Consider the following 144,179-nt stretch of genomic DNA (forward strand, 5'->3'; position numbering starts at 1 on the left):
AGGGCTACCCAAAGCTTATCTTATCACCAATATGCCATGCATTTGGATATGGATCTATCATAAACCATACCACTTCACCTAGATGCAAACTTCATAGCATATCATCATGGACCATCCACACCTTTCCACCTCGAAAGCAACTTCACCGCTGCTGCCGACTTGGGTGATGCGAGGATATGGCCATCATTAGGAAGGGGGATATGTTAACCACTCTATAGGTTAACATGGTTTTACTTGCCTGACATACCATAATCCGCTTTGCCATCTTACCCACTCTCCAACGGGCATGCATCTTTTTAAAGATGGTGTTGGAACATATAAAGCGGCCTTACAAGCTTCATGTCAAATAGGGAAAGTCTAAAGCACTTCATGTATGTACTTGCATAAGAGTAGTAATAGAGGTTGGACCATTTTTAAGTTTTACTGGCCTAGTGTAAAACCTAGTCACTTGTATGTAAGTTATTTTTGACATCAAGCAATAAACATACATTCCATGTTGTTGAATACTTCTAAGGTAAGCTCTTGACTTGAGCAACCTTCCTCTGTCCAAATGTACACATCCGCACATGCACCCTCCCTTTGTCCTAACATGCACACCCCCACATGAACCCCCCCCTCTATCGGGCCCTCTTTCCTTGTATGGACCAAACAACTCATAATCCTAGAGATGAGGGCTCGCGTCAATCAATTTCACTCCTAAATTACACCACGTACAACCTTGACATGCTTCCTATGTCACCAACCAAACTCTATCTCCACTAGGGATTAGTCTCGTCATCGACTGTATCTTTGACCATCCACACTTCTCAGAAGCTGGCATCATCATCACATCAGTTGGTGACACGAGGACATAATCACTATTAGAAACCACTTCACAGGTTAACATGGTTTCACCTGCCCGACCTACCATAAGGCGGTTTGTGATCTTACTTGCATGTAACCGAGGCCTAATTGTAAGATATCACTAGAGTTTATAAAGTAGCCTTCATACCCTAAGCTTAATGTCAAATATGAAAGTTATGAAAAGATGCAGGGGGGAAGAGAGCTTGAGCTCTTGCAAGCACACACACACACTCAAAAAACCCTAATAGAGAACACACAAGGCGAGAGGCTGAAATCTTCTTCTTCTCTACTCAACACTCAACACTCAACAAGGCGAGAGGCTGAAATCTTCTTCTTCTCTACTCAACACTCAACACTCCATATACAAGATAAGAGTACACACAATATGAAAGGTACTCAACCAAATACATACACGGGTTCTCTATAGTGTGAACCCGACTAAATGAGTTGGCGCATGCCAGTCTCTAGAATGGCTGTCACACAGCCTGTCATCCCACTGGCCGCATATCACCCAAGATCTCACCAACCATGCCAGTGGTGTAAGTGTGGGGCCTATCCCCCAGGCGGGTCATCAGTGTCCACCGCCTCACTAGACGAGCTTGATATCTCAACACTCCCCCTCGAGCTCAACTCCATCTCATGTACACCAAGCGAAGCCCTGAATCTGCGGAGCTTCTCTGTACCCAATGCTTTGGTGAAGATGTCAGCTACCTGATCCTCTGTGCTGACATAAACAAGGTCAAGGTCTCTTGCCAAGACCTTCTCTCTGACGAAGTGGTAGTGGACCTCTATATGCTTCGTACGAGCATGAAATACTGGGTTCCTAACCAACTGTATACTGCTAATGTTGTCACAGAAAATGACAACTTGTCTATCCACTGATAGACCCAAATCTGCAAGTAGCTTCCTCAACCAAGCTACCTCACATGCTGCCATAGCAGCTCCTCTGTACTCGATAGAGCAACCGTAGGCTGCTTCTTGCTGCTCCAAGTCACAACAGCACTCCCCAAAGAAAACATGAAGCCACTGGTAGATCTTCTGTCTGAGATACTACTAGCCCAATCAGCATCTGTGTACCCATGTACACATATCTCTGTCCCAGTCTCATAGAATAGTCCACAATGCAAAGTAGACCTCACATACCTCAGTATGCGTCTCACTGCATCCAAATGCGGTTTCCGTGGAACCTGCATAAACTGACTCACCAACCCAACAGAATAGCTCAAATCTGGTCTGGTGATCGTCATGTAAATCAAACTTCCTACTATGCGCCTATACATAGTAGGATCCTCCAAGATCTCTCCTGAATCTGCACTCAACTTGCCATTCTGATCCAATGGCACAGAAATAGGCTTACAGCCTGTCATACCATACTTGGATAACATGTCCAAGCCATACTGTCTCTACAGTAATCCAATACCATGTGGTGACCTAATCACTTCAATGCCCAAGAAATATCTGAGCTCCCCCAGATCCTTCATCTCAAACTTCTGTCTAAGCAAGATCTTTACATCAAAGATCTCTGCATCATGGTCCCCCGTAATGATCAAGTCATCTACATAGATGACAACAAGCACAACCCCTCTATCACCATGTCTCACATACAGCGAGAAATCTGCATTGGCTACATGAAAGCCAATAGTGACAAGATATTCAAAAATCTTGTCAGACGATGCTCTTGGTGCTTGCTTTAAGCCATACAAGGCTTTCTTCAACCTGCAAACATGCTCGGGGTGACCCATATCCTCATAACCAGCAGGTGGCTGCAATATATACACCTCTTCTTGCAAATCCCCATGCAAGAATGCATTCTTTACATCCATCTGATGTAAAGACCATTGCTTTGACGCAGCCACTGCTATCACAACTCTCACTGTTGCCATCTTGGCAACTGGGCTGAAAGTTTCCTCATAATCAATGCCATATGTCTGCGCATATCCTTTGGCTACCAATCTAGCCTTGTACCTGTTTATGCTTCCATCACTGTTATGTTTTACTTTGTACACCCACTTGCATCCAATGGCTTTCTTGCCTTCAGGCAATTGCGCTAAATCCCAAGTCTCATTTCCATATAGTGCATCCATCTCCTCATCCATAGCTTTCTCCCAACACACATTTCCAACAGCCTCATCAATGCATGTGGGCTCTACAACCTACACAACCTTTGCCATATATGCATAGTGATGTGCCACATAACCATCATATGTAAATCTCTGCATAGGGTTCTTCACTCTCCCTGATCTTCGCAGCTTTTCATTCATGGCTTCCATAGCCTTCTTTACACCAGGTGTTCTCATAGCTGGGATCCCAAGCTCCTCATCAAGGCTCATATCTGAGCCACTAGACTCTCCATCAACATGAGAATGCCCTACAGAAATGTCAAGCATACCAAGGGGCTCAACCACTTTCTCTTTTCCTTTACGTGATGTACTAATCACATTTGCAGGACTGGTATTATGACGCAGCCTGCCACTCCATGGTCTATCAATAGACCCACTAGATGAGGACTCTCCTAGTCCACTCAAAGACTGTGATTACTGACCTGCATTCTGTGCAACCACACTTCCACTCACATCAGCCCCAACAGCTTCTTTTTCAGCAGCATACCAGTTGCTCATCTCATCAAAGACAACATCCCTGCTTACTCTCAACTCACGTGTAGCAAGGTTATAACACCTGTATCCCTTTTGCTCAAGGGAGTATCCAATAAACACACATTTTTCAGCTTTCGGATCCATCTTAGTTCTTAGCTCATCTGGCACATGCACATATGCAATGCATCCAAAGACTTTCAGATGAGACAAATCTGGTTTTCTGCCAGTAAACCTCTCCTCTGGAGTTACATCATGTATGGCTGCAGTTGGAGTCTTGTTCATGATGTATACTGCTGTAGAAACAGCCTCAGCCCAATAGCAATGCGGCATATTCTTCGCTTCCATCAATGCTCGCGCAATCTCAGCAATGTGCCTGTTTTTTTGCTCAGCAACTCCATTTTGCTGCGGAGTGTATCTGCATGTAAACTGTCTCCGAATACCATTCTTCTTCAAAAATTTAGAAAACTCATTAGAGAAGTACTCTCCCCCTCCATCTGACCTTAGGCACTTTACATATTTTTCTGTTTGCTTTTCAACCAAAACTCTGAAATTTTGAAAGTGAGTAAACACCTCACTCTTCTCCTTCATGAAATACACCCACACTTTCCTTGTGTGGTCATCAATGAAAGTCACATAATACCTGCAGCCTCCCATAGATATGGTCTTCGTAGGACCCCATACATCTGAATGCACAACATCTAGTGCATTTCTGCTCACATATCTATTACGTGGAAACACATGCTTTGTTTGCTTCCCAAATTGGCATGCTTCACATATTTTCTGCATACCTTTCACTTTAAATTTTGGCAGCCCTGTCGCAATTCCTTTTGTCTGCATAGACTTCAATCTCTGCACATTTACATGTCTAATCCTTTTATGCCAAATGTCTGTGTCTGCAACAATTCTTGAACCATTTGCAAACATCGCAGCACTCACATTTCAGGCCTGTCTACATTCAATGTAAACGTTCTGCTCACTCTGTTGCCTTTTGCAACCAACCTGCACTTGTCTTTAAAGTCTTCAACATAACAACCATCAGAACCTGCAAACCCTGCTCAATCATCTGGCCAACTGAAACCAGATTCTTTGTTATGTTCGGTACATGAAGTACATCTGCAAGGTACTTCACTTTGCCATCCTGCATAGACAATGGCACATCTCCAACATGGGCAATTGGATGAGCAGTGTCATCCCCTGTTTTCACAAAACCTGGTCTTTCCGGGTTTTTCATCTCCTTGAACCACTCCCCATGACTTGTCATGTGGTTCGAAGCACCTGAATCCACATACCATACATTATCTTTTTGTGCTGCATCAACATTTTCAGACATGGCATTCACGACATGCTACATAACAAACAACCTTTCATTATCCTCATTATTTCTGCTTGAGGATGCATAGTTGTTTTGCTGCACTTTCCCATTTTGCATGTCAGCCTGCTTCTTATAACATTCTGCCTGCACGTGTCCAGGCTTACCACAATAATAGCATTCACGTGCATCATTATACTGCCTTTGCCAATTTCCACGGCCTCTTTGACTCCCCCTGCCTCTGAATTTGCCTCTTCCACCTGCGTGTTGTTGTTGTTGTTGTTGATTCTGGGACTGTTGTTCTTGCTGCTGCTTCTGCTGGCCATAATTCTGATTACCTGTTCGGCCACCTCCTTGACCGCGTCCACGGCCTCCTCTACCTCGTCCTCTTCCTGTGAACTCGTGTAGAAGGCCTGTTGCTCTGAACTGTTTTTGCTTTGTGAAGACTGTTGGTCTTCACCCAAGCTCTTCTCTTCGATAATCAGCATAGACACCAAATCTGTAAAGTTGGGAATGTTTTCCCGAGTCTGACTTGAACGCCTTGTATTGTGGCTCGAGACCACGTAGACAGACTTCCACCTTGTCATCATCATCTACTGACACACCAATAGATGCAAGGGATTCCACAATACCCTTTATCTTCAGTGCATAGTCATTCACAGACATGCTCTTTTTCTCTACAGTATGAAGTTCATTCTTCAACTGTATCTTACGTGCCTTGGTATTTGTTTCATAGTGCTTTACCAAGGTGTCCCACGCCTCCTTGGGGGACTTGGCATCCTGAATGTGCCCAATCATGGTGTCCTGTATACTAATGGAAAGCCAATACATAACTTTCCTGGCTCCTTGGTTCCAGTCTTTAAACTCTTTCACATCTGCAGCAGTCGGATTTATGTCCGGTATCTCTGGTGCCTCTTCATGCTCACCTTCTATGTAGTCCCAATAGCCCTTTCCCATCAGGAAATTCGTCAACCTGAACCTCCAAGCATGGAAGTTATTCTTATCAAGCTTCTCAGCCACAATCTGAGTTATCCCATCATTTGACATCTTGCCAAACACACAATTTTACCAGAAACTGCACTTTGGTTTTTCTGCACAAACTACTGTATTTTCTGCACAGCGGTACTGTAGTACTCTCAAATGTCACAACAGTGACTTCAATGTGCATACATACACCCAATGGTAACTGTAGACCTCTTTGCAGTACCCACAGTGTCTGCACAGTCAATGTGTCTTCCTGCAGTTCTTAAAACAGAGTTCTGCAGAGAATCAATGACTTACCCGCAGTGCTCGAAATTGCCTGCTTTCTGAAAAACGGAGGTCTAGATGCGCCGGAAACGCGTTTTTGGCCCAGAAAATGTTGTCCGATAAGACAATAGAGTTGCCCTATAGCTTTACTCCCGTGAAGAAAGCTTCTCAATCAGAGATCAATGCCGGTGCCTTCCGTAGAGCTCCCGACAAGGGTGTAGTCACCAACACAAATAGGGAAGAGTAGTTGCAGCTCTTACCCTCGTACCGCTTCCTGTGGTTCTCTTGCTTGCAGCTCAGCCCTTAGCACGTAGAGCTCCCGACAAGGGTGTAGTCACCAACACAAATAGGGAAGAGTAGTTGCAGCTCTTACCCTCGTACCGCTTCCTGTGGTTCTCTTGCTTGCAGCTCAGCCCTTAGCACGAACCAGGCTCTGATACCATGAAAAGATGCAGGGGGGAAGAGAGCTTGAGCTCTTGCAAGCACACACACACACTCACAAAACCCTAATAGAGAACACACAAGGTGAGAGGCTGAAATCTTCTTCTTCTCTACTCAACACTCAACACTCCATATATAAGATAAGAGTACACACAATATGAAAGGTACTCAACCAAATACATACACAGGTTCTCTATAGTGTGAACCCGACTAAATGAGCTGGCACTATAACTATATAAGTCTCTAGAATGGCTGTCACATAGCCTGTCATCCCACTGGCCGCATATCACCCAAGATCTCACCAACCATGCCAGTGGTGTAAGTGTAGGGCCTATCCCCCAGGCGGGTCATCAGTGTCCACCGCCTCACTAGACGAGCTCAATATCTCAACAAGTGTAGGGCCTATCCCCCAGGCGGGTCATCAGTGTCCACCGCCTCACTAGACGAGCTCAATATCTCAACAAGTTACTAACTTTGTATACATAGTCAAGACGAACAAGCGGCCCAAGACTATTATAAGTCAAATTTGACATGTAGCAAAGTAGCAATATATATTCATTCCATTGTAATAGAACACTTGTGGGCTCTCCCTTGTCTACTCTTGTTTTCTATGGATCTTTGCAAAATAGAATTTTTATGAGATCTGTTTCTCTCTATTAGATATTTATAATAATAGAATATTTATGAGATCTGTTTCTCTCTATTAGATATTTTTATGAGATCTCTTTCTCTCTATTAGATATTTATAATAATAGAATATTCATGAGCTCTCCAAGTCTCTACTCTCTTGCTCTATTGGATCTTTACATAGCTTGATGGTTTGCTTGCTTTGATAGGATTACATTTAGGTTTCTCCTTGCTTGAGATTCTTCTTTACCACTTCTTGTAAGAGAGAACCACCACAAAGGACATCTCCTCTTTGCCTCCGTCTACGTAAAGAAAGCTCTTCCTTCAACTTCAAAGCAAGTGAAGCATTCTAATGTGAGGATGGAGTGAAGCTCTTCCTTTACCTTCATAGTTATTGAAAGACATGAGTACCTCAAGCAAAATGGCTATGGTGTGTGAGAGAACGCAAAAGTGGGTGAAGCCTAAGACTACTCATGATCATATGAGTATTGTGCTAAATGAGGCTTCAAAATCAAGTTCAGCTAGATTACAAGATTAAGATTTGTACTCATAGAAAGACTTGAGATAGATTGCTTGATTCATTCCTTGTTGGAAATGACCCCTTTATATAAGGGAGGTACATATTGGCTCATGTGGATTATTCTTGCTTGCTCATGTGGCAACATGCTAGGTTGACACTCACTCCCTACCAAATCTTGTGCTCCATGGCACCATATTTATCAACACCCCTCTTTGTTCCCATATTCTTAGGCTATTGCAATGTGGTTGGATGTGAGGTGTTACAAAATGCTATCATTACCTCTTAGTGCCAACATGGCTACTTAAGGTGGTAAGGTGTGATTTCCTACACCCCCCTAGTGCCAACATGGCTACTTAAGGTGGTGAGATGTGGTAGAAATAATAAAATTTAGTTCTACTCATTTAGTGACCTTTACAACATTTGAGATAAAAAATATAGACTTGGATAGTGAGTTTTTGTATATGTATCTCTTAGAAGAGTTTGTCATTGGGAATCTGCTCTGTGGATGAAGACTCCATGTAGTTGGCTTCTTGACTTTGTGTTAGGTAGCTTGTAATGGTTGCAATTTGGCTTGTGCTTGAGTTTTTCTCATTTGTGTGGCCCAAGTGTGAAACCCATCCTGAGTGAACTACTCAACTTGACTCGTTGTGTGTAATGCCATTTGCGGGCGAAGGTCTTAACCAAGTTTGCACACGGAAGCAGGATCTAGTCACGTACAATGTAGCAGCGTAGAACAGAGTGAAGATGCTTCTCGGCAACACCCAAAAGCCTAAACCTAAATGCTAGATTTGATGCTGTAATGAAAGAAAGATGAGAAGTTATTTCTGAATGCATCATGTGTGGAGACTTTAGGTCAAACGGTTACAAGGATTTTTAAAAATAGCGCCACCTTACGTTGTTGGCGGCGTGCGGAACTCGACAATAGATGGCAATAGCGTGCAGTTCGCTGCTCTCGAGGAGTGGTTGAAGGTGCGCATGGCCGTGGAGAGCAGTGGCTATGGCCTAAGCTATGGAGGCCGTGCAGGCTGCAGAGCTTCTGTGAAGGTGTGCATAGCCGTCGAAGACAAAAGTTGCAGCTACTGAAATGAGGCGGCAGAATGCAAGCTGTAGTAGTAGTAGTAGTAGTAGTAGTAGTAGAGCTGCGCAGCTTCTACAGAGGCTCTCTGTGGAGCAGATGGCGTAGCCAGTAACCCTAGCGATGGTGGGAGAAATCGTACTCCTAATGACCAATCTTCAAGCTAAACCCTAGGCTCTCATACCATATGTTGAAAGGCATGAGTATCTCAAGAAAAAATGGCTATGGTGTCTGAGATAATGCCAAGGTAGCTGAAGCCTAAGATTACTGATGATGATGATGATGATGATGAGTGTGCTATGCTAATGAAGCTTTAGACAATCTCAGTCTCCTTGCTTAAGGAAAAGTTTGTTACCTTAATCTTCTCCCAACTTATCATAATCTTCTCCCATCTTATTATGGCCCTAGATATTTCAAATACCTTGCTCTAGAATTTAACATGTTCTATATGTTGAGGTGATATAACATGACTATTATATAATAGAGGCTATTCCCATCTATAATAGCTACACATCATTGACTGCTTATATGACAATCACTATTATATAATAGAGGCTATTTCCATCTATGATAGCTACACATCATTGATTGCTTATATGACAATCACTATTATATAATAGAGGCTATTCCCACCTATGATAGCTACACATCATTTGATTGCTTATATGACAATCACTATTGTGACTCCTAAATGGCGGTCACTCATGTACATCTTGTTAGTCATGTCTTCTTGTACTTTGCACATCTATGACTACATTGTTATAAAGTAGTGATGGTAATGTAGCATTCCTTATTTTTTATATCAATGCTATATAGTAACGATTGTTGTTCATATATGATTGGTATATAGCATTCACTACTAATGCTATGTAGTAGTAACTATTGTACACTCTACAAAGTAGTCCATACTTGGGGAATGTGTTTTAAGTCTCTTCATCCCAAGAAGTTATTAAGTTGTAGCTGCTACACACAGTAAGGTAATATAACACATAATAATCTCATAGACACACAATAAGTCAAAATGTCATAGTAAACCACATGAAAAATAAAAGAAATTAAACATGCTAAAATTGATAGTAATCAAAATCATTAAAATAGATAGTACATAGAATAAAATAGGTACCTAAAGAGGTCTACAATGCTAATAGCTTAAATTTTTTTGTTACTCCTCCTTGTACTCAATCATGTGATAAAAAGCAAGCAGTGCGATTGAGTCTATAAAAATATCTTCTTCTTTTTGGGTTGGGGAGCGGGGCTCCTAGGGTCAAAGCTCTCTAGATATACAAAATTTTCCCAATCAATCTACACGCTCTTGTAGAAAAACTAATACCACTAACAAGGTGTTGGTATTATTAAACTATAGGTATTTATTTCAAATTAGTGTTAGATTATTTAAATAAATTAATTTGTTCCTATAATACCTAGGAACCTGCTTAATGTCAAGAACTCAAATGGAGGCATGTCACACTTTGTCTATAAGAACCCAAAGAAGACCATATTAGGGAGTTTAGGAAAATCCCATTACTTTGGGAATTTTCTTTACAATTTACTTTTTAGTGTATCTTGAGCATACCAATTTCAAAAATTATCGGAGAATGTGGATTTAGAACCTACTCTTTAAGAGCTTTCCAATGATATGTCACATGTGGGGGTTTTGACAAAATCTTTAAAGGGTTTAACATGCTCTCCATTTTTTGATCTTGCAAAATGGGAATTAGGATTTTCCCAAAGTTCCTAATATGGAGACTAAAAGAGAAAAATACAATTCATATGTCACTTATTTGAAATTAAGGAGTTGCATCTAACAACAATGTTTGGTCGCATATTAACCTACAGAAGTTCTTGGTTTTTCCCTATGTCTCGAAAGCATACAACTTTGACTTTGTCAATTAATTTTACATTGCAGCTACTTTAGGGTGTATGTTTTGAATCCTTTAAGGATAAGATCTAATGGCAATTTACTTCCACAATCTAAAAAGAGTATCCTAAAAGAGCTTCAATGGGGAATATGTGGAAATTGCTATCTATGTATCTTCGTGTCAAGAATCAAAAGCTTTGTGGAATCACTACAAACAAAGGAGGCACAAAGAGTGGTCTTTCATCCATTGAACTTTGGGCTTGTGATCATGTTCTACTTCTTAAAGCACTTCACACTCCATTTTGACTTCTTCTCATGCTTCTAGTGTAATTGGTGCTTCTAAAATCACTTCACACTCTACCTCAACTTCTTCTCATGTTTTTGTTTCTTCTCTCTACTACTAGTTTTCACTTGGTGCTCCTAAAAGCACTTTACATTCATGATCAACTTCTTCTTGACATGCTTCTATTTTTTTTCTCTCTATTAGTTTGCAAAATTAGTGCTTTTGAAGGCAGTTCACACTCCAACTTAACTTCTTCTTGTCCCCCTAATTGGGAGCTTTTGAAACTCTTTGGAGCCATTTACTTCCTAAATAGCAATGGCATAAGTTAATAAGATAAAGGCTTTTCACAAGGTGGCCATAAGATAAAGGTAAAATCAGCCCAATCTTCTAGAATGCTAGGTCTAAGTCTTCTATGGCTTATTTGCGTGTTTTTGATTGTCTTGCTTATTCTCTTTTGCTTGAGCAACAATGAACAATAAGGTAGATGATAAGACAATAAAATGCATTTTTGTGGTAATGGACTCCGTCCTCCTTTTAGTTCTCTGCCTCTCCTTTTCTTCCCTCTAGTGCAGGTTGGTGCTTTCAGGCTCTTTGGGGGTTTTTGCTCTATTGGCAAACTTCGGCCTATTCTGGTCTTCGCCCTCAAGACTCCATGGTAGCCGCTCCCTCATCCCTGATCGAGGCCGTCGTTGCTTGTAAATAGAGGAGCCTAGAGGACAGGTTTCTAACTGGGGAACTAGATTTGTGAATTGAGAATTTATTAATGAGAAGCATCATTTGAATAGAGAATTGGTCATAGGAATGGACATTCTTTTGGGGAGAGAGAGATAAACATAAAAAGCATCCTAATTAAAGCTTGATTTGCATTATAACCACTTAATTAAAAACTTCTCAAGCTTGGGAGGGGTTGAGAAGTGAAAAACATTGAGAATAGTAGAGAAAAACCATAAAATTACACTTTACCTCTTGTTTTTGCTTGCTTCTCTATCTTAGAAGAAGCCCCCAACCAATCAATTGGTTAGTGTGTTGTTGAGAGGAAATCTCCAAGGATGGTTGAAGAGAGAGATAGGCACCACTCTCTCCAAAAGTAGAGGATTTTTAAGGGATAATAAAAAATATCATTATTTTAATGTAATACCGGCATGGTATAGTTCACAAAGCTCAGTTTGGCTGAATTTGGACAAGATTTGGACCTAGTTTGGCTCTCTTTTGATTTGGTTTGATCCAGGAGAGAGGAGAAATAAAAATATCACAATTTTATTGAATTAAAAAATCTACCACCACGTGTGAAATAGGCGCCTCCTTGAAATCACCCCCCTCCTTACCAAGGTATCAAAAATGTATCATTATACCAAAATATCTCATTGTTTTAGTAATATCTCATAGTTTTTAACTAATAAACCTTGTACTCAATCAACTCTTCATCTTATGTGGGCATTTACTCATTTTTGGGTATTTTCTTTTATTCATTGGATTTTTCTCCCCACTTGGATTAATCCTGTTGGCCTCTTCACACCGGGTTTGATATCTCACCACTGGGTGCCCAAGCAACTTCTTTGCAGTAGGACAAGGCTACTATGAGGGAACATCTCCATGTGAATCCCCAAAAGGTCTCACCATCCCCCTCAAAGATGGGCATCCAGAGTTTCTCATCCCCAGAGTACGCCCCCATTTCGCCAACCTCAATCAACATGTAAATGTTGTGAGCCTTTTTGCATGACTACCATGAAATCAAACTCTAAAAGAATCAAGAGCCATCGGTTTATCATTCTTGTTGTGAGGCTTATTGATCAAGTAGAGAAGTACATGATGATCTACAATGAATATGAATTTGTTTCGCCAACAGATAATGGCGCATTGCGTGCAAGTGTGTACTCTGAAAACTCGCTCTCATAGAGGAAGTCCATGAAGCGTTCGTAGGCAGCCATGTGCTCTGATGCTCGAGAGTGGATGTGGCTTGTGTTGTTGAGAATGAGTGAAAAATGACACATAAGGCCTTCAAAGTACTATTTATACAAGGTAGTGGCCAAACAAATGAACATTACAACTATGTTGTTATTTAAGATAACCTTCTTTAATTAAAAGATAAGATATAGTTTGAGGCTACTATATACTTATAAATATTGTTAAGATATCGACTCCTCCACGTGTAACATCACACCGCAAGTTATTTGCCATCTATCCAAAGAAGAAACATAAATGACTTTACAAATGTGCGGCCTTTGGCCTTCCAAAAGATAAATAAGACCTTGACTCTTGACTTGCCCTAAAAAGGGATTAAATGCCTACAATGACTCTATGCTTAGCATCTTATATGCCCTTGGAAGCCAATCCTACTGGCCAACTACTGGTCAGCCCGCTCCATGGACAAACAAGTACCTACATGCTGTTGACATGAAGAGAAACCCCTCATGTCACATGCACCCATGCACTGAGGTGCAATGTGACACACTGGCTCATTCATCAATGCTATACTTGTATAGAAGTAGTACCTTCTTAAGAACATTTGTCGTACCTCATGACCACATTGTGAGCCTTAGTCCAGGGACATGTCAAACACGAGCTACATAGGTCATTCCAAGCCTTCGGTGTCAGAGTAGTCTGTCACTTAACCCGCTTGGAGAACAGTCAAGCGTATAGGTAACCCTAGCATAAATGGCATTTGGGAGGCTCTAGGTCAGCCCTTGGGGGCCAACCTATGAACCTTGCCCTGTGGACCACCATGGGCCACACAAAAGGACATACAAAGGGGCTAATAACTAGTCGACAGCCCTACACTAGCAGCAACAGTCGGCTAGCACTAAGGAGCATGTGCCTCACACATGTGAGCAAAAGAAAAGCAATGACCTATTTTTCAGCATTTGATGCTTAATATTCAGCAGTAGCCGTGAGTATTATTACCTCGCCATGATAGTAGCCGTCAGCACAGCAGAAGTGCATATATAAGCAGCCCATCAGTTCACTTGCTAAAATTATCTCATTCATCATATTCAGTCATAGTCTAGTGTAGCAACTTGTCTTGTGCATACATTATTCTTAGCCAAAGCACTCTACTACTTCAACCCCAAGGCAGCCCAAAGCTTTCTTTAGGATTCAACCTTCAGCAAATGCATCTCCCTTATCAAATTTGGGTATGCATAAGGCTTTTCGACGTGGCTTCAAAGTTGTCTTCGACTTGTTTGATGGTTCAGCTATTGATCAAGGGACACATCTCTACGTCCAAAAGACATGACTTTTAATTCAAGAGTCACACCCTTACACACTAAGGGATGTGCATCTTCATTTGTAACTATTCAGGCCCTATTTAACAAGGCCTTGTGTCTCAATACAACACAACACAGCATTCTGCTCTTAGCATCTTTACTTTCTCAGTGTTATATCTATAATCATGTCTTATAAATTACTAAACAGGCTGAGAAGTTCTCACAGTTCTCACATGTTCCTGGATTCATCTAGGTATATACTAAACAGGCTGAGAAGTTCTCACAATGGTATCAACAAGACTTATAGATTGTTGACAGCTTCCTTTTATTGGCCTCAAATGAAGCAAGATGTTATAAAGTTTGTTACAACATGTTTCGATTGTCAGCAAATGAAAGCCAGTAGACAAGTTCCAACTGGTCTTCTTTAGCCACTTCCTGTACCGAATGAACGTTAGGAAAGTATCAGTATGGATTTCATTACATTTATTATATCTTTACCTCATTCTTTGAAAGGTAATATGCACATAATGGTGGTGATCGATAGATTTTCCAAAATGGCACATCTTGTACATAATGGTGGTGATCGATACATTTTCCAAAATGGCACATCTTGTACCATGCAAGAAGGCAACACAAGCCCTAAACATTGCTTCATTATTTCTTCAGTATATTTTCAAGATGGATGGATTACCAAAGTCCATTATTTCATATCGAGATCCTAAGTTTACATAGTGGGATCCCAAGAATTGTCCCAAGAAAGCCACTTCTTCCACTTCGTTCTTCACCACACCAATAGTTTGTTAGCAGTTATCTCGTGTCTGCACACTATGTCAGGGCCTCTATTGTGGGTGTGCCTGGTCGTATTTGGTGTCTTCCCATTTTTCCTCACTCTCTGTATTTTTTCCCTATTTTTTGGAGCTGTGTATGGGTTGTTGCCTGCCACAGATAACTGGCCGATTGTGTCTGTGCTGTCCGACTGATCTAGTGCTATCCGACTATACTTCAGTGTTGGCTGACTGCCCTTCTACTGGTGGCCGACTGGGTATTTTACTGATCACGGGCTACTAGGGCAACTGTTACCTGGCTCTGGGCTGTGGTGGTGGCTGACTAGTAGCCAAGGGGGCCATATAAAATGGCCCCTTTCCCCCACACTCCTTGTATATTTTTTGGGATTTATTGGTGTATATAACAGAGTTACACAGCTTCTCTCTCTCTTTCATCTGTGTATTGCTCTCTACAACAATTGTCTTTATTTCCACTGTGCATTCTGACATGATATCAGAGCCCCAGGTGGCTTGAAGCTTGGAGATAGTGGGACGTCGAGGATTTGCTAATTGAGGTGCTCATTATTAGAGACTGTTTGGGATGTACGGGACTTGGAGATCGGGTAGAAGGCGGCCATAAGCGTTGGACAGCCACCTTGCATTCTATTTGCAGCCTCTTCTTCTTATTTTTTCCCACCCACCCTCCCTTCACAAGACCTTGTGAACCCTTGAAATGGCAGACGTGCTTGAGATGGCTGAGAAGCACGTGAGGATCCCAACACTCCCCACGTTCCCGGTGGACCGACAGCAACAACTGGACGGGAACAACTACGGCATATGGAAGGTAATGATGGAATTTGTTTTGGAGTTCTATGACTTGGCTGATTTCATTGTTGTTGGGGTTACACGGTCGGAGTTGGAAGATGGGAAGTTATCGTCTATACGGAGAAGGAACGGGAGGCACAGGCATAGTTATGGGATTGTGTTAATGCCCGAGTTTGTTCATTGATCTTCCTCAATTGCACACCACACGTGATCAATCACATAAAGCATATCATGCTGGCCAGAGGGATTTGGCAACATTTGGCTTCTCTCTACAACATGGTAACACCTATGAAGAGGATCTCCTTAGAATATTCAACGTGTATTTCTTATTGTCAAAATTGACTACAAGTGACTAGTGTTCACGCTAGGCCAGCCAAAACCTAAACATGGTTTGGTCACTATTGTTAAATTTGCAGCAATGTGATGAGCTATGGTGAATCAAATGTTAGAATCAACATCATTAACAAAGAGATTAGATTATAATTAAGAAGTGATTAGTGAGGAATTAACTGATGGTATGAATGATATCCAGCCAGATGCTTCGGATAGACTCCGTTGGCTGGGTGAGGGTGCCTTCGATGGCTTCGTTGCATCAAGCTCTCCATATATGCCATGCAACTATACTCTGTGGCTAGAATCTAGAGTCCAGCGCGACCCGGAGGAGGAGCTAGAACTAGGACTGCAGAAATACGAAATCATAAAATGTTAATAACTTCTTTATTTTTACTCCGATTTTATCTCCACTTTGCACACAAGGAAGTCATGTAATGGAGATCTTAACTTGATTTATTGAGCAATTTTTGCATGTAATTTCTATTTTAAATTATTTATTATATATTTTGAAAGTATACAAAAAGAGTAGTAAACTATTTTTTTGTATAGCACATCTTTATATGAAAAATTATGTATTTTTACTTGATTTAATGATCCAAGGATAAATAATTAAGAGGACAATGTGACCAAATGGTCGAATTTCATTCTCAACCGGGTTAGATTTTTTGAGATCTGCATTGAAAATTTACTTCAAAGTCTGAAGGCAGTTGAACATAATTAGTAAATTAATTATAAAAAATTATTTTTATATGATTATGTAATAATTTTATGTGAGAAAGTAGTGCTAATCATGGTGAATCTTTAAAAAATAGCTTAATTTGACATACGAAAAGGTCTATTTTCATCCATTTTATGTGAAAATAGCTCTACTTGAGTAGTTTCTTCCCTTCGAAGCCAAAACCCAAGTCTAACTAGGCTTGGTAAAGTAGGTTATTAGTGATTGTTGTGGTGCTATTAGTGATTGTTATGGTGGTGGTAGGACCGATGCATGTACTCCACCTTGTCATTGAGAGAGAGCTGGGCAGTGCCTTGATTGTGGCCACTCTCGCCCCCACTCCGGGTCCCACCTTGGGCCCCACTCTGGGCATCCATACTCCTATCACTCCTTAGTCTCCATAGTAGTAGAAGCAACAACTTGAAGACATAGGAAAACATTTGGTGATAAGTGGATTGTCCCCTGGCAAAGAAAAAACAACAGAAGTGATGACATAGGGGAGAAATCAAAAAATCACCACCATCGTCAACATTGAGTGATAGGCTGAACATGATGATACAAAAACCTAACCCTCTAACAACTCCATACCACAAGTCACAATCAATGCGATAGGAGATGTGCTGGGGAACACAACTCACACCCCAGAGATGCGCCAACTATTGAAGGCTTGGGGTCAAATGCAAGGAAAGCAAGCTCTTTTCTTGATAGACCCTACAACCGATGAGAACTTCATCTCTTGGCGCTCAGAGATGTTTGCTTCAAGATATCCCCCAATTTTGATACACACCACCTTCGTTAAGTTTTGACCCCACCTAGGAGATTATTGCTAGTATGACGTCATGGGATGCTCAGAGGCTTTTGAGGGTATTCAGATTTATGGCACCCAGTGTATTTGTCGTGTATGGAGTGACATTGTTCACTCTTTTCACGACCTAGGTTTGCATACAGGGATCTTCTAGAGCTGCACAGACAAAATGAACAGATTTATGAGAGAGTGGAACATGGTATTTTCTTCTTCACTCCTACGGGGCTTTTATGGCAGTAATGCAAACAATGGCCACAAACATAATGCATACTATGCACAACACATGTTATGGCATGTATGGTTTTATATTCAGTTATGACCAAAGACTATTCATAGAGCATGCAAAAATAAATACATTGTAAAGCTGAAGTGAAATAGTAGAAAAAAGGTATTATTGTAGAAGGCATATATACCATTTGACTATGCAAGTACAATAGTAGAAAAAAGGTATTATTGTAGCTAGCATATATACCATTTGACTATACAAGTGCCAATTTCTATCTCCTCTCTCTTGTCTACCTTTAGAGAACATCTTCAATGCCTACACATATGCACAACAATTTAATCCTTACCATTACAGACAAATTATTTCTTCTTCTTTTTTGTTTTCTTGAGCATGCATTTGATCCTCGATTTGATCCTATGAGAAAATATTGACTTAAACCCTTGTACAAGCATGTTGTACCACTTTTCATGCATACGTGAAGGACTATCGGCTTGCAACCCTTGTGCAAGCATGTAGTACCACTTTTTGTGCATACATGAACAACATGTTTTCATGAAGGTAGAGATAAGATCCTATACATAAAAAACATGTCAGATACACACACTACTTCTTCATATTAGTGTACACAGCTATACATTACTTCATAACAGTAGACCATGCTGCATTTACACAAGGGAAGCAACCTCAACAATGAAGGCACAAAACCCCACATCGTAAAGTCCGTCCAAAATGGGTGCATACATGTCTACTCATTGCTCAAGGGTATTATGACGGTAATTCCACCATCTAGGTGCCCAAAGACATCAAAGAAAGAATACCTTTGCCACCAAATTTTGTATCAAGAAGAAGCACACCCATGTCTAGAATGGTGTGGTGGCCAAAGCAATAAATAGAATACTATCTAGGAGTAGACATATTGCTACATATCATTAAACCATGCTTAATAGTAATAAACACTACTATAAGAATTGCTATACGCTAGAAAACTAGCATTGCTAAGTTAAGAGGCATATCCTTGTCCTTGCATCCTCCTCTTTTTCTTGGTAAGTTCTACAGTATTACTTGTGGTTGGGGTAATTTCAACAGTTTTATGAGATTGCTACTTTCATTTTACCTTAATCTTTGCCATGTATATGTTGTGGATTCATGCCAACACTACTCAACTCATGCTCTTCAGAGGAATCAATTAGCAGCAACACTTCAATTACACAAGCAAAGGTAGCACATTCTTGTAGGAGGGAAGACATCTTTGGCATGTAACATAAGGTGGTGATATATCCATTGAAGTCAATGGCGCAAAAGAAGGAAAACTATATATGGATACAAGGAGCTAACATGACTAGGAAGGCTACTAAATATGCATGCAATAAGGAGCTAATAGAAGACAGGGATTGAATAAACATCCATAACTGATAGAGGAAATGCATTGGTCGTATCAAAATGAGTAGAGTAGTCGTTTTCTTCATATTTTGAATATGCAATTGTACAACATAATAACTGCCCATGTTTTTTAACCTTTAAACACTTTGCTTTTGTGTCTATCTTAAACAATTACACTTGTGCTACCTATTATGCTTTATTTATTGTGTTTCAAGCTAGCCACTTTACCATGCTTCCACTCCATATAGCAAATTCCACTACAACATAATAATTACCCACATTTTTAAATCTACACACTCTGCTTTTGTGTCTATTTTAAACAATCATTTTGTGACACCTATTATGGTTTTTTAATTATGTTTGAAAGGAAAAAGAGCTAGCCACTTTACCATGCTTCCACCCTATAGCAAAATGCCACTACAATCAAAGTAAAAGCCTAGCCTTTTTGTGTTAAGACCAGCTTTTAAATTGATTAAGCATAGCATCAGGCCTTTTTTTCAAAAGGATGAGTTATTTTTAGGTCATCTAATCCAAAAAGAAATAGCTATACTAGGACAATTGCCTTTGTAGCCATTCATTTTGATAGCTCTAAAAAGAAAAGAAAGAGCCACATAACTCATAGTTGTTGGAGGCCCCTTGCCTCATTATAACAATATAATAAGTTGAGTTTTATAATAATTTCTTAACTTATTCTCCTTTTGTAGAAGCATGTGTTAATGGTTTGAGTCTTGTTTTGTTTAATCAAACACTTTTTTTGGGCCTCATGTTGACATGAAATGATGACATATTAGTTTTTGCTCGATAACTAGTGATGGTGGTGACAAGCCACCTAATGAAATGAAGTTTTCCAACGTTTGCATGTTGATTCAACATTGGACATGTGCTTTCAACTGACCCATGACTTTGACATGTTGCAATTTGCAACCTTCGATAACTCATCCCCTTGAGCCTTCTTCAAAAGAATAGAAGATGACCTCTTTACACTAGTCCTTGGTTGATTCTACAAGACTACGTACATTCATCTTAAGCTCCCCATGTGTGTGCACCACATCACAATTCAAAGAGATTAAGCTTGAACTTTATTGAATCTTTTGGACTCTTCAAATCAATTTCACCTTATAGTAGTGAGATGATGGGCTTTTTTCAATAATCAAAGGATCTCTAAGATGGGGTATGGTCACAGAGATCACATATAAGGTGAGAGGTTACACATGGGAGAAAGAGCCTTCTTATCTAAGAGGTAATTGCAGAATAGGAGCCTTCTCATCTCGAAGAATGGAGAGGATCCCATTGCACAAGTTCTCGAAATAAGATCAAAAGTCGTCCTTGGGTTGTAGCTTACTCACCAACATTGAAAAACTAACTAGATCATGTATTTCACCTTATGTTGGCTAATGTACTTTCCTCATGCAAAACTCACTAGAGAAACACCCTTTTGAAAGGTGTCTTTGTGATTTGATTAATGAATCCATTACATTAAGTTAGAGGATAAATGAAATGGTATGATCATAAAATTCTATAAAGTGCATGACATGATTGATCCGCAAGAAAGACATCCATAATAGATCCATAGGCATACCTAAATATTTTCGGAAAGCTTCAAACTTCTCTCTAGGTAAAGCCTTTGTAAATAGATCTACAACATTATTCTATGTAGGCCAATAAGATAGGCTAATCTCCCATACATGTAATCTCTCCTTGACATAGTGATAATGGATTTCAATGTGCTTGGTGTGTGCATAAAATGCGAGATTTCATGCCACAACCATAGCACACTGACTATTAGTGAGAATAGTAGTGGATATTTTACAGCTTGCCAATGCTTTGTACCTGGGTTGTGCATGATTTTTCTCAACAGAGGCACCTTAAAGCTATGTCAAGCCTCGTGTTAAACAGTAAATGAGGCATCTAGCTACTCGACTGTAAATGCTGGCATTAAAAGGTTTACCAATGTCGTGCATGCTAAGCCATAAACCTGGTTCTAGTTGAGTAGAAAGTGGCTTTCATTCTTCCATGCGAAAGTGGCTTTCATTCTTTCTAGTAGAGTAGAAAGTGGCTTTCATTCTTCCATGCGAAACCTTTTCAACAAACTCTTTATGTACTTAGTTTGCTGCATAACAATGCCATCATTTCTATGCATAAACTATGCCAAGGTAGTAATGTAAAGGCCCCAAATTTGGCATACCAAATTTAGATTTCAAATACGCCTTGAAATTTTAAATTTCCTCTTCATAGGTTTCCATGAGCATGTCATCTACATACAAGATGACTGAGAATTTTGGCACCAGATTTCTTCACATACAAAGTGCTTTCACTTGGACTATTCACATAACCTTGGCTTGTCAATTGAGCATGTATCTTATCATACCAAGCTCTTGAAGCTTTCTTTAAGCCATACAATGCTTTGTGTAACCTACTACTTTATGTTCCTCAATAGGAACTTCAGAGCTAGTAGGGTGATTTACAAACTTCCTCTCACAAATCCCCATTCAAAAATGCAATCTTGATGTCCAATTGATGCACTTTCCATCCTTTATGTGTAACCAATGCAATCACTTAGTCATCCTAGAAGTAGGAGCCAAAGTCTCCTCATAATCTATTCCCTTTTTCTGAGAATAGCCTTTAGCCACAAGTCTTGCCTTGTACCTGTCAATGGTACTAACTTTGTTCCAATGACATTCTTGCCTTCTAGCAAGTCCACTAGATTCCATGTATGATTCATGATAGAAGAAATTTCATCCTGCACGACTTGCACCCATTGCTCATTCTCATGTGCTTCTTCATAAGAAGACGTCTCTTCTAAATCATAGAGACCCCCCATGGCAAATGTAGACTGCCCATGCTATACATTCAATGCATGGTTGAAACTATAGCCCTTGTTTTTCTTATTCGTGTAGGTGAAATTTTGCTGTCTCGCAAAGTTTTCAGCAATCATCTAAGCAAAGATTTAGCATCATGTCTAGCTATTCATTCTTCCCTGACAACATCATCTTCAACCTCTTCCATAGAAGGGACCTAATTTGATGGATCTTTCAAATGTCTCACATCCTATTGAACTCGAGGCATATCTTGAATAGGGGTTGGCTGAACTGAATTCCCTCTTAAAGCTATGGGTAAAAGTCCATTAAACATGTCCTATGAGCTTGCATCACGACTTTTATGCTAGCCAAGCATGAACTAGACTGAATTTTTAGAAAATACCAAATCACTACTTACAAAAATTTGGCGTGTCACTGGAGTTGGGCATGTGTTCAACACATGAGTTGAACACATGATGACTTCCATCTAAAAAGTATGAGGCAACTTTTGTGCTTTCACAATACATCTAGCCATCTCCATGAGCATCATATGGACACTTGTTATAGTTGTCTATGTGCATTATATGGACACTTGCTTATACAAGCCATTGCATCGTGTTTTAGAAGCAACTATAGCATAACTCCTTGAAGGGTTCTTAACACTTCTTATTTGCAAATTCAACCACCAAACCTTGATCGTTTATGGTTGAGTTAGTGTCTTTGGAACCTATGATACATTTGTCATGCACCATCAATTGTTGCAACAAGAATGACCTTGTGTATCCCTTTCATTGGATAAGTAAAATAATGTGCACATGATACAATGTGCAACCATTAAAAGCAAAAACTAAGTGCTAAAATACATCTTTGCAAGCAGTGATATGGCTCGAAGCACAACTATCAGAATACCAAATTACATCCTTATTGTGGGACCAATCAAAGACATATCCTGTTTTGTAGCACTTGGTGCATCACTAGTTCATGTGACCAAAAATGTCCACTCGTCATGGATTGCATTGGCAGACTGCTGTGATCTGTCATTTCAAGTGTCAACTACTGCATTACCTTCATTTCCCTTCTCTTTTACCATCCGCTTTCTACATTCATCTATGTAATGGCAAGGCTTATGACAATAGTGACATTTGCCCTTCTTTTTGGGCTTGCTAACATCCCCTTTCTCAGACATCACCCCAGAAGAGGGTTGTCCATGACTAGCCTTATTGGACTAGTGTCTTCCATGTTTAAAGCTCTTTGCTATTCCTTTGTCCTTGCTGAAAATGCCTTGTCACCACCACAATTGCTTGATAGATTTGCTTGTCTTCTTGCAAGAGTAAAATCACCAACTCTTCAAAGGTGATTGGATCAACACCTCCACTCGTAGAAAGATTGAGAGATGTGTGAAAGCCCAAGAAAGAAGAGTGCAAAGAATTCAATGTGTTCGTGACTAGTTGCCTGTCAAGGATAACCTATCATAGAGTCACCCTCATACATGAAAAGAGTATCCAACTGCCTCTTCACAAGTACAAGTGTTTCACTTTGGTGAGGTGATCTATCATAGAGTCACCCTCATCCATGAAAAGAGTTCCAATTGTCTCATTCAAGTAGGTAACTCTTGTCTCGTTGCATACTTAATACATTGCTTCCAAATTGTCCCACGCAAGCTTTACTGTCTTGTAGGGCCGGATGTGCGGAATGGTAGACCTTTTGACAAAAAGGGCTATCAAAGACATGGCCTATGCATCCTTGGAATCTCATCTTTTTTGCTCTTGTGCAAGAACAATATGCTTTACCTTAACTCCTAGAGCTCTTTGACCAGCTCCCCTCTGTTGCTGGCTACAAGCTAAGTGGGTGTGTCATCACCACACATAATAACCTAAAGCCCTTTGGCTACCAGCACATTCCAAATCATGAAACTCCCCAGGGAGTAGTTTGTCCCATCTAGCTTATCCTCTTGGGATAGCACACCAAATACATCTGAACATTTTGAGCCATGGTATTCAAATCCACACTCTAATTCTTGCAGGCAAACCAAGAAGCACTAACATGCTGTGCCGGGCAACAGAATGCTCATGTGCAAAGTTTTTGCCTCCAAAAATGCAACCACAGCTTGCAATCTACTCACTGAAGTGTCCAAAACACATGATGTGTGAATTAATGTGTCAAATCTACACACAATGTGTTAAATCTTTGACTATTACCCCAATGCATTCTCCAAACAAAACAACCTCAAATTTTGCATACAATTTTGGCCCCAATTTGTATTGTATTGCATGAGTCCCTAATTTTGTGACTCCCAAAATGCATGTACTGCATACCAAAACCTGCAAGCTAAAAAAGCCCAAATGTGCACTCACAGAGATTCAAAAGGCCAGTTGATGCAAACCTGTGAGTTGACTTGGAGCTCCTTTCTCTATGCTAGTCCACAATTGGGCTCGGCAGTTGATGTAGTCAGGATTAAAAAATAAGATGCCGAAGAGGTCACAAGAAAAATACGGGCGACAAGGGTGCGCCGAGGTGGGGTCAGGTGCGTGAAAGGGACCGGCAAAAAGGGAAAAAACTTTCCAGCACGCTAAAAATGGGCAGGTGTCAAGTTAGCCCCAAGAGAGGACGGCTCAGCCCAATCCCCAACCCACACACCCCACCCCTCCCCCCCCCCCCCCCCCCCCCCCCCCCCCCCTCAGCATAGCTGGTCAGGCTGAGCCAAGCTCCACCCAGTAGGGGAGGAGCCACAGATCGAGATGGGCAACGGTGGAGCTGCAGCACTAGTGCCACCCGCAGATGGTGGCGCAAACAGGAGGCAGGGCACCTGGGCACACAATAAGGAGAAGCTGGCCACGAGCACACGAAATGGCAAACATGAGCATTGAAAGACGGGAGCCTGGAGTTGCATTCAGATGAAGTGAGTCAAGACAGCTCTGAAACCAAATGTTGGGGCTCAAACACAAATGGGTCAACTATTAGGGTTAGGGTTTACTGCAAAGCTGTGCCAATCAACCCTGACACACTTTTAACATCCAATATAACATACAAGTACAAAGGGTATGACAAAGCGTCCTTTCACACTAGATATCCAAGGGGAAAACCAACATGGGAAAAAGCGCCCTTGGTTATGCTCCTGTTCATACGTAACACTACCATAAGTATGCATCTGCCTTCAATTTTATGGATGCTTAAGTCTCTAGGGCACCATGTCCCTATAAAACTAACCTTGCATGGTGATCCAAGCTAGATTTACCTTCTTTTTTTGTTAATGCCATTGTTACTGATAGGCTAAGTTCCACATAATGATCATCCAAGTTCTTGCACAATAGCTGAGTGCATGTTGACACACATGCATACATATGATGACATATCTCTCCACAGTAGAAACTTGGGTGTCATGGGACCTGTTAAGCAGGCCCAATTCGCAGTCACTTGGGCTACAGCTGCAATCGTATGACATGCCGAGATTGGATGCGCTCATATCCATTCTTGATCCATGTGCTCCTTGTGCTTCTAGTTCTCGGAATACTACTCAAAAATGCTCCCGTGATCAGGAAACCTTGAAGGAGGCGGCTTTCAGTAAGTCCTGGAGTACAAGTGGTAGTACTGCTCAGGTAGCACCTGGAGAAGTTCCTTAACAAACCTTGAGATCTTCTCAGTTTTTGAGTTTTGCCATGGAGGCGGCTTCAAGCTATGGGTCAAATACCTACCAAACAACATGCCAATGCTGTGTCAATCAGAGCCTCCTCAGACAAATATTTCTAAGGAATCTACAGACACAAGATTTTTGAACTGTAAAAACGGTATACAACTCACAGCCTCTTTCGTGCACGCGTTACTCCAACGTAAAAGAGTCGACGTTCTTCGTTGAGATCACAATCCTCCAAAGGTATCAGACTGTCACTTGCTCCAACCAAGAACACACAATCGAATTCCAAACCTTTGGAAGAGTGCAAGGTTAAAAGCTTAACTTCATTCTGGCAAGGACATTCAAAAGCATCTGAGAGTCAACTGCATCATCTTGAAGACAACATGTAGTTACCCTACTTATCATCCTTCTGCATTATCAGATGGTCACAGTGTTCATGCAAGCTTCACGAAGACCCTGGGGGTGCATGCAGCCTGATACCAAAATTAAAGGTTGCCACAAACAAACCTTGCCTGTCACCGAATGTGTGTCGAGTTTTTCTTCATGATTCGCCAACAAGGCTACATCTTCAAGAAAACACAATAAAGCCTTGTCCCCGACACCATAGAGACTTGCAGCAATGTCTGCATTAGCCTATAATGAACCACAGTACCCGAGTATAAGAAACACATATCTTCTTCCATACTTTCAAAGGGACAAAGTTTAGAGAAGTCAAATCACCAGTAACTGTTGAATTCGTTCCATGCACTGCTTGAACAAAGCTTCATTGTGTGAAAGAGCCTTAATGTAGGTTTCAAATTGTAATCTGAATCATATTGGGTGCACACAAACGTTAGGATCTCTTTGAAAAACTCTCTTGAATTAGACATATGCTATGGTACGCCATGCGCTTCACTAAGGCAGATCACTTAGCCAAGGCTATCAGCCCCATAGTACAAACCAAGCCCATTGACCTGATATATGACACACAGGGAAGGGCTTCACAACAAAGTCATGTGGAAAGGAACAGGACTTGGATATAGATGAGCATATAATCATTGGATACATGAGTTGGCAATAATAGACAGCATAGGCATCTATCGCCATGGAGCCGAAGAGATAGAGACTTCAACCAGCCAGGGAAGTACGCATCTCTAGAATCTGAAGCAACCTCTACAAAACCTGAGATAACTTGGCAAGAACCAACCACCCACCAGCCAAATGGAGTTGACTATGGTGATTAGAAATGTTTACCATTACAAGCACTTAGTAGGAAGACTTTGAGAAGTAGGTGACTTTACTTTAACATTTGCTCACAAAACCCATTTGAGTGGACAAGGAGCCATGAGTTCAGTCTTTGACTCATCTTGATTGACATAGAGATGACTTTGAGATTCAAAGAGGACCTGCCACTCGAGCCTTCTTATGAAAAGTTACCAATTAAGTCATGCCACAAGAAACAGGTAAATGGGGATCAAAAATTTAGGAAGTGGCAATCCAAATGGGCCCCAGCTTTCCGCCTCTGCACATCAACTAGAAGCAAGGTTTACTAGAGCTTCAAGAGCTAGGCACAAGCCCATCTTTCACATACAACTACTCAGAGAGGAGATTGAGGTTCACTGCTAGAGGAAACATACTGAGTATTTGGGGTATAGGCTGCTCACATGGGATAGGCATCACTTCAGCCCAGCAGTTTACAAAGTAGAAACTTACTTCTCAATGAGTATTCTCAATAGCTTGATGACCGATGACTCGAGACTCATTTCTCGCAGGTGATGGATCACTTCCATAAATTTGAATATACCATTTCTGCAACACCAGTGATGAACAGATTAAATCATCAACAACAACAAGAGAGTGTCCACAGATGCATTACGAACAGCTTGCCTTGCATTTAGCCTTAATCCCAATTCCTTATGTGTCACAGACTCGGTATAGATTCTCTGCAGCAAAACATCAGACATTACAAGCAAAACAGTAAGCTTAGTGTATGCACACACAAAGCATGCAAGCATGCACGTGCATGGGCAAGCACTAAAGCTCTTGGCTTTTTCTTTAGTCAGATATTTAGAGTGGAAAGTCTGATTGCCCCCCCACATTCAAAAAGCTTGCCTGGTCAGGAAAGGAAAGAAAGCAGACTACACAGACTTCTTTTACATGCCATGACTGCAACAGCTTAAGCCATGCAAGCAGCAAGAGATTCGCAGTGCTTACCTCCAAAGCCCTAGGAAATGAGAGGTTGTTGAGATTAGCCCAATGTTTTACTAGGTCCACGCTTCTGTCCCCAATTCCTATCCATTAAAAACCAATATCATGTATTCCTGCTAACAGAGAATGGTTCTGATAATCAGGGTTAGAAAACCCTTACCACGTGGAGGTGTGTTTAGGCAATATTCAAGTGCAATCTCATTCTCAGGATTTGCAATTAATTGCAAATATGCAATTAAGGTTTTCACCTCCTGTTATGATGCGATTCTCAGCTGTTAGATCATGACAAAAGCCAGAATGATGTTTATGGTCTTTGTGATCTCAAACCCACCTTGTTAGAATAAAATGGTGTAGATCCAAGGATCTGGTAAGGAATCTGAGACTTGACAAGCGAAGCCTCCAGCTGAAATGACTGCAAGAAAAAGCCATGGCTTTACAACACGGCAGGTAAGAGTCCCTCTTTAGACAGCATCTTCTTGCTAATATACCTGGACTCGAGTGCGGTATAACAGAGCAAAGCTTCCCCAAAAAGCCTCTCCTTGTCTTACAAGCTTTTGCATCTCTGAGACAATAAAGTTGGCTTCTAGAATCGGATTTTCAAATTCCCCTACACCAATAGGCACCGCCTTGTACCCCTATAAACAATCACAGGCTGTCAGAAGGCAGGGTTGTTGCTTATGGTGTTGGCACCATACACCTTTGCAATGCACAGAACCACACTACGAAGAGGAATTGAAAAAAGCAACCTTTACTGGAACAAGGCTTAGGGCTTGCAATGACCCAATCCGACGGTCATAATGACTGTACTTGAGGATTACTGAAGCAGCTTTCACAATGCATGACGAAGACCTGTAGTTTTCCCTCAGCTGCAAAAAAGTAAGATATCGTCCTTCATGCTGAATGGTGACTTATCTCCTCTACAAGCATATATACCTTTAGTCATTGTATTGCAAACCTGGAAAGTGGATATGGAAGGGAAGTCCTTCTCCAAAGCCTTTTGCATGTGACTAAACTCTGCACCTCTCCAACCAAAGATTGCCTACAAAAAAACAATAAAAGAGAACCATAAGCTCACCGGCATAATGATTACATGCAAAGCAGAGCACTGCATATAGTAACTACTTTGACAACAACTCCAACAAGGCTCCTCTCATTATTAAGGGCAAAGGATACTGTCAACACAATGTACTAATGCTACTGAAAAGACTACATGCTGAGAGGTAAAGATGGTCTTCTCTTCCTCCTCTTTTGTCAATGGGCTGCTGCTCAACCATACTCAAGTCAACTCCAATGATCCCAATGGAGTGATGATGTGAACATGTCCAGGGATATGGTTGATCAATCCCCAAAATGCAACAAGCCCAAAGCTTTGTGAAAAGCTTTGAACTCTTCACGAGGAAGAGCCTTCATGAACAAATCCACCATGTTCTCATGTGTAGACACATAGACCAAGCTGATCTTGTTGGGATTCGAAGTCTCATGTGTCCACCTTGCATGTATGTAAACCCAGCTTGTGAGTCTATGTGTCCATGTGTGTGTACACTCCCTACGAGTGTTACTATGTATGTGTGTGTGTGAACCACCTCTTATAGGTGGATAAGTGTGCATTAAAGATAAGTCTTTGGGGTTGGCATAACCCTTAGGCTATAAAAGCATTGTACTTGGTGAAGCCTAAATCGATTAAGTATCTCATTGAGTCATGCAACATAGTCTCTCTCTAGAGCTTTGTTCTTTCTCTTCTCTGCCTCTCTCTCTCTCTCTCTCTCTCTCTCTCTCTCTCTCTCTGCACATGCACACCATGAGTGCTTTCATCCTCCTTGTGAACCTGTAACCCTAACCCTAAAAATGTCAACTTGGCATCAGAGATAGGGTTAGCCGCTTAGGGTTTCTACAGTCGCCTGGCCGCCTGCATCATCTGCCCACCATCAATTGCTGACCACCTGCAGCCATCAGTAGCTGCTCGTCTACGCTTCGCCCTACTGTCGTCACATGTTCCCTATCGACCAGCTGCACTCGCCGCCAGCAGCTGCTCATCCACGCCTATTATTCACATCATCAGAAATCTACCCTCTTTAACTCATGTGCAGCACCTCAATTCCATCCCCTGCAAACATCAAGTCCCCATCAAGCATCAACATCATCTTCACCGTAGCTGCATCTCGTAAAATTTTGAGGCTCTTTCTACATTTTCAATTTCTGCATCAAATTGAAGCTGCAACATCAGAATAAATTTGGGCTGAAAATTTCCCATCTACATCAGAAATCGAAGCTTTTGCACACTACCGAATTTGGGCTTTTCTCAAATTGGCTTTTACCAGCCAAATTGAGTGAAATTGAAACCTGCAACAGCCTTGATGTTGGGGATTTTGCCAAAATTGACCTAAATGTCAAAAATTGAAGAGTCCAGCATGTTTACTTTTTTGGGACTTTACCAAAAATCGACATGTTATGGCAAAATTGATGCCTTCCACATCAATAGGATCACCCCCATAGGTACTAGCAGTGGCAATACCACTCTGGACCACCCTGACAGCGCCAAGATTTGGCATCGACACTACTTGGCTCCACCAAAGGAGTTCTTACCTCGCCAGTCACGCGCCCGACTTCCTGTCCAGGCTACATGTACTAAAGGATTTCTCCCGCTGATCATTTTTTATTTGTGTGAGTGTCCAGGGTTCTCTCCCCCGAGATGTCCCCCAAAATATCTATATTTTGTGTTTTTCTTTTTATATGTTTCTATCACCTTAATCTATAAAAGGCTCCATCTTCTATGTAAACCCTCTTTATAGTGAAGGGAGGTTAATTTGAGGGCTGATGTATGTTGTTGCTGTGGATGGAGGGTGGATGGGAGGATCGTGATTGGCGTCCTGTGGGCTGGGGACGCCGGGTATGTCAGAGTGCGCAACCTTGTTCTGAAGTGACTCCTCAAGGACGAGGCGGAGCTGAGGTATCATGTGGGGTCCACTATGCCGGTATCCTCTCCTTGGGCCCGGAAGAAGCTGGTGATGGTTGGGTAGCGAGGAAAGAAGGGTGGAAGCTATGGTGGCTGACACTCTCTTAGGGGTGTGTCATGGCCCTGTGAAAATGGAGCAGGACAAGTGTGGGCATGGTGGTTGCAGGGTCAGAATATTTTATGATTCACATGGGGGGTGCCCGGACAGTGTTTAAAGATGTGTGGACAACCCTAGGTGTGAAGGGGGAACATTAAAACATTAACTTTTAATGTTTATAAAAGTTGCCCCTAGGCCTTAGTGGCCCTAGGGAACTTATTAAGTTGGGGCCCTAGGGATTAACTTGGGAAGGAGGTTTTCTCTTTCTTCACTCTCTCTCCTCCCTTTTTGGGGAGTCGTGTAGCAAAAGGAGAGGTTTTTTCCTTCATGCGCTTGTGTACATGCGTGGAAAAGCACAGAAGGAGGAAGGCGCCTGCAGAAGACTGTTTTTTTGTGGCTGTTTTCTGGGAGCTGTGTGCTGGAGCAGGCCGTACAGGTCCGTACGACAGCAAGTACTGCTGTGGACAGAGGCGGCGTTGAGCTGTGGACAGATACAGGCTGCAACAGGCGGCTGCAGCTGCTGAACACAGGCTGAACAGGTTGTACGACTGCAAGTACAGTCCTGTACCTTCTGCAGGTACACTGTACGGCCAGTTTTGGGGTAAGTACAAGAGCTGGACAGTACTGTAGCAGTCGGCGCAGGCAACCAGCAGCAAATCAGCAGGCGGCTACTTCTGAATTCTCTGTAGAAACAGCCCGTACCGTCAAGTACAGGCAAGTACAAGCAAGTACAGGCAGGTACAATCAAGTACAGTGCTGATTTTCAGATCTGTACTTTCAAGTACAGCATAGGAGTGAGCATCAGGAGGAAGATACAGGCAAGTGCAAGCACATGTGTGAAGCAGGATTGTGGGTTCAAGTGCCTGCAGGCACAGATTGGTGCTGTTGCTTCCTTCAAAGTTGTTTCACGAGCTGAACTTGGTAAGCCTTGACTCTGTTCATCCATCTCTCTTTCTATTGCTTGATGTCTGCTACAGGTATGTGTTATCTGGCTCCTTGTGAGAGGAGGTGTATGGCAGATTGACAAGAGATTAAGACAGGGATTGAACAGCATATGTATGTTGAGCTGAGAATATGTATCATGCTTATGAGTTATGCCAGATGTATGCCCATGGCTGGCCTGCTTTGTGAACTTGGCTGATCAGAGGGAGGCACAGTGTGTTGCTTGAGGACACAGATCTGTGTGCATAGATCCTCTGTGCTGAGAAGGATTTGTGGGCAGTCAGATTGGACTACAGGTGTAAACTCTTGGCTGGTTTTTGTGTTGTTCTCAGCCATACATAATATTTTAATGGAATAAAGAAATACCGCAAGGGGCGCCAAGCTTTGGGGCCAACAGGTGTCGTTGTGTATTCAGATTTGGGCACTCTAGCTCCAATCTGTGTTTGGTTTTTCATCTAGACTACAAGTGGACGGGTGTTAGCTCTTACCGCACTCTGGTTCTTTATCAGAGGCCGGTTTCAAGGTTCCGTTGCCGGGAACAATCATCAACTTTCTGAAGGGGGTGAGCTCGTGGTTGTTTTGGAGAAAGCCATCGCTGAAAATTCAGCAATCATGTCTGATACAGAGGAAGAGTACTTCTATCATGAAGAAGAAGAGCAAGAGTCTTCTCCTGAAAGAGATGTATCTGAGGATATTTTTGCAGGAGAACAGGCTGCAGATGATGAGCCTTATGAGGATGTAACACAGCCAGAAGATGTGCATGGTAAAGAGGATGATGATGCTCGGTTCAAAGATCGCTTGGCTGGTGTTATGGATACTTTTATGCAGCTCACTCAGAGCGAGAGATTTGCTGAATTTATGAGATCTCGCACAGAGCCCCGCACAGAGCCCCAGAAAAAAAAGAAGAAGGTTCGTTTGAAGAATCTTTCTCATGGTCATAGTGGTACCACTCCACAGGATCCATCTCCTGCACAGTTTCCGAACATGCAGCATGCTTTTGGTGCTAACCCACAGAGTTCCTTCTATGGACAGCCACCTATTCCTCAGCAGAACATGCATCCAGGGTACTTTGGTGGTGGCTCAGTGTTTCAATCCATGACTGGGGGTTATCCTCAGGGAGGCATGGGTATGTATGGGCCTTTTGGAGCCAATTTTCAGCCTGGCATGCAAGGGAATATGTATGGTGGTATGCAGTCCGGTATGCAAGGAAATGTGTTTGGAAGCATGCAACCTGGGATGCAAGGCAATATGTTTGGTGGCATGCAGCCAGGTATGCAGCATGGAATGTATGGAAACATGGCTGGGATGTATGGTATGCCTGGTGTTGGAATGGGAAATGTTGACCCAATGATGGGTATGAATGTTGGGGGCAGCAATCTCACAAAACCACTTCCATATGATAATCTAACGCCTATGGGAAAGGCGAAGGATTACAAGGAAGGGGGAGCTGCAGTGAAGTTTGACACTTTCAGTGGGGCCAAGGATAAATTGAAGGCACTTACCTTTTTACAGCAGTTTGATGCTGCTTTTTCTGGTGGGAATTACACAGAGTCCTCGAAGGTGAGGAAAGCTGCCACTTTTCTCAAGGGCAATGCTTTGCAGTGGTGGTCTACTCTTCTTTTGCAGGGCATAGCACCCACTACATGGGTCCAATTCAAACAGGTTTTCTCTTCCGTATGGCTCACATCTACATTCGAGGTGGATGTTATGACAGCATGGCACAAGCTGGATGCTTCAAAGTGTGATAGTTTGGAGGATTATAACAAGAAGTTTTGGGAAGCTCTACTCCCAGTGACTTCTTATCGTGCCGTGCCATTATCTGAGCAGGTTGAGAAATATTGTTGTGGGCTGCCCAAGGAGGTACGAGATTATTGTATAAAGACAAGAGTAACGAACATGTCACAGATGATTGAAAATGCTATGACAGCCAATGCGTTACTCACAGGTGGTTCATCTGGGTTTAAAGGCAGTAAGAAATTGGGCAAGAAAGCTGAAAAATTTGGGCATGCTTCTCGTGATGCTAAAGGGTCTACAGAGACAAAGTATAAGAAGTTGCCAATGCCCAAGAGGACTTCTGAGGAAAGACAGGCTTTGAGAGATGCTCAAAAGTGTTTTTACTGTACTGAAGAGGGGCATATGTCATTCAATTGTCCCAAGAGAACGTCCAAGAAGGACCCTGACAATAAAGGAGAGCCTAAGCCAAAGAAACCAAAGCCTTCTGCAGGCTTAGTTCCTGATCTTGTGGGTGAGCAGCTAGGTGGTGAAGCTACAGAGTTGTGCAGGGCATGGGGCAAAGTGAGAGATCAGAATGCTTTGATCTTCTTTGACACAGGTGCTAGAGCCAACTTCATTTCACCAGATTTGGCTGGCCGATTGGGGATTCGCGCAGAGGAGATGGGGCCGTTACATGAGGCAAATATGGCTTGTCCAGGGTATGCAGAACCCGTTACTCCTATCATTGGGAAGCTTCGGCTTCATTTGCAGGGTTATGTGGACAGTGAGGAATTTTTCATCATGCCTTTGGATGGCTGTGATGTTTTGTTGGGGATGCCATGGTGCCACAGGGTACATGCGGTGGTGGATACTTACAATAGGAAAATTACTCTGACTCATAGAGGGAAAGAGCATGTATTGGATGTAAAACTCAAAGGGGAATCTGTTCCTATTGTATCCGCTTCGGCGATTTCATCAGCAATGAAAAAGCATCTTTCCGCGTACTTGATTTATGTAAAGGATGCACAGGATGATGAGTCTAAGTCTAATTTGTCGATGTTAGATAAGGACAGGGCTGATTTCTTAAGTGGGTTTCAAGACTGTTTTTCCGAGTCATTGCCAGGAGAATTACCTCCTGAGAGGCCAGAAGATCATGCCATAGATCTGATTCCTGGTAGCACTCCACCGAATAGACCGCCGTATCGTGTTAGTGCAGCCCAACAAGAAGAGATTATGAGTCAGGTGCAGGAGCTATTGAATAAGGGGTTGATACAGCCTAGCTCATCACCCTTTTGCTCACCTGTGCTCTTAGTGCAGAAGAAGGATGGTTCTTGGCGCATGTGTATTGATTACAGGGCGCTGAACAAGAATACCATCAAGAATCGATTCCCCATACCGAGGATCGATGACATCTTGGACCGCTTACAGGGCTCCACAGTTTTTAGTCGTATTGACTTGAAAAGCGGGTATCATCAGATACGCATTAGACCCGAGGATGTGCAAAAGACAGCATTCCGAACCACATTTGGGTTGTATGAGTTCTTGGTTATGCCCTTTGGTTTGACGAATGCGCCTGCCACATTTAACAGAATGATGGACAGGATTTTCAGGCCTCATAGAGAGTTTGTGGGCACATTCTTTGATGATATGATTGTGCATTCACGAACTGAGGAAGAGCATAGAAGGCATTTGGCCATTGTGTTTGCAGAACTCAGAAACCATAGATTGGTGGTTAATGGCAAGAAGAGTGAGTTCTTTTTGCAGGACATACATTTCTTGGGGCATATTGTGTCTGGTCATGGAGTCCGTATGGATCCAGCAAAGGTGGAAGCAATACTTAATTGGCCAGCTTTGAGGACCGTGCATGATGTACGCAGTTTTCTAGGATTGTGTTCCTATTACAGGCGTTACATACGGCACTTTGCTGAAATTGCTTCGCCTCTTCATGCTTTGACGAAGAAAGCAACTCCGTTTCGATGGGCTGATCGGGAAATTACAGCATTCAAAAAGCTCAAAGAAAAGCTTACTTCGGACCCAGTATTGGTGTTACCGGACCTCCGAAAGGCTTTTGTTGTCCAGTGTGATGCATGTGGAAGCAGCATTGGTGCAGTTCTCATGCAAGAGGGACATGTGATAGCCTATGAGAGTAGAGTTTTGCAAGATGCCGAGAAGCATTTGCAGGTGTATGAGAAAGAGATGTTGGCTGTAATTCACGCTCTTTCTACTTGGAAACACTACTTGCTTGGGGCTGATTTCACTGTGCAGACAGATCATCAGACTTTGCGATATTTCCTCACGCAGACTAAGCTTTCAGAGAAGCATATGCGTTGGGCAAACTTTTTGTCAATGTTTCACTTCCAGATTGTGCATGTGGAAGGCAAAAAGAATGTAGTGGCAGATGCTTTGTCACGCAAGCCACAGGTTTCTGCTGTTTCACTTGCTTATCATCATGAGCTTGATGAAATGAAAGAGCAGTATGCCCATGACGAGGATTTTGAAAGGTTGTATGATCAGATGTCTGAGGGTCAGCGGCATGAGCATTACACTCTCAGAGATGGGTTTTTATTGATGCATGGCAGACTGTGTGTTACCAGGCCATTGCGACTCAAGGTTATGAATGAAAGTCATGCTCCACCGTATGCAGGTCATAGAGGTATTGACGCCACGGTCAAAGCAGTGGAGACTTTCTTTTATTGGCCAACCTTGAGAAGAGACGTTGATGTCTTTGTGAGGCAATGCATCGTATGTCAGAAGGTAAAGTTTGACCGTCAGAAGACACCAGGGTTATTACAGCCTTTACCTATTCCGGATAGACCTTGGGAGAGCATTGCCATGGATTTTGTATTTGATCTTCCACGGACACAAACGGGAAATGATGGCATCTGGACTATCATATGCAGGTTCAGTAAGCAGGCTCATTTCATTCCCGTGAGGAAGACAATTAAAGTGGATCATATGGTGAAGTTGTTCATGGCGAACATCTTCAAGTATCATGGCTTGCCTACGTCTATCATTAGTGACCGTGATCCACGGATGACGAGTTTGTTTTGGAGAGGGTTGTTCGACAACATGGGTACAACTCTCAAGTTTTCATCGTCATTTCATCCACAGACAGATGGTCAGTCAGAAGAGGCTAACTCGACAGTGTTGGATCTTCTCAAATGTTATGTGTCAGAGCATAAGCAACAATGGGAAAAGTATCTTCCTCTAGTGGAGTTTGCATATAACAACACTGTACATAGCTCGACAGGCAAGGCGCCTTTTGAGATTGTAGAAGGAGGGAAGAAGATACCACCCATTTTGCATACAAAGGATAAGATCTTTGAGGCTGATCAGTATGTGGAGAGTTTAGATGAAGCTTATCGGAGAGTTAAGTTGGCCCTCCAGAAAACTCAGCAGAAGCAAAAGAAAGCCGGAGACCGTCACAGACGTGATTTACAGTTTGCATTGGGTGATTGGGTTCTTTTGCGTTTTGAAAAGGCTAGACCCAAGAAGATGAAGGGTAAAGAGCGCTTATTCCCTAAGTTGAGTATGCGATATTATGGGCCTTTTCAGATTTTGGAAAAGATTGGTGAGGTAACCTATCGTTTGAAGTTACCAGATCACTGGAGGATTCACAATGCTTTTCACGTGAGTCTTCTTAGACCTTTCCGTGGGGATGTGCCTGAGGATGTATCAGATGAGGCTCAGCCGGAAGTTGAGGAACTTGAGGAGGTTCTGATTCCAGAGCAGATACTGGCACATAAAGAAAGGAAGGTACGAGGTAAAGTTTCCCGTCGCTATCTTGTGAAGTTCAAGAACTATTCACCGATGGATGCGAAGTGGATGGAGGAAGGTGACTTAACAGATTCACCTCAGGTTTTGCAGCTTTATCTCGATGCCTTTGAGTTAGAGCCGACTCTTATTGTGGCTCATTCAGGTTCAGCAGAGCATGGGTCTAGAGCATTACCTGATGCTCAAGAGGGGGGTAGCACCTCCACTCCCTTGATACAGACAGGCTCAGATGACATCTAGAGGTTGCTTGGTGCAGTTTTTATCTCACCCGAAGGTACTGAGGCTGACAGTATATCTGTTTATGGGACTTCTATGATATATGTGTACTAGTCACATGGAGATTTTTGTGGATATGTATAGTTCACAGTGGTATACAACTTGGACTATTATTATGCCATTGGTTTGCAGTGAATGTTGATACATGTGTATGGCTCCGAGAGATTGGGACGCTGATCTTGCCATATTGTATATTTCACTTTGGATATTTTGATGCATCACCAGAATGCAATCGAGGACGCTTGCCATCTTTCAAGAGGGGGGTATGTCATGGCCCTGTGAAAATGGAGCAGGACAAGTGTGGGCATGGTGGTTGCAGGGTCAGAATATTTTATGATTCACATGGGGGGTGCCCGGACAGTGTTTAAAGATGTGTGGACAACCCTAGGTGTGAAGGGGGAACATTAAAACATTAACTTTTAATGTTTATAAAAGTTGCCCCTAGGCCTTAGTGGCCCTAGGGAACTTATTAAGTTGGGGCCCTAGGGATTAACTTGGGAAGGAGGTTTTCTCTTTCTTCACTCTCTCTCCTCCCTTTTTGGGGAGTCGTGTAGCAAAAGGAGAGGTTTTTTCCTTCATGCGCTTGTGTACATGCGTGGAAAAGCACAGAAGGAGGAAGGCGCCTGCAGAAGACTGTTTTTTTGTGGCTGTTTTCTGGGAGCTGTGTGCTGGAGCAGGCCGTACAGGTCCGTACGACAGCAAGTACTGCTGTGGACAGAGGCGGCGTTGAGCTGTGGACAGATACAGGCTGCAACATGCGGCTGCAGCTGCTGAACACAGGCTGAACAGGTTGTACGACTGCAAGTACAGTCCTGTACCTTCTGCAGGTACACTGTACGGCCAGTTTTGGGGTAAGTACAAGAGCTGGACAGTACTGTAGCAGTCGGCGCAGGCAACCAGCAGCAAATCAGCAGGCGGCTACTTCTGAATTCTCTGTAGAAACAGCCCGTACCGTCAAGTACAGGCAAGTACAAGCAAGTACAGGCACGTACAATCAAGTACAGTGCTGATTTTCAGATCTGTACTTTCAAGTACAGCATAGGAGTGAGCATCAGGAGGAAGATACAGGCAAGTGCAAGCACATGTGTGAAGCAGGATTGTGGGTTCAAGTGCCTGCAGGCACAGATTGGTGCTATTGCTTCCTTCAGAGTTGTTTCACGAGCTGAACTTGGTAAGCCTTGACTCTGTTCATCCATCTCTCTTTCTATTGCTTGATGTCTGCTACAGGTATGTGTTATCTGGCTCCTTGTGAGAGGAGGAGTATGGCAGATTGACAAGAGATTAAGACAGGGATTGAACAGCATATGTATGTTGAGCTGAGAATATGTATCATGCTTATGAGTTATGCCAGATGTATGCCCATGGCTGGCCTGCTTTGTGAACTTGGCTGATCAGAGGGAGGCACAGTGTGTTGCTTGAGGACACAGATCTGTGTGCATAGATCCTCTGTGCTGAGAAGGATTTGTGGGCAGTCAGATTGGACTACAGGTGTAAACTCTTGGCTGGTTTTTGTGTTGTTCTCAGCCATACATAATATTTTAATGGAATAAAGAAATACCGCAAGGGGCGCCAAGCTTTGGGGCCAACAGGTGTCGTTGTGTATTCAGATTTGGGCACTCTAGCTCCAATCTGTGTTTGGTTTTTCATCTAGACTACAAGTGGACGGGTGTTAGCTCTTACCGCACTCTGGTTCTTTATTAGAGGCCGGTTTCAGGGTGTCTCTCTATGTCTACGAAGCTCCAGTATCAGGCAGCGCTGGTCCAAGAAGTCCATGATCCTGGATAATGGACCGAAACCCTCACAGAAGAGATAGTGGTACCTCCCACAGATCTCATAGTACATTGGACAGTGACAAGTATAGTGCACTTCTATCTTGATCCCTATGTGGCATAATCTGTCACCATTTGGCCACCCAATTGGTCCACTTGTGTTTTCTCATTATGTATGTACATTGGACTAATGTCCATGGCAGTTGCATATGCCGGGGATTGATGCCACTCATGTGATTCTGTGGACTTGGCTTTCCGTTGGGACTTGTGCCTGTGTGTACATGCCTGAAAATGCTTGTAGGATTGGTGTTCCATTGGGTTTCGTACCTTGTGTACTTGCCTGGAGCACGTCTATTTTGGTATAGTTTCATGAACGGGGATTGTTCATACCAATGCTGCATTATATAGCATCTTTATGTGCTTTCTTGCAATTGAAATTGCATGCTATTTTTATGCTTTCCTTACCAATGTGTATTAACGGGTAAGAGGACGCCCGTTCGTGAACCATGCGTGTAACTGTATGCTAACATGGTTATGTGGCATGTGATAGGTGGTAAGTATTGGTCATAAACCTAGTCTTAGGAATTAGCACTAATTTATAATAAGTGTGTGTACACACTTCATTAAGTTTTAGGCAACCAAAACTCACTTATAAGTTATGACCAGCCCTGTGTTTGCACACACCAATGTCCCGAGGTGGACAAAACCCAATGCCCACTGCCCATACCTTATTCCCTTTGTACAAAGGGAGTAACCAGCCATGTGTCCGTTCTAGCTTGCACCACAAGGCACTTGTCCTCTATACTTGACACCTAGAGTGGACAACTCACCGTATCTCTCTTCCCTTTCTCTCTAGAAGTAGGCGGGGCTCATGAGGCCTCTTTGGCTGTATTTTCTGCACTTTCTCCTCTTGCTAGTGTGTTTTCCAAGCTTCCAAGAGTGTTTCCAAGTGGTATTCACTCTCCCACAGACTCCCAATGACTGAAATTCAAGAAAACAGCTCTTATCTTTGCTGTAATTTCTAGTCTTTTGCCGAAAACCCTAATTTCAATCCTCCTTTCTCAAGTTGAACCATAGGGGAAGCTTTCCCAAGGTTCCCTTCATCCTCTTGAAGACTTTTGTCACAAAGGATCGCGATAAATTGAAGATTTTAACACTCCAAACACTTCCATCGCGAAGACTTCCGTTGTCATCGACTTTGCTTGCAATTGGTAAGCTTTGATGCTTAAATATGGATGCAAGTGGCAGAAGGGAGGAACTCAACTCTATGATTACATACCCTGTGTAGTGTTCTCTTGCAGATTGTTGCTACCATGTGTTGGTGAAACAATAGAGAACATATGGTAGGGAACATGGACAATTGAGAGGGTAGTGTGAGCTACAAGTCTACACCGACAACACATTGTTTGCAACACTGTATTCATATGCATTGGTATGGAAATCTGGTCAGAAATGCCCATGACACTATGTACTTGCTTCTCCCAAGATCAGTATACTTTATTTGAGGGAGGGACAAGCCGTTCCGGCTCATTGTGCGTCTCTTGTTAATTCAGCAAATTACTTCTTGTATTGAGCATGTTGTCCATTAAATCTTGGTGTATTTAAGTGTATTGATTAGCATTGTGTTTAACCAAGTTACATTGGTAACACAGCATACGGTTCTCTTTCACTTCTATCGTGAAAGACGATCACCGTGAACACTAGCTATCCCTACACTTAGAACTATGGACAGCCATACAGAGAATGTTGGAGATGCTTACACAAGAGACGGGGACAATGAAATGCATGCTTCCAATGCTATACAGGATGAGTAAACTCATGTGGTGCACATTAGGAAACAGGAACATGTGGGACAGACTATAGTTGTCTCGTGGCAAAGAGAAAATGCAGGAAGATGAGTCCATAGCCTTAAGGACTGAACTTACTCATATGCAGGCTCTTCTTTATGCACAACAAGAAGAATTGAAGCTCTACCACCGCAAGGATCCATTGGTATATGATTGTTTGAAGACCAAGAAAGTTGAATCTTATATGGATCATGCAATGGCATTGATTCCTCAAGAGTTGCACATGCAACCTAGGGATGCAGCACGTGCATACTTGGCTCATACCGAGGATGCCTATGTAGAAAAGGCAACCAGCCCACATGCCTTGGTATCCCCATAGGTGCCCGAACAAGAACTTATGTCTTAGAGGATGAATCCACATGCTATTGGAGAGGAACTATCGGCAACTTCACGCCATGCAAAAGAACCCTATGTATAGAATATAATGTTTATAGCAGTGGTCAAAATGTATGTCAAATGCTATTGCCGGCTGAAAATGTGCATGCACAACATATGCAACATGGGCTGCAATTTTTTGTTGGTGCAGGTATTCTGCGTATCTCTCATGCCACTCATGCCTTCGAGTGTGCTTGTGAGGGAGACACTATAGGTAAAAATGCACCAATGTGTGTTGAGGCGCCAGCCATGCCTCATGCTTTACAGGGCACATGTATCTATGCCTAATGCATCACTTTTTGTTCCTAAAATGATGCCAATCACAGGAGTTGTCCCAATGGACAAACGTGCGGGAAAACATGTTGAGATACAAGCTAATGCATCAAAGTCGGAGACAAATCTGTGAAGTTTGACGCATATCATGGAGAATATGATGCATCAAAGACACTTGCTTTTATTGCCCAGTTTCATATTGCTTTTAGTAATGAGGATTTCACTCAGAAATCCATGATCCGGCATGTAAGCATGTTCATGGAAGACATTGCTGCCCATTGGTGGCTCACGAAGAAGCTCTCACCGAATCTTGTTAGATCATGGGAAGAGTTCAAGGAGAGGTTCTATGCCCAAATCTTGCCTCTCAATCATAGTCACCAGAAATGTTTCGGGGTTTTTGGGATTTCGGGACAAAACGTTTCGGCCTTCGGCTCAGAAACGCCAAGGTTTCCGTTTTTTTCTATATAATTTTGCATTGCTAAAGTTCCAAACAATAGGAACTTTTAACATTTTGAGAAACATTTTTTTTTTTGGGAAACCAAAAAAATTAGGAGTTTCTGAAACGTTTCTTGCATTTCGAGGTTTCTCACTCCAGAAACGCATTTTCATGTGACTATGCTCCCAATGCATTGAATGAGATAACAATAAAGTGGGATTAGGTGAAGCAGAATGAGGGAAAAACAGTGAATGCATATGTGCAAAAGTTTTGGAAAGTGCTTTTGGAGGTGTCTCCATTTATGCATGTCACCGAGGTGGAAAGGAAGAGCAGATTTCAATCAGGATTGCAACCCGTGTACAAAGTGGAACTACAAATGTATCCTGGTCACACCTTACACCAACTAATCGCAACCGCTACTACCACCAAGCAATTGGAACTCAAGTTGAGTCGATCCAATAAGGCTAAACCCACATTTCAAGGCAAAGAGAGAACTGTCCAAAACCTCCAAAATAATGGATAGCCACCTAAAAAGGACCAAAACCAAGACAAAAATGGTCCAAAGGCTGAAAATAAGTCTACCAAGAAGTGTCCCTTCAAAGTGAGAGACTATGGTCTCACTCTGGACCAGAAAAAGCAATATATGAGCGAGAGGGGAAATGCTTTACTTGTGATAGCACCGAGTATATTGCAAATGCATGCCCAAACAAGAAGAAGTGTGATAATGCGAATGCATCAAAGCCCAATGTGCATATGGTTCCGGATGTGCAAGGCAACACTTCACATGATAGCAAAGTATATGAAGCTTGGGAACAGCTTAAGGATCAGCCCACTTTGTTCATGTTTGATGATTGTGCAGCTGAGAACTTCATACATGGGTCCTTAAATTGAAGCAGGGGCTGCCTTTGTTGGTAGAGAAGTGCAGGTTATGCCTGTTTAGCAAGTTGCGCATATACATTCAAGCCTATGTGGATCATGAGGACTTTCTTGTAGTGCCTTTGAATGGCTGTGATGTATTGCTTGGAAAGCCTTCGCATACACGCATTGATCCGTGCAAGGCTTACAAGACCAAAATGATCATCTTCATGCATAAAGGCCGAGAGCATGTGATTGATGTTGGTGAAGAGGGTGATACCATTTCCCTTGTATCTCATGTACAAATTAAGAAAGTAATGAAAAAGAGTATTTTTGCGTACTTGATTTTTGTACGAGATCATGTTAAAGAAAATAATGTTCATGTAAACACTCTTAGTAATGATAGATTGAAATTCTTGCACAAGAGTACAATGATTGTTTTGTTGATGAGTTACCAAATGAGTTGCCACCCATACGACTGGAAGATCATCGCATTGATCTTGTGCCGGGTAGCTCATCACCTAATAGGCCTGCCTATCGTGTAAGTGCATCCCAAAAACAGGAGATCATTAAGTAAGTAAATGAGCTTCTTGAGAAGAGTTTGGTTCAGCCAAGCTCTTCCCCATATTGTTCACCCGTCCTCTTGGTTCAAAAGAGGATGGATCTTTTCGTATGTGTGTGGATTATACAACTTTGAATAAGCTTACCATCAAGAATCGGTTTCTGATTCCACGCAAAGACAACATCCTTGACAAGTTGAATGGATCAACATGCTTTAGCCGAATTGATCTCAAGAGGGGTATCATCAAGTGCCTGTGGTGCCTGAGGATGTACATAAAATTGCTTTTTCAAGACAGCATTTGGGCTTTATGAGTATCTTGTTATGCCTTTTGGTCTTACGAATGCCCCGGGTACATTCAATAGAATGATGAATCGCATATTCCGTGGGTCTAGAAAATTTACAGGTGTCTTCTTTGATGACACCCTAGTCTTCTCGAAGACCAAAGAAGAGCATAGAGCTCAATTTGCTATTGTTTTTTAAGAACTCTATAAGCATAAACTCTTCATAAATGCAAAGAAGTGTGGGTTCTTCTTGTCAGAGATACATTATCTTGGGCAGATCGTGTCCAAAGATGGAGTGCGGATGGATCCTGCAAAGATTGACGCAATTTGGAATTGGCCCGAATTGAGATCAGTACATGAGATCCGTAGTTTTCTTGGATTATGCTCTTACTACCGCAAGTTCATTCAGCACTTTGCATGGATTGCTTCTCCTTTGCATGACTTGACAAAGAAGAAGGCTACATTCAAATGGACTGATGTAGAGAGGGATGCATTCCACAAATTGGAAGATGCAACTACACATGGTCCAGTGTTGATCATTCCAGATTTGCAAAAGCTATTTAGTGTAGAATGTGATGCATTTGGAAATTACATAGGAGCTTTCCTAAATCAAGAGGGACATGCCATGGCTTATGAGAGCTGTAGAGTGCATGATGCAGAGCTCTCTCTTGGCATTTATGAGAAAGAGCTCCTAGTTGTAATTCATGCACTTATCATATGAAAACATTACCTTCTTGGGGTTAATTTCACTATGAAAACAGATCACCAGAGTTTGAGGTATTTTCTTATCCAAACTAAATTGTCAGAGAAGCATATGAGGATGGCCAATTTCCTCTCTATGTTTCATTTTCAAGTCTTGCACACCCCAAGAAAGAAGAATGTAGTGGCAAATGCATTGTCACGAAAGCCGTATGTAGCAGCTATCTCGGTTGCCTCTCATGGAGACTTGTCTGCCATGCGTGATTTGTATCATACGGATACTGATTTTGCTAATATTGGGGCTGATTTGGTGGCTAGTCATGCACATGCCTCATATGATATCAAAGAGGGTTATCTCATGAAAGATAATCATCTATGTGTGGTGTCTGACATAAGGGCAAAGGTTTTGGATGAGTGCCATACTCCTCCATATATTGGTCATAGAGGCATAATGCCTACTATGCACATGATTGAGCGGTATTTCTTTTGCCCAGGTATGCGGAAGGACATAGAGGCACATGTACGTGCATGTATCACTTGTTAAAAGGTGAAATTTGATAGGCAAAAGGTACCAGGTTTGCTTCAGCCATTGCCTATTCCCACACAGCCATGGGAAAGTATTACAATGGATTTCATTATGGACTTGCCACGGATCCAACAGAGTAATGATACTATTTGAACAATTGTGGACAGGTTTAGCAAGCAAGCTCACTTCTTGCCGGTCAAGAAGACCATCAAAGCTGAGCATATGGTTAAAATATATATTGCACAAGTGTTCAAGCATCATGGAATGCCGAAGTCCATTGTGGGGGATAGAGATCCCAAGACTACAAGTCTCTTTTGGCGGGCCTTATTTGATAATATGGGCACCAAATTGGACTTCTCATCAGCTTATCACCCTCAAACGGATGGGCAAAGTGAGACTGCAAATTCAGCCGTGTTGGATCTCTTGAAATGTTATGAGACGGATCAAAAGTCTTCTTGGGAGAAGTACTTACCGCTTGTGGAATTTGCATACAACAACACAGTGCATGCATCCACACGAGAAAGGCCCCATTTGTGATTGTTTATGGTAAGGTGGTTTTGCTACCTATCCTTCGCAGATATTTGCAGCTGATGAGTATGTAAGAGAGTGGATATTGCTTTTGCTCAAGTGCGGATAGCCATTGCAAGGTCACAAGACAAGCATAAAAAGACTGCCGACAAGCATAGAAGGCGATTTGATGTTAAAGAGAATGATTGGGTATTGCTGAAATTTGAGAAAACAAGACTTGCAAAGAGGCTTGGCAAAGAGGGTGCATACCCTAAGCTTGCAATGAGGTACTATGGGCCTTTTCGAGTGATCGAGAAGATCAATGAAGTGGCTTTCAGGTTGGCATTACCTAGTCATTGGCATATACACAATGCTTTTCATGTGAGTCTCCTTCGCAAATATGTACGGCCGAAGCCCAATGAACCGGTCATTGAGGATCCACCACAAGTGGATGAGCTTAAGGAGATTTTGCAACCAGAGCAGATTGTGTATCACAAGGAATGCAAGCTTGCTGCTACAGGCAAAGTTGTCAAGCGTTACCTTGTGAAGTTTAAGAACTGTCTTCCCATTGATGCCAAATGTGTAGACGAAGAGTTCTTTAGAGATTGTTTGCATTTGCTCCACACATATTTAGATGCTTTTCAAAAGCGGACAACTGTTTAGACGTCCATGGCAATTGCATATGCCGGGGATTGATGCCACTCACGTGATTATGTGGACTTGGCTTTCCGTTGGGACTTGTGCCTGTGTGTACATGCCCGGAAATGCCTTGAGGATTGTTGTTCCATTTTTTTTTTTTCAGAATGAGACTTCTATTAAGTATGAGAAAAACATACAACAATCACAGCTATAAGCCGGAAAAGAATAGAATCACCCCAATATGTAAGGTGATTTCAACCACTGAGGAGCATCATGATGCGCAGAACGAGAGGGTCCCTAAATGCGAGCCTAAGTAGCCATAAGAGTATGGATGATATCACCCCATATAGTACTAATGCACTGAGACCCAAAAATCTGGACACCCTCAATAGCCTCCGTGCATCTAGTTCTCCATCTGCCATGCTGTAATACTGGCAATAATCTCCCAACTAGTGTCAATCCTCTGTCTAGGGGGTGTATCATCAAAGTGAGGAACATCCTGCAATAAACCATGCTGGGCAATACCTCTACGAATGAAAATAGCAAAACCTGTACCACTGTCATCATAAAAAAGCTGCGGACCGGACTGGGAGAGCCAAGCAACTGCCCCCCAAGTCACATGCATGGCTCGGCCACTCAATTTGCCCATGAGTTGGGCTACAGAACCCCAAATCTGTTGTGCAGTGCTACATCCCCATAAACAATGTTGTACGGTCTCAGAATCTGCCGCACACCTAGGACAGGAAGGTGCTACACCGAAAACTGATCTCCTGGTGGGGAGATCACCATGTAAGAGTAACCAAAAGAAATGAGAGATCTGGCTCCTCCTGTATGAGTGCCAAAGTCTATGCCAATATTTGTGCTGTATCACTGGAGAAATATCATAGCTCTCCCGATGAGGCCTGAGAGTAGGGATCAGTCATCACAGGGGATGGAAGGGACGAGTGCTTGGAACGGAGGGACGCCGAAACGGGACGGACCGGCGACGGGGACGGACGGACGTCCCCTAGGAAGCGTCACTCACAGAGGGGACGGAGACGCCTTCAGGAACGGGGATGCCGGTGGGGGACGGCTCTGTGGGGGGGACAGCAGGGAGCCGTTGCACGATTTTCTGCCCGTTTTTCTGCCGTTTCTAGCCGTTTATGGCTGTTGGCTTGGCCGTTTATGGCTTGGCCTTGGCCCTTGAGCCTTGAGGCTTGGCCCTCTCTCTCTCTCTTGCGCTTGAGGCTTGCCTCTCTCTCTTGCCTATCTATATAAGAACAAGCCTCTACAAGGCTACAAGCGCACACAACTTTCAAGCTTTCAAGCTTCTTTTAGCTTCCAACTTCCAAGTTCCAAGCCTCTCACACAAGGCCCACGGGCCGCTGCCCTACTATCTAGACTCTCTCTCTCTCTCTCTTGAAGGAGTTCTTGAAGAGACGACCCACTTTAAAGAATACAGGCATTTTTCTTGGTGATGATCTTACTCTTTCACAGCTTGCACATATGAAGGAAGTCATGCCAGAGATTAGAGCTGCAAGAGAAAAGGGTAAGATAGCATTTTATAGAGAAGGAAGGGTGGTCATCGTGGAGCGACGCTCTACATGACGGTGCGAGACCTATGGGACCAAATTAAAGCTGGCAGCCTGGAACTGCAATGGATCCCTCAGACTTGATGTAGGTGCCTTTGAGGACAGCTTTAGAGATAGAGATATAGTCTTCTACTCGGAGACTCACCAGGCCCCTGGTCAGATGATGCCACAGCTGACAGGATACAGATGGGAGACAGCTTGCAGAGTAGGGACGAGATCAGTACAGATGGGAGACAGCTTGCAGAGTAGGGACGAGATCAGTACACAGTAGTAGAGGATCAGGAGGAGTGGCAGTTCTTTTCAGGGAGGAGCTGCAACCGCTTCTACACATAGTTCGGAGAGATGATCAGGCCAGATATATGTGGGTGAGACTGGGGGCCGACACAGGCAGATTCCTGTATATTGCCATATGCTATTTTGCTCCTAGTACATCGACATATGCAGCACCTAGAGGGCAGTCTCCTTTCTCTGTGCTAGATGATGACATATGGGAGTTCTCTAGGGATGGAGACATCATCCTGTTAGGGGACTTTAATGCCCGGACGGGCAACCACCAGACAGCCTTTTATGATACCTCGGAGGAGATGCTGAGAGAGCTGGACACTCTGGATATGGGATTAGACAGACGCTCACAGGATGTGGAGTGCACAGAGTATGGGAGATATTTGGTAGATATGGGGACTGCACATGGGTTGGCCATACTTAATGGCTTGCAGAGGTTTCCGTCAACAGCTGGATTTACTTGCTTTCCACATAGACATGGTGCTAGCACAGTGGATTATGTTATGGCTATGCCCAGCTTTGTTTCATGCATTGAGGACTTCACAGTTGGATCTCGGCCCATTGGGGTAGTAGTGGATCATGCATTGTTGACATTGACTATCTCTTTTCACTTTACCACAGCTCAGAGGACACGAGGGGCAGATCACACTCGATATACTTTTACCTCAGAGACTGATGTTGTCTACACAGATGGGATTTATAGACGTCTGTACACAGAGGAGCCAGGGAGACCTTTGGAGGAGTTGACCCATATACTGACAAAGACTTTACATGATGCAGCGAGAGAGGCATATCCACATACTCAGCCTGGACAGAGACAGCGTTCTAGATGTATGCCCCAGAACAGCTGGTATGATGAGGAGTGCAGAGAGACCAGAGCCCGACTGCAGCGGGAGGTTGCTTTGGGAGTCACTACTCACCGACAGTCACGTATTGCCTTCCGATGCCTTGTGCGAAGGAAGAAGCGGGCCTTCCTTGCTCAGCTAGAGTAGGAATTATACCAGCTCTTCTTGAGCCAGGATTCGAGGGAGGCTTGGAGTCTGTTTCATGAGTCCTCCCCTGCTTTGGCCATCACTTCTACAGAGGTCTGGGGTAGTTATGCAGCATCTCTATATACAGTTCCTGGACAGACACCTTTTCCTGACCCGCCAGCACCATGCCCACAGACATGTACTTTCTTTACCGCAGAGATGGTAAGGAAGGCCATTGATAGGATGAAGACTGGGAGAGCATATGATCACGATGGATTGGTTGCTGAGCACTTTATTCATGCGAGAGACATGCTGGCAGAGCTTCTAGCAGTGATGTTCAATCGTGCTATGTGCGAAGGCTTACCCGAGACTTGGAGTAGGTCCACCATCGTGCCTATCTTCAAGTCAGGGGACCCTATGGAGCCGGGGAATTATCGCACTATTATGATTGGTCACACACTAGCACGATTGTATGCATCCATTCTTGAGCAGCAGTTGAGTAGATGGGCAGAGAGAGTTGGCATTCGAGCAGAGGGACAGGCAGGGTTCAGGAGAGGTTTCTCTACTCTTGACCACATCTTGACTCTGCGGGCCATTATTGAGGAGGGCAGGTCGCATGGGCGACGGATTTATTGTAGCTTTGTGGACTTCCGCAAAGCATTTGATACAGTGCCTAGAGCCAGATTGATGAGGCGATTACAGGAGATGGGGGTACCCACAGAGCTCATATGGGGGATTATGGCTTTATACAGATCAGTTGCAGGACAGGTACGCACCCCAGAGGGGGTCTCTACTTTGGTTCACTCCACTATGGGAGTGAAGCAAGGTTGCCCGTTATCTCCTTCACTGTTTGGTTTGTATGTGGATGAGGCTTCTGACTACATTGAGAGATTGGGGGACAGAGGAGCCCAGCTAGTAGGTACATGGATCCCACTATTGTTATATGCTGATGATATTGTGTTGATCTCTGACTCCCCTGAGGGTATGCAGCGTCATCTGGATGCTTTACATGAGTTTGCACATGATAGTGGATTGTCTGTCAACCTTGGCAAAACCAAGGTTATGGTGTTTAACATCACGCCACAGTGGGTTAGGCGATCAGCTTCCACATTTACATATGGGCAAGAGATTGTGGAGTATACAGATGCATATACATATCTTGGGGTAGTATTCAGTGGGCCAGTGTTTTCGATGAGGAGAGCAGCAGAGACTAGATTGACTAGAGCACATGCAGCCCTGGGTGGTTTGGAGAGGATGTGTTCGCAGGTTCAGTTTCAGGAACCTCGAACGAAACTTTGGCTTTTTGACACTCTAGTGACATCAGCTATGCTTTATGGAGTGCAGATATGGGGACCTTCACTGGGCCATCACAGCGCAGGCGGGTGGAGAGGTATGGAGAGGCCTTTGGTATCTATGATTGCTAGGATTATTAGAGCCAAGGCTGTGGTACCTCATGAGATTATTCGAGCAGAGCTGGCGGCTGCCCCTCTGGTGATTGAGGCTCTTACGAGATCAGTCTCCTACATACATGGCTTGTGGGATCTCCCCCGAGACAGATATGCACGCCTCGCCCTGGAGTCCTCCCGACAGTTAGCTTTACAAGGAGACACGGCCTGTTGGTATGGACAGATGACATCTTGGTTCCAAACACATGGTTTTAGCATGGACAGATTGCCTCCCTTCCAGTATTCTCTGGAGGCACCCTCTCTCACTCTCACACGGACAGAGATTACCAGACTCATCCGTCAGGATTTAGTTCAGCTGGACATTAGGAGGACGTGGATACAGCCGACTGAGGAGCTGGGCACGAAGATGGCTTTCTACAGAGAGCATTTTCTTCAGCTCACAGCAGATGGTTTTGTGATCAGACCCAGTTACATGGATGTACACTTGTCTCATGCAGTACGATGTGCTATTGGTCAGATTCGCACATCCTCACACCAGCTTGAGATTGAGATTGGCCGATATAGAGGTATACCAGCTGAGGCCAGGATATGCCGAGTATGCCATGGGGAGCCAGAGACAGAGCTGCATTATATATGCCATTGTACTGCATACTATGAGATACGTGGTCGTTTCCACTGTTTATTCAGAGAGGGTTTTGGACCACTTTCCAGAGTCATGGGGTACCAGGACCAGAGGTGTTTGGGATTGTTCTTGCTTGAGCTGCGGAGACATAGAGATAGCCTGCTTAGGCGCACAGAGAGCCAGACTCAGAGGCACATTACAGACTTCTTTAGTCCAGCCATCACTGCGCCAGATGGACCACAGCAGCAGCAGGACATGGATACCGCCCACACCAGGGGTACACTGATTGATCGTGCGATTGAGCTTGGGTGGTCCAGACGCCCACGACTACGGAGGAGGGCATCCCAGCATAGACGGAGGTTGCAGCGGCATATTCGGATTCTTCTTGCGAGGCATGCGGGACACCCAGTCAGGGTGCTCACCACAGAGGATATTGAGGAGATCCGCCAGTGTCCGATGCGGCACATATTATGAGATGGAGGCACCTCCATAGTGTACCTTCCAGTTCCAGTTTCATTTTCTAGGTGCCAGTAGTATCATCTTTATTTTTCATTTTTTATTTTTCATTAGTTTTCATTTTCTGGGTTTTTTTATCCAGACATTGTATCAGATCCACCATGATGTAACTTTTGGTCTCATAGGTCATTATGGCCTTTTGAAGACGTTAATATAACATTTCATTTCATTTCATTTCTCTCTCTCTCTCTCTCTCTCTCTCACTCAAGCCTCTTAAGTCTTCCAACTTCCAAGCCTCTAGGCTCTAGAAAAAATCAGCATGTACATGACAATATACAAGGCCATATCAAGGCTGAAACTGGCCTCATCCAATGCCCATCAAGTGTATGCAATGAGCAAACCGCTCCGGAGGCAAACTTTGTCAACAGATCAGCCGGGTTGTCATCCGTATGAATCTTAACAAGCTCAATTTGCTTGTTCTCTATCACCTCTCTGATGAAGTGATGCTTCACATCCACATGCTTCGTCTTTGCATGAAAGACAGGGTTCTTTGCTAACTGGATGGCACTCTGACTGTCACAATGCAACAATGGAATATCACCTGTATAGCCCAAATCAACCACTAACCGAGATAGCCATAATGCCTCCTTGCAAGCCTCTGTGGCTGCAATATACTCGGCCTCTGTAGTAGATAAGGCAGTGCACTTCTGCATCCTAGATATCCATGACACAGCACCTCCTGTGAATGTAAACACATAACCGGTAGTAGACTTCCGGTTATCTGGATGACCGGCATAATCCGAATCCGTGTAACCATGCACTAATGCATCCTGTTTGCCAAAGCATATGCACATATCCTGTGTGCCCTTCAGGTATCTCATGACACCTTTCACTGCTTCCCAATGCTTCTTGCCAGGGTTGGCCATGTATCTAGAAACCACTCCCACTGCAAATGCAATGTCCGGCCTAGTAGCAACCATGGCATACATGAGACTGCCACAAGCTGAAGCATACGGAATCTTGGCCATATCAGCCCTGCCACTATCTGACTGTGGGCTGTCCATAGCACTGAGTTTCACATATGGAGGCAAAGGATTACTAGTCTTCTTCCCCCCATCCATATTGAACCTCTGCAAAACTTTGCCAATATATTCCTTCTGAGACAAATACAACACATGCTGATTTCTGTCCCGAAGTATCCGCATACCCAAAATGTGATTTGCATCACCCAAATCCTTCATATCAAAGGTTTGATGCAGCCTCTTCTTCAAGGCATCCATCTCTTTACGAGATTTCCCGGCAATCAACATATCATCAAAATACAAGATGAGGATTAATAGACTGCCATCCAAAGCTTTCTTGGTGTATAAGCTGTGATCTATGTCACTTCTCCTGAAGTCCTGGGATTTCATGAATGTATCAAATTTATGATGCCATTCCCTTGGTGCCTGTTTGAGCCCATAAAGACTCTTTTTCAGCTTGCATACAAGCTTCTCCTTTCCATTCACTACATAACCCTCTGGCTGTCGCATATATATCTCCTCATGGAGATCACCGTGAAGAAAAGCAGTCTTCACATCCATCTGAATCAAATCCACATCATCATGTGCAACCAAAGCTAATACAGCTCTAAGTGTGGTCATTTTGACCACTGGAGAGAATATCTCATCGAAGTCCACACCATATTCCTGCTTGAAGCCCTTAGCCACTAACCTGGCTTTGTATCTTGGCTTTGCATCAGGTGCAACTTTGAGCCTGTAAACCCACTTGCATGGCAAAACCTTCTTGCCTGTAGGCAAATGCACCAACTTCCATGTTCCATTTTTGTGCAGAGAATACATCTCTAACTTCATGGCACGCTCCAAAGAGCCTTGTCTGCCCTCTGTAAAGCCTCCTTATAACATGAGGGCTCCCCATAGTCAGTGAGCATCAAGTAGTCAACCCCTGGAACAAACGTGTCAGGGGGTCTGGAGGGTCTTGTGGACCTCCATACCCAATGACCATCATTTGCAGGTTGCTGTCCAGCCTGCATATCACCTATTGGTGGCTCCTGTTCCATGCCATAAGGTTGAAAGATCATGCTCGGTATCTCCTCTAACTGTGGGATATCTTCTGCCATCTCTGGCTGTCCATTTGGACCATTTTCAACACCATTTAAGGGCTGGTTTTGTTGCTGTAATGGCTGATTTACAGCCCTTGGTTGTTGTCCATGATGTCCATCATCATCAAAGATGACTCTGCTAGGCTCCTGTTGCCTTGCAGGCTCCTTATACATGCATGTTTCATCAAAAATGACATCATTGCTGCGTATAATCTTTCTATTCACTGGATCCCAAAGTCTATACCCCATTTCACCTCTATCACCATATCCTAGGAATATGCATTTGTGAGACTTAGGATCAAGTTTGGTGCGTATTTCCCTCCGTATGTGCACGTACGCAACACAACCAAACACTCTCAAGTGCTTGTAGGACGGAGGCTTCCCTGTCCATACTTCCTTTGGCACTTTCCCACCAAGCCTCGTGTTAGGTGACCTGTATATAAGATGAACGACTGTCATAACAGCTTCAGCCCAAAAACCATAAGGTAACGCAGCATGTGACAACATAGAACGGACCTTCTCCTGAATGGTCCTGTTCATCCTCTCTGTTGTCCCGTTTTGTGGAGGATCATAAGGAGTAGAGAGCTCCCTCTTGATGCCTTTAGCATCACAAAAGTCCTGAAACTGTTTGGACATATACTCTCCACCATTGTCGGAACGCAAAGCCTTCAGTGTTTTGCCAGTTTGATTCTCAACATGAGCAACAAACTTCTGAAACACTGAGAATGTATCACTCTTCAAACGAAGAGGATAAACCCACACCTTACGTGTGGTATCATCAATAAAAGACACAAAATATTTTACCCCTCCCAAAGAAAGCTGAGGCATCTCACATACATCTGCATGCACAAGCTCTAACTGAGCTTCTTTCTGTCCAAGAGCTTTCTTGTGGGGGCACTGGAGTTGCCTGCCATATATACCATGCTCACAAAACTGAAAACTTGAAAACTTTAGAGAAGGCAAGTAACCCAAACGAGACAATTGCTCCATTCCTTTGACACTCATGTGTCCCAACCGGCTATGCCACATAGAGATTTCCGGCATCTCGGTTGCATTTACATTAGCATGGTGACAAACACCTGCATGCATGAAGTAAAGAGTGTCCACCTTAGAGCCTCTGGCAACAACCAGTGAGCCCTTACTAATCTTCCACTTTCCACGACCAAATGTGGTAACATAATCAGCATCATCAAGCTGTCCAGTAGAAAGCAGGTTCTTCTTGATCTCAGGCACATGCCTGACATCATGGAGCATAAGCTGTGAGCCATCTGAAAACACAAGCCTCACATCACCTCTGCCAAGAATCTTGCATGCATGGTTATCACCCAAATAAACTACTCCTTCATTTCCAGCAGTATACCTGACAAACAAGTCTCTGCAACTTGTGACATGAAAGGAGGCACCTGAATCAATGATCCATGAGTGCATACCATGACCATCTCCTGCAAGAAGTGAATGGGCATCAAGTGAAGACGTGAATAGGACTTCATCCTCACTGTCACCTGCATGTGACACATTGACTTCTTCAATCTTGACTCCACTTTTGCCCTTTGGCTTTACATCTTTGGCTTCATCTTTGTCTTTGTCTTTGCCTTTTCCCTTTTCCTTTTGATCATTTTTCCATTTGTAGCATTGCTTTTTGATGTGTCCCTTCTTGCCACAATAATGGCATTCCAAGTTCTTTTTGAAGCGGGACTTGCTCCTTCCCCGTTCTTGGCTTTTACCCCTTTGCTGGGATCTCCCACGTGCATTCATTGCATTGGACTTTCCAACAGAGTTGTTTTTCCTGTTCATCTCCTCTTGAAGAAGAGCACCCTTAACATCTGCATATGACAGCATAGCATTCGAATTGCTAGTGGCTGTCCTGAATGTGTCCCAACTCTCTGGCAAAGTGCATAAGAGAAAAAAGGCTTTGAACTCATCGTCCATTGCCAACTTTTGATTAATGACCTGGCTGACAATACCATTAAACTCATTTAGATAGGCTGTCATAGACGCCCCTTCCTTCATCTGAAGACCTATGAGTTTCTTCAACCAATACACTTTGGTTGAGGCACTTTGTTGGGCATACAAGTCCTGCAATCTTTGCCACATTCCCCAAGCTGTCTTCTCTTCACGAATGCTGAAAAGTAAAGAGTCTGACACAGACAACATGATAGTAGATCTTGCCAGCTCATCCATATCTTCCCACTCTTCAGCAGTAAGAGAAGCGGGCTTTACACCCCTTTCTTTGATAGGCTTGTGCTGCTTCTTCTGGAGCAACACATTATAGCATTGGGTTTGCCAAATATCATAGTTATGTGAGCCTTCAAGCTTCTTGATGTGAAAAAGCAATGAAGAGCTCTCACCTGTGGTTGCCATAGCAATATGCAACCTGTCAATGCCTGACTCCCTGCAAGATGTGCAAACACTGCACCAAAAGCACACAAAGTGCTCACAGTTGTTCTCCCAAAGTTTATCTCCCACTGCGGAAGCACAAATGCAACTCTACTCCCACTGTATGTGATGAAATCACCAAAATCTGGTTGCTGCAGATTTAGGACAGCACCTTAAAATGTGCTCTGTTGCCCTTCCAAAGTACTGTACAGCAGTACTAAGTGCTCACCAATGATGTACCAAACCTGTACCGGCAAGTACAGCAGCTGAAAATGAGCCTTTTCCTCACTCAAATCAATGTGCAGCCATGCCAAAACTTGCATAGAGTTGTACCAAATCTGTACCAACAAGTACAGTAGCAATAAATGCTCTCCTGGCTGTCCAAATGAGTAAAAATCAGACTTTTACAGTCCCTACCACTGCATACAACAGTCCCGAACAGAAATTGGGCAAAAGCCCCTTGACTGCAAGCTGATTTCTGAGGATTCAAGGCATAAAAGTCTTGCCTGCTGCTTTGCCAAGCTCAACAAGCATAAAATCTTGAAAAGCCCCTTGATTTAAGATCAATTTCTGATCATACATGGTACATTAGCGCACATGAAGGCATCCAGAGTCTTCACAGTGCTTCCCCCTGGCCACATATACATCTAATACAGGAAAGCCCCTTGATTTATAGGCACATTGAGTGCTTCTCAGGCATCAACACATTGCCCAAAGCATCAAATGAGAGTGCCTGCATGCAAATCAATCCAATCGGCACAAAAGCCCCTTGATTTGCACTGCAATTTGCTGCAATTTTGCCCGAATGTGCGATTTCTCACATCATACAGCATGTATGAATGCTTAATTGCACAATTACATCAAAAGCCCCAAATTTTGACATCCAATTTCCTGCAAATTGATCCTGATTGTGACCAATGTCACCCAATCTTGCCAATTTTGCTCAAAAATTGAGCAATTTGGCACCTGTACCTGCTCAATTGCAAATCCCCAAAAAAAATTGAAGCAAATACCTCGTAATTTCTGATTGCAGGAAAAAAAGGGGGGGTCGTGCTCATGATGCTGTTGCTGCTGAAAATCTGTGCAGATGAACTGCAACTGGTTGGAGCTTCTATGCACAGAAGCGTAAGTGCGTAGTTCTCCTCAGGCGTGCTGCAGAATGCGTGGAGACAACATGGGATTGTAAGTGCGTAGCTCTCCTGGAGGCTGGTTGAGGCGTTTTCGCTATAGACGCTTATTGCTGCGAGCGCTGATCGCTTAAGCTGCAAGTAGGCGTGAAAGCACCGGGGACGCCGACGGAGGGAACCGCAAGCTGCAAGCGCACACACGCGTACACCTGCTTACGTGTTCACCTGCTTACGTGTGCTGCCCAGCGCTGACACGACTGCGCACCTGTACTGCCCAGCGCTGACACGACTGCGCACCTGTACTGCCTGTTCAGAGAGGGTTTCAGACCACTTTCTAGAGTCATGAGATACCAGGATCAGAGATGCCTCGGATTATACTTGCTGGAGCTTCGTAGACATAGAGAGGGTCTCTTGAGAGGGAGGGGATCAGAGAGGGAGAGACACCTACAAAGGCACATTACAGACTTCTTTCGACCAGAGATTGAGCAGTCAGGCTAGCAGGCATTGCAGCTAGTCCCAGAGTATAGCCGCACCAGAGGTACACTGATGGATCGGGCTATAGAGCTGGGGCGGTCCAGGCGCCCCAAGATGAGAGGCCCATCTCGACACCAGTGGAGACTACAACAGCAAATGAGGACCATACTAGCACGGCATGGGAGACGTCCAGTCAGAGTACTCAATCACCATGGAGGACATTGAGGATATCCGCCACCATCGACCGATGAGAGACATCTTTGGATAGTGATGTGTATGATGCTTACCTTTGTTGCTAGAGTGTCCCTCCCAGAGGTTATCCATTAGGAGCTCCTAGTACCATACTTTTCCTCATAGTTGTTTCAGTTTCAGTTAGTTGTTTAGTTGTTTTTAGCTTTTCTTACACAGACATTGTATCAGATCCACCAATTGTTGTAAGGTCTCATAGGTCATTTTGGCCTTCTGAAGACGTTAATATATCATTTCATTTCTCTCGGTGAATGGATGCTAAAGATCTCACCAAAGTGAAGGTTTAAAGAAGGTTTTGTTGTGCGTTACCACGATCAACCTCAATGGTAACATTGGTATCAAAGCATCAGGTTGGTGACCCAACTCAGCGACCTAAAGAAGTGAGAGCATCCGGTGGATGGTAATACTGCAGTCCGGGGAAACCACCCAGGCCTCCACCATGTTGGGAGAGACATCGCATAGAGAAGAAAGCCAACAAGAAGTTGTGGAGGTACAAAGCCTCCAAAGCGTACCCTTCCGCCAAGCATAGAAGAGCTCCTAAAATAATGATGAAGCAAATCAATTCATTGAAGATGCACCTTGCAGCAGAAAAAGAGAAGCCCAAAGAAAGTTTCTCAAATCTGGCAAAAATGGTCTTCAATCTGAAGGAACAAAGAAGAAAAGACAACGAAAGACATGAAGAAGCAAGAAGAAGAAAAAAAGAAAGAAGAAAATAGACATGCAGAGGAATAAAGGGATAAAGAAGCCATGTAGCCATATTTGGTGGTTATGTGTGTGAACACACTAGGACCAACCGGGATACTTTTTTCCTCTTTAGGATGTTTTTTCCCCCGTCCTAGAATACACCCATCTTCGGGTATACTTATTATCTTTATACAGCACACATTCCTTACCTATCTATCATTTCATTGTATGCTCCCTTGAGCTTCTCCACTGTGTGTGTGCACGTATTCTTGCAACCCTGTTTCCAAAGGGATGAGTCTATCTCAGCTGCTTTCCATAGCCTACCATTTTTCCAGTTCCACACTTTTGTCAGATATGCCTTTTTCTAACAGTTGTATCAAGCCACTAGTTCCTCTTTGGCCACATGTTATAGCCAGTTGTTTTTCAGTTTATGCTTTTCATTTTCTACTCGGGACATTTAGTTTCCTTGAGTTTTGGATGTATTGGTACTTTAGTCTCATGGGCCACTTTGGCCTCTTGTAGACGTTAATATATCTTTCTTTCTTCTTTCTTTACATCTTATGAGTAAAATCTCTACTCACTTTACTCTGCATTTCTTTCATACACCTTGCAGGTCTCCGTTTTGTCAGTGATCAAAGGATCACTTAGCACTTGTTTGCAGGTTGCATGATTACTTGCTTGGGTATAATAAAAAATGGCACACAACGATGTATTTCGGATGTTATTCGCGATAAGAATAAGCTTAACGAGACCAACTACCTGGTATGGTCCTATATGATGCGGCATGTATTGGTAGCCAAAGGGCTATGGAATGTTGTGGTTGGCACTGAGAAACGTCCTAGTTCCCCTGATGAACATGATGCAAAAGACACGTCTGTAGACACGGACTTAGTTTCACATGGTACATTACAACAAGATAGGATGTCTCCTACGTAGGAACAAACAAAGTGGGATGGAAGAGATGCGCGAACACATGCGTTGCTTGCTTTGTCAGTCAAGAGGAGCATCATTACTCACATTCGATCATGCAGGACTGCTAAACATACTTGGGATGCACTTGCGTCATTGTCCCAGGTACGTAATGAAGCACGTGTTACTTATCCACGCAAGTAATTAGAGTCACAGCACATAAATGAGGGAGAATCCATGTTACAAAAATCAAGGATTTTAAGGAGCACTTGGCCAGTGTTAATGAAATATATCACGATGGTTCACTAGTGCCTACTGTCTTGAATGCGTTGTCGGACTTGTATCAAAGTTTTGCTTCTACTATCAAACTCATGATGAAAGGAAATCCAAATACCTTGAAGTTTGAGGAGTTGGTTTCTGTACTCTTGCAAGAAGAGCAATCCAAGAAAAACAAATATGTCATGCGTACAGGAGATCAAGCTTTTGTTTCCTGTCAACAAAGAGACAAAAGTAAATCCTTTCCTCAGGGTAGTTACAAGCCAAAATCAGAGTCATCGGACAAGCTTGCAGACAAGGAAGGCAACAAGTTAAAGAAAAAGGGCAAATGCAACTATTGTAGGAAACCTGGTCACTATATTAATGAGTGCAAGAAGTGACTGGAGAAGAAGAAAAAGAAAAAGATGTAGCATACATGCTTTGGTCACTTGAACTTTGGCAATTTGCTACGTTTGCATAAGCATGGCATAGTGTCTGAGCTGCCACATCTTGAAGCCCCTATCAAACATGTTTGTGAGGGTTGTGTTATTGGAAAAATATAACAAGCATTATTTCCCAAAGATGGTTCAACTAGAGCTGTCTAGAAATTGCAGCTTATACACAGTGATGTATGTGGTTCTATGAGAACACCATCTATTGGGGCTACCTCTATTTTATCACTCATTGATGATTATTCCAGACATATCTAGGTATATCCATTGAAACAAAAATCAAAGATTTTTATGTGCTTTAAGCACTTTATTACTATAGTTGAAAATGTTTCTGCATGTAAGATTGGTATCCTACATATTGATCGAGTGGAAAGTATATATATACCTGAATCCAGGAACATGCCCAAATTCACCTTTTAGGAACGTGCATGTTATATATTCACGGTAGTCAACCCACAAGACTGTATAACTATCAACTCCATTATGCATAGTATGGACTAGATACTACAACATCCCCACTAACGTCATCAGTACCCAATAGTGGGTGCAGAACTCTGTATCAAGATATGCTCTCACACATGCACTCCACACACACACACACACACATAAGAGCATATATTCACACAAAGCCCTTCGTACACTGAGCTTTTGTCAAACCTCCAGAGATGCAGAGTAGACTCAGCCATTATATGTCTAAATAGTTTCATGCATACATGGGTGATAATGGGATAAAACACCAATGTACTGTGCTCTATACACCTCAACAAAACGGTGTAACTAAACGCAAAAACAAGTCTCTCATGGAGATGGCACGTTGTATGGTCAAAATTCAAGAGTTAGCTCATGGTTTCTAGCTAAAAGTAGTCGTGTGTGCAACATATGTTTTAAATAGGTGTCCTATAAAGACTTTGCATACAATTACACCTTTTGAAGCTTGGAATGGCAGAAAGCCCTCCGTGGCTCACTTATGCATTTTTCGTTGTCTTGCTTAGCTTATGTACTTATGTCTGAGAAAATTCACCAGCAAGCTTGATGGTAAGGCTATTAAATGTATTTTATGGAGTATAGCTTGAAAAGTAAAGGTTACCGTCTCTATCATCCTACTACCACACGGATTCTTGTGAGTAAAGATGTATTTATGGAAGATGCAATTCAATCCTTGCTTTCGTATAAAAAACAGCAAAATGTATGTTTACGGGACATATTCAACATTCTCCTTCCATTGTTCAATGTAGGACACATTGATGTAGAGCATTTGGGTACTCAAATGAATGCCCGAAAATCAGCCCACACAAGTTAAAAATCAGCATGTTTTTCAGCCCATAAATCAGCCTATTGATGAGGCAAATGTAGATGTTGCGGTTGATGGGAGAGAAGGGAAATTAAGGAGTCAAAAAGTATGCCAAAATGGCTCTATGTGACAGCAAATTGGCCACTCCTTTGCCTAGCAGAACACATGCAGGTTCTCATCACGTATCTCATGTTTACACAGGTCATGCTCTTATTGCCAGTTTATGTAATGAATAGAAACCTATCTCCTTTTGATGAAGCAAAGAAATCTGAAAATTGGATAAGTGCTATGCAATCAGAGTATAATTCGACACTCAAAAATAATACATGGGATTTGGTAGACTTGCCTATTGGCAAGAAGGCCATTGGCACGAAATGGGTTTGTAAGCTCAAACGTAGAGCGTACGGCAGTGTTGAGTTATACAAAGCTAGGCTTGTTGCAAAAGGTTATGCGTAAGAGGAAGGCATTGACTATGGTGAAATCTTTGCACCCACTTGTCGTATGACTATCATGTGAAGTATCATTGCATTAGGAGCACATAAAGGTTGGAATGTACATCAGTTGGATATCAAAACTGCTTTCTTGAATGGAGATTTGCATGAGGAAGTCTATGTATCTCAGTCTCGTGGTTTTCTTCAGAAAGATCAAAAATCAAAAGTATGCAGATTGAAGAAAGCTTTATATGGTCTTAAGCATGCTCCCATAGCATGGTACGAAAAGATACATGCATACTTGGTTGCACAGGGCTTTTGCAACAACCCAGCTGACAGTACTCTCTATATTAAGAGAACTAAGGATGTTCTATTGGTCATTGTGTTATACATTGATGACATGCTGCTCACAATTCCTAATGATGATCATATTTTAGCTTTTATAGCTGATTTAGAGAAGTCTTTTGAGATGTCAGATCTTGGACCATTACACGATTATTTGGGCATTAATTTTTGGTAGCGTAATGATGGCATTGTTATGTTGCAAAGGAAATACATAGATGCATTGTTGGAGAGGTTCAATCTTGAAGACTATAAACCTTTGGCTACACCTATGGAGCCGGGTTTACAACTAAGTCTTAAAGATGCAGGTGACAATTTTGGTGCTAGCTTGTATCAAGAAGATGTTGGATGCCTTATCTTTTTGTGTAACACCAGGTTTCACATTCAATGTGGTCTCAATATTGAGCAGATTTATGCATAGCCCAAGCACAAAGCATTGGCAAGCTGTCAAACGAGTGTTCCGTTACCTTAAGGACACCAAGCACTTTGGGTTGTTTTATCCCAAGGAATTCACAGCTGCATGCATTTACAAACTCAGACTGGATTGGATGTTACGACACACGCATGTCCACAAGACCCATCTTGGGATATACTTATCATCTTTGTACACCACACATTCATTATCTATCATCTCATTGTGTGCTCCCTTGAGCTTCTCCACTGTGTATGTGTGTGTGCATTCCTGCAAGTGCTTTCACAAAAAAAAAAAATGTGTGTGCATTCTTGCAACCCTGTTACCAACAAGTCACACGCAAGTATGAGGAAGACCAACGCCATCAAGAAGAAGCCGACCGAAAGTCCCAACAAAGACTCAAGTGCGAGGCTATGCAACTCCAACATCTCCAGACGATGGCACAGATTCTGGCATCCTCCCTAGCATGGCTCCAAATCCTTCGTCCTCCACCACCCCAATCACCACCGTCATCCGAAACTCACCAAACTTTAGTAAGTATGATTGTAAGTGTGATCATGCTACTGTTTCTCAATTTACTTATCAGTTTGAAGCACATTTTCCATTAGCTAAAATCACAGATCCACAAGACAAAGTCCATGTGGCAGCACCCCAACTCATTGTGGAAGCTGTTACTTGGTGGCAGCATTAGTCACAACTTCACACAGACCCCTTAACAGGCCAATATCAGTTTGATTGGGCTGCTTTTGTGACCGACCTCAAGGCCCGTTTTCTTCCACCATAGTACATGACCAATCTTGAGAACGAGTTTTACAAACTCACGCAGAGTGATTCCCCTGTTTCGACCTATTCCAACAAGGTCATTACCATGGCCAAGCAGTTGGGTATATCAGAAGAAGACAAGCTGAAACAATTCACTAGAGATTTAGACACAAACATTAGATACCCAATCAAAAACTTTGAGCCTCAAACTTATGCACAGGCACTGACCCTCGCTTAGAATCAGGAACTGATGCTCAACGGAGGTAAGCCCGAGCAGGTACAGTCTAGTCCTAAACCCCAACAGCAATCATCTACCCAACAATCATCCAACCAGGACAAGGGGCCTCAAAACTGCAAAGACCAAAAGGACCAAAAGAAAAATTCTCAAGGTCAATTGCGCAATAAGAAAGATTCCACGCCCAAGAAAGCGCATAAAGAAAAATCTGAGGAGGGCATCACTGGAGGTTACCTCCAACCGAATGAACATACACGGTTCAAGGCAGAGAACCGTGTTTCTTCTGCCACACTATTGGACACGGGAAGAAGGATTGCACTAAGTGGCAAGCCGAAAAGTCTATCAAGGGACTCACTTCCACAGTGGCGGCCGTAGCATCCAGATCCACTCCTCCACTATCAACCTCTAGTGCCGTTCAACTATTGAGGCTAAGGGATAGAAGAAGGCTCTCATCCGTGCCTATCGCACTGTGAAGGGACAATAGTTCATTGTCCTCTTCGACATGGGCAGCTTTGAGAATGCCATCTCTCCGCAGTTGGCAAACAAAATGAGTCGTACCTTGGTTCTTTTATCATTTAGATGTGGACGGGTTTACACCTGGTCTATGCACACATATCACTCAAAAAGCTTAGCAGTTTGAGTTCCACGTTCAGAAGGCAACATTCTTTAGGGTGTGACATGATTCTCGGGATCCAGTAGTTCAGACAATATGCACCGATTCCTGATTGGAGGCAGGACACTTTCACTTTTGTTGAAGGTTTTCTTGAGCCCATCATGATTCCCGAGGATAGGAGCATTCGTGGAATACCACTCATTTCCCACATTCAGGCCCAACGAGCCATAAGAAAAGGAGAAGAGTGTTCGTTGCTTTATGTCCGCTAGCAATCTAATGTTGTTCAAATAGCACCCACATTGGAGCAGAGGATGATTGGTCTCCTGTCTCAATACAGCTACATTATGTTGCGAGATGACCTCCCACCCAATCTCCCACGCAGTAGACCTGAGGACCGTATAGAGTTGGTTCTTGGTTCAGAGTCTCCTAGCAATTTCCCCTATCGCCTTTCTAAGGCATTGGAGGACGCGCTGGAGCAACAGTTATCCCAGCTACTCCGTACTGGATTTATCTAACCTTCATCCTTCCCATTTGCCGCTCCAATCCTGTTTGTCCAAAAGAAGGATAAGATTGCACGCTTACGTGTGGATTACAGCCATGCCCAAATGGAGTACATTCTAGAGCGACTCAATAAAGCGCCAAGTCCTTCTCCATGATGCCCATGATTCTCTTGTCGGAGGTCATAGAGTATCAACAATACACTAAAGAAATTAAGAGTGGTCATTTTACTGACCCAAATGGCGACGGGATGCCTACCAACACGTACAAACATCTAGATATGTCAAAAAGTGAAATTTCTATATACGAAATAGGTAGGGTTACTTTAGCCTTTTCATAGGCCCATGTCCCGCATCATCTAGATCTCGAAACACACAGTGCATGACTGTGGCCATCCCAAGGGTCGTAGCATCATCGTCTTCAGGATTTCCCTTAGGCTCAACAGGTTTGGCAACGGATTCTACTTCTACTGATATCGAGGCCGTCATGGCATATGAAGAGGGTGGGGGACTTGCCCTTCAGGTCTCTCACCTTCGTATTTCTACAGTCCCAGCCCCATCCACTCGTCATTAGACTCCAAGTTCTAGCCAGAGATCGGAGATTTGCAGCAGTATTGTTGCGTGGCACGTTTGGAGAGCTCGATGCAACGAAGCCATCGAGGGCACCCTCACCCCGCCAGCAGAGTCCATCCAAAGCATATGGCTTGATATCATTCATACCCATGGGTAGTGGGGGAAGCTTCAAGGTTGCCTTGACCGCGTGTGGAAGCACCACGAGGCATTCCAAGGATTTGGCGTCACGATCCCTTTCTCACTGATAGTGGTCGTGAGCCCACTTGGCACTATAGACCACCTGTGTGGTTGTTCCCCCCTAGCCACATTGTATGAGATAGCCTTCTCTTCCTAAAGCAGCCAGCCAGAGGAGAAGAGCATCCTCCATTCTTGCTCCCCTTTGTGGAGCCGAGTTTATACTTAGCCATTATGGCTGTTTTGCATCATCCTCTGAATCAGGGAAGACCCAGTATGGTAGCAGATCCTCTCGTGACTCGTCTGATGCAGGGGAATGTGAGTGGAGAGGCAATATCCTCCTCTATCTGCTCCTCGTGTAAAGGATCATAATGGGGTGCCTGTCCTGAGTACTTTTTAGGAGGGCAGAAGAGGAACGTCTAGTCCCTTAAAAAACTCTTGTGATTGCAGGCATTTCTTCGCGAAGTGTGGTAACAAAAAATGAAGCACTGTGCCTCAAGTGCATGCGCTAAACTCAACGGAATGTCAAGATATGGAGCCATCCAGATATATGGAAACCTGCTGTGAGAGTTTCTCCTGTGGGGAACCCATCACCCTTAAGAGACAGGATCCCAACTGGCCATGCTGGGGTAAACACTAGATCTCACCACCTCAACAAAGACATGGTCAATGGCAGGGAGAAGCTCAAGGCAGTCATTGGGTAAACCATACAAGAAGATGGCCACAGAAAATCTGACCTCTGCCAGATTAGAGTCAGTGTCAAGCGAGAAGCTGTGTTTCCATCAAGTAAAATACACTGTGACATTTCATAGTGCAAGAGGGGTTCTCTGAAGAACACTGCTAGCAAGACCTGTCTCTTGATTGGCAAGGATGCCTCAAGGAACTCCATCATTGTCGGCATCGCTTCACCAAACACCCAATCTGTCAGCAAGCAAAGCATTGATAATGAGAGTCCACACAACTCAATGCATGTCAAAAGGTAGCCATCTGGACCTATGGAAACCTGCTGCGGGGGTTTCTCCAGTGAGGAACCATCAACCTTAGAGAGGGGATATGCCTACAAAGGTGTCTGCTGTGGTCTTGGGAAATCTCACCACCTCACCCATGTAATGGCTGATAGTAGGAAGAAGCTCATGGTATTCCTTGGGTAGACCAGGGAAGAAAACGGTCCCTAAGAACCCAGCCTCTGCAAGGTTAGGTCAGTGTCAAGCGATAAGCCATGTTTCCATCAAGCAAAATATACTGTAACATTGCAAAATGCAAGAGGGCTTCTTCGCTGAAAGACACTGCTAGCCAGAGCCTCACAATCAAACTCTTTCCAGGAAAAACCTAGTTCAAGAAGTTGCATGTAATGCACCCTTGTTCGCTGGAACAAGACGGATTGCAGGTTGTCTCTGGGTGGCCTTGGTCTAGTCTAATTCTTGTGATCCTTCCCAACACCCAAGTAGTGGATTTAAGTGATGCTATTAAATAAGAGCTGAAGATCCCCTTTTGAGGGGATGCAATGGAGGGTAGCCACGGTTTGGAAGCACGAACAGCTCCCCTGGAGTCCTACAGCGGGGAAAATGGAGGTGATCAAATGCTTCAGAAAAAAAGATCCTGACCACCAATGAAGGAAGAGCAGAGCTGAGGGACTAAAAAAGGTGGGCGGAAGAGGAAAGAATCACACCATTCAATTAAAAAATGGCTCGACCACCACTAGGCATTCTGCAATAAAATTCATGGTAGGCTGCGGATTCAACTCTCTGACCTTTCGAACATAGATTTATATGACTCATCAAAAATTGTGCCATATTACATTAACTTATTTTGGATGAAAATAAAACCTGATCAATATCTCCAACCACAAAGAGATTCTGATTTTTTGAGGCAAGAAGGCGAATGAACTCATATTGAACCTACACAGTGTATAAAAAAGCACAGTTAGCTCGATTTATTCAATTGCCAGTATTACCCTATGCCCTAGAGCAGATAAAGCATCATTAACTAAAACATTGTGTTTATTATGACATAGGACTATCAAGATTCCAAACAATTCCCCCCGTCTAGCTTCATTTTAACTGGTTTCTGGATAATGATGGTTTTCCTTGAGCACAGTTAACTCGATTTCTTCAATTGCCAGCATTATCCTATGCCCTAGAGCAGATAAAGCATCATTAACTAAAACATTGTGTTTACTATGACATAGGCCTATCAAGATTCCAAACAATTCCCCCAGTCTAGCTTCATTTTAACTAGTTTCTGGATAATGATGCTTTTCCTAGGTGGCACTAAGCTCTCCAGTAAAGCTTTAATATTTTTTATAGACCATCTAATGCCGATTGCTACTTTTCATTCACCTTGTAAGCCCATCTAATGCCAATTGCTACTTTTCATTCACCTTGTAAGCCCGTACTCACTGCATCCTAAGGTCTCCTCTCACCATTAATACTCTTTTCTTTACTGGGTAGAGATCCTGCCAATTAGTTGACAATGCTGCGCATCTCCAAGCTCAACCCACTAGAAACAGGGAGAGGGCCGAGCTTGCTTGTAGGCGAAGACTGAAGGACTAGGTGTCCATCAGCTGAGGTGACTGGGATTCAAAATGAAGAGACCACCCCCCCCCCCCCTTCTTCAAGAGGTTGAATGCTTACCAACTCACCTACAAAGCCGTGGAACACATCATTAACACTCTTGCCAAGAAAGAGGTCCTTTAAGGAGCAGCCCCAGCACTTGACACTTAAAAAGGTATAGCATGTAGCGAGACATGTGGACAACAATGTTGCACAGGCAGCATCACACAACATTGCACATTTATATACATGGCAAGATATGGTTGGCCATCACTGTGCATAACCAGAATGTTAGTAGCATTGGGCCATCCCGTTTCCAGCTCTAGATGTTACTCATGTTATCTATAGGTAAGTTTGCATATAGTATCTCTTGACCTTAACATTCCAAAAGCAAGGAAGGGCTTAGTTCAAATCTTTAGAACATAACAAAGACATACTTTATCCGTGTCCTGAAATTCATCCACAAGTACATACTTCCACCGCTCTTGGCACACCTGAGCCCTTGATGAAATCACAACATGGCCAGAAAACACAAGTGAGACTACAAGTTTGAGATTCACTCTAGATCCAAACTGAACTTGAAAGGAAAAATTCCTTCTTCTTGATTTGGTTGCATCTTACAAGAGGAGCACACCTGCATCATACAAAACAACCATATTTTGGCTTCAAATATCAAAATGTTTTCAAAACACAAGATTGCTTAAAATTTCAACAAGCATTAATAAGCTGAACTTCAAATCATGTTAGACAATCCCGGACCAAAATAGTGAACTAATTCCTTCAATTAACATAGCAAGCAAGTGATCAAGTCACCTTCGAGCTTATTTCCAAAAGAACCTTTTTTCTATGTATATTTAAAACTATGCAGAATATAAAGAGTGCCTCTTCCTGATTTTTGTATAGAGCGCTGAGCAAGCATAATGGTGATTCCTAGAATAGAGTACATCTGATAATCCGTGCAAGTCATTTAAGACAAAATGGGGGACGAGGATCACTTGATAGATAATCAAGCCCTCTGTGAATCTATAGAACCACCTTATTGTCCACATTAACCAGGAGGAATTAGGATACAAGGACAAGGTGCACTACACATACACCCTACACAATATATTTGGTAAATAAGGTAAGGTCGAATTGGGGGAATGTAAGCAATATGAAGAAATCGCTTCCCAATATTAAAAAATGGACAATTCTTAAACTTTCATGTCCTATACATGGGATCCCATGAGGACAGATACATAGACTTTGAAATCTAGGGAACTAGGCAAATGGTTGAGGTGGCCCCAACATTGAGTTGAAGCTCAATGTGAAAGGTGCAAGCCTAAGGGTAAGCCCCAAGAGATCAATACGGTGTAACACCAACCAAAGGGCCTCATGGCAGCCACTTAATAAGGGGGAATTTGGCATGTTTGCACCTAGCGACGTCTGAACAAAAGAAAGAGAACTGCATGTTTCTCCCTAGCATGTTAGTTCAAGATTTAAGGCTGGGAGGTGAAACAGGAAGCCACCATGCATCTACTCTTTGGGAAGTGTTGAATGCATACAAAGAAAGCTAGCAATATGAGAGGTCTAGATTAGAGCTTGTGAGAAAGAGAACTTACAGGATGTATTACACCCTAACAATGAAGTGAGCCAAAAGCATTGAATTATTACATTTTATAGGGGAGAAAAAGACACTGTCATCCACTCCCAAGCTGTAGTTTTAGCTTACAATGCAAAGGTACTGTTGGACAGCCTGTGAGCTGAACTAGATGGCCAAATGGCTAGAGGACAATATGAGCAGCTCATGTAGATTACACAGCAGTCTTGATGGGCTGTGCAGAAGCCAGTTATGCACAGCAAGTATTGGTGGACATGCAGCAAGTGATTGGGTGCCCAAAAAGGGTGCCCACACCGACCTAAAAACAGGTCTCTTACCTCATCCTCTACTGAGTTAACAGGGTAGTCTTACAAAAGTAGAGAGAAATCTTCATCTGCTCCAGCAACCTGCAGTAAGCCTTGATTTGCTGCAATTGTTCTCCAATGATGCAAGCTGTATATTGTTGTCAGCTCAGACCTCACTGCATTTCAGCAATGCACTCAATAGTGCTGGGTCTCTATTTGTGTATGAAAGACTTGCATGTGGCTCTCTCCATGTTTATGCATGTGTATTTTACCAGCATGTTGCAACTGCAAATGCAGTCAATGAGCAATCAACCATGTGCTAGGACTTGCATGTGACTCTCTCTGTTTGTTCTTACATCTCTCCATGTTTATGCATGTGTATTTTACCAGCACATTGCAACTGCAAATGCAGTCAATGAGCAATCAACCATGTGCTAGGACTAGCACCTCAGCCCAAGTCAACCAATGTCAGATGACCAAAGAATCTCTACTAGAGGCTAAAAAGGGAATTAAGGAGCGTATGCATAAGTTGATTGCTAGTGACGAGTCTGATAATGGACTTGATTAGCATGGTTGTCTTAAGTAGTATAAGCACTAAGAATGATTAACACGGTATTATTATGTAATACAAGAACAAGGGGTGATAAGGTGCAAGCTTCTCAGGCTGAGCTACATGTCATGCTGTTTAGCATGCCCCTTGTTGGGATGAGATGTTTGCAACCAATGCTTAATAGTAGATGCGCACAACCAACAAAAAAATGTGCATTACCTCTCTGAAGTCATGATCAGTGTGAAGCAGCTGCACCACAAGATGAATGAGACCATCAAAGTCAACTGCATTGTTTCTCCTCAGAGCTTTCTGCACAAAAACCAAAAAATTAAGTTTAGAAACCAGCACAGAATCTTTACTGGGATGCAAAGTTGTTGAGATGATGCAGTTCAATGATTAAGCTTCTACAACTCAGAGAACAAGGAAACCAAGAGACAACCACCTAAGTTGGCAATTGCATACCTCGTACAACGTGGCCAATGTAAGGTGTGCCTGTTGCAAACGTATTGGCAGGTTTGGAGAAGCAATCCGTGTCTTCTCGGCTAAAAAGCATGTCATCTTGTGCAGCCTAGCTGTTCTGATAAATTGTAATAAGCTTTTCAAAGTAGCAGAAGGCACAGCTGCTGTTTTACGCTGACCCTTGTCCTCAGCCTTCTCCCTTGAAGCCAGGCAAGTCTTTAATAAAAGATTCTCAGAAGTCCCATTTGTCAAGAAACCCAATTTCTCCAAGTCATGGAAATGGCGAGAAAATTTATCACCCTGAAACTCTGACATTTTCGACTCTTCCGCCACCCGTACTTCATCATTTTCCGGGCTCAAGGCGTTTTGAGCCTGCACAAGGGATTCATAGATTATTAAGCATATCTTATCCACCTTAAACCTTGTCTAGGATGGCTATTTTACCCAGATAAAGGATGTGTTAGGGAAGAATGATTCAAGCTCATGAGCAGACTGTGCTGAGGATCTTTACCGCTTTCAAGATGCTCATCAGAACCTTTTCAGAATCACTCCCATCATAAATCACGAAGTTCTTATCTATACCAAAGCATGGATGCCATCTCAATATTTTTGCACAAATGCCGTGAAACGTACCAACCTTGCAAGTAAGAAAATTCAGACGTCATTTTCAGGAAAGTGAGTACAAATTTGAAAAAACAAAACAAATCATGAGGCCCGCAACTCAAGTATCATACAGAACTTATTTGCCCCATCCATGACTAGACGAGCATATATAGATGATTGAAGTCCAATAATTGGGAAAACAAAAACAATGCCCAAAAAATATCATACCGTCAACTGCTTTGCTACTTGAGACCCAAAAAGTTGCTCTAGTCTTTCTCGTAGTTCTTGAGCTGCTTTATTGGTGAAAGTTACAAACTGCGAGCCCAAAACAAAAGCACTGTCTCAAAAACCAATATAATTTAGCTCCACAAAAATGACACTTTCTACAGGCAACATTGTAAACACTTGTCCTTTCTCCTTGAAATACACGCATGCACACACAGATGTGTGTGTGTGTGTGTGTCTGTGTGTGCGTGTGCGTGTGTGTGTGTGTGCACAGATGTGTGTGTGTGCGGGGTTTCACGATTTCCAGTAGGCCCATTGGCATAGCAGCCGATCATACATACCTGAGTTTCACACTAGTAGGTAGATCCCCGAGAGATGGGCCAGCCACTCATCTATCTAGGTACCCGAGATATCAGTTTACACATGAGACAGTTGGGGTTTATCGGGATGCAGTATCTGATGGCTTGTTCGCTTTAGACCCGCATAGCCCTCTGGACGAGATCACGAGAGGATTGACAGGTGTTCTACATGCATCCGCCTCATGCGTTTCCCTGCACTATGATCCCTTCCACCCACCCCCGCAGCACTGCCCCACAGAACCGTTGGTATGATGATGAGTGTCGTGAGACACGAGCACAGCTACAGCGTGAGATTGCCATTGGGTCTCACACGCATAGACAGGCCAGGATGATATTTCGGTGCCTTGTGCGGAGGAAGAAACGAGCCTATCTAGCTAAGCTAGAGGAGGAGATCTACCAACTCTTCCTGGGGAAGGACAGCAAAAGGGCATGGAAGATGTTTCAGCAGAGACAGCCTGGTACTCTGATTACTGCACCTGAGGCATGGCATACTTATGCTAGAGAGCTATATGATGCACCAGGACAGCCCCCCACCCCCCCTCCACTGGGAGCTAGACCGGCTAGCAGCACCTTTTTTACTATGCGGATGGTGCTAGATGCGATAAACAGGTTACAGAATGGAAAGGCACAGGATCATGATGGGCTAGTTGGAGAGCACTTCTCATATGCACGAGACACTTTGGCTCCGCTCATCGTACATGTGTTTAATCGTGCCATTTGTGAGGGTTTCCCGACAAGCTGGACAGAGCATATCATTGTACCACTCTTTAAGAGTGGGGACCCCATGGTACCAGGCAACTATAGGACGATCATGATTGGTCATTACTTGGTCAAATTATATGGCTCTATATTGGAGTCGGACCTGAGCCGATGGGCAGAGAGGCATGGTCATCGAGCACATGGACAGGCTGGCTTCAGGAGAGGATTTCATACCTTGGATCACATACTGACACTTCGGGCACTTATTGAAGAGGGCAGGGCATAGAAGAGAAGGATATACTGCTGCTTTGTGGACTTCCGCAAAGCCTTCGATACCGTACCACGTGCCAAGCTTATGCACAAATTGCATGACATTGAGGTACCCGAGAATATGCAGTGGGGGATATATGCTTTGTATGAGTCTGTGACAAGCAGAGTCCGAGCTCCAGGCGGACTATCTGATAGGGTGACCAGCACGATAGGGGTGAAGCAGGGATGCCCACTATCGCCCACCCTCTTTGGACTGTACATTGATGCGGTCTCTGATTATGTAGACAGATTGGGAGGCCCAGGGGCATGCCTGGCAGGGGTGTTGATACACATCTTGTTATATGCTGATGATATTGTTCTAATCTCAGACTCTCCGGAGGGATTACAGAGACACCTGGATGCATAGTTTTTCCATAGGCAACCATACGGCAAACATGGAAGTACGAAAAAAGTACAGTTCACACTCCCAAGAAATTCCATACGTTGGATACCATACGGCACCCTAAATTTAAGGAAAAACATGCTACATATGACACAAAAAACCAAAGAAACTTGAAACAACAAAGATTTTGGGATTAGAAAAAACATAAATGATGTAGAACCAAAATCCAAACTCCGGACTTTATATTACTGTAGCTTGTTTACATCATACATGTATGATCAATGATGTATCATGTAACATGTTACATAAGTAGAGACTAGGGAGTGTGGAGTGGGCAAATGCCAAAACCTGTCACTTGTAGACATAGTTTTTTCATACGGCAACCATACGACATACGTGTATGAGTCTGGAACTATGAAATAAGTATGGTTCAAACCTTGGAGAAATTCCATACGTGGGATTTCATACTTGATTCTTAAATTAAAGGGTAGACATGCCATTTTCAAAGAAGTGAACCATGAGAGACTTAAAGTATGTGAAAGCCATGATAGATGGTCTATCATAGTTTTCACAAATTGACCATGTTACATCCGTCACAACTTTCACACATTGACAACTAGAGAAGATGCAAAACATTTGCTTTTTTGGTTGGAGTATGAAAAGTTTTTCCATACGTGACCATACGTGACCATTCGCATATGGGTATGGAAGTATGGAATATTTTCCATACGAGTATGAAAAAAACTATGCCAGGATGCATTACAGGCTTTCTGTGCGGATAGAGATCTGACAGTGAACCTTGGGAAAACCAAGGTTATGGTGTTTAACACCACACAAGCATGGGTGACGAGATAACCGCGTTTCTCCCTGAAGGAGGCAGCAGCAGCTAGATTAGCTCGAGGGCATGCAGCCTTGGGGGGCACTTGAGAGGCAGTGTGCACACATACAGTTTCAGTAGCCACGCACCAAATTGTGGCTATTTGATACGCTTGTCACACCGACCCTCCTGTACGGAGTTCCAATTTGGGGGCCCAGTATACATCACAGATCTCAGAGAGGGACAGATGAGGGATGGAGGCAAATGGAGAGGCCACTGATTATGATGATTGCCCGCATGATTCAGAGCAAATCATCAGTACCACATGAGATTGTTCGAGCTGAGCTAGGTGCCCCACTAGTAGTAACCGAGGCCCTATTCCAAGCAGTTACCTTTTAACAGTGGCTACGGGAGCTCCCTCAGCAGAGGTACTCCCGTTTGGCATTAACCTCATCCATACAGTTGGCAGAGGATGGAGATACTCATTGTTGGTACGCTCAGATGAGATCATGGTTTGACCTACATGGTTTGCGGATAGAGGCACTACCACCCTTTCAGTACAGTCTGGATTGTCCATTTTTGGATCTCACCCGCTCAGAGCAAAACCGTGTGATCAGGATGGATATCATCAGAGTCGACACAGAGAGGACATGGACTAGCCCCCTTGAGCCCTTGGGCACGAAAATGGCTCATTACAAGAGCCATTTTCTACACCTCTCATCGGATGATTTTATCACCCGCCCGGTGTACATAAATGTACACCTATCACATGGGATACGTTGTGCCATTGGACAGATCCAGACCTCATCACACCAGCTGCGGATTGAGACAAGGCGATATGTGCACCAGATCATGGATGACCGCATTTGTCAGCTATGCTACCAGGAGGTAGAGACAGAGGAACACTACATTTGCCGATGTACAGTCAATTATGAGATCCGAGGGAGATATCACTGCCTCTTCCGAGAGGGTTTTGCGCCGTTACGCAGGGTCATGGAGTTTGAGGATCAGAGATGCTTGGGATTGTTTCTACTTGAGCTCAGGAGAACCCTCTTTGTAGACAGGAGGCCGAGCCATAATGTACCTAGACAGAGGACCCTGACAGATTTCTTCGGCACCAGCACCAGCAACCCAGCCCACACACCTCCTGATACGTCCTCCATTGGGCCATCAGGGCACCGACCACGCTCCCAGGGAGTCACCACTGATAGAGCAGTTATCTTATGTCGTGCTCGTCGGCCACGCCCACCAGGATCCCGACCACGGCATCCTCACCACCATCGCCAGATCAGAGCCATTATTGCTCGGCATCGGAGGCGCCTACCTCGCTTCTACGACCTCTGCATTCTAGATAACCCCATGGCGGAGATACTTGATCTAAGGAGAGGGCAACACTTCAACTGATCAGCATACATGGATCTACCTTATATACATTTTTCAGTATTTTCCAGTATTTTCTACTCAGTATCATCTCGGAGTCTTACAGTTTTGTTCTTACAACTGTAGGACAATCAATTTATTGTACTTTTTAGTCTCATTTAGTTGTTCTCTTTGATGAGACACCAACTTCAGATGTACTCTCAGTTTTGGTCTCATAGACCACTATGGCCTCTTAGAGACGTTAATATATCATTTCATTTCATTTCTCTCTCTCTCTCTCTCTCTCTCTCTCTCTCTCTCTCTCTCTCTCAGAGGGCCATCCAGGATATGCAGAATGCAACAGCATATGGTAGACACTTCTTGAAGATGGGCACTATGCATGAGTTGGTTATGTATAATGGGGTGTCCAGATGACCACAATCAGACAGCCTTACATATTTCCCACATAGCGGAGGTACTAGTACAGTGGATTACCTCATGGGTTCTCCTACTCTTATACCACACATCCTAGACTTCACCATCCCTCCTCCCCCCATACTAGCCGACCAAGCATACCTCTCTCTCTCTCTCTCTCTCTCTCTCTCTCTCTCTCTCTCTCTCTCCCACCCACCGCAGACGGCCATCCAGGATATGCAGAATGCAACAGCATATGGTAGACACTTTTTGAAGATGGGGACTATGCATGAGTTGGTTATGTATAATGGGGTGTCCAGATGGCCACAGTCAGACAGCCTTACATATTTCCCACATAGCGGAGGTACTAGTACAGTGGATTACCTCATGGGGTCTCCTGCTCTCATACCACACATCCCAGACTTCATCATCCCTCCTCCCCCCATACTAGCCAACCAAGCATGCCTTTCTTTCACGATCTCATGCCCCACCTTACCGCCCATACCCACACCCCCACCTTCACCCGCATCCATTTCCATCACGATATTGACCACGTCTATGAGGACCACCTCTCCTGCCATATTTCAGTCCTGGACTTATCCCTCCCTATCTCCATCATTACATCCCAACTCTCCTCCCTCGTCCATGACTCCGTCCATGCCAGCTGCCCCTGTTCCTCAGCAAGTTTGCAAGTGGGCTCCCAACCCTAGAATAGGTCGTATGATGATGAGTGCAAAACCATCAGGCTTTGCCTCTTACGCAGAGGGAACATGGGCCCCAGATTCATCGGAAACACCCCCCCCCCCCTTTTCCCCCCTCGCCAGAGCACTCCCGCCGCCCACCAACCAAACCTGACTCGAAGAGGAGGCTGCACGCTAGCTCGGTTCACCGCTTGATCCACCGTTTCTCGGAGCTAGTAGCAATGACCATCACGGCCTCTCCAGTGCATGCTCTCCCACCCGAGTCATCACCCCCCCCCCCCCCCCCCCCCCCCCCCCCCCGCGGGCGGTTTTCGGGGCAACCAATTGATTACGGCTTCTTCCGATGCCTGCCCCCCCCCCCCCCCCCACCCCGGCGGGCGGTTTTCGGGGCAACCAATTGATTACAGCTTCTTCCGATGCCTGCCGTCAAGGGAGCAAGGATTTGTGAGGAGACGGTGGCCCCCATTCGCATCCGTGTGGTTTTGCATCACTCCAGGCCTTCCACCCCAGAGAGTGGCGCGATGATTTTCTCCTGCCCTCTGAGTGCAGCACACGGGGGACAGATTGGAGCACAGAATTGGTGTTTGTCGCTACTCACAGACACGCCATAGAGCTCTCACACCATATGCATGATCTGTGTCTCACTCCAGGCCTCCACCCCAGAGAGTGGCGCAATGATTTTCTCCTACCCTCTAAGTGCAGCATACGCAGACAGATTGGAGAGCAGAGTTGGTGTGTGTCACTACTCACAGACACGCCATAGAGCGCTCACACCATCTGCATGATCTGCGTATCACCGACGTGCTCACTCGCTTTTGGCCATCGGCACAGATGGAGGTGGGTGCATAGTCACAAGGGAAAGGGGACGGTAACGGGGGACGGGGATGGGAACGGGACAAGGGACGGCCCTATGTAGGGAACGGGGACGGGGGTAGGAACGGCACTTAAAAATTACTTTGTCAGTACCACCCACTCGCCTATACGGGCAAAGCTTGCATGCCCATGGCTGTGCACCACCTCCATGAGGGGATGGGGTGCGATTGGCCTCATCCCACCATGTCCATCCCGTCGTCCTCCTACGGGTAGTTGGAACTTGAAGAGCCACTACCACAAGGAGGATGCCGTGGATGATGGATGCCTCCTTGTCACTTGATAGCTTGAGAGAGAGAGAGAGGGAGTGAGGCTTGAAAGTTGAGGGAGAACTTGAGAAGTTGAGTGTGAGGGTGGGTGGGGGTGTGTGTGTGTGAGGGAGAGTGTGTCTTGAGAGGCTACAGCTTGCTTGTGTGAGAGCTTGAAACTTGAGACCTTGGCCCTTGAGGCTTGCCGCTTGAGGGAGAGAGAGTGTGTGTGTTTGTGAAGCTAAAGCTTGAAGTGTGAGAGGGAGTGTGTGTGTGTGTGTCTTCTTATAGGGAGGGAGGCAAGAGAGAGGCCAAGGCCCAAAGCCTCAAAGCCTCAAGGCCTCTGGGCCAAGGCTAAAGGCCCATGAAAAGCCCCTCCCAAACAGCCAAAAAAAAGGTCAAAAATGTGACCATTGCCCAAACAGTAACCTGTGGCGTTCCCATGCAGCCGTCCCCCACAACCGTCCCCTCCTGGATCTGTCCCCGGAATGCCGTCCCTTGTGAGGGACGCCCAACTGGGGACGTCCGTCCGTCCCCGTCCCACAGTGTTCTCAGGACGGGGTCCCCCCGTTTCAAGGGTCCATCCCCTCCGTCCCCTGTGACTATGGGTGGGTGGCTCTAGCCACAAGGATCCAGGAGGAGAGCTAGTGTGTCCTCGAGTCTCGAGGTGCTCCTCTTTGTATTTCTTCATGTTTCCGTAGCACTGCCTCTCCCTCCCTCCTTCAGATACCTTCATTGTGACAGATGGTGTTGGGTTTTATGCTGTGTATGCACCCAGAGGAGTGCTAGTGATCATCAGTAGATTACTGGGGCACTTTTTACTTCAGTTAGTGGAGGTTTTTTCCCCAGTTTAGCTTAGTTTCACTTATATTCAGTTTATAGGTGTTTTGGTCCACCCGGCACATTTTATGGCCGGACATGTGAACACATAGCTTTAGGTCACTATTATGTGGCTATTGTACTTCACTTTTTTCATCAAGCATAATACACTAAAGTCGTGTTCTCTCTCTGTTGGCCTCCACGCCTGTTTGCAGCTTCTCCAAACCCTAACCCTAACACCCCTTCTGCCTTCATTTGGTATCAGAGCATTGAAGGCTTGCCATTGCTGTACACAGTCGCTTTCACTTGTTACAACTGCCCATACATCTGCCCGTACATCTGCCATACCTGTTCGCCGCCGTCAGCAGAAACGTACATTCCATACAGCCCGTACAGTCAGCGCCGACTGCATTTTGTCCAAGCCGACTGCACCTCAGCATCCGTACCTGCTCCGTACAGTCAGCGTCGACTGTATTTGTTAGCGCTGGTCGTCTGTCGACTGTACTCAATCGACTGCTGCAGCCCGTATACTGTACCTGGTCGCCTTGCTCTACACTGTGCAACTTCAGTACTACCTGTCAGGCGTCGCCTTCATTCCGTACCAGTCAGCACACGTCAGCGCCGCCTTGTCACTACCTGCACAGCAACGCTGCCTCATCAGTATCTTCACAGTACCTGCAAAGTATTAGCCTGCAGTCGCCTTCAGTCCTGTAAAGTACAAGTCGACTGTACCTGCACAGTACAGTCAACAGTACGTGTTCTTTTTGGTGGACTGTACCTGCATATGTACCACAACCTGCTCAGAAATCTGTGGTAAGCATTGAATATTCTGTTTTTGGGCAATACTATTTTCTTGGTGAAAAACTACAGGCACAACAGGCAGATTTTCTAGCAAAGAACTATACAGGTTTTTTGCACAGTTTTGCGTGCAGCAAATTTGGGCATTTTTGGGGCATTTTGGCATTGTGTACGCCATTTGCTGCTCTACTCAGTCAATGGTGCATTGAGCTGCACATTCAGAGGATTGAGAGTGCAGGCATATTTGGGTGAACTGTATTCAGTGGAGTACAGTTGTTATCAGGGTTCTTGCTATTGGGTTTTTTGATACACAGGTACAACATTGAGCGTAGGCATAATGGCAAATCAACAGCACAGTGACGTATTCACGTATTTGTCTAAAGAAGACAAATTGGACGGCACGAACTACTCCTTGTGGAGTTTTATGCTGAAAAATGTGCTTGTGGCAAAAGGTCTTTGGGATTTTGTTAGTGGTGATGAACCACGTCCAGGTCCATTGGCTCCAGAGACTCCTCCCCAAGGGGGTGCTCGTGGACGAGGACAACAGGTACAGGCTCCAGGGCAGCCATTGCCTGTTCAAAGATCAAATGCTCAAAAGACATGGGATGCCAGGGATGCACAAGCTTTGTCACTCATTGCATTGTCAGTACAGAGGTCCATTATACCTCATATTCGTTCAGCTGGCTCTTCACAGAATGCATGGGTGACTTTGGAGCAGATGTATGCTGCTCGTAATGAGGCTAGGATCTCATTTTTGAAAAGAGAGCTGGAAAATCAGAAAATGAATGAAGGTGATGATATGTCTAGCCACTTAAACAAGCTGCAGGATTTGAGAGAGCAACTCATCAATGTGGATGAGATTATTCCTGAGACACAGCTTGTGTCCACCATCTTGCACTCTTTGCCAAGATCTTACTTGGCTTTTCATACCTCTTTGAACCTCAGCATGAGGAATGCTGTTGAACCCCTCAAGTATCAGGAACTTGTTGCTCTCTTACTACAAGAGGAGCAAATGAGGAAGAATATGAATATGAACACAAATGCTGAACAAGCATTTACTACAGGTCAAAAGGGGAAAGGAAAAACTCAGCCAAAGAGTTCAAATCAAAATTCAGGTGATGGTGGTTCTTCACAGGATACCAAGAAAGGTGATGGACAGCCCAAGAAGAAGGGCAAATGTCATTACTGTAAGAAGCCAGGTCACTACATCACTGAATGTAGGAAGAGGATTGCCAAAGAGAAGGCAAAGGAAGCTGGGATGTCTGTTAATGATGCTTCTAAAGCTCCTCCAGAGACTGCTTCTTTTGTTGAGGACAGGGATTACTGTTTTTATACATGCAACTATGATGCCTCTTGGTCTTCACAGGCACTCAGTATGACAGAGCATGCATGTACTTGGTATTTTGATAGTGGTGCCTCAAAGCATATCACATCTCGCAGGGATTTGTTTAGTCATGTTGGCCCTGCCCCTGTTGGCAAAACTGTTCAGTGTGCCAACAATGCTTCATATCCAGTTCGTGGCATTGGGGAGATTCAGCTCACAGCCATTGATGGCTCTATTCTCCACCTTACAGATGCCTTATATGTACCAGGGATAAAGAAGAATTTGTTGTCCATTTCTTCTTTAGCACATTGTGGTATGCAAGTCCACTTTGATGATGATAAATGCATGGTCAGAGACAAAGCTAATGCCTTGACCTTGATGCTTACTGGTACATTATGTCATAGACTTTATCAGTTGGATGCATTTCAGCCAGTGGATCAGTCTGCTTATAATGCATTCACTCTTACTCCAGCAATGGTTGATGCGGAGTTATGGCATGCTCGCATGGGGCATGTAAATTTTGGTAGTCTTATGCTTATGCAGCGACATAACATGTTTACAGATCTACCTCTCATGGAGAAGCCTCCAGATCACATTTGTGAAGGATGTATTTTGGGAAAAATGCATAGGTTTTCCTTCCCACGTGATCACGCTCTCAGAGCAACTGCAAAGTTGCAGCTTATACACAGTGATCTTTGTGGTCCCATGCAGACGAAGTCATTAGGTGGTTGCTTTTATTTTGCAACATTTATTGATGACTTCTCTCGTATATGCTGGGTCTATCCTTTGACACAGAAATCACAGGTATATGATGCATTTTTGGCCTTTGTAGCACTTGCTGAGACAGAGTCAGGATGCAAGGTCAAGACTCTCCGTTCTGACCGAGGGGGGGAATATATGTCACCTATGCTGAATTCCTTTCTTGGGAGTAGAGGTATAAAACATCAGTATACTACTCCTTACACTCCACAGCAAAATGGGGTTGCAGAAAGGAAGAATCGGTCACTCATGGAGATGGCCAGATGTATGCTAAAGGCAAAAAGGCTACCACATATCTTTTGGGTGGAAGCTGTCATGTGTGCTTGTCATATTTTGAATCGATGTCCCACAAAGGCATTGGTATCCATTACTCCTTTTGAGGCTTGGCATGGCCGCAAGCCTTTTGTATCGCATTTTCGTATCTTTGGGTGTCTTGCATATGCACACATACCCAAAGAGTTGAGGAGGAAGCTGGATGATAAAGCCACGAAATGCATTTTTGTTGGGTATAGCCGTGAGAGCAAGGGCTACCAGTTATATGACCCACTATCCAGGAAGATATTCACTAGTCGGGATGTGATTTTTGATGAAAAATCAGAAATATACATGGCTGGTTATGAGGCAAATCAGGCTGAAAATGATGTGTTTGAAGGTCTACTACCTATGGAGTTTCATTCCACAGTTGGTGATCCAACTCATGAGGGTATAGGACAGCCAGCAAATGATGTAGGTGGTGCAGAAATTCAGCAGCAAAATGAGCTAGAAGCTGAACCAAATATGGGGCAGCAGGCACCACAGGTCAGACACATACCTAGATGGTATTTGAGGACATTACAGGACAGCCATTTAGAGGGTCCTCTTGCTTGTCGTACTCGTAGGGAGACAAGGACCAATGAGCATGCACACATCATGGATTTGAATCTGGTTATGGCAGCTAGTTTACAGGATGATGATGAGCCTGATTCATTTGTGGATGCACGAGAGAATGTGCATTGGAACAAAGCCATGCAGGATGAGCTTGATTCTATTAAAAGGAATCAAACATGGGATTTGGTTGATCTGCCCAAAGGCAAGAAAGCAATTGGTACTAAATGGGTCTATAAGTTGAAAAGACATGCAGATGGATCCATTGACAGGTACAAAGCCCGTCTAGTTGCAAAGGGCTATGCACAGAAGAAGGGCATTGATTATGAGGAGACATTTGCTCCTACATCCCGTATGTCGACACTTAGGTGTGTCATTGCATTGGCTGCACATCGTGGTTGGGTTGTTCACCAGTTGGACATAAAAACTGCATTCCTACATGGGGACCTCGAGGAGGAAGTTTATGTATTTCAGCCCATGGGCTTTGCAGAACATGGTCATGAGGGGAAAGTATGCAGGCTGAAAAAGGCCTTGTATGGTTTGAAACAAGCTCCACGAGCTTGGTATGCAAAAATAGATGCTTTCCAACTCACTCAGGGATTTGTGAACAGTCCATCAGAAGCCACTCTGTATGTAAAGAAAGAAGAGACAGATCTGCTGGTCATCAGTCTTTATGTGGATGATCTCTTGCTCATGGAATCAAATGATGACAAAATTGCAGCTTTTAAAAAGATACTCCAACAGACATTTGACATGTCTGACTTGGGGCTTGTACATTACTATTTGGGCATACAGTTTGTGCAGGATAACAGAGGCATTGGGTTGTTGCAATCACGGTATGTTGCTAAACTTCTGGAGAAGTTTAAATTTCAGGATTGCAAGCCTATTAGTACTCCTATGGAGCCTAGGATGAAACTGTCACTACAAGATGACAGTACTTCCTTTGATGCCACTACATATGCTCAGGCTGTTGGGTGCCTTATTTACTTGTGTAATACAAGGCCAGATATTCAGTATGCAGTCTCTCAGTTGAGCAGATTTATGCATAGCCCGCGGTTGTCACATTGGCAAGCTATGAAGCGTGTATCCGTTATTTGCAGGGTACCTTGTCTCTTGGATTGCTTTATCCTGAGGGGGGTGACATGCAATTATACGCTTACAGTGATTCAGATTGGGCTGGTGATTTTGATACCAGACATTCCACTAGTAGAAATTGTTTCTTTCTTGGCTCTTCATGCATTTCTTGGCTAAGCAAGAAACAGACCACAGTGGCCACTTCGTCTTGTGAGGCAGAGTACAGAGCAGCCTACACTACTACTATTGAGTGTGTTTGGCTGCGTCGTCTCATGACTGATCTGGATATTTCAATGGAGGAGCCTACACCTATCTATACTGATAGTCAGAGTGCCATTGCTGTGGCCAGGAATCCTGTGTTTCATGCTCGCACGAAACACATTGAGATTCACTATCATTTTGTTCGGGAGAGACTCCAGGCAGGAGATATCAGTCTGATCTACTGTCCTACAGATCAGAATGTGGCAGACATCTTCACCAAGGCATTACCACGTCCGAAATTTGAAGCATTCCGCAGTGCTTTGAATTTGTTTCCTTTTGGTGGATGATGTACAGTGATCACATATCACTCCAGGGGGGTTTGTTGGGTTTTATGCTGTGTATGCACCCAGAGGAGTGCTAGTGATCATCAGTAGATTACTGGGGCACTTTTTACTTCAGTTAGTGGAGGTTTTTTCCCCCAGTTTAGCTTAGTTTCACTTATATTCAGTTTATAGGTGTTTTGGTCCACCCGGCACATTTTATGGCCGGACATGTGAACACATATCTTTAGGTCACTATTATGTGGCTATTGTACTTCACTTTTTTCATCAAGCATAATACACTAAAGTCGTGTTCTCTCTCTGTTGGCCTCCACGCCTGTTTGCAGCTTCTCCAAACCCTAACCCTAACACCCCTTCTGCGTTCAGATGGAGCCCAAAGTATGCATACTCTATGGCACGGAAAGAGTGGTTGCACATGGAGGGTAGGATTCGTGCCCATCTAGCACAGCTTCGCCCTAGGACAGATAGTAATTACTCTCCGTCCAAACCCACGCCGCAGACTCTTCGAGTGGAGGGCAATTCTGATAATTCCACCTTCCACCAATTTTAATTATCCAGATTGTCTCATGGAACATTCAGGGTTTGGGAGGACCACGGTGCTTTCAAAGGTGCGGGGTCCTTAGAGAGGAGCTTCACAGAGCCGTAGTTGGTGGGCCCATTGACATTCTCCTCCTCCACGAGCATCATCTTTCCAACGGGCGTATCCGCTGTTGTGGGAAGATCCTTGGGGGCAAGAGTCGCACCTTTTGGTCCCATGCTTTTGGCCCCTCTAGGACCCAGGGTGGGGTATGCATTTCCGTCAGCAACGAGTAGCTCTTACCTACAGTGGTCGATTCTGGCACCATTGTCCCTGGGAAAGCTCAGTGAGTAATTATCAAGATTGGAGAGGACAGAGTGGAACTTCTCAACATATACGCGCCAAATGCCGCAAGCAGAGCCACTTTCTCGAGTACGGTTCGGCAATCCCTTCCACAAGTCTCTCTTGACTACTGTTTCTCTCTCAATCACTACCATGGCTCTCTATCAACCACCCTAGTTTAGCTCATTTGTCTAACCCCGAACCATCAAATGGTATCAGATCGGGTGTTTTGAGGTTTCTCTTTTTTAAGGTTTCTACATGTCTGGATTAAGAATTTTGCTTTCTACAGTTGCTCTACGACGGTGGCATGTAGCTTTGCGCCAACATTGCTGCTTATGTGTTTGTAGCTCTACACCTCTAATCCAACTACCTCTTTTCACCAGTTGCCCAACCTCAACATGGTGCACTGCCATCTCTATCAAAATCGCCCACTGTCAATTGCACATAGAGACAATCCTTCATCTGGACTGCATCCGTCACTTGGAGCCGCCCCTGTGAGAACGCTACTGCCGCTCCACCATCCACAGTCGTGTTCGCTTGCTATCTCTGCCGCTAGGCGGACTTGCCCCACTCTCGCCACCGGCCGGGCTAGCCTGAGCGAGTGGCTCCATCGATTGGGCGGGACCTTGGGGGGCACCTGGCTAAGTCGCCCGTTGGCCCTCCCTTGCGCCTCTTCAGAATGGCATTTTGCTAGCACTGTCGCCTGTGACTTTGGTTCCGCCAGCCTCCTGTTGCTACTAAAGCACCACTTCACCACCCTACTTCCAATCCACATGCTCTGCTCCGCCTCTACTCCCCAAAGGCGCCTCTTCCATCTACCTCCCTCCACCGGGCTGTGACATCTTTTCTCTCTTACTACAGGGTCCGATGATGCTGCTTCACTAGCAGCTCTTGCCTATAGCATTACTACTACTCAGTACCCCACCTCACTCATCGTTCATGTGGTGTTGTCTTCAACAAAGTCTTGCTCCAGCTCGCAACTAATGAGATCCATACCTCATCACCATTGACGAGCTGAATATCTTCTACATTCAAAACTATCATTTTTTGAGCCTCTACATGCACTATGGATCTACACATGAGCAATGTTGCTTTCAAGAAGTTCTTCGGAGCTAACTTTCCAATTACTTAATGGTACTGAAGCTTCGGGTAGTGCCCTTGGCAAAAGAGCACTATCTCACCAAAGTGGTAGTATTTGAGATGGCACAATTACTAAAATGAGTACAGCCCTCGGCATACTCGGTCCATAGCTTGTGCACACCAATATATCTGAATTAGAGCCACGTGTAAATTCTAACCCTTCTACTGCATGTATGACTTCCCCTTAATATACCATCTTACGAAGCCATACGTAAAATGAAACTGTGCCTCCAATTGACAAATCCAAGACTGCATTACTTCCCATGTTTTCTTCTTTTTTTCATCCAAAAATGAATCAGAGTCAGAAAGGGGTTCCCCAAACCCGACCTTTTGCACTCTTGGAATCTAGGGGTGTTACTATTGCGGGATGAGCCTTGGAATGTCGTGAAAGGAACATAGGAAAAACCTGAAGGTGCCCCTACATCGCCAACCATGCAAACTTGGAATGACAAGAACGACCGAGCCTTGGCACGTACAGGTCTTGGACTGGCAAACAATCTCATACATCACCTCAACTTCGACAAAACTTCAAAGGAGGTATGTGATAAGTTTGAGAATCTATTTGGGAATAAATATAACAATTCTAAAGTCTTTCTCAATCAAAAATACTACAATCTCAAAATGAACGAGCACCATTCTCTTCAAAATGAAAGAGCACCATTCTCTTCAAAATGAAAGAGCACCATAGGTTCTCTCTTGCAACAACTGGGTGCTCTAAAAGCCAACATTGACAAAGATGACAAAAAGACGGTACTCTACTTCAGCCTAGAAGAGATTGAAAGGTTCAAAGAAGTGCTATCCACACTTCCGGTATCTAGGGAGATGTTGTATGAAAACATGGTGGCCATCCTCATTGATGAGGATAGAAGACTTCAAGATCAAGCTGCTACTACCGTTGACTTAGAGAAGGGTTTCTTCACAAAACAAAGGGCAGGAACAAAAGAAAGCTCTCAAGTGCACCTTCTGTCACACAAAAGAAGGGCAAAGGAACAGGATAGGAATCATGCCAACCTGGTGGCTGAAAATGAAGATGAAGAGTTTGAAGATGCACCAAAGAAGCTAAAAACCTCTACTTCAACTCTTGAAAAATGAAGATGAAGAGTTTGAAGATGCACCAAAGATGCACCAAAGAAGCTAAAAACCTCTACTTCAACTCTTGAAAAATGCTTCACTGCCACATTCTTTGATCTATCGTTTTCAAAGATAGATAATGATTGGGCATTCTAAGTGTTAAAGACTGTCTAAGGGTTCTTTGCCCGGGATGTCCCCCGAAACATGATTATATATTTTTGTAATCACCTTGTGTTATAAAAGACTCCTGTACTTCAATTTATCCATGTTTTGAGTCAGGGGGGTAGTTTAGGATGACTGACTTATATCATGTGTGATCAAGCGCCTTATCAGGCTTGGCATGTGAGTCCTGGTGTTGGCCACTATGATCTTTTGAATCATGTGTGCAGTCATGGGCCCAAATCACCATAGATATGAAGGTCAATCTCTATAACACCACCGTAACTCCGAAGGGGGTCGGAGCCTTAGTGTGTCTACCCTGTTGTGTCTATGTGTGAACAATCCCTTAAATGGCTATTGTTCTTTTATGTGTGTGTGAACACTCACTTATGCGAGTAAGCGAGTAAGAGTGTGCGAATCCACTCTTAGAGTGGGATAATATCTAGATAATATATACTTGTTTGACATGAGCTATGATGTCACTCAGAGGAGCCTCTAAGGCTATAAAAGCATTGTACTTGCTGAAGCTTCCATCACATTAGTCGTGCAAACATATTTCTCTCTTGAGTATTGTTTCTTTCTCTCTCTATCACTAGCATGGCTCTACTACCCCTAGTTCAACTCACCTGTCTAACCTTGAACCATCACTAAGCACAACCTTGCCACACACTTTTTTTTTTTTTCCGGGAGAGAGATCCTACTAATAGTTAACATTACAACTCGCTCAACGTCCCAGCCACGCTGGTGTCGTGAGCTACAAGACCATCTACGCGGCCCTCTGAAGAGGGCGACGAGCACACTCGACCACAGAGAGCGGAGGGGCTACACTGGAGTCCTCCTGGGAAAGGCGGCCAGAACACGATCGACGCCGAAAGGGAAGCTTATGGAGAGCGCGGATGAGAGGTGCCGCCGAGGGGTCCAAGCAGGGTTTGAACCCAAGACCTTTCGGTCCTAGGCAAACACTTTACCACTTGGACTATCACCTCTTTGGCAACCTTGCCACACACTTAAACTATTAATACTATTAAACAAGATGAAATGGCACCAAAACAAAACAAGATAGCAATAATGAAACTTACATGACACTGGCAATATGGCCAAAAAGGGCCAACCCCCCTTGTTATATGATTGTATCACCAAGGATTCCTCAAGATACAAGCTTCATGAGCATCACATGCCAGATTTCCAATGACATGAATGCAATGAAAACACTTTGCAAACATGGTTTGTCGGAGTTGAATCCACAACTTTTGTCACAAAGAACCTCACTCCCCAATCCCCAATGTCTTGCCACAAGCAACTATGCTCCACTGGCATCCATACACAAGCATGTGTGTGCCAAGCTGAGCCATAGGAGACCTTAATGGTCAGGCACACGGATGTAGAGTAGGTTGTTAAAAGAACTTGGGGAAACTCTTACTGGTGCATTTGCTTAAACTAGTGGTGGAAATCAGCTTTGGGTCAAATTGTTGGTGACAGAAATGCTCAAAAGCATTTTCAACAGGTAGATATCCAAGAGATAGTAGGTGAAAAGGACATCTTGGGGCTGGACTGCAGCGAGGTAATCATTTGCCGACTGAACCATAGGTTGGAGCAGCACCCAAAAAGCATGTTTATGCACTGGTTTTGCTGAAAATTGATTTTTCAAGAGACATCAGCGGGCATAATGGTGGTCAACGGTGCTCAAGGACGCCTGGTAGTTGGCTAGGGTGTCACCATTTGGTTCACTCTTATGATTTGGACAATTTTACAAAGGATGTGAATGGGGGAGTTTTTCCAAGGTATGATGGGTTGCCAAGCAATCTGCAACTCTATTAATTATGGACTTGTTCATACATGGCTCGATTTGGTGCTTCACAAGAACTTGATGAACGATGGTACAATTGCAAAAATCAAAGCCAAAGTTTTTGAGATCATTAGAAAAAAGATTCCAAATTCACACCATATCGAATTCTCACAGGTCTCATTGTCAATATTAGAATCATTAAGCGTTCGAACGATGGATTACCAATTACTCGATTCTACGATATGGGGTGTGAGTTGCTAAAGTGTCAAACAGCACTTGATCCCAGCTCCTTACATGTTTTCAATGGTTCACCACCACCTATAATGCGCGAAACTCCTATTGGCCTCCGCCGGTTTATGAAGATCATCCCTTCTTTCTCCTACACAGGGTATGTGGATTTCATACAAGACCTGGAAGGACTATGTATGGTCAGAAGTTGAAGCAAGACCTTCATGGTGATTTATGCTGACAAGGATAGGTCTGAAATATGGTTCAAAGTCATGGATTCCAAGGATATAATCATTTATGTATTTATAGGGTTTATAAGCTTATGGTTTCAAACTTTATTAAAGTTTGGGTGGACATATTACATGTTGCGCATGCATTTATGGACAAAAGAGGGCGGCTACCTTCATGAGAAGATAAAAGCACCTTAAATTGGGCAAAACCTGGTTGTGGGCCTAAAAGAGGCATAAAATTTGTAAAAGTGACTTTGATGACATATTTAGAACTTCCAAGCCTCTAGGGGCTCTCTCTCTCTCTCTCTCTCTCTCTCTCTCTCTCTCTCATTCCTCAAGGCTCAAGAGTCAAGCCATCTTCAACCATGACATCCTCCTCACGTGCCGGGGTTTCTCATAGAAGGACAACGGGATGGACATGGTGGGAGGAGGTTAACTACACCACATCCGTTCATGGAGGCGGTTCTCGGCCATGGGTATGCAAGCTTTGCCCGTACCGGCGAACGGGTGGCGCCGACAAAGTGTGAGCCCACCTCTTGCATGAGAGTAGGCATGAGGTGAGGTTTTGCACGAATGTCACGCCCGAGAAGAGACAGGAACTTCTTGACAAGCTTAGCGTCTACGAAGCAGTCGAAGCGACAAGAAGGACACCACGAGTGGCCGTGGATCCCGCGACGATGGGGAGAGGAACTCAAGCCTCTACAATGGAGTCATGTGGTGGATCGGGATCATGCACACCATCACCTTCACCATCAAGTCGGAATGTTACTCCATCCACGACACCGGCACTCTCCGTCTCCACGGCCTCTCAATCCTTACGTGGCCCACGGCGACAATCTACACTTGGGGAGAATTGGAACCCCAAGTTGAAGGAGGAGGTGGATATGGCAGTGGCCCGCTTCTTCTTCCACGACCACATTGCCTTTCAAGCGGCTAGGTAAGTGCAATCGATCATTGCCAATTCATCATTCATGTTTTCATCATCCTAGTGCCCTTCTCATTAGTAAATTACTTTCTTGAATAGGTCGGAATACTTCAAGGTCATGGTTAAGAAGATTGGGGAGTATGGCTCAACCTATACGCCCCCCTCATCCGAGAGCTTGCGCACTACATTGCTCGAGGAGAAGCGCATTGTAGAGCAAGCGGCCGACAACACAAAGCGGCAATGGGAGAGGAACGGAGTCCCCCTCATTGTGGATGGATGGAGTGACACCCGCAAGAGAAGTATTCACGGCATGGTTGCATATTCCCGCGGAGAGATGTACTTCATCTCATCTCATGATGCATCCGGCACTGGGAAGAGCGCGGATGTGCTTGCGGCGGAGTCGGCTACCACCATGGAGATCGTTGGCCCCGAGCATGTAGTGGGCTTTGTTGCGGATTGGGAGCCTTCCAATAGGGCGGCGGGAGCTATTCTCCAAGGTATGTATGGACATGTCACGGTGTCCTTTTGTATGGCTCATTGCCTGAACAACCTCCTCAAGGACATCGGGGCATTACCATGGATCAGCCCGCTCATTGAGGAGGCCAACACCATGGTCTCCTTTGTCCTCAACCACCAAAGACTTCGGCATGAGTTCAACAAGAGGTCCTATCTCTCTCTCCTCAAATATTCCAATACCCGGTTTGCCAACAACTTTCTCATGTTGGGCCGGTTGAAGGATTGTAGCGGTGCTTTGAGGGGGCTTTTCCTTAGCGACGAGTTTGTCGCCATGCAAGAGTCCCATACAAACACTGGCCAAGAGTGTAGGCTACGGGCGGATGACGCCTCTTGGTGGGAGCGTGTGAAGACCACAGATGCTATGGTGAGGCCCATAGTCCACCTATTGAGGATTGTAGATGCTATGCAACCATGGATAGGCAAGGTCGACGAGGCCATGGATCGCATGATAGAGAAGTTGAAAGACTTCGTGCCTGACGAAGACAGATGCGAGGAGATCCATGTCTTGTGTCTAGGAAGGTGGAATTCCTACTACTCTCCATTGCATGCAGCAGCTTATGTGGTGGACCCAGAATTCCAAGGCAACAAGCAAGAGAGCGACCGAGAGGTGAGCGCTGGATGGAGGATCATCTTGGATCGTCTTGTGCCTGATGCATCGGTTAGGTGCAAGATCAGGGACCAGCTTTCGATGTACAGGTCATTTCATGGCTCCTATGGCTGTCATGATGCACAGGTTCACCGCTCCAAAGTTGGTGCTCCTCTATGGTGGGAGGACTTTGGTTCAGATGGACCGGAGCTGCAACAGCTTGCCATCCACATACTTAGCCAGGCCGTCAGCTCCTCTTGCTTGGAGCAACTTTGGAGTACCTACAGCCACATTACCTCTAGGAAGAGGAACCGACTCGGGGTAGAGCGTGCCAATGACCTTGTCTTCGTCAGCGCGAACTTGCGAATGCTTTGCAAGAGCGTGACCAAGAGGGCAGATTCCTTCACCGAGTGGGAGATGAGTCAACAAGAAGAGCAACAAGAGGATGAGGTGCAGGAGCAGCATGCCAGTGAGGATGAGACTGAGGATGAGCTTGATGCTTCTTTGGCACAAGCTACCCATGACCATGAGGCGAGCACTTCACGTGGATGATCATTCATGGATCATGATTCATGGGCCTTACTACTTAGCTCTAGCCTCTAGCCTCTAGTCTTCAGCACTTTTTTGTCATTGACTCATTTGAGTCCGTCCATGTATTCTGCCTCCTTAAAACTTAGTCCTGACTCCTGAGTCATGACTCATTTTGTATCTACTTAATTATTAATATGACTCAAAAGCTTACCATTTTAGTATAAATTTGTGCTCATTTTGATGTACTTCCAAAGTAGAATAAGTGTAGAGTAGAAAAATTTTAAAAAAAAGTATTTTTTGAGTGCCGTTCCCTCCCCGTCCCCGTTCCCTACTCCCCCGTCCCGTCCCCGTCCCCGTCCCCCGTCCCTTGTGACTATGAAGCAAAGGAATCTGCTCAAATCCCTACCGTGTCTTATGCACATACTTTCAACTCACATCTAGTAAAGAATATAATCATGAAGGGAAGGGGAGGAAAAGAAAAGGGGGGCCGGCGGAAAAAGGGGCGAAAGGGGGGGGGGTTGTCCTTGTGAGAAATCTGTATTACTGCTGTAAATATGAAAACAGCAAATAAAACAGAATATATGTGGACAATGGACAGTAGACTGCAAATGATCAAGAGCCTGAATATCAATGAAGGTACAGCACGAGGGAGGCCCATGAGTGCTAGTATATACAAGTCAGGGCTCAAATCAGAGATGAAATGATGTGGGAATGAGGCACCTATTTATATAGGTCCTCATGAGCTGGTCGGCCAGGTCCTACATGCCGACCTGGACAAAAATCTATAAAATGCTGAAAAATGCTAGAAAGGCACCTAAAAATGGTGCAAAATTAGCAAATAAAATTGCAGTGCACGGCCTCATAAATGGGCCAGATACAAGCATGCAGGGAGTCCATCTGGGGATGAACAATATTTCTAACACCTCCTCTTCAGCACCAGATGGGTGGACCAACACCGGCACGCTGAAGCAAGACCTCCAAAGAAACACGAGGGAGCGGTTTGGTGAAGGGGTCTGCAAGGTTGTCCTTGGTAGAACAATACACTGAGAGAAGAAGACCAAGTTCAATCCAGTCTCGAACAAAATGATAATGCACTTCGATATATTTGGATCGACCACGAATCACCAGGTTATGTGCCAAAGCAATAGCACTCCGGGAATCCGAGAAAATTGTAACAAGAGAATCCTGTGCACAACATAAATGTTCCAGAACCTGATGAATCCACAAAGCTTCAATCGTGGAGAGAAGGTAGGACTTACACTCAACCTCAATAGATGATGTAGGATCAGTCCTCTATTTTTGAGACTTCCAAGAAACCATTCTAGATCCAAGCAAAAAACAATATCTAGAAGTAGGTCGCCGAGAATCAACACAACCAGCCCAATTAGCATCCGTGAATCCCACCAAATCAAAACCACTGGAATAAGTGATACCATAACTGGATGTGCCACGAAGATACCGAAGAACCCGCAAAGCAACTTGCCAGTGAGACTGTCGAGCTGCAAAGGAGAACTGACTGAGAATAATCAAGGCATAAGAGATATCCGGACTGAGGTAGAGCAATGAACCAACCAACTCCCAATACTCAATAGAATCAGAATCATCTTCCTTTGAAAGCTTGGAACTAGGATCCATGGGACAAGAGAGTGGAGTACAATCTATTAAACCATAAAGAGAAAGCAATTTGCGCACATACTTCTCTTGAGGAATGAAAATCCAAATATCGCGGAGCCATACTTCAAGACCAAGAAAGTAATGAAGTAATCCAAGATCAGTCATCTCAAACTGCTGTGAAAGCTGAGCCTGAACATGAGTGACCAACTAAGAAGCAGATTCTATATAAGAAAGAGATCATCCACATATAGCACAATGATACAGATATCACCATCAGAGAGAAAGACATAAAGGTTTGAATCTGGACAAGCTCTCTCAAAGCCAAGTGAAATCAAAGAAGGCATCAATCTTCTAATACCAAGCACGGGGTGCCCGTTTGAGACCATATAGAGCCTTCCACTATAAATAAACATGATCCGTGTGTCCCTGAATCTCAAATCCTGGAGGTTGCTCAACATATATCTCCTCCTCTAAATCTCCGTTCAGAAAAGCAAATTTAGCATCCATCTGAAAGACAGGCCATCCAAAATGAGTAACCAAGGCTATAAAAATCTAAATGGTGGTATACCTGGCTGTAGGTGCAAATGTCTCATCAAAGTTCTCGCCAGCTTTCTGAGCATAACCACGAGCAACAAGGCGAGCTTTGTACTTATCCAAACTAGCATCAGAATGAAACTTGACTTTGAAAATCCATTTGACACCCGATGACCTTCCGATGTAATGGGCGTGGAACTAACTGTTAACAATCATCTCTTGTCTATACCATATTACTCAGTGAGAGCCTTTGTTGTGGGTGTGCCCGCCCAAGAGTTCTCCCCATTTTTTCCGTGTTCTTCCTTGTTTTTTGGTCATGGGGCTGTCTAGTTTTGGCCGACTTGTCTCTATGCTAGCCGACTCCAGTTTTTGTCTTGGCCAACTGACATATTGCTAGCCGATTGGGTTTTTCCAAGTCGTGAGCATATCTGGGGGCTGTCGGCCCAATTGCTATTGGCCGACTGCATGCCCTGGATAGTATATAAGCTGGCTGCCCCCCCACACCAGTTTTTGTACCGGATCTTGTGGCTTCTCTCTCTCTACACTTCTGTGTTTTCTTTCTCACAGCAATTGTCTCATTTTCCGTTGTGCATTCCGACATGGTATCAGAGCCCCAAGTAACTTGAAGCTTGGAGACAGTGAAAGCTTGAGGGTTTGTTGTTTTTTGGTGCTGATTGGACATTTCTTGGGCTGTTCGGGACTTGGAGAACCGGTAGAAGGCGTCCATCACCGTTGGACAACCACATTGCATAGTGTTTGCAGCCTCTTCTTCATTTTTTTCCCCACCCACTCTCCCTTCACAAGACCTTGTGAACCCTTGAGATCGCAGATTTGCTTGAGATGGCTGAGAAGCATGTAAAGATCCCCAATCTCCCCACATTCCCGGTGGATCAATAGTTGGACGGGACCAACTATGGCATTTGGAAGGTAATGATGGAGTCTGTCTTGGAGTCTTATGACTTGGCTAATTTCATTGTGGTTGGTGTTCCACGACCAGAGTTAGAGGACGGGGAGCTTTTACCATCTACTAGGAAAGAACGGGAGGTTCAGGCACAGTTATGGGATCATGTCAATGCCCGTGTGCGTTCTTTCATCTTCCTTAATTGCACACCCAAGTGATTAAGCATATCAAACACATGACGCTGGCCAAAGAGATTTGGCAGCACTTGGCTTCTCTGTATAACAGGGTATCACCCATGAAGCGGATTTCCTTGGAAGTGCAGATGCAAGTGATGAATCCTGCAAAGTCTTCGACGATGTGGGAGCACATCAACAAACTCCAGGCTCTTCATCAGGAGGTTCAAGCTGGGAAGGAGATATCTTCAGAGGACATGGCCATCACTTTGCTATCTCATCTGACCTCGCAATATTCAACTTTCTATCTCTTTGATCACCACTGGGAGGCTCGGCACCATCACATGGCTTCCAGACACATGACTCCTCGAGAGTTATTACAAGATCTTCAAAGTCACACAGGTCACATCCTTATTGGTGACAAGTCCACTATCCCTATTCACAGTGAGGACAAGTTGGAGATCGGTCCCGATTGGCAGAGAGGGGAAGTATTCCTCCCAGGTTCTTTATGTCCCATCCCATGGTTTTCATCTTTTGTAAGTGCATGAGGTTTGCAACACTAGCATACGGGTGGAGTTTGATAAGCATTTTGTTGCTCTCTAGGACAAAGCAACACACCAAGTTGTTTGGGAGACAAAGTGGAGAATGGGATCTACAAACTCTCAATACTCTCTCTGACAGGTTCTCAGTTAGGTGATTTGTGACAGTTTCGTTATGACCACTAGAATGTGGATATACTACAGCGGGCTTTCCGGGACCATATTTGCTAGATGTTGGCAGTAGGCAAGGACATTCCAGTTCTTGTTTTGGCACCTAAAAATGGTCCAAAAATAGCAGATAAAATATAAAATGCAAGGCCTCATAAATGGGCCAGATACAAGCATGCAGGGAGTCCATCTGGGGGGATGAATAATATTTCCAACAGTCCTGGCCATTAGGATCCAACACCATGTCGATTGTGAGTGATGAATCATTATGTATACATGTATAAAGTGTAATCTATTCAAAAACCATTTGATTTGTGTATCATTAATTCGCTTCTGTCAAACTCTACCGCCATTCTGTTTCATGCAATGTTCACCTTTTATGTATCATTAATTTGCTTTTGCCAAAGCGGCCCTTCCAAGAAACCACCCTCCATCCTTGCATTTCCTTCACCTAGGTTGGCACCAGCATGCCTGGCTGTGAATGAAAGTGAACGCAAGATGCAATCAGGAATGTACTCCTCGCAGCTTTGCACAACCTTGCACATGATCTTAACTTTGCAGGTGTTGCGTGATCATGAGTTGAGGCCGCATCAACTTGGCGCCTCTCTTGAGTGACAGCTTCCCATGCCTTGGGGGAGGTTTGCAAAAGAAATATGCAACTGAAAAAGCAAGTAGATTGCTGTGGAACCTGATACTAATCATTGAGAGGTTTTGCAAATCCCTTTGAATAAAAACACATGTTAAAGCATGAGCTAACTAAGATATTGTCAGGCAGAACTCTGCCTTGGGCCACAAATTAAGCAGAGTCTGTACATAAACACACGAGGCAAGATGTCAACATAGTGCATTTGTTGCCAAGATGTTATTGGGTGGGCTGCTGCGTAGAACAGCAATGTTTAAAGACATCAAAGCAGTACAAATGCAACATAATCTGCTATTATAGAGAAATTCATGAGAAAGGACATCAACAAAGATCAAATGATGCATGAGCTAACCAAGATATTGTCAGGCGGAACGCCACACCGGGAGATGAGATGGACGACACGATGTGTCAAGACCCGGGTCTTTCCAGAGCCAGGGCCTGCAACCACACGGACGCAGGTGTCTTTAGTTTCCACTGCGTGCAGCTGCTCCTTGCTAAGCGAATCCTTGGAAGAGACAGTGGGAATTTGGACCTCAGAAGGGGCAGCTTTCTCCAACAGGGAGCATACACAACTTGATTGTTGCCTATGGTGCCGCAGCTGCAAGGGTTTTAATCTGTGGATGCGGGGTATGTCAAGAAACCTACGGTATGGCAAGGACGGCCTATTGCAGTTAAATGAAGTGGATACAAGGCCCCATGTCCAACGTTGGTAGAGAGCCTGGCTGGGAGAAAGAATCAACCATGGCTGCAACATCCTTGTCTGCTAGGGTAAGTGCAACCCTCACCATACAGTGTTTGCATTCTCTTCTTGTGCCATCTCTGTTGTTACCGAGCAACTGAAAACCCTAATTTGCTCTGGCCCCTTCTTCTTTAGAACCACTTCGTCCTCGCCAAATCCCCGTGTGTCCACTAGCTCCGTGTGTGCGTGCGTTGGTTTTCTTCGCCACCCTTACACCCTTTCTTAGACTATGATTTCTTTCAACCAAAATGTTCAAGATTCTTTTCATATGTAAAAATTCCTCTACAAAAATTTGATTAATGATCGTTCTTTTAATACAAGATAGATTAGCAATTTCCAACCCAGTCACATTCCTTTGTTCAACTTGGTTTCCGCCCTACTTGATGTAAATTTTTGATGCAATTGACCAAAGCAAAAAGGTCGCATGTGAGTGAACTCCTTGGCATAAGCTTTACACCTTTCTAATAATAACTCCTCTCGTCTCATCAAATGGGCATAGCCCAAGTGGTTACAGTTCTTTGGTAGGTCCTGCATTCAAGCCCCATGAACTGCAACTTGCCATTGTCCTCTTCTCAGATGGCCTTCGCTCAATCAACCCCTTGAGGCTAGAACCATTTTTAAAGTGCAGACATCTATGATGTTTTGTGGACTAGAAAACTACCACCTCAAGTTTGAAACTTTTCCACCACCCTCATCTGAACCTAGCCTAAGACCATGGGAAAAGGCCCTTAGCATTCTTAACTTTCTATCAAGCAAGAAGATTCAAAGTTAGGTCTTGGTTTACCATCACAATATATTTGTGGTTTTTTCCTTTTTAGTTGAGAATGAAAGCTAGCAAAAACATGTGGTAAGGTTGAGGCTTCAATTTGTCTTTATGATAAAGGAACATGGAAAGAATAACACTTAGGGGACAAACCACAAGTGGCTCATGGAGCAGAGTTGAGGATTAGTGTGCAGCAACAAATGTGCAACAAAACAACAACCCAATCTCATTCAAAAGGAGGTTAGACCTTATCACATTCTAAATTTTTGATGTTAAGGAGTGAAGGCATGCTTTGATTGAATAGTGATGCGTAAACCTTATTACATATAATGCAAGTGCTTTGAATGCACTTTAAAACACTTTTCCATGGAAACAAAAAAGATAAGGAATCTCCATCATTGCTTAGTTGTAGCCATGCAATTATAGTCATTCTTTACCCATTTCTAGTGCTTGTCACATTTAAGTGTTGTTATATGCACATTATGTGTGCATATAATAGGAGGCTAACCCACATTAGGCTTGTGAGCATGGGAGCATGGGAACAAGCTCTAGTGGAGCATGGGTTAGGACATCCAAGGGTCACACATGGAAAATGGAGAGTCAAGAGTCACTTGAGGGCCCTCCTATATAATAGGGGCATGGGGCACACTCAAGGGAGGCTTGGGGGCTTGGAGGCCAAGGCTATGTTATCTCTCTTGTGTAGAAGATCATATCTACTCACCTACCATTTCACATTATAGCTACATGCTATCGGATTGGAGTTATACCTCTTGATGGTATGGGACATCAAGGTAGAGGTATGATGTATGTCATTATTATTCATGTGTGCATCCCTTGGGCTCAGGGGTGGTCGGGTGGATGAGTTTATGCCCGATTTATGCATAACAATTATCTAGAGAGATCTGAGGGTTTTAACAGTGGTATCAGAGCAATCTCTAGTTAATTGTTGTTGATTTTTCTTTTTTATTATAATTTTTGGTATTTTTTTGAAGTAAATTTTAATATTTACTAATAAAAATGTTATTTTGTTGATTTGTGTTTATGATTTGCACATGGATCGTCGATATGGCGATTGGAACGCATGTTACTACTATTCAATGAATGAATCAATGTTGTGGGGGAATTCCATGAGTTTAATGCTATTTTTTTCTAATTTTTTGTGGTTTAAAATAAGCATTAATGAAGATTTTTATAAAATTACCACATATTTTACTGTGGATATTTTTGGTAGAATGGATTCCCTAAATTTTTAAAATTTTAAGAAATTTTTTCCTAATTTTTAGAAATTTTTTGAGCATTTTTATAAATAAAAATGTATTTTTAATACATTTTTGCGGGTTTTTCCGCGCGGGTATGCGATCAAATTTCTGCAGATTTTTTGTTGAAATACAGTAGGGGGCAGCTCTATTTTCCTCCCGCTCATGTGAACTCCTTTTAAAAGGGATTTTTTAAAATTGATTAAGCTTTAATCATAATTAATTGATAATTATGATTAGGAGTGGTTTAATTAAATCAAAATATTAATCAAGTTTTAATGCAGGCGAAAAACGATCCCCCCCCCCATAAAAAAAATTTTACATAAGCTTTTAACTAAAGCTTATTGAAGTTGGTTTTATTTTTATTTTTATTTTAAAAAAATGAGTTTTTTATTTACAAAAAAAAAGAGCTTTGGAATTTTTTCAAAAAAGCTTGGAAAAAAAAAGCCTAAAAACTATGAGAAATTATGAGATTTGAGAAAAAAATTTCTCTCAAATTTCTGAAATTTTTCCCTTAAAACCTTTGGCTTTCCGCATTCCTGGGAAACCTTTTGGCTTTCCGAGTTTCGGGAAATATTTTGACCTTCCGTATTCTGGAAACTTTTGACCTTTCACATTCCGATTTTTTTTTTTGTCTTTTCATTTTCCCAAAACTGTTGGCTTTCCGTATTCTGGGAAAACCATTGGAATTTCGAAATTTTTTGACCGTTTGTAATACGTTCGGGGTAATTAAAAAATTTTAAAAATTCTTGAAAATTAGTGGAAAACTAGACAAAGGTTATTTTAAATTTCTGGAAAATGTGGGGTTGGTGTTTGGCATGTGGTGTGTCCATTCGGGCGCCCGTGACCATTCAAATTCCTTTAAAAAAATATTTTTGACCCAAAAAAATAAAAAATCCCTTAAAATTATAAATTTTCATTGGATTTGAGAATTGTCGGGCGGAATTGGAAATTTCATGAACGATGGGATTCTCAGGAAAAATTAGGAATATTCTAGAAATTATTTCTAAAAATCCTAGAAATCGATATTTTTAAAATATCAATGGTATTTTGATAAATTTAATTGCTAAATTTTTTTTGGAAAAATATAGGTTTGGAATGCCATTAGATAGGTTTGGTGGAATTCAAAATTATCGTATTTTGAGACCCTAAAAAATTAGGAAAAAATCATGATAATTCTTTTTCTCAAGAATTTAATATTTTCGAGGGTTATTTAATGTTGAAGTATGTTTTCTCGTGCTGACATTAGATAGATGCGGGTTATTCGCATAGTATTAATACGATTGTACCTCGTATTAGTAGTTATTTTTATATGGATTAATTCTAAACGATGTTTTCATGATTTTTTACCATTGTTTAACCATTCTTTTTGGACATGTTCCTTAATTTCTTTTGATGGCTTTAATTTGTATTCAAAGTGTGTTTCACCTTTGACACTTTTCCATGATATTTTATTTTGCACTTATTTAAGTGTGGTTTGTGCTTAATTTTTTAAGCCTAAGACAAATTCTATCATGGGTTAGTTGATCGGTTTGTTTTGGTGGATTTTATTGGATGTTTTTCAAGTTTTATTTGGACTCATCAGGTTCTGCCTAGATCACTTGTATCTAGGGGTTTTTTAATGAGTGCTACACGCATGTGTTTCACTTTCTTACTTTGGAGTTTTGCTTGAATGACACAATGTTCATATACTCCGAATTGATGAGTTGGCCACCAATTTTAATGCTTCTTTTGGCATGATTAATGACCATTAGATGGCATGCATTGATTTTTATGATCAACTATGGTTTTCATGGATTTGAGGAGTTTCTATACTTTTATCCATGGTTTTATAAGGATGTTTTGATCTTTTGGATAATATCATGTGCTTTGAAGGTAGCATTTGCCTTCGTTTTTTACACGTAATTTTGGACTATGTTCCTTGTACTCTTGTACTACATATTCCAACTTGGATACCTAGTTGCTTATATATCTAGGTGAGTTATTTTTCTACCCTTTCCTAACTTTATTGTGTGTTGGGTAGTTATCATTAGAAAGGCGCCAATAATTTAATTTCTTTTCTAATGATGTACTCGAAAAGAGTTATTCCTTATGTGGTCTCACTAATATAGAGATAGATTTTAGTATGTGAAAGTCTGGGATAAGGCCATCTTATTCCTTTTATATAGGATTTTATTCATATTTCCTAGATGGCATACTAGGAAGTTTCAAATTGTTAAGGTATGTATGGATAGTATCATGGTGGTATGGGACGCTAGTGATCCCTCACATATATTATCTTATGGGATAATTTGGTCTTAAGATTGTTGCTTTGCTTACATCACTTAGCATGTTGACCTCAACATTCAAAGACAATCTCATTTTCTAAATTCACTAGAAGTTATTATGTGGACATTCTCTAGATAAACTTCTTTTATCTATAGCCTACATGTTTTGATGAGTGTAATCTCGTCGGCATTTTCACTTATTGAAATCTCTTTCTTGAGAGTTCAATGCGTTTATCTTGTTGTGTTCGGATAAGGAAATTTGGATTCTTTCTTTGTTGGCATTTCTTTCTCTAGCTCCGTACTTTAGGTGTGATTTATAGAGTCAACCTGATAGTTCACGAATGGACATATGTGACTCATCAAGATGTTGATGACTCTCTATGTTGATATGGGTAACTTGGGACACCGATAATTCCATGAGCAGATGTGGGGTACATCGGGCCGCCGATGGATACCTCGTTCCTGTTGTGTTATAATGCCATGTTTTCCTACTTTATTCCGAATGGTTTACAACGCGGAAACTACTTTGAGTATGAGTTCCTTTGATCATCCGCAGTCTGATGGGTAAACAAAGCGTATGAATTAGATTGTAGAGAATATGCTTCGTGCAGATGTCTTTGGAAAAGCATCAAATTGGAAAAAATATCTTCCAATGATGGAATTTGCCTATAACAGTTTTAAACATACGGCTATTTGTTTTAGTCCGTGCATACTTATGTATGGGTATCAACCCAAGGCATCTATTGATGTCAGTCTTAAGGACATTGAGCTTGATGTATCGAGGGATTTCTTGCGTGATATGTAGGAACTGCTGACCGAAGCTCAGGATTCTATCACTCAGGAGTGCTCAAGATAGAGTACAATTTTATGCTGATAGGTGACGCTCATCTCGGTCTTTTGAACCAGGAGCATTAGTTTATTTTTAATGTTCCTAAAGATTCTCAAACTTTGTCAATAGGAAAATGCTCGAATTTATCTTCTAGATATTGTGGTCTATTTCGATTTATATCGGATTGGCACGGTTGTGTTTGAACTTAAACTACCTCCACATGTTAGAGTTCATCCAGTCTTTCATATTAATAGATTGAAAGGAAAACTGGGAGGTGAGGATAACACAGTTACTCCTCAAGAGCTCGTCGAAGTCGAAGAATTATCCTATGTTCCACATGAACCTGATAAGATACTTGAATTCAGGGAAAGGAAACTTTGTAGTTGGCTAATTCCTAAGGTTAAAATTAGGTGGAAAGATAGGGAAATAGAGGATTCGACTTGGGAGTCAGTTGATTATGTTCAGTGCAGTTCTCCTTCTTTTCATTGCAAGAGTGCAATGTTTTGAGAGAGGGGAAGTATGTTATATGCACATTATGTGTAGATATACTAGGAGGCTAACCCACATTAGGCTTGTGAGCATGGGAGCATGGGAACAAGCTCTAGTGGAGCATGGGTTAGGACTAACCTTAAGGGTTAATGTTAGGGTCAGGCATCCAAGGGTCACACCTGGGAAATGGAGAGTCAAGAGTCACTTGAGGGTCCTCCTATATAATAGAGACATGGGGCACACTCAAGGGAGGCTTGGGGGCTTGGAGACTAAGGCTATGTTATCTCTCTTGTGTAGAGGATCATATCTACTCACCTACCATTTCACACTATAGCTACATGCTATTGGATTGGAGTTATACCTCTTGATGGTATGGGGCATCAAGGTAGAGGTATGATGTATTTCATTATTATTCATGTGTGCATCCCTTGGGCTCGGGGTGGTTGGGTGGATGAGTTTATGCCTGATTTATGCATGTTTATGCATAACAATTATCTAGAGAGATCTTAGGGTTTTAACAAGTGTGTAGATACCTTTTTTGTAACAAACAATAGTAATAAACTCTTAATAACTTAGTTGGCATAGTTATTATACCTTAGCTAACAATGGTGTACTTCATTAAGGTTATATATTATAAACCATAACATTGATGTATCATTTCATGCAACAACTACGAGTCAATCTCACTAATGGAAGAAGTAATCAATTTAACACATGTTAATAAAATATAGAAATTAAAGGGGTTAAAAATTTCCTTAGTCTCATGAGACAAAAGCAAGTCAGCAACATCTGATATTATGCACAGCTGCAATTTCCTTAATCACACCAACAATAATCGCACCACTATTGCAACCTTGAACCATGAATACTTCATTCCATGGAATACTATCAAGTTGCAAGGTATATCAAGTAAGGTATTCCACCTTTAATGCATGGTGTAAATTTGAAGGTAATTCATTCCGGAGAAGAATTAACAGTGTGTAGCTTGTTGGCACAGAGACTCATACTCCTCGAAGATAAGAAGCTCTTGCCACCCATTAACTAGGTTTGAGACTACAAAATCTTTCAAGCATAATAGAATCCTTCTTTTGTATATCATTTCCTTTAATCCCTATTAAAAGATTTGTCAATGGTCATTCTTTTATTACAAGATTGATTAGAAATTATCAACCTAACCACTTTTCCCATGGGGCAACATAGTTGCATTCCTTTGTTAAACTTGGTTGGCAATGTGAGGACCCTACCCCCTATATACTATACACTACATCTTCCCAATGTATGGTAATGATGTACACATGTATCGGGTAGAGAGTCCCACCTAGGAGCATCATACACACTGACACCTAGTGTTTGGCTAACTAGCAACATACATCCAATTATATGTCAGAAAGACTTTACACTAAGAAATGCGTATAAATCCTCCTACGGGGTCCCTTCATGATTCTCACAAGTAGAGGCGATTAGTGGCTTCGTACAATGCATATAGCACTCTTCAATGTATTACTCCTCAATCATGAAGTTGACAATCTCTACTCCTCTGGACTTGCTCTTTTGTTTCCTAAAGTCTAATTTTCTCGATCTTTCTCATTTTTCTAAACTTTTTAAAAAAAAAATGAGTTTCGTTTGAAAAGAACCCATTTATTCGAGTCCACCTTGCCCCCACTTCCCAATGGTGTATCTAATTTCTACTTCGACCAAATTTATAGGCATAGCCTAGACCCATCCAATCCCTTGGGTCTAGCGTGACACCCTACCACTAAGCCTATGAAGCTAGCGTGAACTCACACACCATCCAATCCCTTATCACCCTACCACTAAGCCTATGGAGCTATGAAGCTAACGTGAACTCACACACCATCCAATCCCTTATCACCCTACCCACTAAGCCTATGGAGCAACTCAAGAAATTAAAAGACAATTCATGCACACACTCCATGGCAAACATTTTTTTAAACATTTAAACTCAAAGCTTTGATACACTAAAAAGTACCGAAAACATACATATTAAAAATCATACTATAAACTCTGAAATCCAACCAACAAATAAAAGTAATCACATGAATCCAGAATGTATTTAATTGCATCCCATAGTAAGGATGTAATTTAAAATTTTGATAATTGTGCTTCGAGCCATATCACTTCTTGCAAAGATGTATTTCAGCACTTGGTTTATGCTTCTGGATGACAGCATTGTTTCATATGCAAATCATTCTACATATCGAGGGAAAGGGATAAGCAAGGTCATGCTTGTTGTAGCCAATGGTGCAAATGTATGTAGGATAAATGTATTGTATGTTCTAAGGATAAAGAAAAATTTGCTCTCTGTCTCAACCAACGTTTGTTGGTTGAATTTACAGATAAGAAGTGTTTAGTTGAGGAACCTTCAAGGGGTTATGTTGTAGTCACTTACATTATGTATACATATATATGCATATATATACACATATATATACACAATGGCTTGTATAAGTTGGTGGACTGCTATAACCCTTTGCTCCTCAAACCACGAAGATATGCACCACTCAACCCAAGCACTCCAACTTATGCTACCATCTCGCAAGGAGGACGTTGCCTTTGCCCCATTCTTTTATGTCTTCCCATAGGGTTGGTGAATCGCATAACAGTTGCCCTAATGGAATTTGTACAGGCATGGACAATACATCCGCGAGACTTCCTATGTCTTTGGGTTCCTTGGAGATTGAGGGGTCTCCGAAGGTGTGTGACTCGCATTCATCCATAGAGAAGGAATGGATGGACTCACCCAGCACATTTTCCTCAAACATTCTGGTCATTGTGTTTGCTTGGGATCCCTCTTCTGTTTCTTCTGGAATTGGAGTAGGTACATCCAATTCTCTTTCCCTTGTTGTCTCGTTTCGTGGATACATTGTATCCCTGACCCGATAGCTTGGCTTCATGAAGCCGTTGGCATTCTTTGACTAAGGCCCTAGCGTCTTCGAGCTTTCTTATTTCCTCATCGGAATTAGGATACTCACCGACTCCTTTAGGAGTTGTTGGTTGCTCCCTTTGCTCCTGTAGGTCCGGCACTTTGTGGTTGATCCTTTGATCCCCCTCTTCTCTCGATTGGGTGGATCCCATGTCGATTGTATCTTCTTTGATTCCATCTTGGATTGTGACCCTTGTGTCGCCCTTACCCACTTTTTTCACTGTTCTCCTACTAGTTTTCTAGAAATAGTCGCATCTGCTCGGTTCTTTCCCTTGTCTCCTAATTGAGCTTGGGCTCGTGTGTCAGGACATTGAGCTTGGGCTCGTGTCAGGACATTGAGCGGTGTGATATTTTTAGGTTGCACACTAATGGTTCAGATGGTGGCTTGATTGGCAGTAGAAGTCAAACCACTTGCACGGTATGTACAATCCTTGATCAATACCACATTTAGTACAAGTGAGTACTGGTATTGATCAAATGATCAATACCACATTTAGTACAAGTGAGTACTGGTATGTCATTGGGCGTAGCAGCCACTTATTAGGATTGGTGCGTATGAACCTTGGGCACTCAGGGACTCAATATGCGGCCCTCCACAGCCAACAAAACATTGTAGTGGTCCTCTTCTCAGGCTCGAGTTCATGTCCTTGCCCTTCCACTGTACCATGGTTTGAAACATAGGTACTGGCATGTTATTCTGTAGGATGTAGAATTTAGGTGTGACCTCCATAGTTTCCTCATAGTACTCTCCGCTAAGTTCTTCACATACCACATCAACATCTTCTAACAGCTCTTCAATCAATACTTGGTTGATTTTAGCCGGGGTTGTGGTGGTAGAACTAGTGGTGGCAAAGGTGAAGTGTATTGTACTCGGAACATCCCCCTAGGTAAGTAGGAAGAGTTGGGTTGTCCTGCAGTAGTAGTGATTTGTCATCCAGGTGGTGCAAGTAAAGCCAATGGAGCTCTAAGGTAGTTGTGCATCATTTTGGAATCTTGGATATTTGCACATTGAAGTGTTATGATTCCCTAATTTTACACAGTGTGCACAATAGAGTAATGGCCTTGCTCCTAATTGTGGACATTTGGTGGTAATGTGATTCAATTTGCACATAGAGCACCACATCAATTCCCTACGGGGGGTAAAGATGATTATGCCCATGCCCAGATGTTTTTCCCTTCTTTACTTTCAATTTCTCTAGTGTAGTGTTACTAAGCTTGTCCCCAAGCTTGTCCCTAGTCATGTTTGACTTGCTTGCTCTGAGTTCCAATTTCTTGGTGACTCGAGACACGAGAAGTTGTAGTTGCTGAAGATGTTCTGACATCTTCCTGCTGTGCGACAATTCCAACATATTATCTTCATATTCAATTGCTAGTTTGCAACATGCATCAAGAGTAGCTAGTCAGGCTAGTACCAGATAATCATGCATCTTGTGGTCTCTAACCCTTCTCTGGAAGCAAGGTAATAACCGATGTCAGTTAACCTCTCCCTTAGTTTGCACCTTGAATTTAAGTGCTTAAGTCAAGACACATAGTCTCTCATTGACTCAACTTCCTTTTGTTTGATATTATGCAACTGTGCCATAGGGCTCCATCTATCACCACTTCTGGCAAAGCTTGGCACAAACATATTCTTGAGCTGTGTGAAGTTAACCTTATCCTCTGGCTTGAGGGTTCGGAACCACTGATGTGCTTTCCCTTCCAGGGTGAGAAAGCATGAATCATTGTCACGTCACTGACAAGCCCACAGGTTTCACATGTGGATTCAAAAATCTCTACATGTTGGATAGGATCTTTGTCCCCAGAGAATTTTTGAATGAGTTTGGAAATGATATGTGGCTTCATCTAGGAAGGCGAGATTCTAGAGCAATGCCGAGTTCTCTAACCATTCCTTGGTCCATCTCTGCTGCCATATTTAGTAGATCTATCCTCGTGGCTGCATTAAGATCAATGGTTGGATCCATCCTCGGTCTTTGATGAATTACTCCCTCCCTTCCTAGACCTCGTCCTCTTCCTGTATTGGCTCTTCTAGGTACCTCCGGTCCATGGGATGGTCCTGCCCACTGTACCTTGGAGTGGCTCATCATTAGTTGCCTCTATACACCTTTGTAGAATTAAAAGTTCCATGTCTTGTAGGAACGTAGGATGATTGATCATTTGCTCAATATCTTTTTTGGTGTACAAATGGTCCTCCACTTTGCCCACCACTCTTACTAGAGGTTATCCTCTTCTTCTATGGTTGTAAACCCTTCCTCAGCTCTGGTCTCCTCATTTATGGGTTCCAAGTTTGGAATCTCTCCCTTACTTCTTTTCATGACCAATTCCGACTCCTTACCCCATCATTGGATTAGTTTTAAACTTTCCATTTCCTTTTGCTCAGCTCTCTCCCTTTGAGTATTGAGCTCTTGTTTCCTTAAGCTCAACTCTCATAAGCTATCGTTCCACCTCGCTCCTTCTGAGATCTAACTCTACTTCCTCTAAGGTGGGGAAGAATACTTGATCTGTCTCGGTCGCACTTTCCAAGTCACATCTCATTCAGGGGGTGCCGGTATTCGACAACCTTGAATTTGACGTTTAGATGGGCACTTCTTGTCTTAGACCGAGTCCAGCGCTGGTTGACGGACCCAAGATTGCGCTTCTTTTTCATGAGACTGGTTTGGAGACTAGTTGACGGACCCATGCCCATAGACTGCGCTTCTTTTCATGAGACTGGTTTAGAGACCAAAAAATCCCCGGGCGATATCAATGATACCACTGGACCTGGTTGGGGAGGGTGGTTTCTCCTCTTCCCCAAACCCAAAGTACCTCAGCCCTTCTTCCACCACACGGATTCTTCACTACTAGTTTCAATAGTGGTTAGGTTCCTTAAGACACTCACATGTGTGCTTGTTGCTGAATGACCTGAACCCACACTTTTTTGATAGAAAAATCCTGGGTGATTCGATGCACTATCGTCAGGTGTAAGATCATCTCTAATGAGCTTTCCAGATCTTAAGTGCATGTATGTATGATTTGATAAGCTACTTTGTTGACCCAATTTAATTTTGATCCAATTTTGTCACTCTATTTCTGAGGCCGTGAGATTGCAGGCATGAAGTGTCAGAAAACGGTTCACGTTCATGAACGTTTTTCTGCACTTTCACGTGATCAAAAATTTTGCTCTTAGAGGGTAAGAACCCCTCATCCTTGTTTTGTAGGTATCCCTCCTTTACTGACCTTCGTGGCCCTGACTGTGTGTTGGATTGGACTGAACCGTGAGTTTGTAGGAAAAGTTCACGTCGTGAAAAAAAAGGATGAGGGTAAGAACCCCTCATCCTTGTTTTGTAGGTATCCCTCCTTTACTGACCTTCGTGGCCCTGACTGTGTGTTGGATTGGACTGAACCGTGAGTTTGTAGGAAAAGTTCACGTCGTGAAAAAAAAGGGTTCATGCCGTGAAGGTCTTCTAATTGGCTCACATTGTGAACGAATTGGTTCACGCCATGAAGAGTTTTGAAAAAGTTCACGACGTGAATGAATTTCTGAACTTTCACGATTCTAAATCTTGTCAGACCTCATGGCGTTAGAGGTGTCAGGATAAGGTTACCTATTTTTGTTGGTAAGGCAACCCCGTGATTTGTGGCATTAATTACGACGCTGATGTCGGGAGCGATTCATGGCATGAAGTTGAAGAAAATGGTTCATGGTGTGAACGTTTTTCTACATTTTCACGTGGAAAAAACTTCCCGCGTTGAATATTATGATTTCGGGTGCAAAATACTTATCCGATGGTTCCCAAAATGATTGTGCCACGTCTAAGGACTGGAATACAAGTTCACAACACAGTCAATGGCTCCTTATGTTTTTTTATTTTTGTGAATTTTTGGAAAAGAGAAGAAAACAGAACACAAACCTGCTCATTCACGTTGGTGCTTCCAATGATACAAATATCAAAATTAACTAGAAAAAACAGTGGAGCTCTATTTTAAGACCACTCCACCACACACATACACAACAACCAGAACCAATTTCACACAATTTCTTATTTTCACACAAATCTTATCCATTCATTTTCTACACAATGCACTACCAGAATGCAGGCAATGGGAGCTGAAACTTCAAGAGGAAGGAAAAAACAAAGGTGTTTCCTCTCCGTATAGCGGTGCCAAAAATGTTATGGGCTACTACACCTCCAAGAGGGAAATCAATGCATTGACCTAAAGCATGAGCAATAGATCACAACTGTCGTAGGGCACTTACCAATGCTTCGAACTTGAGTCCCTTGAGGCCTCCAAGATCACTTGTGAAGCTCCAAACCTCCAAGCTCCACCTCCACGCTGTCACCGTAGAGTCACTCGCACCGTCGCATGAGACAATCACTCTCTCTCACTCTCCCACACAAGCATGAATCATACAAGCATAGAAGAGGAACAATGCTAGAATGCTCTCTCTCTCAATCTCTCTCAAGATACAAAGAAGAGCTCTCTATAGCACAAAAGGGGATTGTGTCTTTTTATTATGAGAAAATGGCTTATATACATTTGGCTCTTATTCACACTTGGGCGCCCAGAACTTACTTAACTAGGCCTTTGGTGGCCAATATCTCATAATGTACAACTTTTATAGTGTCGTTTCATGACACTTATTAATGTCCTCAATTGGAGGATCATGTTTGTTAATCCAAAATGGGATTAACAATCACATTGTGTAAAAGTGTTTTTCTTCAATCCCATAAGGAAACATCTCTTGATTTGAGCATCATTAAGTTTCTTTGAGAAACATTTTAATATATGAGTGAAAATTCATAGGAGTGAGATACTCAAAGCATTTGACATAGCTAAAGGCAAGGCAGTTGGTACCACAATGGAGGACTCAATGGAGGTTGATCTCAAGCTATCTATTGAAGACACTTCAGACCTTATTAGACCCCACATAGGAAAATTCATAGGTGTGAGATACTCAAAGCATTTGACATAGCTAAAGGCAAGGCAGTTGGTACCACAATGGAAGACTCAATGGAGGTTGATCTCAAGCTATCTATTGAAGACACTTCAGACCTTATGAGACCCCACATAGGAAGCTAGTTTGGTAGTCTAACTTATGTAATACTACACTAGAAATGAGTTTTTCTGTTTTGTTTTGAGCGGGTTCTCTAACAAGCCTCAAGAAAATCATTGGAAAGAAGGTATTCATGTGTTGAGATACACTCAAGAGTACGACATCACCAATGCTTTAGGAAAGACCCTAAATGGATTTTGTGACTCACATTGTGCTCTGTAACATGGTATTATATTTTTCTTAGTTTAACCCCCATTCCCAGAGACTTTTCGATATAGCTAAAGTTTGAGCATCTAGGAATTGTAATAATTGTTGTGTGTTGAGTCCCAACATTAGCAAGAGATTGGGACTTGTTGAGTGAACCAAGGGCGTGAACCCATGGTGGCACACTAAGAGGCACAAAGTGGGTCTAACACATGGCAAAAGTGATTGGGATTTGCAATTAAGTTAAGGACCTAGAGGGTTCATTAAATCTGCTAGATTCATATCCATTAGAGGAACGTTTAATACCCTTGGGTTAGCCATGGGTTGATTGTGTTGTTACTCCTGGATACTCTTTGATGAGTTGGTGTACAATTCTCATTTGAGTGCTATTTTTGGATTTTGTATCTTTCACTTTCTTTGGATTTTTATGATTTTTTAAACTTTTTCTAGGACCACGTATAAGTTGATATTATCCACTTATAAGTTGATGTTGTCTACGTCACTTCTAATGGTACATACATTGTTTGAAATGTCTAACATACAATTTGGAAATGTATGCGTAGTACTGTTTGAAATTTACAATTTGGAAATGTACGCATACAATTTGGAAATGTATGCATAGTACTGTTTGAAATTTACAACATACAATTTTAAAATGTACACGTATAGTTTTAAAATGTAAATGTACTATTTTCAAAATGTACAACATACAAATTTGAAATTTATGCGTATAGTTTTGAAATGTATGACATACAGTTGGAAATGAATGCATAGCACTGTTTGAAATGTATGGCATAGAGAATTAAAATATACACGTATTACTTTTGAAATGTACAACATACAATGTTGAAATGTATGCATACATATTGAAATAAACGGTGTACAATTTAAAAATGAATGCATAGTACAATTTGAAATGTATGATGGACAGTTTTAAATATACACATACTTCTCTTGAAATGTACAACATATAAATTTGAAATGCATGCGTACATTTTGAAAAACAAACAGCATACAATTTGAAAATGAATCAAGTTGTCTACACATAATGAGAAATGTAAGGATAAGATTCAGATAACATGTGCATAAGTTACCATGTGTCACATAGTGATTAATCTGCTTGATACGTGTCAAACTTTGGTTCATGTGTTTCAAACTATATGTGTACTCTACTCAAAACCTACACTTCTACATCTCAAACATACAACCATATGCATATTGCTGAAAACCGGCACTTGAACCTACTATTCACATACTATTGCACCATATAAGTGCATGTTTTGATTTTTTTCATATTTGAAAGCAAGTCTAAGTTTTTGTGTGTGTACTCTACTCAAAACCTACACTTCTACATCTCAAACATACAACCATATGCATATTGCTGAAAACCGGCACTTGAACCTATTCACATACTATTGCACCATATAAGTGCATGTTTTGATTTTTTTCATATTTGAAAGCAAGTCTAAGTTTTTGTGTGTGTACTTTGGGTTTATAAGAATAAGTAAACATGTGTGGATCCAATAGATAGACCAAAAATAGTGTTCAATACCAGATATGGATATTACAAATCCGAATCACGGAACAAGATAGACTAAAAATGGCATTCAATGCCAAATATGGGCATTATGAGTTCACAGTTATGCCTTTTGGGTTGACCAATACAGATGTAACTTTCAAGCAGCTTGTGTAAGAGATCTTTAGAGATCGTTTGGATGATTTTGTTCTTGTATTCTTTGATGATATCTTGGTTTACTCCAAGAATGCAATTGATCATGAGATACATGTTGAAAAAGTTCTAGACATCTTAAGGTGACACAAACTCTTTGCTAAGGAGAGTAAATGCACCTTTTTCATAGATCGTATAGAATACTCGGGGGTTATTTTGTCTACAGATGGTATCTCAGCTGAACCTACCAAGGTACAAGTTGTTTAGACTGGCTGAAACCACAGACTGTAAAAGAAGTTTGAGGCTTTCTTGAGTTGACAAGATGGTGTCACATATTCATCCAAAGATATGTTAAGATTGCTTTTCCTTTGACGGAATTTCTAAAGAAGAATGTACCCTTTCAACTTGACGACTATCTTTTTATCGGGTGATCGCTACCCGATAACCTACTGAGTTTCTCTAGTTAGGCACACAACAATACACCAGCTTGATACAAAAAACATACACAGAAAGACACGAAAGATAGTGTAATCAACTTACAAGAGTTGAAAAAACAGAACAATTGCACGACAGATTGACCCGCATGTACTACTCGATTGAAAATTTAAAAAAAGACTTAAGAGATGGATACAAAATGGTAGATTTTGATTAACACAACTGGTTAATGTACAGATTTCCATTACAACTTTATATTGCTTAATGTGAAACCAGTGTATAGATTTCCATTACAAGTTTGTACTACTTAATGCGGAGTTATGAAATACAAGAGATGGCATCGTGCTTTGAGCATGGCTAAGTTACATCCATGATGGCCTATTAACTGGCTGGTCTGTTTTACTGTTACCCGACTGAGCCATGGTTGTGGTGTTAAATACGCCTGACTGGGCCACGGCTATGGTGTTAAATACGCCTGAATGGGCCACGACTCTTAACATTCTGGCTTGTTGGTTGTCCGACCCCAACACTTGGAAAGCCTGGTGGGTCGAATTCCCAATCTGACAACCCAAAACTTCAGTCTTCCTAGATAATGGTACAGTGGAGCAAACCACCCAGAGATAGGGACCCCTATTGGATGCTCCTTGGCATCCTCCTCAACATGGACACATTCCTAATCCCAAACTCCACAGGTGCTTGTTCGGCTACGCATATCTACGGTTCCCATTGTCTTTTAAGAAAACTACTTAACCCTGACCTACTTAGGCACATTCCTAATCCTGAAGGTCCGAAGGCTCTAGTCTTCAACTTTGCCTATCTTGTCATCATCATTGGCAAGCAGTGCAGGTGGGTTCAGATTGTTCAGGCCGGCCAGAGCCAGCAAGGCGAGGTTGGGGAGGGGTTAATGGTGCAGAGAATGCTACAGAAAGGTGTCCATCCTCTGCCAAGCTCGGGGTTTGGGTAGGTTGGTCACCAACAATGGCACCAGAATCTACATGTAGTAACAACCATGGCGGATTGTTTGTGTGAGGTTGCCTTATTGCCTGATTGCTGCTTGGTGCATGTCAATGAGGTCCATTTGTAGACAGATGCGAGTTTGGCGTGGAGGTTCACATTCTTGGCTTCTTCAATGCTAGCAATGGCTAACTGGATGTCCTTGTGTGTCTCCTAGGGCTTCATCCACCAAGCCATGGGCCTCTTCCTTGCTACTTTGGATTTCAGCTCAGCTATGTGAGCTTGCATTTTGCCCCTACCCTCCGTGGCCTACTCGTCGATGTCGGCCATCTTCATGGCTGCCATCTTGTCTTGTAGCTCGTCATAGTTTTTCTAGAGGGCCGCCACATGTTCTTTCAGTAGGGCCATGGCTAAGTCTTCCCTTGTTGATGTGGCTACCCCGAAGACTGGCATCATTTTTGCCAATTATAGATTCTACATGGTTGGCTTCTCCGGTTCTTGGGGGAGAGGACTCTTAACCAGGGCGATCAGTTTGGCATTTTGCTCTTTGTACCCGATGAGCTCCTACTCCAGCTACTCCATCTTCAGTAAGAGATCGTCATGGGCCGTGGACAAAGTCAACCCCTTTGGTGGTGGGGACTAGATCACAGCTATTGGGGCTTGCAGCATAATCGACTGCTGCTGTGCAAGCGTTCGGCTCAGTACTCTGGATTGAGTATCCTCGTCATCATCCAAGTCAATGCCCTCCCTTGGTTGGATTGCAAGTTGTTTGCATTGGCTTGTGAGGATCATGCAAAGCTCATCCCTAAGGTTCTCCCATAGATGACTCAGGTCATCCTATAGGGTGTCGGAGAGCTTAGCTAAGACTTTCGTGTCAATTTGGATGGTAATGGAGGAGGGGCTGGTGTGCATCTTTAGCTGGGCTTTGAGAAAGCTGATTTGCATTTTGTCTTTGAGGACTTGGTCTTTGATCGAGTCTAGAAAGCCTGTGAAGTGGGCGGTGGCTCGGCTTTCTGCTTCCTTGGCAACATTCACCTCCCTCTGCACATCTGCCACCTTGTTTCTCAGGTTGTCATTCTCTTACTGGAGTCATTGGTGTTTTTTGTAGGATGAGTATCTGGGCCTCAGCTTGGCGTGTGCCGAATGGATCCTCCCCCTCGAAGCGCTGGTCCAGGTACTCGACATACCATCTGGCCATTGGGGATGTCAATAAAGGTGGATGTTGGGTTTTGGCTGGAGACCACCACTGACTGTGCAGGGGCACTTGCGCCTGTTGGAGGTTGGTCAGCCCGCTTTGTGGTCGACAGCTCCATCAATACTCGTTGCTTCTTTTTCTCGGACACTTGGGAGGCCAGTACCAGCTTGTTCTTGAACTACAATACCATGGTTGTTGATCTGGTTTTTCCCATTTGGGAGGTCTGGCTGACCGTCCTCTTCGAACCGACCACCTTGATGATCTGGTTTTTCCCATTTGGGAGGTCTGGCTGACCGTCCTCTTCGAACCGACCACCTTGATGATCGGGTTTTGCACTGTCTATGGCTCCGACCATGGGTCTAGAGCGTTTTGCACTTCTGCTTATTATTGGGGTGGATTCTGTAGTGGCCCGACGTCGAATGGAAACAACACCGTCAACAACTATTCCATCTTGGTATGGGTGTTTCTCTTCCCTAGGCAGGTGGCCTCATTTTAAAGTTTTGTGAAGCAGAGGGTGGCCCATCTGATGTCCTTGCCTTTCTCCACCTTCCGGATCCAACCCCCCATGGCCGCTTTGCTGAGATGTGTGGTGTTTTGTTTTATAGCCACAACATCTTCAGAAACATTCTGTAAACAGAGGATAGTTGTGGCACTTTTGTGATAAGAAATCCATAGTCTATTACCCACCATAGGCCAATGGTCAGGCGGAGTCCACCAACAAGATATTGTAGTGGATTCTCAAGAAGCTAGTAAACGAGAATTTCTCAAATTGGGATGAGAAATTGTATTTGGCACTATGGGCATTCTGCACTGCTTATAAGGTCTCCACAGGGATGCTTCGTTTTCAAGCTAGTATATGGCACTGAAGCAGTGGTGCTAATGAAGTTCATGGTGCCAAGCCTTCGGATCGCCATAGTTGAAAAACTAAGTCCTACGCCACAAGGAATCGCCATAGCGTCGCCTGGATTGGCTCATACAACTGGATGAAGATAGATTCAACAACTTCTTCGTGACCACAATGATCCAGAAGCAGAGAAAGAAGTGGGTGGATTGCCATTCTCGGTTTTGGCTATTCGAAGAAAAAGATATGGTCCTACTGTTCTAATCACGGATGGGCTCGCATCTGGGGAAACTAAAGCTAAGGTGGAGTGGACCCTTTTGGATTGTGGAAAAGATCTATGATCGAACATTCCTACTCAGGATGCTCAGAGGGGAACGCTTCCAGAAGCCGATGACCGCCTTCGACGGTACAAAGCGCCAATGCTACCTAATCCTTTCATTTATGGGGTGGTGCTAGTAATCCACTTCCTGGAAATCAATCATAATAATATGGGCAGCACGCTTCTAGGGACAATCATCACAGATTCGCTTGAAAAGTCGAATGTTTTAATACTGTAGTCATGATTACTCAAGGGCTGCATGGCAATCATACACAGAATAAGGCACAATAACTTTTTTTATATTCTCACTTAATGCCGTTACTTTCACACTATTGTTTATCTTTCTGCAGAGCATCTTCTTGCATGAAGCTTTCTAACTTGCACCTGCACTAAGCCTCGTGTAAACCACAACTCTTCATAGCTACACTTCCTTCTTGCGCAGCTCCTTCTTCTCCTACACCAACCATGGTAATCTTCGATCCCTTCACTAGCATCACCATAGATAACACAATGTGCAGGCTAGGCCTCATTCGGCTCACAGATTTTCTCAATATGCTATGGCACACAATCTCGGTGCACTCTAGAGATGAAGATCTTGTTAGGCAATTGCACGGGGCACAACAATCAACCTATGGAGCATCGAGACGAAGCTTACAGAAGCGTTGGTGGGGCAGAACAACTAAAGTTGCCCCTCAAAGACCTCATAGAGATCGCCCCGACAAAGCAAGAATATATGATTTGGCGTTTTGGGGACCGAGTCAGTGGAGAGAATAGGCTGATTTATCGAATGAAGTCATTTAAAAAGTGTTTACCTTGGTCACTTATCAGCTCTATCGTGGGCAACTGAATTGGCTGATGATCATCTCATAGAGGAAGTTTGGGGTGGACTTGGCCATATTATCCTTAAGGGCTCTTGCTTCCACCCATTTGGTACTATAATATGTTGCCACCAGAATGTATTTATTATACTTGCAAATAGGGCTAGCGGCTTGAATGGACCCATGAAGTCAAGGTCCCATTTTTGGAATGGTTCTAGCAAGAGGATCAGATTGTGAGGCATCCAATCTCTATCAGTCAAGTGGATGAGTCGCTAGCACACATCACATTGTTTGGCCCATTTGTAGGCATCTCCAAGCACATACGACCACCAGAGACCCACTTGGAGGATCTTCCTTCCTATTACCTCTCCTATAAAGCACCGGCGGGGCCGGCTGTGGGCTGATCCCCTAGTGGGCTTCTCAGAGGACAGCTTGTTGCTTATGAGGTGGAATGCACCTCTAGAGGATTTGATCAATGCCCCTCTTGTATGGCTGTCCAACTATTACTTTGGAAATATCAGTTTCAGACAGCTATTCGCTTTCTTTGATCGTGAGAAAGGATATCCTCAATTAGATTGTGGCCACCACAAATGCCAATATTTCATCATACTAGGTTTGAGGTATCGACATGACTGCTTCTGCTGGAGATATTCCTCTTCTTCATCCATGTCTAGCCCCTCCAACATGTTTACTCTTTCATCTACTTTCGGCCAAGATACGTTCTCCACTTTCCTACGGCTACCCCACATTGAAAGCATGATTTTCTTCTTGCCTCTCCGGATGGTAATCCTATCCGCATCCCAATCTTGCTTAATCTGTGTGCGTGCCTTAGCCATGGTCTTCCCAATAACATCGAGTAGGCACCTTTTATATCCTTCATGCGGAGCACCATCATTGCAATCTGGAAGGTGAATCCAGAGACTTCCATTGTGAGCCTTTGGATTAATCCAAGCGGATGGACTCGGTTGATCTGCCATTTTTACCGCACGGGACTGGATCCTAGTTGCTCAATCCGAGCTTTTGGCATGTCATATCCGACAAAATGTTGACTCCCGATTTTCCATCCAGCAATACTTCTGCTATGTCCACTCCAAATAACTTGACTTGCATTACACCGCATCTCCCGTGAGGTTTGTCACACCGCCGCGTTGCACTATGGTTACTCGTTCCTCCTCTCACCTCACATCACATCACTCACACATGGGTTACAAAGTGTTAGTGACTATGGACATGGAAGTATGCAAAAAATGTGCAATCTGCTACTTTGTGAGGTCCACGATAATAAAAACACTGAAGTGTTCAATTAACTGCTTCGTGAGCAGTTTCTACCCTTTCGACTGTTTGTGTTTGGTGTACATGAGATGGAGGTTTTCAGTCAATTGTTGATGAATTGGGATACTTTGTAGTATCATGACCAAAGGATTTACAATATATGCAGTACACAAAAGATAGGTGCCTTGTATGCATAATGGGGATTGGGACGGTCGTAGTGATTGCATTGAACACAAGGCATTTCGCTCCTCACTTGTAGAGGCATTAAGGATATTTGGCTTTGAAGGATTTTATCCTCTTTTAGAGATGTCGATTAAAAGCTTTTAAGCAGGGCTGCATAGAATTCGGGGAATGACAATTCTGAGATCGATCGTTCTTTAGCCATTGCTTTACTTGGTTTAGATGAGGAACATATCATAGCATGATCGTCATCTTCTATCATGTTGTCATCTAAACGTATTGCTTCTTTACAACATTGATCAAATGTTTCTGGATTGGATACAATGATGAAGTTGTGTAAGTTGTTTTTCTTCAAGCCCATCATGAAACATCTTTTCAATTGAAAATCGTTTAATTTTTCCCATGACCCACATCGTGAGTCCAAGAGTTTTATCCATAGGATAAAGTCTCTAATGGTTTCATTTGGTTTATGCTCAATTGAATAGAGTTCTTTTACTGTACTCCACTGATCACCTTGTCTTGAAAAACCATGGATGTTTAAAGGCTGTTTTCAAGGTTCTAAAAGGTCTTGATCACCGACATTAATGTGATGAACCATCGACTAGCCTTTCCCTCTAAGCATAAGTTTAATGCATGTACCTTGATGGGGCAGTTGGGATTTTCTCAGACCTCACATCGATGTTCAAACGTTTATATGAATTGAACAGGATCAATTGTTGTTGTTGTTATTGTTGTTGTTATTATTATTATTATTATGCTTTATATATTTTCTCACAACCCGTTAGCCTCAAGAGGCCTAGCGTACTCTTCGTTGGGTCAAACGAGTGTCCTTTTTCCCTAATTAGCTTAGATGCTATACGCACGTGAACGACCTCTTAAAGATATTTTTCCAGAAAAAGTGCATGCTAGTAACTTCTGAGATGGAAGAGGAGGTCCTAAAACCCATTTTTCATCACTATCTCAAGACGAATTTTTTTTCTGAAAATTTTGTCCCTATTTCGCAGTAGCACGTTTCTTAGGGTGTTCCAAAACGAATTTGGAAAAACTCTGTATATGAGAGAGTTGTAGTATTTTTGTAGTACTACAACTTTGTCTCCTTGAGTCGTTCATGATTTTGTCGTTTAGATCCTCAGAAAGTAGCCTGCATATGGTTCGAAGTCGTTTTTGCGATGTTTAGTGCTTTTCAGGCTATTTTTGCGTCGATTTCGAGGTCAAATTTTGAGACTGCTGGCCGGAGGCTAGAACGATCGATTTTGACTTCGGACAGCCAAGACCATATTTGAAGAGCTCGATGTCGGCTTTTCGATGAGCACTAGAGAGTCTTCATCGGATTCACGATTTCGGAGATATGAACCTCCAAACAGGGATATTTTCCAGAGTCTTTTTTTTTGGGTCGATGGACTCTCTTTCACATCGTGAACTAGTAAGGTACAGTTCACGGTATGAAGCGGACTTCACGGATTTTATCAAATAATTTTTTAAAAAATGCGTGAGGTCTTAAAGTGTGAGACCCTTAATCCGTGAGACGCTTGGCCGTGAAATACGGGCTCACGTGTTTTTTTTTTTAGTCTAGTGGGAAATACGAATTTCCTTGTTTGGGAGGGATATTTTTTTGAATTTTAAAATGGGGAGATATGGGCATTTCCCCAAAAAGGTAAGTGGGAATCAAAAAAGTTGACCTTTTTATGACACCCCTTACACCTTTCATAAATGACTCCCAAAATGGACAATTTGACAACTCATGGGCATCTACTCATTGAATGCTCATTAGCCTTAATGAGTAATGTAAAAAAGATGATTAAAAACTTAATCCTTTCACTAATCTTTTCCTCTTTTACACTAATCAAGGACTCTAATTAACCACTAATCCCTAATTAATTCATGCAATTGAGCACATCATTGGATACATCAAGAGAATGCTAAGCTATGTGCATCAACAAATGTGTAAATTAATCTAAAATAGGAGATTAAGTAGACTCTTAATTTTGGTCTCTTCTTTTAAGATAAAATTAAGCAAAGAGAGTCAAATTCCTCCAATTGATGTAATTAGGTGTTTTGATGCATCTAGATGCTCTCAAAACACTCAAAAACACTAATTTTGACTACTCACATGATCAATTTAGACCCCAAATAATACATTTTCTAAATCTTTGTCCCTTGAAGTGGATTAATTACTCTTAATGATAAAAACCAGTCCATTAAGAGAAATTAATCGAATTTAAGGATTTTTTTATGGTTTTGAGATTTTTTTAAAAGGATTAAGCTACTCCTAATACTTACTAACACTCTAATGTAAACTAACACTCTAAATTTTTTAAAGGATTAAGCTACTCCTAATGCTTACTAACACTCTAATGCAAACAATTTCAACAAAAAACATACCAATTAAGCTAAAATTATTGATTCTAGTTATATGTTTAACACTATAAAGAGAGATAACATTCACTAAAAATTGCATTCTAATGCATTGTTTGATGCAATGGATGCAAACTAAGCCTAATACAAACTATGTACAAGCCCTAAGAACATTAAAAACCACATTAACAATAAAAATAATAAAAAATTAAGCAAAAAACAATCTTTACAAAAACAAAAAAGAGAGCTATTCTACACAAAATCACACACAAATCACCATCAAATCCACATCTTTTTCATGGAAAACCATTAATCAAGACAATGGGAAATGGGTAATGCGTAGATTAGAGAAAAAATGATGGAAAAAGCCAAGGGATGGCTCCCCAACAGCGGCGCCAAAAATGTTAATGCTCACCCTAAACCCTCTTGGTGAACCGCAATTGTCATGAGGATCTTTCCAATGGCCGAGCTCATAACCTTGAGGTCTCCAAGCTCTACAACTCCTTGAGAAGCAATTCCACCATGCCTCCCATCTCGCAAGTGTTGTCACACCGCCGTGTTGCACTATGGTTACTCCTCGGTTACTCGTCCCTCCTCTCACCTCACATCACTCACACACACTCACTAGCATGCATTAGGGGGAGAGATTAGCAAGAGGATTAGCAAGAGCAAGACTCTATTGCACAATGGGAGAGTATGTTGTATTATGAGAGAAATTTACTTATATACATGGCCATAAGTGTTCACACTCACTTAAACTATGGCCGCCCAGGCACTTTAGGCTCATCAAAGACCTAATGCTATTACAATGACTACTCTCATAATATATCCATGAAGTACATCACTTGGGACTTCATCCTAACTTGCTACCACATGCTCTTGAAGCGGGAATCGCTATAAATACTCCGTCACACCATTACAGGTGCCCGTCCAAGTTGTAGCTTTGGACACCATTGCTTCATATCTTGAATGTATGACCCTTTAGTGTATCTACCTTGACTCCTTTATGTAAGATAGTGGTGGTAGTTCTTGTTAGTCCTAAGAATGGGTTAATAATTGGTGATGGGATGAGTGGAGGAATGTGGTGGTGAACGTGTGGAGATGAGGTCCCCACGTCCCTTTGTTTCTCCTGTTGAGCATAATCACTGATGTCTCCCTTGAAATACTATTGCCCTAAATCATCGAGAACGTGTAAAAGAGGTCATATACAAGAACTAAAGCACACCTCTTTCCTCTCCTCCACGCTCATACAATGTCGCTATAGTCCCTTATATGCCCTAGCAAGGATTCTAGTTCTGGCAAAGTAACTTAGACCTACATCCCCTCGATCGGTGAATACGCTTCTTTCATTTACATATATATATATATATGAACGAACAAAAATACAAAAGAAAATGAATATAGAACGATTATACTACTTGAAACAATTTGTAAGGAACGCAATGCCAGAGATAATGCTCTAGTCTTACCTTGCAAAAACCTCACTATGCTCAACAACATATCAAATGGGATTCCCATCCACATCCAACATGTATGGGTGGGTTTCCTCTCGTGGTTTAGGTTCTATGAAGACATGGTCATCCACCTCAAAACCTGGATGATGAGCAGAAGCTAGCTCACCTCCTTGCCTGTCATACTTTGGTCGACTAAATGTAGTGTGATGGGGGTGTGTAAAGATGGCGATGACAAAAAAAAAAGACCTACATGGACACACATGTAACTACATTAGGGAATTCATGGTGGTTCACTTAAAATATAAAATGAGTATAATCCACTCTTTCACTCACCTCTTCTCATCCATCTTTTGACATGAGATACATGTATTACGGGAGGCACATGAACAAAGTCCTGTGCAATATTAAATTACAACTTTATGCCTCTCGCACTGCATTCCCCAAGTGCTCTATACGTAGACTACAAACCATAGCATCATTGGCATGTAGAAACTCTGTTGTAAGTACAAAGGTTGACTCCACAAGCACCTCCCTAAATACATTCCATCGAGGAATTACATGCTCCGACTTGGAGAGAGCAAGATTTGTAGGAAAATCTACCCACCACACCAAGTGTAGGCCTCCAAGGCTATCATAAGCATCCATGGTTTCCATCCTCGTCAACGATCCCATGAATCATTGTAATAGTGCAAGATTCCTGGAACACCACAACAAAAAGTTTTTTGCAAAGTATTTAACTGGATGAATGGGTTGAGCAACTGGCACGGGGGAGAGATCATACCTGTGTTTCCTCTTTCCCAAAAGCACGAGATGGAGGTGATCAATGTTGGAGTTGAGACCCAAGTGGAGAGGGTCCACCACTTCTAAATTGAAGTCTACATTTGACAAGAAAAATTAAATGCTATTTCCAATGTTCAAATAATAAACTTGTGTGCTAAAACAAAAAGATGTTTACATTTACTGAATCCCAAAAGGTCTATGTCGTCTTCCTTTGGACTCTCCACCTCTTGCTCTTTGCTCTCACCTTTTGGGATCATATGTTCATTATCCCTTGCATGGGAGTCCTGCCGATCAATGCTCTCATCATCCTCATCATCCTCATCATTGTCTTTCCCTTTCCACTCTAGTCGTGTCCTCTTTTTGGGCATTTTTGGCGGATGATGGAGACGTATCTATGGCCGGATTCTTACGCTTATCCTTGGGTTGTTGCTCGCTAGCTAGCTTCTTGCCATTCTTTGATCCTGCATCCAACCTATATAGCAACTATAAACTCCCACTACGAACTTCAAAGTTCATACATAAATGCTACCATACACAATGTTACTTATTTTGAAACTCCTCAGCCTCGCTAAGAGGAAACTCTGGGGTAGTCTAGCCACCATGGGCAAGATGTCCATGTCTCCTTTCCTCATAACTTGTCGATTCAATCCTCAGGGTATAATCTTGTCTCCTCTCTCTTGGACTGCACCCATGTATTTGATGAGTGCACGAAAATACATACCCGATGACACACACAATTTCTCCACCACCAAATATAAAAACATTCAAATGCTCTTTCAATACGATATACTAACAATAAAATGGGACACACATTATCGATTATGCTACTACAAACCTATACAATAGGTGCCATGCCGTGCCCGGTAAGTGTGGTTGCTCGTTAGGGTCAAGGGTGGCACGCATTAGCTCTTTCCACCTTAGGAACGCCTTTTCAAAGTGCATTTTCCTAAAAGCTTTCAGGGCATCCACAATGCCCACCCTAGAGTCATGTGTCACTCTCTCATGCATGCCTGCTATGGTGGGTGAGTTCTCCTCCAACTTCGTATAGAGCGCTGTAGTGTTTACTCTGTTAATTCGAACCAATACACATGGTAATGTATCCATGTGAAGAATGCTCTGTTCGAAGAAGGATTATGGACGTCTCTGCATCTCTCATTGGGAACTCACCACTCGCAAATATGTCCACGAGCCTACGTTTTCGTGCATTATGAACCCACTTTATGTGTCTTGCTACATATTAAAAAAGTTTAATGCGTTGAGAGAAAATGTGTGATCTTACTTTGCTTTTGGAATATGCACACAAGCGATCTTTGTCGGCTTAGGAGTAGTGAATCAACTTGCCTTTTCACCCCAACCTTGGTAAGAGATCACCTTCTTGAAGAACTCTTTACTGCAACAGTCGGGGTTGGCTATTTGTGCTAGCTCATGTCCCCTCTTTGTAATAAATAGTGCCTCCATCTCCTTGAGGGTGCCTTTGTAATTCTTATCGAACATGTCTACATTCTCATTGTACTTTCTACTCCTCGCTTAAGCAAGACACTAACCTTCTTTTGGTATGTGGCATCAAAATCAGACTATAATGCATTTTTGTTTTAGAAACAACATCTATGGAAGTCAAAATATAACTTTATTGGCAGGGTGTTTTTGAGGTGTACACATACCTTAAACACCAATTTAGAGAGGAGTGTCATGGGAAGATTCAACCATTTAGATTTGTTAGGCCCTTGACGCATAAGACCTTTCTCTGCCCATGCACAATCCTTGTCGCTAAAATTAGACAACAACGATTGTGGATCGGCTAGCCCTACATGTTGTATCATGAATATATCATGTGCCATTGTGTTTGGCATATGAATGCTAATCACCATAGCAATTTTTCATGTATAACAAATTAAAATTAGTAGAATGATCACATATAAGATGTTTGTTCATTTTAATCACATGAATAATAAGATACAAGTATGCTTACTTGTTTATCATATGCAGAACCATCAACAACTCCACCACCTCCTCGTGCACGAATCAAACCACCCTATTATTCATCCTTGGAACCTTGTCTTTGGTAGCTCATGTGGTTCTTGCCCATTCTTGCCAATATTTAAGATGATGGTTGCCATCCTAGATAACAAACATCATCCTGACCATGTGTTGCCATCCTTCCATCTGCTCTAGTACCATATCAAACTCCTCGGACAATGATAGGTCGGGGCCAATTACACTTTAACGATAAAATGGAATGGGCTCTTAGCCTTGAAAACTCTCCGAGATAATGAGCATTGCCATTGTCATCCAGTGGGTGCTAACCCTTCGATGCAATTACATAGATGGTGCACATCTCACATCCTTATCACTTCTTGGTAGTGATGATGATATTTCTCAAGTGAAGACCAAAGTGGTGGGCATAATTGCGATATGGCGAGCCCATGGTTTTATTGATGATGCATCCATGCATCTCTTGCTTGAGGAAGAACGAAACTCATTTGCTTACTTTGTGCATTCACCCTAGAGGACAAGATAAGCCCATAGAACTAAACAAGATTGTGTACTTCTTATTAGTATCTTGCATAATAATATTGAACAATAGTTATGCGTGAAGAGTTGTATTTGGAAGTTGTATGTGAATGAACTTGTTTTTATTTTCACTTGGTAGAAACAACCTCAATTTAGAGGATGTATGTTTCTCTCTCTCTCTCTCTCTCTCTCTCTCTCTCTCTCTCTCTCTCTCTCAATGTTGACATCTCTCTCTCAATGGAGGGAATCCTTGAGGAACCCGCTCATGCGATTCCAAAAAAGCGCTTGCTGGAAAATGCTCACGAAAAAAGCCCCCCCTTCTCTCCCCTTAATCAAATAGTCACTTAATGTCTGCCCTTGGCACCACACTCCTATCAAATAGTCACTTAATGTCTGCCCTTGGCACCACACTCCTATCAAATGAAAGTATACACTAAATATTAATGATTTAATTTAGAATAATGACTTGGCTAGTGTTAAAGGTAGTGGGCATAACTGAGAAGTAGACAAAACAATGCATGAGCTCTCAAAAGTAGAGCTAGAATAACCTTTTTCAAAGGTGGCACAATGTTCAAAGTAATGCAGATTCTGTAAGTTATTATGCAAGATCTCGTCTCCTAGCTAAATGTCAAGAACTCATGTGTGTCTTATGCCAGCCCCCTCCTAAGACAAGCTTAAGAGTTGATCATCTATCTTTCATACTTTTTTTACATGTGGGATTAATTGACATCCCTTTGCCTGTCCTATAAGCCCCATTACCAATGCAAGATTTGCACCTTCAATAGTGTGATCCCACACTAGTCGGAATATTAATATGCACTCATGTCTTGAAAAGGCCACCCTTGTTTGAATTTCATAAAGATGAGGCACCACCCAAGTCAAGTACATGTATAATGGCAACATGGTGGAAAGGTTTGAAACAAAGGAGGATACTGAGGTGCTAATAATAAGGCATAAAGAATTGTACTTTGGTATGGTAATGCTAAAGGTGTGTCTACACAAGTTACACAAAGGATGTGGAGGGAGCAACAACTCTAGATGCAAGTAGAATTGAATGAACTACAAAATTCTATATTGACGAGGTGCTTAATTTTAAAGAGAGGTTAAGGGGAGTTCTATACACGCATTGGCTAGACCTTCAATCGGGCAAGCAAAAACTTATGGACATGACTATTTAAATAGATTAATCATGTGAGCACGGGAAGTTTAAAAAGGCGGTGGGATGGGGGGGTTAAATTAAAGCGGGAGTGAGTTTTAGGGGTGAGAGAGTAAACATTTGTGTATTTGTGTGTGTGGAAGGGGTTAAATTAGAGCGGGGGAGTGGGTTTTTAGGGGTGAGAGAGTGAGCATTTGTGTCTTTGTGTGTGCGGAAGGGGTTAAATTAAAGCAAGGGAGCGGGGATGGGGTTTTAGGGAATGGGGGTTTAATTAAAGCATGGGAGTGGGGTTTTAGGGATGGGGGGGTTTAATTAAAGCGAGGGAGTGGGGTTTTAGGGATGGGGGGGTTTAAATTAAAGCGAGGAGTGGGTTTTTTAGGGGTGAGAGAGTGAGCATTTGTGTGTTTGTGTGTGCGGAAGGGGGGGTATTATTTATTATTCTTATTTTTATTATATTTTTAACTTATAGATTATTCCCAAGTATATGTATATATACAAATTGACTAGGCATTGCTATGTTACATATGTACAATGAGGCTAAGGCTTTCGAGCTTATTTGTGAGCAAAGGCAAAAAGTCTCTTACTCATTCATGATGACAAAAGTTTGGCTTTACTAGTGTGCTTGAATGAGCTTTGGCCTTCTAGCTGGTGGGTTAGTATTGTGACATGACAAAAGTTTGGCTTTACTGGTGTGCTTGAATGAGCTTTGGCCTTCTAGTTTGTGGGTTGGTATTGTGACATAACACACAAGGGCATTGTGAAACCTTAGTGAACTCTCTTTTAGATCACTTGTGGTGGTGCCCTGGGAGTTGGTGTTGTGTGGTGCCCTTGGAGCTTTGGGCACCATTTGGTATCTCTTCTTTAATGAGAATGGGAATAATAAGGTTCACTAATATTACCTCTTGTTACTACTCGATGTCCAAAATATCTTCCGACCTTTCATGAGGTAGTGTCAATTCTTGAATAGAGGTAATAGTCACTACTTTCCATATATGTGTTAGATTTGGTGGTGGCATAAGCTTCGAGGGCGGCATCGGAGGCATAGCTTTAGGCCTCTACTCCATATTTGGTTTGGCATTTGGTGCCTGCTAATTGCATAGGTTTGAGGTGCGGGTTCCTTTGACCGTGGAATCCAGATATGGGGATTCTTTTGTCCTTGAGTTTCTAGTAGCTTTGTTGGGATCATGTGGGTGCTGGAAAGGAATTGAGGTTCAGGGCCATATCTTGACTTTCTTTAGGTTGGGAGATGGACATAATGAGGTTTTTGGACCCAAACGGAGGGTTCCCTTCATAGAAGTCTTGAGCTTCTAACATCTTGGTGGGGATCCAGTGGGGCTTGGGTTATAGGTAAAGCTCTATTGCTTAAGGCCCAACTTAGCATACTTCTGCTCATGGGATGGGCAAGCTTCTAGCTAAACGGTTGTGCTATAATATCTTTGCTTTGGCATCTTACATTACTTGGCTAGCCAAGGTACTCTTGGGTATCCACTCTTGGTTGGTGGCCTCCTTGAGGGATTGTTGAGGTTGAGGCTTGGGAAGCTTGGGTATCCACTCCTATTTGGTGACCTCCTTGAGGGATTGTTGAGGTTGAGTCTTGGGAGGTGCTCCATCTTTACCGGCTAGGTTTTGGATCTCCAAAATGGTTTGAGAGGGTGATCTCAAGGTGACAAGGAGAGGAGTGTTGAGTTATTGGGTTTATCTAAGGTGATGGCATATATTACAAGACTTAGCATGTTGAAAGTTTTAAGGTGTCCTTGCCTACCAAAAGAATGGTAACCATGCCAAGGGAAAGCTCAAGTATAGTGGCTCACTTTCCATAATCCATCCCCTTTTGAGGATGATTCTTTCTTTTAGTGTTCCTGCAAGGGTCACATAAAGATATAGGTTTTGTTTTAGTATAAAATTTTGCTTTAAAGAAATCGATCGATGCTAGCTATAAATTGATAGTTGTTTATTGTGGTAAGGGTAGCTATGGATGGTGTTAAGACTGAGTGGCCTAATGAGCTCTGCGTCTCCCAAGACATTACATTGTGACTAGCCTAGGTGTTAGGGGGGGGGCGAGTGGCCTAATGAGGTCCATGCCTCACAAGACATTACATTGTGACTAGCCTAGGTGTTAGGGGGGGGCAAGTGGCCTAATGAGGTCCATGCCTCACAAGACATTACATTGTGACTAGCCTAGGTATCAACTAAGGCATTAAATAAACCATGCAACCACGTGGTATTTCTCAGGGAAGTCTAGCTCGAGGTGAGCATTCCACCATCGTTCACACCATAAAGGTCGATTTTGTGTATAAAGATATTTACACTTGTGTAGGCTCTTTTGTTCTTTTTTTTGTGTATAAAGATATTTACACTTTTGTAGTCTCTTTTGTTCTTTTTTTTTGTTGGGCTACAACCACTTCCTTTATAAAATGTGTACCATGGTCACTACTTCTAGTGGTGGGCAAGCAACGAGTAACACTTTTTTTTTTGCTGGGCTACAACCACTTCCTTTATAAAATGTGAACCATGGTCACTCAATATTTCTAGTGGTGGGTAAGCAAAGTGAGTAACACCTTTATAAAATGTGTACCATGGTCACTCACTATTTCTAGTGGTGGGCAAGCAAAGTGAGTTTCATTTTCATAACGGAACTTGGAAGTAGATCTTGCATTAGCTTTCTTTGTAGCGTTGGCCTTAGCCCACTTGGTGAAGTAGTTAATGGCGTCTATGATAAAGCATGCTTGGTTTTTCTTAGCCTAGTTGATGATTTAATGGGGACCCACAAAATCTAAGCCCCATTTTACAAATGGTTATTGCAAGATTACGGGGGTTAATGGTATACAATCCTTCTCTTGGACCATGGTGAATCTTTGGCATTCATTGTAGCACTTGACAAATTCAACTACATCTCTAAAGGGTGTAGGCTTGGAGAACCTTGAGGGTTATCATGTCTATAGTGTTGCTAGAATGGTTGCAAAGTCATCCTTGGGAACACACTTCCTCATGATGCCATCTTTGACCCTCCTTGTAAAGCCAACGGATTGCTAGATGCCTCATCATGAAGAAGGATACAGTCCCTTGTAGTAGTTGGCTAGTGGCAATTTCAAGATCATGTAGATCTTATTCTCATTTGTGGGGAGATGCAAGTTGGTATTTTAGTGGGTTCACTTAAATGCAACAGAGTCTACATCTCTCAAAAACTTCCCCTAGGCAAGCGAAATGCTCTTTCCACTTTGAGTGTATGGAAAGGTCATTTATGAATATCTCAATCTAAAGGAGATCCTGGACTCGGGTACACACATCAAGAAAAAACTTGCCCTAGGTAAGTGAAATGCTCTTTCCACTTTGAGTGTATGGAAAGGTCATTTATGAATATCTCAATGATCTGAAGGAGATCGTGGAGGTTGCACACATCAAGTGTGTAGGCCTGGAGAACCTTGTGGGCTATCATGTATCTAATGTTGCTAGAATGGCTACAAAGTCATCCTTGTGAACACACTTCCTCAGGATGCCATCTTGACCCTCCTTGTAAAGCTAATGGATTGCAGAAGACGCCTCATCAAGAAGGTTGCAGTTCCTTGTAGTCGGCTAGAGACAATTCCAAGATCCTGTAGATCTTATTCTCATTTGTGGGGAGATGCAACCTAGCATTTTTAAATGGGTTCACTTAGATGCAATAGAGTCTACATCTCTCAAAAACTTGCCCCAGGCAACAAGCAAAATGCTCTTTTCACTTTGAGTGTATGGAAATGTCATTTTAGTGGGTTCACTTGGATGCAACAGAGTCTATATCTCTCAAAAACTTGCCCCCAGGCAACAAGTGAAATGCTCTTTCCACTTTGAGTGTATGGAAAGGTCAGTTATGAATATCTCAACGATTTGAAGGAGATCCTAGAGACTATACACATCAAGTGTTAGAAAGTGACAGGGGAATTGGTTAAGTCAAATTGCATGATGCTATATGCATATGTTTTTCATTATGTAGCAAATGCTATCCTATGCATTGATTTGTTGGATCGATCATAGGTTTCCCATTTTGTAGCAAATGCCATCATTTATATTTATTTGCTAGATAGCTCATCACTTTGGTAGCCTAAGAAGCCATCTAAGAAGCTATAAGCATCTTCTCTGGTGACTCTCTATAACACATGGTCAGTGTAAGGCAGGCAATAGTGATCGCAAACTGTGGTGACATTATTGCACTTTTTAGGGATACCACACACCCTAAGTTTTCTATTCTTTTTGGAAAACGATCAGGTGAGAGTCATTTGGTGTACTTTATCTCAGACACAAATCTTCTCTGGTGACTCTCTATAACACGTGGTCAGTGTAAGAAGGCAGGCAATAGTGATCGCAAACTATGGTGCCATTGCACTTTTTAGGGATACCACACACCCTAAGTTTTCTATTCTTTTTGGAAAACAATCACTATTGGTGAGAGTCATTTGGTGTACTTTATCTCAGACACAAATCTTGCATCAAGAGCTTGTCCAGCTCTTCTTTGACCATTTTTAAGGATGACACGCACCCTAAGTTATTTATTATTTTTGGGAAAATGATCATCACTATCGGTGGGAGCCATTTAGTGTACCCTATCTCATACACAATTCTTGCATCGATGAGCTTGTCCAAATCGTCTTTGACCATTTTTATGTACTTGGGATTCATGTGGTAGGCTCTCTATTTTGATGGTTTTGTGCCTTCAGTGAGGGATGGTGTATTTCACCACTTTTGAAGAAGTTACTTTCATGTCTGTGTACTTCCATGCAAAAACATCTTGGAACTCATTGAGCAAGGCTATCAACTCTCCTTCTTTTGTAGGGGTGATGGAAGTGAATACTGGCTTAGGCCAACAAGATTTATTTCCTTGACCTCAATGGGGTTTCCATAAGAGGTATGAGGCTCTCCACACATGCTTCTTTGGACTCTTTCTCCATGTGTTACTACCTTGTCCCTGATGCTATAGGACATAAAGTACTCAGGAACATCCTCTTGAGGCTCAATGTGAGCTTGGCTTTCTTCTCTAACTTTGCCTTGATTTTTGTTAAGTTTGCATGGGTAGAGCTCAGTTTGATTGGAGCTAGTGGGCTCCTTGTCACCTTTTGTGGCCACTATCTTGGTCGAGAGAGGCTTGTTTAGATTGATTTGCCATGGTCTGGTATAGGTCTCATGTGAATCAATTTGTGAATACATGGCCTCAACATAGTGAAGCCAATGATGGTCTATCTCCATGGGGAGAACATACGTCTTAACCTTCATGCGTGGCTTCCTCTTTCTTGCATGAGTGCATGTGGGCAATGTGAATGTAGCTTCTTCTATAAAGGAGCCATTATTAGATGAGTCACTAACTACCCCTAGTTCAAAATCATTGTTGGCTCCCAAAAGGATATTGCACGGACATGGAAGTTATCTCCATCCCATCCACTCTTGCAAACCTTGTTCCAAGCTTTTATGGGAGAGTGTCCATGGTTAGTAAGGATCTGAATATAGTCCTCATAGTCCAAGACAACTTGTAGTCGGGGTTCTCATCTTCACTATCCAATTAAGAAGAACTTGTTATCTATCTTTGCCATTACTAAGGCTGGCTTAGTGGTTCAGTTTGTGGATACTACTTTGAAACACTTGCTATTTTTAGTCAATACAGTCTAAAGTAAGCCAAAACTGGAAAATAGGAAACACAACGAAGTGAGCCTGTGAGATTGTTTCATTGAAAACTTAAAGTCAAGAGCCTTAACTAATGAACAATGCGATCGCAGATCCATTGTTTGCACGCATTAGTGACTTGCATGTTGTCAGTATAGAATACTACAATCTGTTTTAGGATCATATGCAATAGAGTTAAGAGGCACTACTTTGATCATAGATTACTATCAGCAAACTACTTGGGATCAAGATTGGGAAGAAAACCTTGTATATATTCAACTATGTTGTATACTGGGGTTTGCTGTGAACAAGTTGAATTTGTCACCTCCATTTCTGGATATTATAGGGATTTGTATACTAGAGAATATTTTGAGGAATTGAGAACAACTCCTTTCTAGGACTTTAGACCCTTCCTAAATTTAATCAACATGTTACAATTCTTGTTTGACAAAATTGATAGAAATCAAATAGAAGGGGGAATTGAGGACGAGGTAAGAGAAGAGTAATCTTCAAATTTCCTCTTACCAAATCTAGTGTATCTCGTTATTGGCCCCTCAGAGTTCTAGACTCAATTGGGCATCTATCCTATGAACTTGAGAAGTGGAAGGGTCTTAAATAGCTCTTGGTTCAGAGGATCTAACAGGGCCTCTCATGCACCCACAGCCGGCAGCAGTGGAACTGAACCTGTTAAATCTAAGGAAGTTAGATTGAGAACAAGATTGCCTAAAGAATAAAGTAGTGAGTCAGGCCACGTATCGATTGAGAGTAGAGACTCTTGTTTCAAGGAATTCCTCTTAAAGGAGAAAAGGAAAGAGCCATGTCAAGCGGCCATACTAATCCTTTTCTTAGAGCATCCTTAGGTGAAGAGCCTGTCAGACAAACGCTAAGTGAACCATCTCCTAGAGATTGGGAGAAGTTATCATCAGGAGATTTAAATCTGAGAAGTTTCATTGTATCATCTTTGGCAAAGTACGTATACATAGACTCTGAAAAATAAAGTTTTCAATATCATTCCATTGAGGGAACAAGTTCTAGTCCATGTCTAGAGAACCCTAATGCATTTTGAATAAATAGACCTGACTAGGGATTATGCATGTTGAGATATTGAGCTCGTCTAGTGAGGCAGTGGACACTGATGATCCACCTGGGGGATAGGCCCCACACTTACACCACTGGCATGGTTGGTGAGATCTTCGGTGATATGCGGCCAGTGGGATGACAGGCTGTGTGACAGCCATTCTAGAGACTGGCATAGTTATAGCGCCAGCTCATTTAGTTGGGTTCACACTATAGAGAACCCGTGTATGTATTGGTTGAGTACCTTTCATATTATGTGTACTCTTATCTTGTATATGGTGTGTTGAGTGTTGAGTAGAGAAGAAGAAGATTTTCAGCCTCTCACCTTGTGTGTTCTCTATTAGGGTTTTGTGAGCGTGTGTGTGCTTGCAAGAGCTCAAGCTCTCTTCCCCCCTGCATCTTTTCATGGTATCAAAGCCTGGTTTATGCTAAGGGCTAAGCTGCAAGCAAGAGAACCACAGGAAGCGGTACGAGGGTAAGATCTTCAACTACTCTTCCCTATTTGTGTTGGTGACTACACCCTTGTTGGGAGCTCTACGGGAGGCACTGGCAAACGATCTCTGATTGAGGAGCTTTCTTCGCGGGAGTAAAGCTATAGGGCAACTATATTGTCCTATCGGACTTCATTTTCTGGGCCGAAATCGCATTTCGGGCGCGTCTGGACCTCCGTTTTTCAGAAAGCAGGCGATTTCGAGCACTGCGGGTAAGTCATCGATTCTCTGCAGAACTCTGTTTTAAGAACTGCAGGAAGATAGATTGACTGTGCAGACACTGTGGGTGCTGCAAAAAGAGGTCAACAGTTGCCATTGGGTGTATATATGCACATTGAAGTCACTAGTTGTGACATTTGAGAGTACTACAGTATCGCTGCAGGAAATACAGCAGTTTGTGTAGGACAAACCAGAGTGCTGTTTTTGGTAAAATTGTGTGTTTGGCAAGATGTCAAATGATGGGATAACCCAGATTGTGGATGAGAAGCTAGATAAGAATAACTTCCATGCTTGGAGGTTCAGGCTGACGAATTTCCTAATGGGGGAAAGGGCTATTGGGACTACATAGAAGGTGAGCATGAAGAGGCACTGGAGATACCGGACATAAATCTGACTGCTGCAGATGTGAAAGAGTTTAAAGACTGGAACTAAGGAGCTAGGAAAGTTATGTATTGGCTCTCCATTAGTATACAGGACACCATGATTGGACACATTCAGGATGCCAAGTCCCCCAAGGAGGCGTGGGACACCTTGGTAAAGCTCTATGAAACAAATACCGAGGCACGTAAGATACAGTTGAAGAATGAACATACTGTGGAGAAAAAGAGCATGTCTGTGAATGACTATACGTTGAAGATAAAGGGTATTGTGGAATCCCTTGCATCTATATTGGTGTATCAGTAGATGATGATGATAAGGTGGAGGTCTGTCTACGTGGTCTCGGGCCACAATACAAGGCGTTCAAGACGTCTATTCAGACTCGGGAAAACATTCCCAACTTTACAGATTTGGTGTCTATGCTGATTATAGAAGAGAAGAGCTTGGGTGAAGACCAACAGTCTTCACAAAACAAAAACAGTTCAGAGCAACAGGCCTTCTACACAAGTTCAGGAAGAGGACGAGGTAGAGGAGGCCGTGGATGCGGTCAAGGAGGTGGCCGAACAGGTAATTAGAATTATGGCCAGCAGCAGCAACAACAACAGTCCAAGAATACACAACAACAACAACAACAACATGCAGGTGGAAGAGGCAAATTCAGAGGCCGGGGGAGTCAAAGAGGCCGTGGAAATTGGCAAAGGCAGTATAATGATGCACGTGAATGCTATTATTGTGGTAAGCCTGGAAATGTGCAGGCAGAATGTTATAAGAAGTAGGCTGACATGCAAAATGGGAAAGTGCAGCAAAACAACTATGCATCCTCAAGCAGAAATAATGAGGATAATGAAAGGTTGTTTGTTATGCAGCATGTCGTGAATGCCATGTCTGAAAATGTTGATGCAGCACAAAAAGATAATGTATGGTATGTGGATTCAGGTGCTTCGAACCACATGAGAAGTCATGGGGAGTGGTTCAAGGAGATGAAAAACTCGAAAAGACCAGGTTTTGTGGAAACAGGGGATGACACTGCTCATCCAATTGCCCATGTTGGAGATGTGCCATTGTCTATGCAGGATGGCAAAGTGAAGTACCTTGCAGATGTACTTCACGTTCCGAACATAACAAAGAATCTGGTTTCAGTTCACCAGATGATTGAGCAGGGTTTGTAGGTTTGGTTTAACCCTGATGGTTGTTATGTTGAAGACTTTAAAGACAAGTGCAGGTTGGTTGCAAAAGGCAACAGAGTGGGCAGAATGTTTATGTTAAATGTAGACATGCCTAAAATGAGTGCTGCGATGTTTGCAAATGGTTCAGGAATTGTTGCAGACACAGACATTTGGCATAAAAGAATTGGACATGTGAATGTGCAGCAAATGAAGTCTATGCAGACTAAAGGAATTGTGATAGGGCTGCCAAAGTTTAAAGTGGAAGGTATGGAGAGAATATGTGAAGCATGCCAATTTAGAAAACAAACAAAGCATGTATTTCCACGTAATAGATATGTGAGCAGAAATGCACTAGATGTTGTGCATTCAGATGTATGGGGTCCTACGAAGACCATGTCTATGGGAGGCTGCAGGTATTATGTGACTTTCATTGATGACCACGCAAGGAAAGTGTGGGTATATTTCATGAAGGAGAAGAGTGAGGTGTTCACTCACTTTCAGAATTTCAGAGTTTTGGTTGAAAAGCAAACAGGGAAATATGTAAAGTGCCTAAGGTCAGATGGAGGGGGAGAGTACTTCTCCAATGAGTTCTCTGAATTTTTGAAGAAGAATGGTATTCGGAGACAGTTTACATGCAGATACACTCCGCAGCAAAATGGAGTTGCTGAGCGAAAGAACAGGCACATTGCTGAGATTGCGCGGGCATTGATGGAAGAGAAAAATATGCCGCATAGCTATTGGGTTGAGGCTGTTTCTACAGCAGTATATATCATGAACAGGACTCTGACTGCAACCATACATGATATAACTCTAGAGGAGAGGTTTACTAGCAGAAAACCTGATTTGTGAAAGTTTTTGGATGCATTGCATATGTGCATGTGCCAGATGAGCTGAGAACTAAGCTGGATCCGAAAGCTGAAAAATGTGTGTTTATTGGATATTCCCTTGAGCAAAAGGGATACAGGTGTTATAACCCTGCTACACGTGAGTTGAGGGTAAGCAGGGATGTTGTCTTTGATGAGATGAGCAGCTGGTATGCTATTGAAAAAGAAGCTGTTGGGGGGCTGATGTGAGTGTAAGTGTGGTTGCAAAGAATGCAGGTCAGCAATCACAGTCTTTAAGTGGACCAGGAGAGTCCTCATCTAGTGGGTCTGTTGATAGACCATGGAGTGGCAGGCTGCATCATAATACCGGTCCTGTAAATGTGATTAGTACATCACGTAAAGGAAAAGAGAAAGTGGTTGAGCCCCTTGGTATGCCTGACATTTCTGTAGGGGGCATTCTCATGTTGATGGAGAGTCTAGTGGCTCAGATATGAGCCTTAATGAGGAGCTTGGGATCCCAGCTATGAGAACACCTGGTGTAAAGAAGGCTATGGAAGCCATGAATGAAAAGCTATGAAGATCTGGGAGAGTGAAAAATCGTGTGCAGAGATTTACCTATGATGGTTATGTGGCATATCACTATGCATATATGGCAAAGTTTGTGCAGATTGTTGAGCCCACATACATTGATGAGGCTGTTGGAAATGTGTGTTGGGAGAAAGCTATGGATGAGGAGATGGATGCACTATATGGAAATGAGACTTGGGATTTAGTGCAATTGCCTGAAGGCAAGAAAGCCATTGGATGCAAGTGGGTGTACAAAGTTAAACATAACAGTGATGGAAGCATAAACAGGTACAAGGCTAGATTGGTAGCCAAAGGGTATGCGCACACATATGGCATTGATTATGAGGAAACTTTCAGCCCAGTTGCCAAGATGGCAACAGTGAGAGTTGTGATAGCAGTGGCTGCGTCAAAGCAATGGTCTTTACATCAGATGGATGTAAAGAATGCATTCTTGCATGGGGATTTGCAAGAAGAGGTGTATATGTTGCAGCCACCTGGTTATGAGGATGTGGGTCACCCCGAGCATGTTTGCAGGTTGAAGAAAGCCTTGTTTGGCTTAAAACAAGTACCAAGAGCATGGTCTGACAAGATTTCTGAATATCTTGTCACTATTGGCTTTCATGTAGCCAATGCAGATTTCTTGCTGTATGTGAGACATGGTGATAGAGGGGTTGTGCTTGTTGTCATCTATGTAGATGACTTGATCATTACGGGGGACCATGATGTAGAGATCTTTGATGTAAAGATCTTGCTTAGACAGAAGTTTGAGATGAAGGATCTGGGGGAGCTCAGATATTTCTTGGGCATTGAGGTGATTAGGTCACCACATGGTATTGGATTACATGGCTTGGACATGTTGTCCAAGTATGGTATGACAGGCTGTAAGCCTATTTCCGTGCCATTGGATCAGAATGGCAAGTTGAGTGCAGATTCAGGAGAGATCTTGGAGGATCCTACTATGTATAGGCGCATAGTAGGAAGCTTGATCTACATGACGATCATCAGACCAGACTTGAGCTATGTTGTTGGGTTGGTGAGTTAGTTTATGCAGGTTCCACGAAAACTGCATTTGGATGCAGTGAGATGCATACTGAGGTATTTGAGGTCTACTTTGCATTGTGGAGTATTCTATGAGACTGGGACAGAGATATGTGTACATGGGTACACAGATGCTGATTGGGCTGGTAGTATCTCAGATAGAAGATCTACTAGTGGCTTCATGTTTTCTTTGGGGAGTGCTGCCGTGACTTGGAGCAGCAAGAAGCAGCCTACGGTTGCTCTATCCAGTATAGAGGCCAAGTACAGAGGAGCTGCTATGGCAGCATGTGAGGTAGCTTGGTTGAGAAAGCTACTTTTTGCAGATTTGGGTCTATCAGATAGACAAGTTGTCATTTTCTGTGACAACATTAGCAGTATACAGTTGGCTAGGAACCCAGTTTTCCATGCTCGCACGAAGCATATAGAGGTCCACTACCATTTCGTCAGAGAGAAGGTCTTGGCAGGAGACCTTGACCTTGTTTATGTCAGCACACAGAGGATCAGGTGGCTGACATCTTCACCAAAGCATTGGGTACAGAGAAGCTCCACAGATTCAGGGCTTCGCTTGGTGTACATGAGATGGAGTTGAGCTCGAGGTAGAGTGTTGAGATATCGAGTTCATCTAGTGAGGCGGTGGACACTGATGATCCGCCTGGGGGATAGGCCCCACACTTACACCACTGGCATGGTTGGTGAGATCTTCGGTGATATGCGGCCAGTGGGATGATAGGCTGTGTGACAGCCATTCTAGAGACTGGCATAGTTATAGCGCCAGCTCATTTAGTTGGGTTCACACTATAGAGAACCCGTGTATGTATTGGTTGAGTACCTTTCATATTATGTGTACTCTTATCTTGTATATGGTGTGTTGAGTGTTGAGTAGAGAAGAAGAAGATTTTTAGCCTCTCACCTTGTGTGTTCTCTATTAGGGTTTTGTGAGTGTGTGTGTGTGCTTGCAAGAGCTCAAGCTCTCTTCCCCCCTGCATCTTTTCAGTGCATTCCTTGTGTAATGAGCTAGAGGTGGAAGTACTCATGGAAGAGCTTAGGCAGGGGGAGAGGGAGGAAACCTCTCTTGTTCCTCTCATCATGAGCCATGCCCATCAAGTGTTGACTCAACTTCCAATGAGGCAAATGGAAGGATGAAGTGCTCTCAAGAGGAGCCTAGGAAATTGGAGCTTCAAGTGGATTCCCTGAGTTCACTTCCCATAGCACCCATGATGAAAGAATCCTACCCAATTCTCCTCTACCACCCTATGAATTTGTAGTTCTAAATTTTTTAGCGAAAACTTGTGGGGCAAAACCTACTGGCTCTATGCCTTGACTATATCAATACAATGGTTCTACCTATTTCTTTTAGTGAGCACTCGTTTCCTCATTCATTTGGCAAGACGTATGCCTATAGGTCTAGATCTAAGCTGCAGGATTACATCATCTTGTTCCCACCTACACTCACCATGAGACAAGTGCACACAATGCCAGCTAGGAGTGGTGTAGCAGTGAGGACTCATGTTCCTCCACCCCACTCGATAGACCAATTCTAGTAGAATCTGTAGTTAATCCTACACCACCGCAGAATGGTATCAGTTGAGGATGCCATAAGAATGGTAGAAGCTATTTGCAAGAACCTCAAGCTCCTATGCCAGCTTTGCCACATGGACCTCAAGAAAGGGAATGTGATAGATGAAACTCTAGAGTCTGGAGTGTATACAAGGCTATGCATAAATTTAGTGGGACAGGAGATGGTCATGGCCATTTAGAAATCTTTGAGTAACTCTATGAAGATCTGGATGTTAATGACGATCCCACAAGGATTAGATCATTTGGATTCACCCTAGAGCATAAGGCTGGCAAATGGTTTAAAACTTTGGAACCAGAGGAAAAAACAACTTATGAAGATTTGAAGCAATCCTTTTTTATTACTTATGCCAAGATTGGTGCCAAGTAGAGCTCAGTGAACCAACTCAATACTCTTAAACAGAAACAAGAAGAGACTATTCGAGAATATATTGATAGAGCTAAGCATCTTCATAAGAGGTGTGAACCTGATGAGAAACCTAGCCAAACACGATTGATCTCACTCTTCTTAGAAGGTTTACAAAATGAAAGATTGCATGATATGTTGCATGCACAAAGGCATAGAACCTTCATTGGATGCCATTGGTTATAATGATAACTTTATGGGACTACCCAAAGAAATTCATGGTGGCTAAGAAGTATTATTCAAAACTGGATCAGGAAGAGATATATCAGGTGGACGCAAAAATGATGAAAGAAAAGAGGACACTAATTTGATTGGAACACTGCTAAAGTAGTTAAAGACAAATTTAAGATTATTCCAAAAGAGGTGGGCAATCCCCACCTCTATAATAAGAGGGACATGGTTTAGTGTGCGTATTGAAAATCCAATCATACAAAAATAGAATGTCCTCACTTAAAACCAAGGCCAAATCTATGGTGTGGCTATTGTGCTTGTATGGGTAATCATGATACTAGCTGATGTTATAGATTTAATCCACACTCAAAGCTAACCCAGCAATGGGAACCCTGGCATTGCTTGCTCCTCACATGCCACTTGCTTTACCAGCACTACTGGTAGTTAACCATAACACAAATGTTATGGGGAGTAATATTAGACGTGTTGAAATGCCTCCACCTATATTGCCTCCTCAACCAGCTCCACCAATAACAGTGACTCCTATTCACCAACTAGAGATGAAGATGAAATTATCTCAAAGACTTTAGTGCCTGAAATCACTTATGAAATACCTAGGGAAAATGCTGAGAACCCTGAGTATTTGTAACCCCTCTGGGTTTCATTATGGTTGCATCTAATGAATATACATCTTTGATGAATATAACAGCATCATCACTTATGAAATACCTAGGGAAAATGCTGAGAACCCTGAGTATTTGTAACCCCTCTGGGTTTCATTATGGTTGCATCTAATGAATATACATCTTTGATGAATATAACAGCATCATCACGAGGAAGAGACATAAATTCTATGACTAGACAAGCCCTGATCTCTTGTTATGCATGTGGTGGACCTCACATAAAGTGAAGTGTCTGAATAAAGTCTACAAGGATAGCCTAGTTGCAACAAATCCTATTCCTTTGGGGATAGATGGTGCAGTGGTTGTGGTATAGAGCATTTACTCAAAGATTTCCCTTACTATACCACCCAACCTTCTAGTGGTGGTCCTCTTGGACTGACAACAGCTTTAAATATGCTAGGAGTTATTTGGGGAAGTAAAGAAAACCCAATCTTGACTCTGGTCAATGTGACAAGAGCTCAAGCCAAGCAAGCCCTAGAAAAGGAAGCAACTAAAATTGATATAACTTCCAATAAAACTGCAAACACAACAAGAAGAAGAGTATCATGGTTGGTAACGACAAGGATAAAGTTGAAATCCAAGATGGATCTGAAACATCTTCTTCAAAATCATCTCCTTCTATCCCTGTTCATGAAACGTTAAACTATACCAAAAAAGCCATCGATAGTAGTCTAGAACAAAATTTGCAAAAGCTACCTAAAAAGTTGATGCAATATTCAATCCACTGGAAGAAAAGGAATGCCTTAAGATAACTAAAATTTGGTTAAACAAATCAATTGGAGCTAGAGAGTGTGTATGGGCCAGTGAAGACACCCCAATCTTGTCCTCCTACACCACTCTCGGTAATATCAGAGATGGATGATGAAGTCTTGATGGTGCCTGACTCCGAGTCTGAATCAATCAAGACTAGGAAGGAAGAGATGGATGATGAAGTCTTGATGGTGCCTGACTCCGAGTCTGAATCAATCAAGACTAGGAAGGAAGAGAGAACGATGAATGAACATCTAACAAAGGACAATGAAGTACAAAGGAATCTTCCATGTGAACCTAGAAGAATCACTCTTCATCAAGAGGAGCAAGAATCCCTTCCTTTAGATTTCATTGAACAACAACATGAACAAGATCTTAAGGATCTTTGGCAACATACAATTCCTAGATGTCCTCAAAGATCTAAGGTACCTTCAATCGTTGATGCAAACTCTCTTCCAGAATCTTGGAAATATGGATTTTACCTTGATTCCCTTGTGGGATCTTTGGGAACTCTTCCTTAGTATCTTGGAAGTGAGGGTCAGGAAATAGAAAAGAAGTCTAATAATGGCCTCTTTACTCCAAGCCTTGTCCAAGGACAAAATCATCATCCTAGGAATGTAGAATTGTTGCAGACAATCTTGTCTACTCTAGTCTCTATTCCTTTAGGCCAACTCTTACAAGGTAAGCCTGCCATGTGGAATGATGTACAAAAATAGCTAAGCGGACGCCTTAGGGCTAAGACAAGATTGATATAACGAGGACAATGAAAATTCAAATTCGAATCGAGAAGGAAATCTTTCAAAAATTCCTATTAATAAATTGGGAGAATACCAATATTATGAAAGCAAAGACATGAATGCTACACTTTCGATCTCATATAAGGGATACAAAATTCCATCCATACTGGATCGCAGAGCTGGGGTGAGCATAGCCACTAAGATATGCTAGGAGAAGTGGGGAAAGCCAAAACTTGAGCCCACTAGTGTGTCAGTTAGAATGGTGGATGGTTCTCTTGAACAGCCATTTGGCAAGGTCAGTCGAATGCACCGGGAAACATGTGGCATAACTTTTGAGCATACTTTTGTTATCATGGATTTCCCAAGGCTAGCTAACTATGATGGTATTTTAAGGCCATTCATGAGACAGTGGTTGATGATTCACAACTAGGGAACTAATAACATTTATCTTTGTAAGAAAGAACAATTGATCAAAGTCAATTCGGCTAATCACAATGTCACTAGATCCCCAATAGATCTAGATTATGATACTACTTCTCATTCAAGAGAATCCACTGTAACTAGTGTATGTCTTATGTGTAAAGAAAAGATTAATTATCTTGAGAAGAAGATTTATGCTCAAAAAGCACATGTTATAAATGGAGACCTAGACATCAATCTTAACCAAATTGCAACAGAAATCAATAAACATAACCATGAGATAGCTTCTATTCTAGATCCAACTTACTGTGAAAATTGGATGCAAATATTGGCAACTATGGATGTAGTACCCTAGAAAATTGGAACCAAATTATGGAAGGATGAAAACATGGAAGCTAATTTGTTTATGATGAATCACATATCAATAAAGGAAATGTCTAGTCATGAAGCTTCGAGTGGAAGTGATTGTGCGAAGATATCCTTTATAAGAAAATAAGGAAAGCAAAAAAGAAACTAGTTAAAATTAGGAACAAACTTTTGAGGATTAGGCCAAGCCCCCACCCTGATCTTGAAAGTGAGAATCACATTTCTTACAATATGTGGGTGCTGTGCAATCCTATGACAAGTTAATTTACACTCTTAGAGTAGATTTGAATTGAATCACTCCCATTCAAACCCTCGAGTCAATGATCAAACTGAAACATCTTTAGAAGAGATCCCCACAGAAAAGATGCTCAAAGTGCCAAAAAGAAGAAGAATAAGCTTCTAAAAGAAGCTAAAAAAGAAGCAAAATGGAACACTCAAGAAGAGGAATAGCTTCAAGAAGATGTGTCCAAAATCCCTAAGTATTTTAGAAACTATAGCATTGAAGAACACATCGTTCATGGTGAAAAGGCCATGAGAACCAAGGAAGAAAGTGTAGGACCCTCATATGAAGGACCTGTTGAGGTCAAGCAAG

The 144,179-nt window shown here is 42.8% G+C and overlaps 1 protein-coding gene across 1 annotated transcript; it reads right to left on the reverse strand.

Annotated features, from left to right (window-relative positions):
* Positions 1-24,760: 24,760 nt before the first annotated feature.
* LOC147605183 (uncharacterized) lies at positions 24,761-97,640 on the reverse strand. Its single transcript, XM_086794271.1, has 19 exons — positions 96,982-97,640; positions 71,731-71,817; positions 71,411-71,536; positions 70,903-71,271; positions 70,660-70,749; positions 68,444-68,500; positions 67,281-67,352; positions 28,621-28,704; positions 28,412-28,531; positions 28,154-28,300; positions 27,997-28,077; positions 27,826-27,916; positions 27,672-27,748; positions 27,345-27,400; positions 27,171-27,266; positions 26,199-26,283; positions 25,986-26,111; positions 25,646-25,806; positions 24,761-25,535 (listed from the first exon to the last, which is right to left on the reverse strand). Exons 1-19 carry the CDS (start codon positions 97,381-97,383, stop codon positions 25,406-25,408), a joined length of 2,457 nt encoding a protein of 818 aa, XP_086650397.1. The 5' UTR covers positions 97,384-97,640; the 3' UTR covers positions 24,761-25,405.
* Positions 97,641-144,179: the final 46,539 nt, after the last annotated feature.

The sequence above is a fragment of the Cibotium barometz genome, chromosome 60, assembly GCF_041138505.1.
Source record: "Cibotium barometz isolate CiBa-2024 chromosome 60, ASM4113850v1, whole genome shotgun sequence".
In the NCBI taxonomy this organism is placed as follows: domain Eukaryota; kingdom Viridiplantae; phylum Streptophyta; class Polypodiopsida; order Cyatheales; family Cibotiaceae; genus Cibotium; species Cibotium barometz.

Excerpts from the sequence above, each read along its gene's own strand:
- LOC147605183 (XM_086794271.1), bottom strand. The coding sequence starts at position 97,383 with ATGTTGCAGCCATGGTTGATTCTTTCTCCCAGCCAGGCTCTCTACCAA. Across the intron at positions 67,353-68,443 it reads AATTTCAGGACACGGATAAA|GTTCAATATGAGTTCATTCG; the intron begins GTATGTCTTTGT and ends TACACTGTGTAG. Across the intron at positions 25,536-25,645 it reads ACGCGTGCACGAAAGAGGCT|GTATTTGACCCATAGCTTGA; the intron begins GTGAGTTGTATA and ends GTTGTTTGGTAG.